Genomic DNA, 144179 nt, shown 5'->3' with positions numbered 1-144179 from the left:
TTAGAGAATCATAGATTTGAGGACAACTCTTTATGAAATATTTTTGTAGCAGAACTGGAATTTTTTTTTTCCTGTTTTTTTTTTTTTTTTTTTTTTTTTTTTGTGTTATTCTGTACATGCTGGGTCACATCTGTTGCTTTCTGTTGTTGCCTTAAAGGAAAAACATCTGCTCTTTCCAATTAGATTACTCTAATTACCCATTACTCTGCTGAAGCATAAAGCCAACTTTGCATATTCAGAAGACCAATCCCTTTTTCCTCCCATATTTCATCTCTTCTATATTAAAATTTCATATATAAGTGGAGTTTATAAGAAAGACTTTTTACCAGGACTTGCAGTGACAATACAAAGGGCAATGGTTTTAAACAGAAAGGGGGTAGATTGTAGATTTAGATTGGATGTAAGGAAGAAATTTTTCATTATGAGGTTGCTGAAACATTGGAACAGGCTGCCCAGAGAAGCTGTGGATGCTCCATCCCTGGAAGTGTTCAAGGCCAGGCTGGATGGGGCTTTGGGCAACCTGGTCTGGTGGGAGGTGTCCCTGCCCACGGCAGGGAGGTTGGAACTAGATGAGTTTCAAGATCCCTTGCAACCCAAACCATTCTGTGATTCTATGAAAAAAAAAAAAAAAAAAAAAAAAAGTGTATTAGTTTACCATATGTCATGTTTTATAACTGAAAAGCAATCAAATACAACTATTTTCAGCCTGTAGTGTGTATGTGATCTCTGATAACACTATGCTGAAACCTCCAAGTTGGTACTTCTTAAAATGGAAATTCAGGTCAGAAAAGTGTTGATTCATGAGACTTTAAATTCTACTCCAAAAGGGCAGTGTTGGTAAGGTGCTTCCTTCAGAAATGGCATTTCAGGGCTTTGCAACCTCTTATCATAGCAGGTGATGCCTTCAGAGAAATGTTGGCACTAGCAATTCTATCATTAATGAATCTATACTTTAAAAGCATGCTGTATATTTTATGCTGCTTTTTACCTCTTGCTAAAACCTAACAGAAATGGTCTTAGCAGACTATATTTTCTGCAACATGACTGTCCTGCTCATATCAAACAAGAGTTTGGAGTTCTGACTAAAGGATTCTTTAGCTGATGGCAGTTCTGAAGGGCTTTTCTAATAAAGTCCTGTACCAGCTATAATAAAGAAGCAACGCATGACCCATAATTAGATTTGATTGGTAAAAGCACTGGTAAACATAAGCATAAATATATTACAACAGAAGAAAAAACATCTTTTCTTTTTCCTCTTTCCTTCAGAGGCAGTTGGGAGAACTTACATTCTCTAATACCTAAACTGTTGTTAAAGAACCAGGCGTGATTTGGTGACTGAGTAGCACAATGGAACCATGTGAGATTAGGGCTGTAAAAGGACTTTATCTATCTATTTAGTTGTGCAGCAGTAAGAGAAGGGTCAGTTTTCAAAACCCCAGATTTGCTTCTTATCTTCAAGTCAGAAAACAAGAGCTTCTAAGCTTGTTCAAAAGATAACTGAGAGGTAATTCAATTAAACTATACCCAGGTTTTTATGGAGATGAAATACCAGTGGGATCTCTCTAATTAAGTACAGAAAGACAGTGAATGAGACAGTGGATGGATGATAAAGCAGGAACTCAGATGAAACAAGTGTGCAGGTGACCGCTGGAACACACTGGCAAGGAAAGAAGAAAGCCTCCAGCTCTCAGTGTCTCCAAGTTAGTACAAGAATCTCTCCTAGAGGTTATGGTAAAAGGCAATGTATAGGTTACTGCCTTGAGGTACCCACAGTTTGGTGGCCTGAGATATGCAGTAGTCAGGCTAAGCAATCTGAAAGTCTTCTCTTTTTTAAAAACTGCCCATGCCACCCCACAATAGTCTCTGGAGGGGACCAGAACAAGTGAAACACCGCACGCTGAAAGAATGGATGTGTTGAGTTCCCAGCTCCCTGGGCAACTGCTTTGGGCAGCATGCTGGCTCCCTTCATGCCATTTTCTGGAGGGTCATTTTTTGCTAAAACAGATTAAATAGCCTGGCATATCTAGGCCATGCCATTTTGCAGCTGGGCTAATCAGAGACAAGGGATCAACTCATCTAAAAGCTTTCTCTCTCTCAAGTGTCTCTTTCAATATGAATCAAGCCTCCTACTTCTTACTTCACCAGCATGAAAGTTCAGGTGCAGGTCAAATGCGTAGCTTTGACTAACTTTCACATCATTACCTTAAAATCTGTGGTTTTAAAATTAAGTTAACTTGAACCATAAACATAGACATTCCACAATTAGAGCTGTTTCTATTCCTTGTTACATGAATATTTCAAAGTTAGCATGTACTCCTTTGAATATTCTCTGAATTTATTTAGCAAATTTATTTTTTAAATCATATTTACAAACATTATTCAGAAGGATAGAAAATATTTTTGTCCCTCCAAAATGCAAATTAGTGCATTTTACTTACCCATGAAATTGTGAGAATTATCAGCTGTTACCAACAAAATCAACTTCTATTACCTTGAATCTTAAATTGCCTTCTGCAGAAGCTCATCATTTAGTGAGTGTATTTGTCCTGCTGCTGACAAAAATAAATTAATCACTTGTCAAGCACTTTTCAACACAGAGTTCTTCAAAATTATTCTTTTCTCTGAAAAGATTCCTAAAGGATTTCTGGTTAGCATAAAATTAAAAAATCAGATCTGAAATTTCTTCTTTTATTCACTGTATTCGTATGTATTATCTACCATATTGCGTGTATACATGTCTGCAGCTGTGTTTGTATACATACCTATCTATACTAAATTCTCCATCAGGCAGTGATAATCATTTTACCTTCTGTGTTATGCTATCAGATGTTTATATTTGAAGACATTTCTAGAAGTATAGCTACATGAAGCACATAGATACTTCATATCCATCAGTATTGGTAATGAAACAGAACAACAACTGATTTATACCAACAAAATGATAACCAATTAGGAAAAAACCTGGCCTTGTGTGATTCAGCTCTTTCCCAACAATTATCTGGATATTTTTTTCAAAGACCTAAGAAGCAAACTGCAACTGTTCAAAAATATTTCCCTCACTTTTTAATAGCCTCTGAAAGTGTTTAAGATATCCTCATGAACTTTAGTATACTGAACTTCACAGCCTTCTTCTAGGTTGAGTGACTAATAATATTTAATATATACTTTTTTTAGCAATTGGTATGGCCAACAGGTCAGCTTGTTAGATGATGTACTCCCAGACACGAGCAGAACTGCTCTCATGTATAGTGTGGGGCTCTGATCCTAATCCTTTAAGCTTGATACCCAGAGTGAGAAGTCAAGGTACTAACATTTAATGAGGCCTGATGTCAACTACGCCGAGAATCTCTTGTTCTGTGTCACTTATTCATTAAGCCTGTCTTTAAAACCAGACTCTTCATGGTCCAATTGTTGCCAAATATAGTTTCAGGTCACAAACTGTCAGCTCCAGATCCTCTGTTTAAGAAGCTTGTGCCAGCTGTATGGGAAATTGGCAAGAAAGATACAACTAAAATTGCAGGTGGAATCCAAGAGCTTTGAAGGTAAAGTCAAGACTTGTCCTGCGCATCAGCCTCTTCATGGATGCTTGCAAACGGCTGCACCTTTCATTGAATCCAATGTGCAGAAGTTTCAAAGATCTGGGCAATTTTATTGGTACTATGGGGGAAGTATTTTGGTTTTGGATATATATGGACAAAAGTTTCAAAACAATCCTGGAAGACTTAACAGGATGTATTCATTTTTGAGTAAAATTTATAGAGGAACATAACTTCTCTAGAACGGTGCCACATTGTTTCAGCATGAAAATCATTCTGCTATGCAATGCCAGAAGCCAGCCAGACCACCACCTCTGCCATGTCTGAGGGCTTGACTGGAATGCATGAAATGCTTAGATCTTACAGTGATCCTATATTCACCAGCAGAATGTCAAGTTTGGCAGTTTTGTGAATGCTCTTTATTACAGCCCTGTTTGGACAGACTTTATAGGCAGTGGTTTCATTGCTTCATCTCAGGACACTCGTCACAGATAGAATGGGCTGAAAGGGGAAATAATCTATTAATAAAAAAATGAAATTGAAGAGAAGAAACAGATGAATGTGCCAATTGCAGGTCTATCATTCTAGTTACTAATGTCTATACTAGGGGTAAAAGAAGATGCAAGCTGAAAAGCAACAGATAACAGAAGTGCCCATTTGCACTGAGCAGTTCATGCCGCTAATATGTACCATGTCATGTCTGCTTCTTGTTTATTCCTCCTTTGTATCAACCTTTTGCATATGTACATCTGTATTAACCTCTTTATTTTCTTCTGAGTGGAAGATGAATTATGACCTTTTGTGAGCACTTCATGCAAATTTTATACTCCAGCTGGTTTTCCATGTCGTAGTTGTAGTTTTCCTATAACCAGATGTCAGTGGTTCAGCTGATTAAGCTCCCTGGCGTCCAGTCACAGGCACAGCTGCAGCCACTTTTCTAATGGAGGCCAGATATAAAATCCTTTGCACCACTCTAAAATTGTGTCTGCACATTCCATCATTTAGCAAGATGAAGAGTGCTATCATATAAATGCAGTAAAGTTTTTATCATTGTACCAAAGAGACTGAATTTGATGTCCTAGGCTGAGCCACTAGTACTGGTTTGGGAATAGACCTGCATTTGATATTTTTAGAAGACTTGTGCAGGCAGAACTCTAAATTTTTATCACCTAGATTAAGAACTTGGTGATAAACTAGAGATATCACCCTACTTTTCTAAATAATAGCTGTCTTCTCAAAAAAAAAAAAAAAAAAAAACTGACTGGATATTCTCCAATGGAAAGTTTTCCTAATAGACAATTGTTGGTTTGTCTAAAGCATAATATCCTGTGGAAATATATTGATTTCAGAGAACGCATGTTAGAAACTTCCTTCCTGCCCCAACACTGGATAGTCAGATGGCCTGAGGAGCCAGCTGGCCCAGAAGCAGAACAACTTCCAGCTCAGCCAGGATTAGTGGCTTTCAGGTCCCCAGAACCAGCTAGGAGAACTTTTAAGTCAAAACTAATTTATCCAAACTCTTTTAAAGGAGATCTCATGTTTTCTGTTTTATAAGGTTGATTTTAATTTCACTTGTTTTTAATGTAAGGGCTTTACTGCAAGCTGGAAATCAAAATAGCTTAAAATCTTAGCATATTCCTTGAAATTGAGTTACAACTCAAAAGTCAGCTCTACAGACATTTCTATGCTGGAAAACATTTTACTGACTTAAATTACCCAGAATAAGGCTCTTAATTTGCAGTAAATCACCCTCACTGACTTGAGCCACAAGAATGCTATATTTTTTACTGTGACATCCTTGTATGTTTCCTTAATAAAATACAAACCATAGCATTTCAAAGTAGAGATAAAATGATCTGCTTACTCCTCATAAGCCTTGTGAAATGTCTTTCTATTACTGATATGATCAAGGAAAGCTTTTAAAGCTTCCTTTAGAGTCTCTGCCTGAAAGTCAAGTGCTGGGCCTGTCTTCCACTGCTCTACAGGTACGAGCAATCGAGACAAATTGACTTCAGGCAGAGATGTAGTTAATTGAGCAGAGGGAGCTTAGAAGAACTTAGAGAAAATAGGAGCTGAGGACTCAGAGAATCAAAATATCAGTTAGAAAGCTGAAGGGAAATCAAGTTAGAGATATCTATAAGGCAAGAATGTTTGCTTTGTCACTCAGTGGTGGAAAACAAGGGTGACAGAGTTCTAGGCTCGGACAGATGCATGGTCTTTAGGCTGTGCTCCATGGGATGTGTGTGACTCTGGAAGGGAGAGCTGGTCAAACACTGATGTATTTTCATGAGTTTTTTAAGAACTGTAAATTCAATCACATCTACAGAAAGATGACTTCTATTTTACTTTTAAAATCAAGGCATTAGGTTAGCTATGCATATATATGGTGTTCTCTTAGCCAAGCGGCACACTTTGTCAGATTTGTACCATAGGTCAATGCCTACAGCTGTTACAATGGAATGACAAAGGAGTTTTTGACAGACGTGAAATGTCTGTCCAATTGTCTGATCATGCCTCTTTTTTTTTTCCTGAAAATTAATTAATTTCCCTACTAGGTATGCAGGTATTGGAATAGGTTTGTGAATTCTAGTTGAACACAGTCAATTGCTTGTTTTTATTATCAGTTGATTTACATGGTTATTTTGTAGCAAACTAAAAATCTTTAGCATTTACAGCTCTTCCAGTTACATTTCAGTGTCATGTGTAGCCATTCAAGCAAAGAGAAATAATTCTGTCCTTAATTATTGTACGTGGTCTATCAAGCCAATGGATATTCACTTAGAGAATACTTAGAGAATCACTGATTCTGATTGAGTTTTGCAGAATTAATCCCATATTTGGAGAAACACTGGGAACTTTAAAGTTGAAAATTAATAGAATATTTCATTTTAAAAAATAATAATAATTCAGGAGGTAATTTCTCCCTCTGCCCTGCCATTGAGCATATTATCTTTTGTAATACCTCCAATGATAAACTTGACAATCAAACACACCAAGAGCCTGATTTTTGGCACCTTCAGTCTTTCTAACCGTCAGTTGGTATAAACTGTGCTCAAAGTGATTATGATAAGCTACGGATCATTTTCAAGATTGGATGCTAAACAATAACAACAAATTGCAGTCATCTTGAGCAGTAGCTTAAAATAGCTTTTGTCTTAGATTTTTATCAGCTTTTATTGTGACATACAATCTGTTAATATGGTAATTTTGATAACACCGCTTTTATACTTGCTTTAGAGTGCAGGCAAATTAATTGCTTTTCTAATCTTTTATAGAGCTGATAGCTTTGGGACACTTGTCTGTGTTGCATACAAATACTGATTCTTTGTTGTTAAGTTAAAAACAAATAGCAAATAAAAGAAAGCTAATTTTGTAGATAGGTTGCAGTCTTTGGATAATTTTGCTTAAGAGGACTTCTTTCAGCAATGCTCTCCTTAATTAAAAAAAAAAAAAAGTTTAACCCAAATTATTTTTGTATAGTAAATACAATAATTTGACATACAAATGTGTAATCCTGATTTAAAGTTTAGTATTGACTGCCTTAAATGACAGCCTTTAGTAAAAGCATAGATTTAACATGTAAATTATGTAGTTGATTGCTCTGGGGTTTATACACATTCCTATTCCTATTTCTATATAGAGTGACTCTTATATGAAGCAGTAGTCTAAATTCTGCTATTACATGCATGTCATTCTTTAGACTGCCCATTTGGAGATATTTTCAGCTAGCATCAATTATGTCAGAAGCCTCCCAGAAATATACTTAAGCTTGCCTCTGGAAAACAGGGCTGAACTATGCCATTCTTCTCCTTTTAAATCCTTCCCTTTGTCTGATTTTTATGTAATCAGTGACCTATTCTGTACCAAAAAGGCTACTCTTTCCAATTACTCTGTCATGCTCTAGTTCAGGTTTTCTTCAAAGATTCAAAGAGCAAACATATCTCTCAGTGCTTTCCATAATGGTCTTGACATCATCCATTGCATATTGCACTAAAGCATCAAAACTTGTTTGAGAGAGGAAAAGAATAGCTATGAGCTTATTGAATGGCAACACCTGAAGTTTCAATTCTTCCCCTTTTTTAGGAATATTACTGTATCTACTTTACAGGGGAACACAAGAAAAATTTGCTTCCTGAACTATTTTTCTTCTTTCCAAGTAATAAACGGTAGATAATGAAAAAGAAAATAAAGCATATGTGGAAATGGGTAAAAACAAAAACATGGTGTTATTTAAAAAAAAAAAAAAAAAGTGGTATGAAGATCTGATTCAAAAAGTTAAATGCAGAAAGTTGTACAATAGCTTGTAGTTTTAAATAGTAAATGAAATTGAAAATATCTGTTGATAATTCCCTGTCCAAAATGGAAAAGATTTTATAAATCCAATATTTTATCTCAGATGCGCTTCAATATGCCAAAAAACGGAATGAAGAAAAGCATTTATTTACTTCAAAATCCATGTTTCTGGAGTACTCAGATCAACAAGTCATAAATCCCTAGCCCATATTTACATTATTGTTATTAAACTGGACTGACAGCAACAAATCCCTGTAGTCACCAGCAGAACAGAACTTATTTGTCGGTAACACAGAAAATCATTTTCATCCACTACAACTCTCTTATCCTTCTCGCAGAGGTGGATCATCAGTGACCGAAATCAGCCTTCCTTAAGGAACTTTCAAGCAGTTACTCTTTCTCACTTTAAAGAACAGAAAAATTCTATCAGTGATAAAATGACACTGTTATTGCAAGAAAATATTGCCTGGCTAAATAATGCCTCGCTATCTGCAGGACTTTAGAAAGGAGGCTCCTGGTTTCATTTATAATAACGATTTGGGTACCAGAACAATCTATTTCCATCCAGGTACATCTATCAGACCAACAGTGAAATGAAATGTTTGCTTTTCTTTATTTCTTGTTTACTACTGCTGTTTATCACTTCTATAGGGAAACATGTCAACAAACAGAGAGAGAAGAGGGAATACTTTCATTACCACATAGCAGGCACTAATGTGGCATCGTCTTGCTGGGACCAGAAAACATGATTTTCTAAATCTTGAGTTTCTATAAACCATGAAAGATTGATATGCCTCGTAGATGGTGTGAAAATAAATAAATAAATAACAAAATACAATAAAATAAAATAAATAAAATAAAATAAAATTTAATTTGAGGCTCTCCGGTGTTTAAAAAAAATATCCCACAAAATGGCAAGTACTCCAGGCACTGGCTATATACCACAGTTTATCTATGTGAACCGAAAGCAAGAGATACAATGGCAAAGAATAAGATTCCACAATTCAGTGGAAGGATTAGTCATTTTGCTTTGAGACATTAAACTTGTTCATTCCTTGCAGATAGAATGTAAAACACTCCAGCTGGTGTGAACGTTGATTTCCTTCTCACAGAAAATACTAATTGCATGTACCTAAACACTAAAGCCTGTGAGTTTTTTCTGTAGTGAAACTAGACACTAGCAATGCAATCTTAGACAGGGATTGAGACTGGACTGTCAGAAACACAAGCAGAAATATGAGCCTAAAAAAAGGAATGGGTAGACCTTTGAAGTCAAATATAGATATGCTAATTAGCTATAGATACACTCATATACTAGTAGTCTACAGTCTAGATATAGTAGATATACCAGCCCATCTGAGAGTCAATATTAAGTGCCGGTAATATAGATTTTTAGATCACTATAAGGATTTCATAATATATTCAGAAAGACTATGGTGACAAGATGCCACTGGAATTGATGGGAATTAATTGCTGGAAAACTCTGCAGGAGCCTTTCTGTGGCTTTTGGCATCTCAGTGCTTCGGATACATTCAGTGATAAGTTCTCACCAATGGTGAGACACTTAAAGACAGAACAGGGAAAAAAAAAAATACACCCCCTGTTTTAGGAAACCCATGGTGGAATACCAGAAACCCTCATGGAAAGACATCTAGAAACAGCCCTGATGCTTCACAATCAAAAATTATTGCTCTCTGATTGTTTATTCAAAGTGAAATGATCAAAAAGAGGTGGAAGAAGGGATATATACACAGAATAAAAGAAGAGAGAGGTTCAGAAGAAGAAGAAAAAACATAAATTCCCAAGATTTCCAGCAACCACGGAAGAGAAGTCAAAGACGGTGCAGCTGGAGATGGAGTTGCCACGTGCCTCTTGGTGCTGGTGCAAAGGACTTCTGTAATCAAACAGGGAGGCGTTTAGAAGCCTGCAGGCATTTACTCTATAACAATACAGTGTCTCAGGCAATCAGAGCAGCATTATATTTTTATTTAAATCTTAAAAAGCAGGTGTTGATTTCTCATGGCAAAACTGTTGCTTAATGCGATCATGGTTGGTAAAATGAGTAATATTTTATCACTGAAGCAGTAGGAAGAGCAGGTGCATATGTCCCTATTTTCTTGCTTCCATCAGCAGTGTTGCTTGTTATTTTGTTGCCATCTGGCAAGGACAGCAGGATCTACTGAAAAATATAGCTATTAGTTTTTCTTTAATAAAACATGGTTACCCAGTTACCACTGGCCCACAACCTAATGTGAAATACATGAAGTGTGATCTTTGGACAGGGTTTTCTGACTCACTAATTTCGCATCCTGTCAGTTTTCTCCTTTGACAAATCATTTCTCCAAAGAATACTGTTGGCCTACTACAAAAAAAAAAAAAAAAAAAAAAAAAAAGGGGGGGGGGGGTAGTCTTACTTTTTTGGCTGCCATTAACATAGTCTTGAGGAGTCTCAGGTTTAAATATTTCATTTTATAAAGCATGCTTGGCTAAGGACATACAATTTCTCCTTTGTGCAAGTGCAATTTTTAAATATATCAAGAGACTTATTCGAGACATCAATTATAATACTGGTGACAGAATAAAAAACAGCCACTATAGCACCATAGTAGACTAATGAAAATTGGTACGCTGCTGCTGGTGGTTTATTTTATGTAATAAGAGCTGCTCCATTGTCTTTAGCCTAAATTAGTACTGCTGGCTATGTCAGCTACTGGCCAAAGCTCTGGACCTGTTTTTAATTAAAATACTTAACACAGTAATTAGGAAAAAATGGTTAATTCCTGTATGTCCCATTGTTGTGCACATATTCCAATAGCAAAACTATTCCCACAGACTGCTTGTAGAGGTGGGAGGGAACGGAATTTCACTTTGCGTGTCAATCCAAATCATGGATTATTTTAAGAATTCACAGCACCAACTTCGTAGAATTTCATGTTATGTATAAAAAAAAAAAAAAAAAGTTATGTACTTCTATAGAAAAACATATTAAAGTTAAAACTACAATATGATGTTGAGACTTTGGAAATAAATCAGGCTGGCTTTCTGAATTATTTCTCCTTGGTGAATTGTCCTTCAGTCCTTCATCTGGTCCTCAACTTTCTTGCTGTAAAAAATCATCTGCTGACTCCTGAAAGTAATTTTTCAAGACATTATACTAAGCAGACATCACTTTTTTTTCGCAAATATTTATAAACAGGAAATTCACTTGACTATTAATTATTTAAATTGAATGGGCATTGCAATTTAAACCCATTAAAGAGAGACTTACATGAGTGAGAATAAGGAAACAAAGCAAGCCTGGAAAACAGAGGGGGGGGGGGGGGGGGGGGGGAAAAACTAAATTCTCCTCTCCATTCACTGAAAATATGCTTCCCTAGTTCTTTGGTCAGTCTAATCAGTCAATAAAATTCAAATGAAGGATAGGACAGGATTAGTAAGAGATGCAAATTGGCTTCTTTCTTTTAATTTCGTCTTTAGTGTTGTTAATTGTAAGTCTAAACTAAATTCCTAAAACACCTGCACATCCAGTGAACTCCATATGTGAAAATAGCAGAGTCTGTTGGGCATCTTCCAATAAAGCCAATCCAATATGAAAAAAAAAAAAAAAAGACAGGTCTTCAAAACTCTTCTCAGAAATATTTTCTACAGGTTTTTCAGGTTTTCACCAAAGATGCTGCCAGCTCACCTGGACGGCTCCAGAATACATGACACCAAGGAAACCCTGCAGTACCTGGCGCATCACGATGGGGATCCTGGTTCCTCAGTGTAGACTTGGTGAAACACATGCTCACTTGGAGCTGGGCCCTCAGGGCTTGTAAACTCCTTGCTCCATCACAGAGTACTTAACAGTTTGTTAAGGCTCCAGGAAAACTGACAAACTGAAGGAAGTTGACTTTCTCTCACACTCTTGTCTGCCACAAAATTAAATTTTATGTCTTTTTTCCTCCTAAAACTAGTTAGAAAATATTATCCTGCCACAGAAAGTTTCTAAATTAAAACCACTTTCTCTGAATGGCGACAAAACATGTTAGTATGGTTTACAACAAGGAAATTACCAGGATAGCCACCTGTAAAAAGCAGTATCACTGTTGATGGCAGGAAAGCCCCTCTTCCTTTCCCAGAGGTCCTACCTTTCTCACTGCCATGCCTGCTGGTATGATCAATGGAAAATTTCTTACAGCTTTTAAGCCTGGAAACTCAGCCTTAATGTTGCTTCTTGTTGCACTTGATCTCCATTACTAACACTTGTGGCATGAGAAACAAAAATAAGCATCAACAGGTGGAAAGAAAAAAAAAAAAAAAAAGGATTCCATTAGAATTTACTTCCATTAGACTGGAAGGAAGAAGAGCTCCTCACCTCGGCATGCAAAGACTCCTCCACTGCAATGTCCCTTTCAGGTAGGCACCCATGCTCAGATAGCTGCCCAGGTAGCACATAGAACACAAAAAAGGGACGTATCCCATCCATTACAAGAAAAACAACAATTTTTATAAAATTACAATATCAAGAGGTTAGATAATACATTCATATTACACAGTGTATATTTGCCTGAGACCTGAGAAGTAATATTAAACAATCTATCATATGAAGCAGGAAAGAGTCATTTATAGTTTCTTGAAATACAGAAAGTCTTATGAGCTCTAACAGTTCTTTTTGAAAGTAATTCTTAATACCATTTTAGAAAAAGTGCTCAAATCAGAATGTCATTCCTTTGATATACATAGATTGATTGCCCAAAAAACAAATGAACACTAAATAATACATTGTGGCTTAAATAATTGATATAGGGCAGGAATTCATATGGCTTTCTAAAAAACATTTTGTTCAGCTGACTCAATAAAATACAATTTTATAAAGACTCTCTTGAAAGTTACCCTAGGAAGAAAAAGAAAATGGGTTTGAGCAGCAGAGCTCAACAGACTTGCACGTGGGAGTACAATAGATGATGTCCTTGGCACCAGCCCTTGTCTTACTGTATTGTTGCTTCCCCTTCTGTTTTCTACTACTCTTATTTCTAGTTTCACTGATTTCCCCCCTTTTTCTTTACTGGTTACCTGTTATCTGATGGTTTTCTTACCACCAGTAGATCTCTTACCTTCCTAAACTTAAATTATTCTGTTACAGAGAGAAATCTAGAGCTTTATTTTACCCAGGAGTTCTTTTCTTTCTTGACATACATCTTCTTTCACAGATGGCAAAAGCCGTATGAACTGAGCTCATGACTGGCAGCGTTTCTGGATAAGGAGTTTTTAGCTCACACTAATTCAGAAGAGACGTCCAGGACAAACTTTCATAATAAGTGATAAATGAAAATGTTTAAGATAATTATTTTATCTTGCAGTGAGTGGGAGTGTAACTACTGTTTAGAGAAACATTAGAAGCTAAGAAATGAACTTGTTGGTTGTTATTTTATCCAGACTCTCTTGATCTGCAGGGTCTGGAAATTGGTTGCCTAGAAATACACTACTTCAGTTTTCCTAAGAGCTTTCAGATAAAATATTATGTTTCTGAGCAGTATATCAACATTTCTGTGTCTGTACGAACCAAAACTTGTAGAAAGCATTTAAGTATACAACAAACTGTTCTGAATGAAAGTTTTTTCCCAGTAAAAAGTGTTTCCATTTTGAAAAAAAAAAAATCTGTGGCATAATTTTATATTCTAAATTTTATTTTATCCCACACACAAAAAAAAATGGATTTAAATAGAACATGGACATGAAAAAGACCATGCAGATTACTAGATGAAGTACCCAGAGATACCAGTTGCTTTTTTAACCTTTCGTGACATTTTGGAGTGAGAATATATTCAACAGTAAGAAAACCCACCACTTTATACCAGATGACCTCATTGCCAGAGAATATTCCTGGTACTTTTGATGTACTGGTACTGAGGAATCCCTTGGGCCAGACTGAAATTTCAGTCAGTGTCAGTGGCTGATTAGCAGTGAACTGGTTACTTAGGCTCTCACCACAGCCAAAGAACAGAGAGAGAGCTGCAAAGGCTAACCCACCCCATCTTTCTTAAACACACGCCTTACTAAACAATTAATTGAACTGCGGAAGTGCCTAATCTCTTTCCATTGAAAACTCAATAAATTATATGTAGATAGACAGACAGACAGACAGACAGATAGATAGATGAATAATTCCTGCCCTTCAGTTGTACACAGAATAACTACTCTTCATGTCCTGTACAATGGACTTGCAGACTTGATTTTCAAAATCCAAGACTTCCAGAGACATTTAAATTTTACTTCTTTATTTGTGCCTGAATGCATGTTTTTTCTATATATTAAAGAAGGCAAATGCTTAGTTACAAAACTGAATCACCTAGCTACTTTGGCATAAAACTAGCTCCGGGCACAGAAATACTTCCCTAGATCTCCTCATGAAGGTTAACTCATCAAAATGCATGTGAAAATGACTAAATTTAAACTTGTAGAAGTTTAAAATAAAACACAAGCCAAAAGAATTATTCAAATATTTAAAGTGAAATGCCAGAAACTGGACCCACGGATTTCTGATTTAACTCCTTGCTAGGCACCAAAGTCTTAACAGTGTTTCTGAAGCTGTTCTGCCAGACCAAGGATGTGCAAGAGAGAGCAAACACAGGTTGGGGTATCTGGGTGACAGTGGGACCATTGCCTGCTCCAGTGGGTGATTACACTCCAAAAATAAATAAATAAATAAATAAATAAATAAATAAATAAGAATCATTGGACAACACACAAACAATAGTTTTAAAAATAAATTTCGTAGTTCAATAATCCATTCTGAGGACCCAAGAGACATCTTTAGAGTTCATCTGCTCATATTTTTATGTTGTGGTTTTTGTTTTGTTTTGTTTTGTTTTTCCCCTGGAACAGCAGCAGCTAGTTTTAATGAAAATAGAGCATTTCAGGTATTCACTAGTCTTCCAAAGCAGATATGTAAATGGGAAAAAAGACCACCATTTGTTTAAAATAAACATTACTGTATTTGGATACAGCCATGACAAATAATTTTCAACGCAGTTGAATGGATGTTATCAACATTCTAATTTGAAAAGAGAAGCTTATCACTAGTAAGCTATGAAGTGAAGACTGAAGAACCATCAAGCAAGCTGCAGAGATCCCCCCTGCCTTGCAAATCAGAAGTCCATCCAGCAAGGTTGCAAACAAGAAGTTACACATTCTATGTATAACATATGCTGCTTTGTTAAGTGTGGCAATAAATCGTTTCATCCCATATGACTAGAATAATCCGAAGTCTTACATATTAGTATTGCCTGTTCACCTACAGTTGTTGGTACAATAGTTTGATTTGAAACAGTTCTAAATTCTAAGAATAAATCATGAGCCCCTTTTGATTTCTAGACACTTAATCTTGCCTCCCCTGCTTCACAGGAATGCAATGAAGTGATTCATGCCAATGAAGTTAGCAGGACACACCCTGAGAGCCTAAAATCATTTAATCTGTGTTTTGAAATGATGTTCGACTGAGCGTAAGGAAGAAGATGTTCTGCTTTTTGCTAAGCAAGTGCTGCATTGTACTTAGCACTCTGGGAGGGCAGCAAAGAAGTAAAAAAGAAGTTCAAGGTGCAAAAGCATAATTCTGATTTTCAAATCAAACTTGACAGAGTTAAGTTAATGAGGTTTTGAAGTTTTCAGGAAAAAAAAAAAGAAGTTAAACACCCATCTAACACCCACTAATAATGCTCAGAGAATCATGTCTATACTAGTTTCTCAGATGAATTGCAAGAAACTTACATTTGCTAATTTTCACCATTTATGAGAACTTGTCACCACAGAAGGTTAAAAAACTTAAATTTCTTAAAGGTTCCTTATCAATTTTTTTTTCAGACTATAAAAAGTGCTATATCAAAGAGAACATTCGGTGGCATGAATGTTTGATTAGAAGCCTTTGGATGTTACCCTTGGAGATGGAGACTCTCAACAACAGTCATAAAATATGCATTGAGTGGCTTAGAAGACTTGAAGGACATAAAAGACATTTTTAGTACTTGGGACGAAATGAAAAAAACATGGCCCTAGGTTGTACCCAGCGGCCAGTAAGTAGCATAAAGAGGTAACCATGTATCAGTGAAGACCAAGTGAACAGGAAAGGATGGAGAAAATTTTAAGGAGAGAGATGAGAAGGGGATGCAGATGAGGTATGGTAGAATCTTCCTCAGGGAAGATTTTCTTAAACCCTGATCTATCTACTCTAGATACTCTCTATCCTTATAAAAGGATATCCTTACTCTCTATCCTTATCAAAGGTTTAGTCCATTTCTTCTCCTGAACCAGCGTTACTACCCTGGTTGTAAAAACCACTGTACTATTTACCTAGAGCAGTCTTTGCTAGTCAGAATCTATGGTGTTACACTGCTCTAAGAAAGCATGCATGGGAATGCAGCGCGCATTTTCCCCGCACTCAAGTCAGAGTGCTCCCATGAGCAGCGTTCTCTTAGCTGGGAAATCGCTTGTGTAAATGGATAGTGCTTTGCCTATGCCAAAAGTAAATGGAGACAGCTTTAATTTTTCAGAGACTCCGTTCCGTATTGCTCATAAATTATCATATTTACTCCTGTGACTCAAAGTGAACTGTTCAGGAATGCTACTGATGAAATGTTTAAATGGTGCAGCCAGGGAGATAGCCTTATTACAGGGGGGCTTATGAGAAGTCCCAGCTTGAAGGACATAGCAAAATTATTAAATCCAGCTGACTATGGCAGACACTGATCTCCTTCCCAAACTTAAAAAAATCCAAATCGCCCCTGTAGCATGTGCTTTCTGAACTAAGCTGATGTTTTTTTCTATGGTCTCTTATTTATAAGAGACCATAGAAAAAGGTCTTGGTTCATCAAAAGGTTTTGGTTCATTTATTTGTTCATTTCTTTTCATTACTCCTATATGCACTTAAAATACAAAAAGTACACTTAAAATAACAATGAGAAGAGTGATGTTACTTGCTTGTCTGTAAATGCACACCTATTAGTCTTGCAAATGCTAAGGATCATGTCTGAGAATACAAATACTGCTTGCCCTTTTCAAACTCAAAGCTCATGCGTAAGCTCTCAGAATTTTCAGGTGATGGATGGATTCATCTGCTTGTGCCTGCCTGAGAGTTAGAAATAGTCTGAGTTAATTGTTTATGTTTTTTCAATAATCAAAGAAATGAGAGAAAACCTTAGGTTAGGATGAACAGCTCTCTGCAGTCCAAGCCTCTCAAATAATTACTCAGAAGACCTAGGAAATGAAAATTGATAGTTGATTAATTCCAACTGGCATTTGTAAAGTATACATATATACACATAAAATATACATATATGAAAGATGAGTCCTACAGAATTTTGTCATGGTTTAAACACCTGAGTTCAGAAAAAAAAAAAAAAAAAAAAAAAAAAAAAAAAAAAAAAACACTTAAATTGTCTGTAAATAGTGAATCTATAAACAATACACAGTTTAGAATTGTGTGTGTGGTTGATGTTCATTCAGGATCATCACATAAAGACTGAACTAATCACCTCTGAAATAAATGACAGTCTGATGTCATTGATGGGAAGGCTCAGTCTCTTGGAGCATTAGCTGCCTACTAGAGCAGAGCTGAACTATTAAATAATACTCCTTAAAACATTTGTCTTGGTTTAGAAAAAAGAAAGTTTCAACATAATACATGAATAAGTATAAATCATCTCTTTATTTATTTTAATGAAATCAGATTATTTTCTATTTTTATGCTCTATGTTTGATCTAAAACAGAACTAACTATTTACATTGAAAATAGAGGAACAACAATTTTATACTGCAGACTCCCATCTTAAACCCATCCTGGAACCTAAGTGCACAGGATCAAACTCTGAAAAGAGATGATCAGCTCACAAAGGCAGTAATATGCTCTTCAAGCATCTTTGGTAGAGGAATTACTCAGCTTGATCTCACAGAAAACCCTTGGAAAAATATGTGATGAGAAAAGCCACTAAGTAGCTGGTCAGTATCAGTTATTTTTAGGCAGCATCTGACAGTTATCGCGACTTTTAGACAGCGTTCATGTTCCTTGGTGTGGAGTTACAGCAGTGGGACAGGCACCAACTTAGCCACAGTAACATTAATTTACTCAAATGTTTTAATAAATGCAGTTTAGAACTGGTATTTTGATGCAAACCAATATTCTGTGTCATGTCAACTTGTCGTTTTGGATTGAGTGCTAGGAGACTGGTAGGTGAGTTTACTGTATTATCAAATCTCAGTTCAGGGCGGCACTATAAGAAATGTTATCCACTCTCCCCCTAGTTTTAGGAACAAAAAGAAAATCTGACATGACAGTTCCCATGTGCTTCCCACTTTAACTCTCTTCTCTGTCATGGAATTATGTTGATACTTTTTTTAAGATATCAAATCAAAATAGACACCAGATATATCTGGTCATGTATAGTCTGTGATTGCCTAATTAGGTGACCTCCAAACTTGACAAATTAGCTTTCAAATCTTCCAGTAATTATTTGGGTAGTTGGTCTTTGTGAAGACAGAACTAGTCATTCCTAGACTGTCACTCACCTGCAGGGGATATAAAAAGAATAGAAAATCTCAACTTTGCCATGAAATGTTGAATGACTGCCTATTTACAAAGTAATGTCAGCATAACTTTTACATGGAGTTCGCTGAGAAAATAAATAAATAAATAAATAAATAAATAAATTGATTTATGAACTAGTCCACCGGAAAATAATAATAATTTCTGTATTAAGTATGCTTCAAGAGCAAAGTATGCTTCAAGAGCAAAAAAAAATCCTCTGTTTTTGACATCTGTGCTGAGCTAATACCCTCTACAGCGCTTTGCAGGCAGGTCTTGACAGACTTGTCTGCAGGCAAGGTTGCCAGTCAAGACTTGTACAGCACTGCTGAGTTCAGTGGCCCCTGGTTATCTGCCACAGGTTGCAGCCCTGCGGAGCAACTGTCTTCTTTCTCATTCCGGTTTGGCTGCTGAAGGCAGCTGATAAGAAAATGCATCCTGTCAATGGTGTCAGTATAATAGGGGAAGGTCATGGAGCAAAGCTTGGTATGACACTTCACACGTTTACCACCTGGTTGGATGCCACTTCACAGATCTTTTCAACCCTGAAGAGATGGATGACCATGACAGGAGCCAGGGATGGCCATTTCCCTCACATCTAGCACAGCCTTCTTACTCAAACTTTTTAACATTGTCATGTTCATTTCCTGCCATACTAAATTAGGGGTAAGTTCACCCTTCTAACAATAATCCTCAGCTTCTTCCCAGCCTGAATGTCCCCTTCCAGCAACTACCCCAGTCTCAAACTGCTAGCATAATCAGGAGTTTCCTCATGAACCTAGACATCATACAGAGCAGGTTGCTGTTCACTGGAGACACCGCTGAGGATTTCCCAGCAACACGAATGCTTCAGGCTTTGCTAAGTCCACCTCCACCTTCCATCCACTGTGGCGTGCTCTGGGAGATGGAAAGGACACAACACTCCCTCTGTCCTGCAATGCAGAAGGCAGCCTACCCTTGCCCGACATTAAATATTTAATATGTATGGTTCCTGGTTGGTGGCTGGTTTGGGTAACAAACTGTTCACCCCTACACCCTACTCCTGCCTTCAGGGAGCTGCCCAAAACTCCCAAAGTGCGAAGCAGCTGGTGTTCCTCCATCCCTAGGCCAGATACTTACTGGGTGGACAAACACAGTCTGCTACACATGGCAGTGTGATTGAGGCATTATTGAAGCATCTTGTTAGCCCCATAATGCACGTTTGAACTATGTGTAATGATGCCTAGACTGACCTGCTTTTGTCTTGTCAATTGACTTGGCAATGCACAGACCTGGGGTTAATGGTGGTCAAATGATGTCAAACTAGAGGACTTGTGATAAAGAATCACTAAAACAGAACACTGTATGTTCAAAGCTGACCTTCAGATGAACTTTCTCTTTTGCTATTACTCCCTTGGTTCTGCCACAGCAATGACTTGACAGAAATGTTACCAGGAAAATAAAATAAGAGACTTGTAATCGATACCAGAGAAAATAATCTTCATAAATAAAAGTATAATTATCCTTGGATTACAGTTTTTAATCTCTGAACACATTTAAAGTTGAATAAAAGATTTTAAGGAGGTAGCCCTTTTTATTTTTCATGACTGATGAGAAATTAAATTTTAGAAAAAATTCAGTTTGCAGTTAGCACTTTTCACTTTCTTATACATTCATTTTTTTCATGCATAATTTTGGGTGACTGACAATAACTCATTCATGTCTACAAATCACATCCTGTGTTCCTTTCTATAATTGCAATAGGCAGCAGTCTGCTATTTTTCATGTTAATCTCAGAGGGAGATAACTTACTATATGCGCTGGTTGGTTAATTAGGTTGGAAACATTATTCGTCTAACCTTAGCAAATGTGATGTAGTTTTTGGATGAAAAAAAAAATAATAATAACAATAATATTTAACTACTGTATAGTTCTGTGCATCTGTAGTGCTTAAAAAAAAAAAAAAAAGTTCATTCCATAGTACTGCATTTTCCAAATAGTGTGCCTTTTAGCTTACAGTTTCTGTGAGAGAGCATTGGGATTCCTTATTTCAGCTGGGCTTTTGTTCTATGCTTATGGAAAGGAAAAACTCATCTAGTAAGAAGACTGAGTGTACTGCTACTAATCTTGCCATGAGCCATCCAGCATGGGTTTCTGATAATGCCCCTTAACCTTAAGCATTAAGCAGGATCCCTGTAATTCTGATATAAAATCACAGCCCAGGGGAACAACATAAATGACAAGAATGCTTTTTCATCATGCAGGAACTAGGATGGTATCCAGCTGGAAATCTGGAGCAACTTTACACAGTAAATTCACACCCTCACAGGTTCTGTTTTTTTTGTTTGTTCAGTGTTTTGGGTTTTTTTTTTTTGGTTTGGGTCAGGTTGGGTTGGTTTTTTTTGTTTTGTTTTGTTTTGTTTTTGGTTGGTTGCTTTGGTCTTGATTTGTTGTCAGTTTATTTTAATTCATTCTTTTATATATTAACTTACACTTCTAGCCTACTATATCTTAGGTCTAGAAAGACCATTGCCTTGGATGCATGCAGAAGAAGCTCCTGAAATATTGCTTTTCTTGGGTTGGTGATCAGCTTGCTTGGTTGTCTGGGCTTTTTCCAGTATTTAACTCCTTCCCTTGCATGTGACCTGTGTTGATACTTGAACTTTCTGGATATAACAGCCATATTTTCACTCACCTGCCAAAAGGACTAGGGCACAAATTCTTGCATAGATACACAGTCACCCACACTAATGGCACCGACCCCGGAATGTTTTTGGTTTGTCCCTTCAGCCGTATCCCAAGCAGTGCCTGGAGTGCTTAGGAAATCAGTAAAAGCCAGAAACCATTCACAGGCAGCAGCAGGGACCAGCCACCCTGTTCTGGAGGGAGAGAGTTTGGTTGTATGGATACAAGCTGTGTGATCCCACTTGTCATAAGAAGCAGAGAATGACATTGTCCCTCTGGTTTCACTAGTACACAAATTGCCTAAGTGCCAGAGTTCTTCCTCATTGCCTGACACTGCATTTAAGCATGTACCAGTTCCTCTACACTTTTTTTATTTTCCTGAAGTCTGTTAGCTAACTCATGCTTATTAGATAATGCATGCTTCTTTTTTATTTTGCTATTGTCTCTTGTGTCAAAAAACTTTTGTTAACATCTTTTATTAGACACATACACACGGATGAGGTATCTGGGCCCTGAAATACATTAAAAGGTATGAACATTGTCAACCAAACCATTAATCATTGAGCTAACAAAAGAACTTCAGTGAGAAAAGGTAAATGCCATTCATTGCTAAAACAAAGCCAACTTACTTTCATTCAACATGTCTATAGGTGCAGCTTAGTATGCTCACCATGTTGGTTTCAATCAATAAGAAGAGTGCCCCAGTTTTTTGCTCTACTTTCAGGTTAATTAAACTCAGCCTTGATCTCTCCAGCAATCTATTTTTTTTTCCCCAGCATCCATTCAGGCAAGCAGTTTTCAACTGTCACTGCAACCTTCTCTTATATCATATTAAATGCAATGCACTCAATATCTCACCCATATTATCAGGATTTTTTTTGTTGAGGAGAAGTATACTTTTCATTCCTGAATAAACGAAGTTTTCTTTTAAAATGAATGATAACATGTTTGTTTGTTTGTTTAAATAACACAAATACACTCTTGACATTCTTGTCTTTTATGGGAAAGTTTAAACAAGCGCTGTTTGCAGTGGGATGAAGACTGGTATTTTGTTACATCTGAGTTAGTGAAAGGACAGTACTACTTATAACTCTGTGTAAAACTTGTCATTATTTTGTCACTGCTCTTCCCAAGGCCCTAAGTTTTTACAAGGAGCCTTTCATTTCTGGTGCAGTTCCTGCAAGGAGAATCCTAAAATAATAGCTTGTTTATATTTTTCTCCTTGATTAATCTGTGCAGTTCAGTAAATCTAACACCCCTACACACCATAAATCACTCTAATGAATTTTAAGACAATCTTTTCCTGCTTGACAGTGAGGTGGAAAATCGCTATTAATGTTGTATGTTGTATCATGCCTACACTGGCAATTTTACATGTCCAATTCCATACCTATACGGGTGTCTAGGAGTTTAAGTGTACTGCCTAATCAGATTTTCTTTGCTTTTCTATCTTATCATCTTTACATGTTCAGTTCTGACCATCATCCGTCTGTTTTTCAAGTAAGCACTCTGTTGCTTGGCTGTTTCTGTACCCTACCAAGCACAAAGCATCAACCGAAGCAATTGCTCTGGAATTTGGTCCTTTTATTTTTCCACACCAAAGCTTTTCTTCTTTGTCATTTCCTCTGGAAATGACCTCTATAAATTCTTTTAGCCTCTACCATATCTTAGTTATTTCAATTTTATTTAATCAAAAAGATCATACATCATATTTGTGAGAGATTTCAGATGGAGTTCACTTGTGGTGACCCAAATGCATGATTATCTCTATCTGTACTGTGAATAAAAAAAAAAAAAAAAAGCTTGTCTCTTGTGGTCTGTTTCTGATTTACCTTTAAGCTGATGTTCTACAAAAAATTTAGGAAAGGTTTGAGAAGGGTCCCAGCACATGCCCCAGACATGAATCTGCCATCTTGAGTGAGGTAAGGTTCATGCCAAGTTAGGCATCACATTTAGGGAAAAACAGCTCGGTGTACAATTTTCAGTAGCCATCACAATCACAAAGCAACAAAATCAATCAGTAGGATAGCTGAGGACTAATCTTACTCATAACTAACACCTTTTCAAAGTTTCAGCTCATAATTAGCAGACTATGACTCATGGCTCAGATGCCTCTCTAGAACAAAGACATACATTTTGGAAGTAAATAATGGCTTGACAGTAGTGGAGCTGTGACCTACACTCTAAATAACAATTACATATCAGAGTTCTTCACTAGAAGGTAAGAGGAAAGAATTCACTTCATACCCTGCCTACAAACCCTCCTCCTAAACCATTCAGCAATGGTTAAATTTATTTCACATTTGCGTTGGTAAGAAGACTGAACTTGGCAACAGCTCTTTTTTCACCATAATGCTTATGGGGAAGAAATCCAGCTGTCCTTTTTATAGTTACTGAAAACTTCAGAGAGTGTATTAAAAAACACACTACCAGCCTCTTAACAAAAAGATGCCAGAACAGCTCAGACACAATTAAAATAAACATTCCTGTTGAACATAACTATTCAGAAATCAGATTTAGAAACTGAAGAAAAGCAAAGATCAATAGCAAAGCACCTTTGCTATAGGAAAGCAGAACAGAGCATTATTCACACAGGAGCTCCTACCTTACAACACAGTTTATGTTTTCCTTCTGGGTGAAAGATAATAAGACAGTATTAACAAAATACACAAAGTGTGAATTGCTAAAATTTTTTGACTCTTCATAAACAAGTTTTTTAGTTATTTAACTGTATTTTCTTTAATGATTTTCTCATAAGAAATAATTTATCATCAGAAAAGCAGCAGTTTGCACTATCTATCTCATTTTTATTTCAGTCAAGATATAAGAAGCTTCTATAAACTTAATCTAGGTTAAAAAAAAAAAAAAAAACTTGTTTGTACTGCTTTGTATAGACAGATTTTATAATTGTTTTTACAAGCAAAATAAGATGTGACCACATTTCCTGTGATTTTTTTTCTTTCATGTGAACTGCAGTAGGATTTTGGAGAGAAAAGTTCCAGTCAGAACAAGCATAATACGGGAAGTGTGGGATCTCTAATTTCAGGCAGAGGTCCAGATATTTGGTAAAACAGGGGACTCGCACCCTTAAAAGTTGGTCTTGGGTGGCCAAAATGCAATTTTTAACACAGCAGTGAATTAAATTCTTAAATACCATATTCAGAAATCTATGCCACTATGCAGAAATGTGGACAAGAGTCATTGAGTCAAAAGCACTGTAAAAGATAGATCTGGTATTTCTGCTTCTGTCCTGTCGCCTTTGGAGATCTTAACTCTCTGATTTGGAAAACAGTAGGAAATTATCTTCTATTTACTTAACCAAACTTTTAGCCGCCAGTCTACATTATAGTTTACAACATAGATATTTATTGCTTACAAAGTTCCAGAAGGCTATCTTCAGCAGAAATCTCCAGTTGAACAGGAAGGGAGGGAGGAAGGGAGGAAGGGAGGAAGGGAGGGAGGGATCTCTTCCACCAAATCAGATACATATGCATCAGAGGAGAATGAGATTTCAGGCAGACTCATGTTATATTGCACATTATTGTGTTGATTATTGGGCTGATTTCAGGCAGTTCCCTGATCAACATATGCATTCTTTTAAACCCAGTGATAAACCACCATTTTTCCCCCATTGACTGTGAGCAGACCATGAGCACCTAGCACAGGAACCTGCAGTGTATGACAGAGGCCCACTACTGCAACATCTGATTTTTTGCTCCCAAAGTCCCACCTTGGACTTAAGTGTCCACCTTGGAGCAAGAGCTGTACACACCTGTTCCTTCATCCTGAGGATGAAGTAGCCAGGAGAGAAAGGAATAAAAGTTACTCAGTGTAGTTCATTATTATTGAGTGAGTTGCCCATGGAGACAGTTTCCTTCTAATAAAGGTTTGTGACATTCTGAACTTCCAGGGTCGTTTCAGTTGCCTGGCTGGGCCTTTTATCTTAAAGAAAATACAAGAATTGTTCACTCTCCATATTGGTTCCAGCAAATCAGAACACAAATGAGGTTGTTGGTTTCAGCCTTTCAATTAATGGCTAATTAGACCAAAAAAAAAAAAATCAACAGGGAATATCCCAAATTCATAGAGACAGCAGATGCAGTACTTACTCATATGAATAATATTCCACAAACTAACAACCATGAAGAAAAGCTTAGGGAGAAACACTCCATCCCTGGAGACATTGAAAAGGACATCATCTGACAAGGCATCAGAACAATCTGAGAATATGCAATTTTAACACCCTTCACTGTTATAACCAAAGAAATGGTTTTGTGTTGCATACTTTTGATTATATTCCTTTCTGAGTGAATTAAATGCTAGGATTTTCAGAGCTGGGACAATAGGCTATATATACAGCTCTGACCTTTAGAGTACATCGTGCTGTAATTGGCTGATTATGTCCTTGGCAGTAGGGAGAATAGCACTATTGCCTTTTTCAGACAGAAAATGTGTAATAATTTGCAATTAATCCTCACACATTTATATAAAAATAAATCAAATACAATTATTTACCAAAGGAGATAAGGTAAGTAACGGTGATATAAGAATATAACTGTACTTTTTTTTTTTCTTTTTTTTTTCTGGTGAAAAACATGAAGTCTTCAGGTAAACTTAAACTCTTGGTGAATTTACCTTTTTTTTTCTACTAGAAAACTGGAAGAGGAGACTGTATAATAAACTGTACCAGTTTTACTTCTTAAAGGCATTTAATTAAAACAAAGCCAAATAATTCACTTATAATTTAAATAAGAAAAAAAAAAAAAAAGAGGCTCAAAAAGCAGAAAACTATTTCATTTTGGGTTGAGCAAAAAGAGTATGCAGTTCAGAGCTCTCTTATTTATTTTTCAGGGTGGGGAGAGGGGGGCAAATAGCTTATGTAAAAATATTTTCCCCCCTTGTCCAGTTAAGACTGTACTAATGTAATTATTAATTATTCAACCATTTTTGCCCAGAAGACTTCAAGAATATTTGTGATGGGACTGTTGCACTAATCAAAGACTAGCAGCTTCTAAATGGCAGTGTTCAAAATACTTAATCCATTGCAGCTGAATATGTTTAGGGAAAAGACACAAAACTGAACCTCACTCACTAAGAAGATAACAAGCATTTTCTTAGTGCAATAACTTGATTATTCTGTTGTTTGTTGTTCTCATGCACTTTGTAGCTCAGTTAAATGGCATTAATTGATTGGATTTGAGGAGACATGAGGAGATGCTATTTGCCCCCTTGAAGGTTAATAACACTGAGGACTAAAACAAAGGCAGCTCATCTACTTCCACAGAGATTTTTTGCATCCTGTTTAGCTCCGTAGAAATCCTGACCTCTCAGCAGCCCATTTCTGAAGCCAGTCAAGTAACACACAATAATCTTCACTATCTATAGTTGAATTATATTGCATGTTTATGCTTTTCTTTTGTATCAACTTACAGTCTTTTAAGATTACTCTGCAGCAAGTTTCCTCATGTTTACATTACATGGATTAGAGCCTAGATCTAAAAAAGAAGTACACAATGCATTTTCCCTAAACCTCACTAGACTGTCCCAAATTCTAGTGGGAGAGCTTGTATTTGTCAGTGTTTTCCCTGTCCTTCAGGGAGCAGCTGCTGTATGCTGGCTCCATTTCAATTCAGAAGGGATGTGCAGCATCTGTCTGGCTCAGAAGAGAGGAACTGGCATTCTGCTTCCTACTGAACAGACCTCAGCAACATTACCCAGCAGATCTGGATAAAAATTAACCACAGAGCTCCAAGCTGTGGTTTATGGAAGGATTCCCAGATAGTGCTGATTAGGTATGAGAGCATGGCCTGTCTGCAGAACATCAGGTTTATTATCTCCTAAGTAATGTAAACACTATTTGCTTTCCTCAGATGTTCACTTTAATTAGACAAGACTTTATTCTTAAATGCTGGGATAAAGATGTTTCTTGATCTTGACCTCATAGATGTTACCTTACTCTTAAAATCCATTTGTATAAAGGTCCTCAACATCAAAGAAATGCAGGCAATAATGCCATTTAGTTGATAAGAAGAATTTTGTGGAGAAAATTAACTTAAAATACTCAGCCTAAGATCTTTCAAATCTTAATTGCACCATTCGTTAGAAAAAGTGAATACATCACAAATAATACGAGGTGAGCAAATAATGTTTTCTCCCCACAAAACGTCTGAATGACTTTCTTCACTTTTTCCAGCAGGCCTTCATTTCCCAACATCCAGACAGAGAGGAAATTTCTTCTAAGCTCCATCATAAGCAATGTCTAGAGTTAATGTGTAGAAACACGGAACAGTACAAGAAACCCAATTACTTTCTCTGTTGCCCTGGTTCCAGGTCCAGATTCACAGAATCACAGAATGGTTGAGGTTGGACGGGACCTCTGGAGGCCATCTGGTCCAATACCCCTGCTCAACCAGGGACACCCAGAGCTGGTTGCCCAGGGCCATGTGCACAATGTCAGCTGAGCTTAGCTTCCTGTCATTTCCTTTGCGTGTGTTGCCTCCTTCAGAGGTCAGGCAAGTGTTTTTATGAGGATAAGCCAATACAATGAGCCTTCTGGAACAAAAGACAACAATGTGTTACCTCCCTCTTTCAGCTGAGGAAAACCACTGAAAAGAGGTAATTCAAATAAGGCACTAATATTATTCTTAAATTGGATTAATCTATCTCTGGCTTAATATGAAGCTGACATTAGCACAACTGTTTATGTGTGCAAAGGATGCACCCAAAGAGCTACAGATCCCAATTACGATTCAAGGAAGATGCACAGGGCTAGAAATATTTAGACATTTTTACCAGTTTTCAGTAGAAAAGTCCTGAAAAAATATTGCTTTGTCATGCTTTGTACAGTATTCATGCTTTTTGCCTGTTTGTATGGTAATACAGATAGCATAATCATATAGGAATACATAGCCTCATTATTACAAAGCATTTCTTCCCAGGTCATAAATCGCACTAAAATGTCTTATGACAACCTAAAAGAGAGTATTTTTCTAACCCACCTTTGGCTATTTCCTGAATCCCATGTTTAGGAAACAGGTTCTCTCCCTAATTAAGCTTTAAGACCGCATAGGATAAGGATATGAAATATTTTTAGCATGCAAATTAATTACACATTTACAATAGAAATGTTTTGGAGTTTTGATGCATGCAATTAGAGATAATTCTTCAGTGCTAACTTCAGATGCTAACTGCTTTTATATGGGATGAGTTCTTGCAATGCTGCTTGCTAAAAAAATAATGTACATCTTATTAATGACTCTCATATTCAGTTAAACTGAAATCTGCACTAAGACAGTCATTCATATGTTGAACTTTATTCTCCTGAATTCTTTGTCCTTGGAAAATACTTACTAGCAGTAAATCACTTAGAGAAACTAGATTTGACCTTGCAGTACCTTCAAATATACCAGAGATGCCTTCCTTCTCTTGCTCAATTAAACAAGGCTCCAAGCACTTGCTGTCACCTCTGTATTTGTGTGTTACCAGTTAAAGTGTTCTTGCTGCATGAAGATTCACATCTGTGACAGCAGCTGAGAAAATGTTTTATTTTTATCTTCCTGTGCTCCTAACTCCTTCAATTAATACTATGAATTAAGCAGGCTGCTCAAACTACCTTTCTCATTAGAATTGTTTTCCCCTCAGAGCACAGCTGCCTCGTGTCTTGCAGAAGGCATTTTTTCTTGACTCCAGGGTCACACCAAACCTCTCACAGTCTTTAAATAAACGTGTATTTTGTTCTTCGCATGAATCCTAGCAAGTGGTATTCACAATGTATTAACTAAATTTTTCTCCTAAAGAAACTGGGTCAAAATAGGAAAGTATATCTTGTGTTATTATCTGCTTATTTTTAATTATTGAAATACATAAAAGCTTTTTATTAGGTTGGCCCCTAATTTTTGTGACAGGCATTGTGCAGCACTCTGTTCTGTATGAAGTCCACATTGCCAAGGTAAAACAGTGACAGTTACTTTCCCATCAGTAAACTCCACAGACATTTATGGAAACACTTAAGGACTACATTTAATGGCACGCTCCTTGTCACACAATTTAACATATCCAACATAATGTTAATCTATGACATGACTGAATGTATTTCAATATTATGATATTATTACAACATAGTACTATTTTGCAGTACTTTTGTCCATAGCTGGCCTAGCCCCTTTCCAGGCCCAGCCTACAGGCATATGAGTAGAAGTGCACTTGGCATGTCAGAAATGAACACTTCATCCTATGATCCGCAGCTGCACGTGTCCTCATTGTATGACAGGTACACACCTGTCATGCAACAAAGACGTCATGTTTGAATGTTTTGTAGAAAGGCGGCGGGTAATGGAGTTGATTTATTGCTCTAGGCTTCAGGCTGAAGGTTTACCCTGGAGTTCTAAGATTTTTTAAACAGCATCATGGTTCCTTTGATCCAACAGATTAGCTAACATCCAGGGTATTTCTGGACTGTTCCTATTATTTGATTTCCTTCTAAAGTGTAGCATCTAGCATCTAACTGTATGTTGGTCACCTAAATTAAGCTTCAGTTTTTTAAATGTTTGATCACATAGTTTGTGTTAGTGGTGAGCCTGGATGAAAAACGGCTACTGTGTGTGTACCAGTAAACAGTAATGCCAAATAATTCACAGAAATATTGGAACACGATTGTATTCTTGAACTGTTAGTGTGTTCACAGCATGCTTTTGGCCTACCCCAACTAACACACCACCAGAAAATGAATGACTGAGCACATTTCAGGGAATAGCATGACACACAAAACCTCCTCAGTAGGCTGTATAGACCAGGCAAGATCATCAGGGGAGTTCTTTTAGGCAAACAGGTATGGGATATACAACCCTGCTTGCCCTCACAACCAAACAATAAAGTTTGGCCTGTTCAATTTACTGGTATAGAAGAAGCCTGTGATGCCAAACAGTCAAATGGGGAGCAGATGGTATCGTGCATCATATTATTACAGCAAATTGTCTTTTTTCTGTGACTAGGTACTTAATATAGCTTTTAAATTGTCCTGATAAGTACTTAGAAGTCCTAGTCTTGTTGAAAATGACAGCTGGGACAATTGTGGCATGATTGAAGCCACCTCTTTGCAGACAACTAGCAAGACCTTCACTCACTGTGGATAGTTTCCAGCATTATAGCACTTTAGTAATATTATCTGGAATCTTTCTGTTAATATCCACTGCTACATAGACTAATATTTGTCAACCATATCATTTTCAACCCCTAATAATTTCATCCATATCATCCCTAGCCTTTCTACCTCAGCAAAAACTAGCTTTTTTCTCACTAGTGTGAGAAGAAAAAAAAATAAATAAAAAGAAAAAAAAAAGAAAAAAAAAGTATAAAGCTATTTCTGTTGTAAATGGCTTAGCTCCAGTATCGAAGTGTAACTGATTAAGGATCATCAGTGAAAGGGTCTTTGATTATGGTAACTTGTGAAAGGGCACCAAAAGTCAGGTATTTTCTAGAGACATACTTGTAAGACTGTGGAGTCCAGAAGCACCTCGAAGAATTGAACCCATAGGAGAATGTAAAAGCAGCACAACAGTGGGCTTACAGTGGCTAACTGTAGTAAGCAATATGACAGCTCGTCTGGTATTTGACTAAACAGACTGAGTGCTCTCTACGGCTAAAGCTGGAACTCTGTCCAATACTTTGTTTTAATGCTGCAAAGGGCACTGATGAGTTTGGCTAGCTGTGCACGCACCAAGGATGGATAAAATCTCCTAGTTAATCACAGATGAAAACATTGTTCCATGAGTATTTATAACTACTGAAGCTTCTTGTCCTACAAATTGGTTTCTTTCATGCATGCAGTGAAATTTATGTATGTTTTCCCCTCATCCACACTCTGACAACTCCCCTCTGCCTCCAAACTCCCAGCTGATTCCAGCTACGCCCATGGTGACTGACTTGCTATGTGAATATGCTGAATGACTAACCTGCAAACCACAAAAGAAATATCAGTTGAGCTCAGATAATCCTTTATCTCATCAGAGAGATTCATTTTATCTCCCTCCTTTCCCTGCTATCATTTTTATCAAAGTTTGAGGGTAGAATAGCTCATTAAATACAGTTGAAATTAAGCTTTAGATTCAAAAGCTACTTCAAGGAGGGAAGTAACAAACAGACAGAGAAGTCCCATAATCATCCTTCTTTAGGAAAATGATCCAAAATATATTTTTTCTGCATGCCCAAGAGGAATAAATTGCATTTTCTTGGCAGAAAATCTGAAATGCTGGAACTGATTACTGTTGAAAAGCCATAAACTTGATTTTCATACAGATCTTCTGGGGAATCATTTTAGCTATAGTCTTACTATTTAAAAAGAGGATGGGTTTTGCCATTAAGGTGGATATGGTGATCTGACATGGCAATGCCTGGTACTTTCAGGGTTGACACAAGCGCACAACTCTTTCCAGAAGAAATCCCCTGTGCTACATCAAATTGTTTACATTTGAGTAGATTGCAACTATTATCAGTATGAGTCTTGAGAAGTACCATTAAAAGTCCTGTTTACAATGCAGTTCATGGAGCGATTACTGCTATTCACACTTCAGTATTCAGTATCTAACAGGTAAGTTATGTGGGGTCTCAGAAATCAGGAATTAGGATCCCTGCCTCAGTGTCGGGTGTCTCTCTCAGACACTGCCTGAAAGAGACAGTCTGAGTGTAGTTTCATTCTTGAGATCAGTCTCTAGGCAACAGAGATGAATTATGGCTACTGAATAGCCTAGGATTATAAAATGTTTAACTTTTATACAGATTGAAACTACTGGAAAACCATGTGTACCTGTATACTTACATACACACACACATATAATCTACACATATTATACACTTATGTGTGCATACAATATTGTATGCAAGTCCACATGTTGTTTCATCTGGCTCCCATCATATGTATGTATACATACATGTGAGTGTGTGTGTGTATACGTATATAGGTATACATATTGTGTATATGTACACACATGTGTTTAGATGATTGTTAAGTCCATCACACTTGAAATACTTACATTTAGGCCTCAAGTAAGAAAGTTCATGTCATCCTGGGTTTGGCCCAAGCTTTGCAGACTGCTGTCTAACCTGCTCCAGTTTCTTGCTATGTCTATATGAAACCATACTGCCTGTAAACCACAAGAGAGAGGGTTTGAGTCATACCTTCCCTTAATGCATATGAACATAGTATCTAAGAGCCATATTGATTAACCTGGCTTGAAGTCACAGCACATCTAGTGTGGCCTAGACTTTGTAACTTCTTTGGGAACGCAAGGGGATAAACTGGGAGATACCATTAATCTCATTTAAGATCTCACCATCTCTGATGGTTCTTTGACTTCTCCTCTGCTTGAAAAGGCAAACATTCATTTCTCCTCTGTGACTGTAATCATTCTATTTAACTAAAATAAACTTTCCTTTACAGGAAGGTAAGTGGGAGCATTTTTGCTTTGCATGAGCTGAGTCACAGCTCCTGTAGAGAAGTCCCACATGAAATATTCAGGGAAATAGGAAACACGCAACAGAACAGTCAGATAGGTGGGCTTTTCATGTACCTCTGTAGAGGAAGAAAAGCAATACTTTTTGCTACTGCTTGGTACTTGGTGAGACTATATCAATATTTAGCAAACAGTTTTATTCCCAAGCTGTCCAGAAACAGTTTATTTCTCCATTTCCACAAAAGCATCTATCCATCCATATTCTTACACTTCCACTACAGCACAGGAAGATACGGCCGAAGAGCACATTTTGAGAACCAGCAAACTACATCCATTTCAATCCAAATATTAAGATGGCTCCAAAGCAGACTAAGAGGCAGGAGAGATTATCTTGCCAGCAATATCCAGCTCTTACTCTGAAGGACATCATGTTAAAACATCCTTAAGATATTTTTAATCCATTTTTCCCACATAAAGGTGGATAGTTTTTCATTACTTCCATCTATGCATTAATGTTCCTTGAGGATGTATTTGGCGTCATAAAAATATCACTGCACAGGCTCCTGAGGTGCATTGGATAGCAACTGAGAGCCTAACCCAGGAGAACCAGTGCAGCGAAGAGGCAGAGCATGGATTAGGAAAGTACCACAGAGCTCAGAGATGTAATGAATATTTAATTATTTACACAAAGCAGATCAGCTCAATTAGGCAAGCTGAAAAGAGACTTGCTCTCCAGCCTCAGCCATTGATCACTCAGCTGGGTGTAACAGACTGCCCTTACATCTGCTTTGCCTGGCTGGAAATTGGGGTATTTTATATCAGTAGCTATTTAAAAGTCCATGTTTTAGCCATCTGGAACTTTTAAGGTGTGGTTTTGGTTCACAGCTTGCAAAATGAATGTCAGACCTTCAGATATGAAGGTATTCTGCAGGGCGGAATCCATTTTTCCAGGCATGTACCAACACTGGCAATCCCTCAAAGAGGCATCACTTTGAGCAACCTGTCTAGTGGAAAGTGTCCCGCCCTGCAGGGGTGTCAGAATTAGATGATCCTACGGTCCCTTTCATTTCTATAATTCTACGTTTCACACCATTTGGGGGCTTGCTAAGTAAAGCCAAAAGCTGAAAATGTTACTTGAAACCACAGGAAAACCAATCTGAGTAATGAATATAGGAGTAAATTAGTGATAGTGCTATCGGGCTTTGTGAGGGCTGCAGAGGTGGGAGGTCTAACTGTGGGACTTTGAGCAGCTTAGAGCTGGGGCAGCCGAGGTGGCCCCTACCCTGCTGGGGAGACTGAGCCAGGGCCCACCCCGGCAGTGGGAGCCGCTGCTCTGCCCTGCCTGGCCATGGGCCCCGCAGAGCTGGGCCTCCTTGTGGAACCATGTCCAACTCTACACAGCACGGTGCCCCCTGCCCGGGGCTGGGCCTGCCCCTGGCTGTCCCGCACCTGGCTGGAGCTGGGACAGGCCTGGCTGACAGGCCCTGGCTTGTTGCCCCATATCCCCTGGCCTCAGAGGGCTGCCAGCCCTTGCAGAGCCCTGACAACAGCTTTAGTCTCCCAGTGGGTGTACAAGACCTGTTTGAGGTACGTGCCATGAACTGTTACGTGCTGTAATAGCTGCAGAAGCAAAAATATCTCAGCTGTAAGCGAGCACCAGGATGGATGACGCTTGTCCCAGAGAACACCTTGCTCCAGGGAAAGCTCTGCTCAAGGCCATACAGATCATGCACCAGCAATTTCTTCAGTGAAACTTTCTGAGTTTCACAACCACCTTTCAAGGGAGAAGCAATGGCCTGCCAGAAGCTAAGGGTACAAAAGCTGCTCGCACCCACACCTGTTGCTTTCGCACACTGCTGCTGCCATGAAGCTGTGTCCCTGCTAACAAGGCTGCTTTGGCTGATGGGCAGAAGCTTAAAAGCTGCTCTGTCTACTTGATTTTCACTTGTAATTCAGTGGGCCTGGAGGGCTGCACAGACTGGTGCTGTTTAGCTTCTTGCTAAGGCACAGTGTATTATTGTATTTGAACAAAGCTTGCATTTCACAGTGATGTTAAATCTATGTGGAGCCCCTACCTTCTCTCAAAACCAAACGTCAAAAGAAACACTTGTAAGTCATGCAGCCAAACCAATTGGCCAGAAAACTGACTTGCAAATGACTTCCAAGATTTTTTTTGTTTATATGACAATGTTTTAGCACGGCACCAGTCCTTGCACTTGGTTGGTCCCAAAGAGGGCCAGGCTGAGCAGCTTACTTGTATGGGGGCTCAGATGCCACTGTTTTTCAGATTGCTCAGAACAGCTCAAGGCCAAAGAAAACAAAGCTCAGGCTTCTGTGGGGAGATTATATGCCTCAATCAGGGCAGTGTCTTGGAGCAGGGGAAGGTTTGTCAGGCATTTAGCCACGTAAGAAGGAGAGATGATTGTTTAGATTACAATGGGGAAGAGACAATGGTCTGTGAACAAGTAAATGAAACTAGAACAAAAAAAAAAAAAAAAAAAAAAAAAAAAAAAAAAAAGAGCAAATAAACTACATACCACATCAGGAAAGGGATGTCATCTTGATGCATACGTTTAGTTGAATTAATAAATAAATAAATAAATAAATAAAAAGTGAAATATATATATAAACCCAACAAATCAGTCATTTACTGTCATCATACTCTTACTTGAGAGCCATACCTACTGAATGTATTTCTTTTAAAGATCAGTATTATAGAATCCAGAATGCTACTTTGAATCTTAACATCATTAGTCTCTGAGCTGTTTTTATGCTATTGTTTTAGTGCCAGCTCTCTCCTAAGCATCATCTGCTTCCCTTTGACATCAGTGAAAAAACTTTGTTGCTTGCCATGAAGATCCTGTTGTGATTCACAAGGTAGAGGAATCACTGTCAATAACTATTATTTGGCTCAAAGGTGAGAAAAAAACTACAGTTCCGTTAAATTGCCTCCTTGCAGTCTTGTCTTGTCACCATCTGCCATCTTGTGGCAGTAAAAATTTTGTTCATCTCTTGCCAAAACCATCATTCTAGACTGAGTTACATACAGCAAAACACCAAGTCATTGCCCAGGCCACAGTTATGAGATTGTTCCCCTGTATGTGTGCCAGCACTTCATGTTGTGTGTGTTAAGCACACCCAATGTGGTCTCCCTCTTCTCTTCAAAACTTGGTGAGAAGTATAAAATAAAATGTTCCTGGCAACAGGTTGGAAGATGCTTGGAGTGAGAAGGCAAAATTAGATTGGATTAGAAAAATCTTACGTGGACAATTCAGTGAACTGGAAATTAAATCTTGCACAGAATAGGTAAAGTCTTTGTTTGCTGCCGTAAGTATTTGTGGAGGGGAGGATGAAGCAATGCAAGAAGGATAACACCTACTGAGGTGGAAACAGGAGCTGGCACAGGCAGGCTTGGAACACTGAACAAAGGTAGGGAGTGATAGGAAAGGGAGCCATGGTGCAAGACATGATCAGAGATGCACCATAGCTTCACAGCAAGAACTACAACACTGGATTTATCATTTCAAATATGAGGAACAGGCCACGGTTGTCATGGGGAGCAAAAGGGCAGAAGGAAAGGTCTGGAGAGGCAACAGAGAACTCTGTCCCAGTTTCAGAAGAGAGTCTTTAAAAAACACGCTAGATGTTCCTGTTACAACTGGAACTGTACGCTAACATCCTCAGCCATGCAGAGAGACTGCCTTACCACAGCTACCATGCCACAAGTGGGGTCCTGCCCTGCCACAGCAAGTAATGTGCCACAGGCTCTGCAGCCAGTTTATTGCCTCCAGCAGCATCCCATCCCACATACCAGTTTGCTTTATGCCAACTAGAGCCATTTCAGACCCCTGAAGAACCTTTGACATCAGATCCACAGGTGCTGCTTGCTTGCTTGTTAGCATTGAGCACTTGCACCATTTGCACAGGCCAGTGTCAGCAGAGGTTGGGCCTTGGAAAGGCAGACAGAGACTGACCACAGCTTAAGTCTGTAGGGGCCAGGTTCATGAAGGCAGAGAGCTGAGACCAGGGACGTACAAGTCAAATGCTGTTAAGATGAACAGTCTGGTGAGAAAAGGCAGGGAAAAGGAAATCCCTGAAGGTCTTTGCAGTGAATTTAATAGCTCCAACATTTACACTCGTCCTACGTGATAGCATTTCTGTCAGAACAAAATATTACTAATAGTATAGAATGAGGCACTTGCAACTGAGGGAATGCCAGCACTGAAGCATTATAACACAGTCATTAATTACATGATTACACATGTACTTCTGGGTGATGCACATGGCATCATTCAGGCCCTTTATGATAACAGGAAGAAAAGCTGTTACTTAGATCTTCCCAGTCTTCTCTGGCATTTTCTGTAATGCAAGGACTGCTCAATATTTTACAAAAATCTCTGCAGACCAACAAGCCCATAGAGGCTTTAATTTATAAACAACAAAACCTCAGGCAAAACAATGAATGCTCATTAAGTATTATATTCTCAGCCTTGTTTCTGTGGTGAAATTTATTTCTAAAATTGAAATCTCATCATGGACAATGGGCCTGAACTTTCTCATATTTTACAGCCTCCCAGGCTGGCTAAAATTCAGGTTAAAAGGTAGTTGTCTGGATTATTCTTGCCTTGTTACAGAAAGAGATAAAATGGTAGTATGATCAGAGTGGCTGAGTGTTGTCCTTTATCTCTGTCACAGAGTGTTGCAGAGCTAATCATGTAAGCCAAACTTTGCTCAAGTAGTCACTAGTCCCATGTTCTTCATTTTTTGGACATGTAACTTGTGATATTGTTGTGTGAATTTTCTGACTGCTGAGGCATAAAATCACAGAACAATCCAGGGCTGAAAGGGATGTCAGGAGGTCCCTAGTCCAAGCTCCTGATAGATGTGCCAGTGCTTTGAATGCATAAAGTATTAAATTGATTTAACAGAATTCAAAAATCAACTTATATTTGTCTAAAGCTAGGCATCAGAATTAAGGGACACTCAGCATTACCCTCAATCTCCCTTAGCCCACTGTCTGTAAAATAGGATTGATTAATACCAGATAATACTTTAATGGTACTGGGAGATTAATTTCACTAACTTTTAAGATTATTTTGGATCAACTGACTGAGGAATATATTGATCTTTTTATAAACTGGAATTTGAAGATTGAGTAATACCAATGTTTTGGGACAGACACTGATAAAGAAACACTGTCCTGGGGAGGAAAAATGTATATGTATCTGTTATGGGAATAAGCAAAAGGTTGTGAATTAACATTTGTAAGTTATATTTCCTAGCATTTAAATGCTTCTCTTCCCATTCTTAGGTAAGATCATTCCAGTGAAGTTTGTATAATAGACTATGATCAAACTACTCACACAATATCTCTTTTATAAGACTCTAAAATAGTAGAGTTTTGTTTTGTTTTGTTTTGTTTCAGACATGACAGGTGTAGAAATCTTGAGGAGGGCTTTGAAGGAAATGGTGGCCTTGGTGGCCTTGCTTTGAAGTGGAATAGGAAAATGTTTCACGTAGGAGAAGGAGAATCAAAGATGCAGCTATTTGCCTGTAACATTTGCCATCTCCAAGGAATATAGACTTTTAAAAGATCCATGCCATCTCATTTCAAAATATATCCTTTATCTTCTGTTTTTGTTTCTTTGCTTTTTATGCTGGTAACTACCTGGATTACAGGTGTCAATATCTAACCGGTTTACTCAGAATCCATTTCTGCAGTTTCTTCTGACATGCATTGGTGTTCACAATTACATGAGCCACTGAGAAGTACTGCATTATCCTGCCTCTGGGTGTCAGCATCTGCCGTCATTTGAAACATTTATGAATTGTCCTTAGAATGACTTGTCTCTAAGCAACCATGAAGCTGGATGCATGTTAACAGATCTCAGCTCTTTCTGAAATAGTCTGAGCAGTTTGGACTGGCTTATGAGCTTTTTCAAGTACACTGGAATAGCCATCCTGAAGCATAAAATTGTATTCTCTATGTGATTAACATGAGATTTTTTCAGGATTTCACTTCTAAGATGTAGAAGGAAGGAGGTTCAAACTACAATGCACCTTCTTTCCTAACATTCAGACTGCAAGCCATGAGCCAGAAACAGGAAATGAGAAGAAATAAAACATTCAACACTACACTAACCACTTGCTGTTAGACTATCAGATGAGCAAAACCTATACACAGCTTTTTCTTCTAAACTAAAATTCACCTGTGAGGAAAGAGCTGTGTGAGGCTGCATTATTCCAGATTTGGAGTTTCTCTTATGGCCAGGTGATGGGGACAAAGCTACGGAAAGGCAATCTTGCTCCTCGTGAATGCTGTCAAAGTGAAGATCAGCTTGTAGAGGGAGGGCAGGAATGTAAAAAGAGAATAGAACTGTGATTATTTAGACAGAAGGTCTGTAATGCCTATCCAGTCTATCCTGCCCGCAATCTGTCAGCTGATGCATGATAGTAAGTTCTCAAACCCTGTGGGTTCACAGTGGGACTCCTGTGGGTTCAGTCACAGAGAGCTCTTCACACACTCACTCTCAAAACACCCAGTAGGTTTGAAGGAACTCAGCACCTCATGGGAGTGATTCTCTGTTTTTCCGTATCTCCTGGTATGTGAGCGCAGAGAGTCTGCTAGTAAAGTTCCTCTAGATCTCCAGCCATCAATCATGTTCTATGGAAATTTCTCTGCTTAGAAGATTTCACATTTTATTTATACCCCTTGAGCCATTAGTGATTTACTCCAGGGTATAATATTGACTGTGATTATCTTTATTATCTTTATTTAACAAGCACTAAAATCACACTAAACAACAGGTAAAACAAGAAAATTGTCAGATTACAAAATTTCATCAGTTAAACTCGACGTTCACTTTTGGTGATTCTCGGTCCCTAAAAAGACCATGATCCAAGCTTATTTTAATCTCTGGGGAGAAGGAAAGAACAGTATTTGATTGACATCCATGGGTCAAATCAAGTAACAGACTCTGACAGATTGAAGTTGCCAGCTGTAGCAGCAAATCCTATGGTCTGGCCCGTATGGTCCCAGCCCTTGGACTTGGACTGATGCTCCATGAGAGAAAAGCCTGCCAGACTTTCTAAGGGCAGCATGCTAAACACTGTCTTATTCAAGGCAGAGGTACCTCTTTTGAGGACTTATTGTTGCAAACAAGTATCTTCACTCCCCTAGACCTCCAACCCTAATTTCTGCTCGCTTTGAAAGAATGCAGTGGCACCATTCTCTGAGTAAAACAAGGTTGGGAGCTGTTGAGTGAAAGAGCTCTCATTCAGGAAGTGAAAGACATGAAGAGGAGTGAGTATGGCTGTCTGAAGACAGACAAGAGTTGAAAGTAGTGATTAACAGAAGAACTTTTAGGATCCCCAAAGGTTTAGACAGAGGCTAAAACCAGTAGCCTCTGGAAATTGACCAAGAAAGAACCTCTGTGAATGTATCTACCTTAACAATTCAGTGCACTGGATGCACTTTTTTAGATGCAAAAATTTGTGAACGCAGTCCTAGATTGTAATGTTCACGTCAAATCAAACCCTGGTCCTACCCTCTCTGCACCACACCAGCTACCAGTGTGGATGCACTCTTATCTGCACCAAAAACAGTGAAACCTGCAGAGGCAGCTGCCTAGGGATCAGGTGTTTATTGAATGGGATGTTTTTTTTCCTCAACTAGTCAGGCTTCAGATGTCTGAGATAGTTCTGGAATCTTGCCTTTATCTTCATTGGGTCTATAGTACTCTATATTGTAGCAAAGAAACAGCATTTTGAGGATTCTTCAATAGGAACATACACATTCAAGACTCCAATTTTTATCGAATCCTTGTCTTTACAAGAGAAACTAAATTCAAACATACAAACAATATGAAGTGTGAAGATGCTGGAAACCAGAAAGCAGTGGAATTCAGCTGCTATAGCTGTAAGAGTTTAATCTTATAATCAAATTATGATATTTTTGATTAATATTTGAATAATGAAATAGAGGTGCAAATATAACAGTAGTTTTACAGTGTTCATTTCAAATACAGAGATAATCACATTACTGTAGAATTATATACAAATTCATTTTCATTGCTACACTATGGAGAACAGTTTCCAATTAAAAAAAAAAAAAAAAAACTGAAAGGAAATTACATATTTAAGATTGAATTTCTTGAGAAAATATAGAAGTAAGTGACAATTCATGCATGCAAAACAGTGTGTTATGTCCCCCATGGATTTATATTCGTATCATACATTAACAAGTTCAGACTGACAAACACAGTATGTTGTTAGAATGCTGACCCCTGAAGCATGACCTACAATTTCATGCTGGAATTGATGGAATTTTCTTTTATTTTTATTCATTACACTGGGATGTGAGCTAAGACAAGAAATGCCTTAGAATTAGACAATATTCAAGAGCCTGTCATCTTCTGTATTTAAAAACACTTGCTTTCTAATCAGATTTGGTGCATGACAGTTACTGAATAACTCAGGCATAATTGTTTTGTTTAATTACAGCTGCCAGAATAAAGAATCAAATAACTAAAAATACATTCTGAAATTTATGAGGAAACAACCCCCCGCCATACTAAATGTAGTCTGGATTAACCTAAAGATGGTGGTGCAATATTGTCATAGCCCAATTTGCCTGCCTTTCAACAACTCATTAAACTGGCTTTGATTTACAGATGCTTTTACAGCCCCCATGTGTAATGGAAATGGTGTAAATGATCTCACAGTAATGTACAAATGCAAAGATACTTCCTGCCACACAGCTGTCTCTGGCCTTTTGAATCAAATTAGGGACCACTTAAGGAAATTGTTTGTAAACAAGCCCAGAGGACTGGGTGGATGTGTTTGTGGGTACCATGAGAGATGCTGTATGCCACTGCAAGGCCAATCTGAATCATCACTGTAAGGTCAAGAACATTAGGTGAAATCCCCAATGATTACAAAAGGCAAATGTGACACCCATCTTCAAAGGGCAAGAAGGAAAATTTGGCTAGCCAGTTCATTTAACATCTGTTCACAGGAAAATTAATGGTCAAATCTTCCTGGAGGCCATTTCCAGGCACATGAAGTAGAATAAGTTGATTGGGAACACCAAGCACAGATTTACCAGGAGCACACCATGCCTGACGAGCCTGGCAGCTTTATGGGATGAGATGACTGGCTCAGCTAACAGTTGAAGACCTGTGGATATGGATTTAGAAAGCTTTCATCAGAGTAGCCCATAATATTCTCGCAGACAAAATGAAGAAGCAGACTGGGTAGTCAAGGCTGCTTTGAACAGCTCTCAGAATCTCCCTATATTCATGGCTTTATTCTCTTTTTGTTTCAGCAGCAAAGCATAAGTGCTTGTTTTCAACAAGCAAATCGTTGTGAATTACTATTATTACTTGATCAGTTCTGATGCTCCTTTGTGCAGTGTAGCACATGAAAATACAGTCTGCTGAAAAACAACCCTCATGACAAGCTCATGGAAAGCTGGACACCCTGAAAATGGAAGGTGATTGTTTGCTTCACTGTCTGTTACTTCTTCTGCCTTTCATTAAGACTTCACAGTTTACAGGACGTTTATAGATATATTTGTGGCCTGATAACTGCTGACCTTATTAATGTGCCTGATAACTGATAACCTTATTAATTTTGAATGTAAGATCAGAAATACTCAACACTAAATTTAGACAAACCCTATATCAAGGATGGCCAGACTGTAATTTAAAAGAAATGCTCGTGATTTTTTAAGATAGATTTTTTAAAATAGAATTTATTTATTTAAGATAGAATGTAAAATATTTGGGAGATTAAATTCTGCAAAGAGTAGAATTACAGATAATACACGGAACTGATATGATGCCTAAGATTAGGAATGAAAGCCTTGATGAAACAAGCTGGCTGTCTAAAAAAAACAGATCAAAAGAATCAGTAAGGGGATTATCTGGGTCAAGTCAGGATCTCTTCAGATCAACTCTTACGGCAAAGGCTACTTCAGTAGCTGTCAGCTCCAGAGTTGTCCGTGTTACACAGCACCTGAACAAAAGGGGTTAATGTGGAGAAGGGAAGAGATGTCATCCACATGCCTAAGATTTTGTGATTCTTCACCAGTAAATGCAATGGAGATTGAGTGATGGTGGGTCCAGAGTTCCTCAGCACAGAACACAGGTATATTGTAGGATAATGAAAAAATTAGAGAAAATGTTGAAGGGTTCCTGTTTGTTTCCACTGCAGTGTTAGAAATGGTTTTGATTACTGAGATGGGCTACAGTTTCTGCACATTAACATCTTCGTTCTAAAATGCAATTGCTCTCAGGTAAAAAGTCTTTTTATCCTATTTCTTTGAAGTTCAGTAAAATTTAAAATATTACTTGCATGATGTCACTTCTCATAAAAAGACCAGAAATCAACACTAGTCATGACAAATTCTGCGTAAGTAACAATTTATTTCAAAGCAACTACAGCTCGGGGTGAGGTAAATTCATCCATCTGGCTGGAAAAAGGATACATTTCTTCTGGTTGGTATTTTTCTAGCTTACACATAAAACAGGAAGGTCCTTTCCTGACTGTACTCATGGAGCCACGCAAGGACTTCATAGTAGTATTTGACATCAACGGAAAACATGTACCATATTTCCCTTGGTGCTAAAGGCACTGGGAAAATACAAGGATAACTAAGTATATTACCATGAAGACAGGAGTATTTGTTCTGTCACTTTACCTCTTAACAATATAGTAAATGCCTACCTTTTTTTTATTTACTTAATTAAATTCATGCTGTTGTAAAATGCCTGTTTTATAGTTTGTACTTTGCGGTCATTTACAATCTTTTCCCTTCTCCTTTATCTTAGGAAAAAATGTCCAATTACAGAAGCACCAAGCACAGATTAACTTGTTCATAGAAATGCCCAACTTTTAAGTTTCATAGCCAGATTCCCAGCTTTCTTAACAAGCTAGTGATTGAGTCTCCAGAAAATCATGTTTTCTTTTTCTTTAGTGTGCAAGCAATAGAACCACATTCTAATGCTGGGACTGTCAGCTGGAAGCATCCTGCCACCAACATCCAAGGCATAATTCCAGTGCCTTTCAAGTTCCTCAGATGATATCAAATGAAATGAGCTCTCTGAGTGGAAGAGAATCTTCTAAAGATCTTACTCCATGGTAAGTACTTGAGCTGGCATCTGAGTCAAACTGGAACATGATTCAGCCTTCAGAGAGTTTTATGAAGCTAATACCATCAAGCAGGTATCAGATGCAGCTTAGTGGATATGAGACATCATAGCACATCAGACTGCCAGCTCTGGGAACCAAAATCCTCCATCTACAACTTAAATACCAGGTAATCCATGACAAAGCAAATCTCTCACAAGCATGGTTCGCTTATGATCACAAGCGACCCTCTTTGGTGGCAAATGGTGGTTGTTTATCTCACCTCTGTTGTGACTATCAAGGGCATCTATTTGTTTTTTTCTTCTCACCCTCTGCCATAATACAAGTTCTTCTAGTACTGTATTAAGCATGGGTGATTAACTTGTGTGATTTGCTTGTTCCTTTATCTTCAGACATTGTGTTCAGCCTAAAGGTTAAATGGCTTTTTACACTCTTTGATCTCTAGCCTTTTAATGCTTTGAAAATAAGAGACAAGGATTTTGAATTTGATCTGATACTCTGTGAGAAGCCAGCACTAAGTGGAGACTAGTTTGATGTGCTTGTGGCAACCACTGCTGCTAATGTGTTGGTGGTGGGTTCCAGCTGGAGCTTCCTGAGGTTTGAGATCTGTGAAGGGTCATGGGCCTACACCAAAGCTGTGGAGCCAGCAGAAATAAAGTGAAAAATAGAAGTCAGCTTGAAATGGTTAAGATTTAATGTTGGTGAGGAATCCAGCAGTTATCTTCATTAGGGGACTAAATTAAGCAGTCGCAGGTATATTGCTTCAAAAAAAAAAAAAAAAAAAAAGGCTGCACCAAGACTGTCCAGAATTGCTCGGTTTCCAGCAGTTCTTCATGTACTGGCAGATCTTATGCCAATATTTGTTATTTTTCTAAGTCTTGTTGCTATATGTGGTAAAGCTCAGGTAAGTCTGTATCACCTGCCACTCCATATCATCTTAATCTATCTGCAAGTACATGTTAAATTGGATTAGGGAGAAAGAGCTAATCCTTGTAGTATTCAGTAAATAAAATTAATCCTCTAAATTGAATTTTCTTTCACTCCCCATTTTAATGTTCCTTCCAGGAAGTACTCGAACGGATTTACCATATTATTCTGAATTTCTGATAACTCTTTTAAATAAGGCTTACTATTACATGATAAGAGGGGCTGAGGAGGTCGAGAATGAATGTGTTCCCTCTGTCTTTAGAAATAAAACCATCTTCGCTTTGCACCACTGATACAATTTGAATGCCATGCTGAATTCAGAGAATTAGCTTCAAGTGTATAGGTTTGTATTTGCCTTTAGTTAGCTTTTCTGTTCCAGAAGGAGGGACCCTGGACAACAACTGAATGTATCCAAGGTGAGTTTCTTAGGAGTAAAATCTGTGAGACACAGCTTGAGAATATGAACTGCTTTCCAATAGGTCATGGTGCGGTGGTTTTACTTGGCTGGGCAGCTGAGCTCTACCACAGCCACTTTTCTCACTCCCCCTCCTCAAAGGGAAAGGGGGAGAAAATATGATGGAAAGGACTCAAGGGTTGAGATAAGGATGGGGAGATCACTCAACAATTATCGTGACGAGCAAAACAGACTCAGAGCAGGGAGATAGTAATCGGCAATAAATTTTACTAACAAGCTAGAGAAGTGAGAAACAAAGGAAAGAAACCAAAATCATCTTGCCCCATCCACCCTCTTCTGCTGCCTCCCCTCGAGCGGTGCTGGGCAATGGGGGAATGGGGGCTGTGGTCAGTCCCTGATGCTTTGTCTCCGCAGCTCCTTCACGGTCCCTCTCTGCCCCTGCTCCCCGTGGCGTCCCTCCCACGGGATGCCGTCCTTCCCGAACTGAGCCTGCGGGGGCTGCCCACAGGCAGCAGCTCTTCAAGAACTGCTCCCACACAGCTCCGTACCACGGGGTCCATCCTCCAGGAGCAAACTGCTCCAGCACGGGTCCCCCACGGGCGGCAGCTCCCCCCAGACCCCCTGCTCCTGCGTGGGCTCCTCTCCACGGGCTGCAGCTCCGGCCCGGGGCCTGCTCCTGCGGGGACTCTCCATGGGCCGCAGCCTCCTCCAGGCCACATCCACCTGCTCCACCGGGGGCTCCTCCACGGGCTGCAGCGTGGAGATCTGCTCCGTGTGGGACCCATGGGCTGCAGGGGGACAGCCTGCTCCAGCAGGGGCCTCTCCACAGGCCGCAGGGGAACTGCTGCTGTGTGCCTGGAGCACCTCCTGCCCTCCTGCTGCACTGACCTTGTGGTCTGCAGGGCTGCTTCTCACTCCTCTCTCTCTCTCCTAGCTGCTGTTCCCCAGCAGTGTTTCCCTTTCTTAAATCTGCTTTCACAGAGGCACAAACAACATCACTTATTGGCTTGGCTCTTGCCAGCAGCGGGGCCCTTATCTAACATGGGGCAGCTTCTGGATTCTTCTCACAGAAGTCACCCCTATGGACCCCGCTACCAAAACTTTGCCACATAAACCCACTACACATGGGAGGGCCTTCATATATTAGGAGCTAGACCAAAGGAATTATAGAAGAATGGAAAAGCCCTGTAACCTATGAATGCTTTTCTAAAATTCATAAAAAATGTTTTCCAATAAAAAAGATGTAAAAGGAATTTGCCATTGTTAAGTATGTTTGTTCAAACTGAAGCATACCTATGTCAATAATATCTGTCTTGGGTATTTATTCTCAAATGTCTTACTCATTGAATTCACAGTCATAACTGTGGCATATCTGCCCCAGTTCAGCTCCAACACTATGCTTTGAGTAGCAGTTATTCATCTTACAAGCTCAAGAAAAGAAAAATCTTTTTTTTTTACTTTTCCTTTAAAGTCATTATAAGATGTGTTTGCTTCAGTGAGCACTGTGATCTATGCTCATCTTGTATTTTATAAAAATAGCTTACCCTCTTTTCCTGTTGCTGCATGGAGGATGCTCGAAAATGAGACTGGCATAATAAGGTCAGTGCTGCTGTGTAGTGCAACCAACTTGTCAGTAAATGTTAATATCAAAAACAGTATCTCAGAATCATCTGCCTTATTCTTCTCACTTGCTTAAGACATGCAGTTTCATCTCTCACTGCTTTTTTCTTTCTGTAAAATATATGCACAAATTAAAAATATATGTAATTAAAATATGTCATTTATAGCTAGGAAAAGATGTGGAATCTAGTCATTGAAGGAAGGAGTATTGGCATCTATACATACTTAATTTCCTCTACCTACTTGCAATCATGCTTTTTTGGGGTGAATTTCTTACATGTTTATTGCCATCATATGTAGGAACCATGGGTTAAATACTTGACCATGTATAAATCCTCTTCTTAATGCTTCAGTGGAAGATTCGCCATTATAGAAAAATACTATGCAAATCAGATTACATTTTACTGCCTTAGTGATTACCACCCTTATGCCCATTGACCATGCCAACATTCTCTATATTGACACAGTAGAAAATCCCAGAAAAAGAAACACTAAAAAAAGAAAAAAAATACAGGGAGAGAGAAAAGAGATTCATTTGCTAGGAAAAGAAATGAGAAAAAAAAATGCATAGAAGAATTAATCACACTCCTATATTTTCCTAACGTAGAAGCAAAGAAAAAGCCAGCTACAGTTTCACCTGTTGGTCTTTACATTATGTTCTACCCTTAGTGTAAGCATACTTGAATCTTGAGCATGTGTTGCATGAAATGTGTGCCTGTATCTAAATTTACTGCAGGAACCAAGGAACAGAATATGTGAAAGTCTTTGTGGTATATCAGCATGGCTGTCAGTGGTAACGCCCTGCTAATCCTGCCTCCCTCTCAGAAGCTGTGGTGCTATTAAGCATCGATAAGAAAAGCACCACAGTATATCTTTACACTAATATAGTAATCTGAGTACCAGTTTGCTTGGAGGAAAGTGGAGAAAGCTGGGATGTGGGTAGGGCCTTGATGCAGCAGGCCCCAGTCTGCTGGTAAAGATCCACACAGATGTACCCACAAGTAACCACAACCCAAACTGCTGTGAAGACTTCTTAGATATAGTCTAGAAAATATATTTTCCTCTTATAAACTCTCATGTAATTTAGTTTTAACCCATTTTTGCATTTCTCTTTGGTGAAGAAAAACATCATATTTGTCAAAGTGATTCACAGAGCTGGTTGTGAGTAACTCACAGACTACTCCACCTCCTTTTACTAAGCAACTTAAAGACTTACAGCTGAGCTCCCTGAGTGGGGAGGGACCTGTAATGCACAGAGGAATCTAAAAGCATCACTTAACTCTATTCAATAAGTGTAGGATTTATTCCAAAACCTCTTCAGCAAATATTTTAATGTTTCTTATATTTGTGATGACTTAGCAATCAGACATAAAATTCTCCTCTGTTTATTCAGGCTTGCCCAGCAGTACAGGATTGCTCTGCAATCTCTGCATTTTCAGAGGATTTAGTGTAAAAAGAAGGTTCTATTTGGAGACTGCACTTAAAAAATCCTGCGGCAAGAGGTTGCATAGCAATGGAAAGAGTGCATGTTCGATACAGAATCGTCATCCACTCCTTTCTGTTACTATGGTGATGGCATGGCTGCTTGGCAGCCTCTTCTGCCTTCTCCATTGCTGCAACAGGAGCTGACAGGGTGCTTGGGATGTCTCTGCTCCTCATGCCTTCTATGTCCTTCACAAATACAACTGCATTTTTTTCAGATGTGCATAGATCGTGGATTGTTGAAGTACCATGTCACTGCTGTGTTTAATACCTGTGTCAGTGCATCCTGGGACTGTGTGAAGCTCAAAGGACCAAGTCTGGCCCTTTAAATAAACATAGCTTTAAAAGTACTACTATGGATTATCTCTTTACTATCTAAGAGACTATGTACAGGATATCTTATCCACCCATCTTTGAGAAGTTCACGATAAACACTCCATTTAATATTGGAATGTGAAAACCATTGTAATAAATGTACAAGCACAATGTACAATTATCAAATATTTTGTATTCTAGGGCTATAGTAGGGGAGAAATGGAGGTGAGGTAAGCAGCCAATGGTTCCAGGTATGAGACACATATGGCAAGGAGCCATCTCTCTCTTGTTGTTGTGCCAGAAGTATTTTAGCTAACGCACTGAACAGAGAAGTAGGTCATACGCTGATTTCTCTTTACAAACAGCACTTGACAGGCCACACTAGTTCAGAAATACGTCTCGTTTTTTTCAAAGGCATTTCTTCTTTCAGGATTGCAGAAGCAGCTATATCCTGATGTATAAAAGCCCATTTAACGTGTGTGTGAATGCTTCCAATAATCTCAAATGCAGATGAGCATAGAGTCCTTAGCAGATCTGTCACATTATCCTGGTTGCAACTGCTTTAACCCCACCAAGTCAAGATCATTTCTTCATAACCAGGACTACCATACATTCATTGTTTTTACAATGAATATATATATATATATATATATATATATATAATATGTATATATATAATTTCCCACTGAGCCATCTTGCCTTCTTGGGTTTTGAAGAATTGTCTTCTTGTTTGAACTTTTGCCTGGATAGTACTTCATTACAGATGAAAAGGCTTCAAGTGCCCTGCAAGTGCTATATGACAGCAATAAACATGTGAGTTCAGGCCTTTCATCAGGGGCCAAAATATAGCAAGCACAGGAATCATATGTTCTCATGGATGTGTTCCACAGCCAGAGGTAAACGTGCAATGAAAGCAAAGCTTTTTGGAAAACATCAGTCTTTCTGCACATCCACATAGGACCAGAGCATCACTGTAATCATCCAGTTTCAGGAAGCTTATCTGCTTGCATGTATTTTATTAACTTTACTGAATTGTGTTACTGACCAGGACAGCTGTTGTTGTTTGGTATATATATTACATATATATTATATATATATATTATGAATTATATATATTCAATGCTCTGACTGACATAAGATGTAAAAGATGCTTTGCATGTGCCTTTTCATTTTTGCAGTTCATACTGTCCAACTTTGAGGATACGTTTTATGGGGATTACACACCCTGACTCATTTCATATAGGTGAAATACTCAGGCTATGCTGCACATCAAATAGATGCAATGTAATGCTGAAAGGCCAGATACCTTGGCCTCTTGTGCTACTCTTCTGCTGCTTTAAAGCCCTCTTGATGCTACACTCGGAGACGTGTAAAGCACTCTCAGCTCTTCTACTCGGTATGCATAAGGCCGAGCCCACTTCCCATTACCATTAATCACACTCCTTCCATGAGCACAATTCCCATAAGACTGGAGCCTGGGTTGCCTCCCATTAGAACTAACAGCGGTTGCACGCACATGTCCCGTGCACTTTGGGGAATGGCTTCAGCTGCAGCAGCAGGGGCGGCCAAATGGCCCCGCATGGCCCCGCATGGTCCTGTTCCACCCCACACAGCTCCATATGGCCCCGTATGGCCCTGCATGGCCCTGCATGGGCCTGTTCCACCCCATTCTGCCCCGCACGGCCCCGCACGGCCCGGCGCTGTCCGTGGTGCTGCAGCCGCCCCTCCAGCCCCGCAGCAGCGGAGGATCGCTTTGGCAACCCAGAAACTCTGAGTCAAAGAAACACTTAAAATAACAGCCACTTCCGTAGAGGGATAGTGTGTCCTTCATACAGGGACACCAAGAGTTTTGAGAAGGGGGCTAATTAAGATGAAAGGCACACAGGAAGCAGTCTTCCTGCTGGCAAGTAGCCAGAGAAGAAGTAAGTGAATGAGGAGCATATAAACAAAGGTAATAAAGCAGTCACACTCACAAATAGTGCAGAAAAGCTCTCCCTGAGACACAGAAAATGAGGTGGAAACCTCAAAGAGTGATACCAGTGAAGGGCAACCTATCTTGTAGGCCTGGGAGATCTCTGGGGATCTTAGGAGCATTCCTAGTGTGTACGATAACAATTAATTCCATTGCTATGCTATGACTTCATTAGTTGGAGCTTTTTGTTCCTTATCTTTTTTTTTCTTCCTAAGTAGGACTTTGTGGATATTTACAATAGAGGGGGAAAATAATCAAAATCCATGTAACCAACTTTCTTCTGACTTACAGTACTCAAAGCGTGTGAGTAGATTCATTAAAGAGATGGATTTTTCACAGTCCCAGCTGTGACACTTGCCATGGGACAGGTGGCATTGTCCAAAAGAGATTCTGCTCTTTTGTGCCATGTCAAATTAAATTTCTGAAATATTATAATGGAATTCATGGATAGGAAGTGTTCTCAGTTTTACTCCGTATTTTCCTTGACTTCAGTTTATCTCCTTACTCCTGTGTGTACATCCTTTTCATTTTGTAAAATGCATCTTCCTTGCAGGAGACATATAGTGCTCAGGAGCAGTACTGACACATCTGACTCAGACTATCTTATGGACATGTTCACTGTCATTGATATGAGCAGGTTAAGAAATGGGTGGAATTAGTCAAATTTAAAATTTTATTTTCATTGCTTGCATATGCTTTGTATGAGAATTTCTGGGAAGGGCAAGAAACAGTTCCATGCTCAGGGCTTTGATATTCTTCAGCTTAATGTATCCATGCTCTTAACTGTTGTTTTGGCAGTAGTGTTTTTTTTTATTGTTATTGTTGGTTTGGTTTGATTTTATTTTTTTTTTGCTTGGTTGGTTGTGGTGTCTTTTTTTTTTTTTTTTTTTTTTGGAGGGGGTTGCGGGGTGGATGTCCACATTCACTCTGGAAGGGTACAGCTCAGTGGGTCTTATAAAATAACATGGTATTTGGCTGGAAGCTCTTTGTCAGATCAAATCATTGCTCAACAAAGTAACGGAGCAGTGTTAAGTAGCATTTTCATTAGCATTCTGCCTAGAACAAAGGTGCAGTTCTGCAACTAAGGACTTAGTACATGTCTTTCTGCTTTCTGTTTGCAAGGGGCACAACAGTTGCATGCTAAGTGCATTTAAACTGCTTCATTGTTTGGATCCAGATCAAGAAAGAAGATACCTTTTACCGGAGTGTCCAAGACAGGGTTCCTTAAGAAGAACACAGCTATTGTTGTGTTATCTCATCTCTTCTTCTCAAAAGGCAAGTCTTTTCTTGTTTAAAGTCTGAAGGAGATTTATCATTTCTATTGTACTGACAATGCTGCCCCAAGCTCTGCGTGATTTCTTAAATCAAATCAACGGGATTTGTTCCAGGAATTGTTACTGAAAAGGTTAAGAAAATAATGTTTGTGGGCGGGAAATCATTTTGAAAATCCTTCATGTTCATAGCTTCAAAATAATAGAGCAATCAAGAAATCAGCATGTTTCATCTCAGACAGTGACACAGAAATCTTAATCTTTGACTGTTACAATAATCTTTAAATTACTGTTTTGGGTGCCTTTTGGCTTTTTAGAGAGGATTTCACACTAACTGATTTTAATAGCCTTTATCAGTGTCAACAGCATTTGATGTGAGTAATAACCAGACCAAATTTGCTTTGCAATCCAGGATAAATAGACAAGCATCTGACACAAAAACAGTAGTTATTAATCTGATTGCAGTTCCACTATATAACTTTCAGAATTACTATTTATCCTTATGTTATTTAACCTTTTAAATTTCCCATAAGATATAACTGTATTTGAAAGGTCTGACATAAAAAAAAAAAAAGTGTTTGCTGTGTTTTGAAGTGTATAAATAATTATTTGATTTGATGTAAAATATTTCTACCCTTTCCTTTTATAAAAACATGAAATTAAACTTGATAGGGTTGAAATCATAGTTCTATAAGAGGTCAAAATGTGTAAATGAGTACATTAAGTGTGCTTAACCCATAACACTGCCAAACTGGCAAGGCAACATGTTTTGCTCTGGAGATGTGGGCTCACAACCGGTGGCAAATCATTTTGCCTTTGCTTCCAATATCTTCCTGGTGCTTAGTGTGCATCTTAGAAGAGCAGCATGTAGATCTGTTGTGGGTGCATATTGAACTTTATTGATGTCACTTTCTTCCTTGATGTTACCGCTATAAATATGCTACAGGGAGGAAAGGAAGAGCAGTGAATTTTTGTGGGAAGAGCCTATGAACTTGAATAAAGTGTAGGCAACACCATTACAGACAGGTGCCCTTGTTTTTGCTGTCATAAGTTTGCAATGAGAAATAGCTGGGTTTCCTTTTCTGTGCTATCTTCATAGGAAAATGAAAGCTGAAATTGTCATTTATATTTTAAGTCCCCCAAGCCAAGGATGCAGACAGCCACGTGCTTCATCGAGCCACAGTCAAATTCTGCTTCATTGCACAGTTAGCCCTGCTGGAGTCAGCATAAATAAAAGAAGTACATGACCTTGAATGACAGCTTTTAGTCTTATATAGATAAGGAGAATCACATTTGATGCTGACTGGAATTATCTGGCTTGTATAGAGTTCATATGGAGTTTCTGTATGAACCAGTGTTTTGGTTTTTGTCTTTTTTTTTTTCCTTGCCATATAGAATAGATACCTTAATAAATCTAGGATCTGTGAAATGTCTCAAATATTCTCTCTGTTGTTCATTGTTTTCATTTTTGTTGCAAAACAACTTGTAATATTTTTGCTATTCAAAAATCCTCATAACAGTTCTCTGTGTATTCTCTTGCCTACACCGAGATTATACAAAATGAGTTTTCTACATTCTTATTTGATGAAACTCATGTGAGTCTCAAAGTCAGTTAAGAAAATCTAGTTTTATAAATAATTAGAGACTAGGAAGTAAAAGAAAGGTCCATCTGATCTGCTACGCTTACTTGCTTTAAGTTCCCCTAATAATTCCCAGTAGTTTCCTCTGTCTCAGTGCTCCTCAGGAAAGGCTGTGATGCTGCTCAGCATTCCCATTCATTTCACACTTTGAGTGCAAAGAATAAGTTACCACATGTCATCTGTTCCACAATAATTGTCCTTGTGCCCTCCTATCCCCCCAAAATTGTGAAGTAATTTAGGTAGGTTACTCTGTGTGAAAGAAAGGCAATTGCCCATTCATTTGAGAAAAGTGTTTCCAAAGCCAGATGCTGCAAGCTGCTGGTGTACAGTAGCTTGCTGATGAGTTGATTCATCTTAGGACCATCTTCTCTGTGGGAGGCCTCATGATCAACTTCATAAGCTGGGATACACTGAAACACTGCACATGTTTTAGCAAATTTTATAAAGCTCAGAACTTCCATTTTAAACAATCTTATGCAAGATCATGATTGGATTTTAAATCTCTACTGACATTATGTAATTAAGGTATCTGTATATAAGCATAAATTACCCTCACTCTTCAGAAAGAAAAGGTCAAATTTAATACAGAATTTCTAAAGTATCTGGATTAATTCAAAGAAAATACAAACAAAATACTCTATACAAAAAAAAAAAAAAAAAAGCAAATGCCACCTGTGGACTCAAACAAATGATCAAGTTTATCAGCTGAATTACAGAAGCTGAACTTTCCAAGTCTGGCACAAGGATGATGTCATTCAAGACGTCTTAGCCTGTACTGAAAAAAGTGTCTATATTAACCCAAGTGACTTTGGATCTATCTTAAGAATAAGCATGTAGTTATTCACTATTGCCCAATTACTGCAACATAAGTTGCTGCATTATAGAACTTTGTGCTTGATTCCTTTCTTTTTTTAGGATCATTTAAAGAGCAATTTTAGTATATGGATAATTTCCTCCATCACCTGTGAAGAAGGAACATGACAGCCATTTTGTACAGCTGTCAGCAATACATACAGATTTGACAGAAAGAAGGTGCAATTCCCTGTTTTTCAGCCTATTCTGACTATGGCAAAAAAACAAGATGTCAGGCTATGAAATTATAATTTTCCTTTGGATCTGGTGCAGCCTTAGAAAATATGCCTAGAACAGAACATTGATAATTGAATTGGACTCAGTATTTTACACTTTTACAGGTAAATATAACATTCAAGTTGGAGGTTAATAGAGATTTTCAGATACTCACTGGTTTCAGATCTGCCCACAAGCAAAGATATAAACATGTAATAATAACAGAATATGAGTGTTGCAAAACAACTGAAAAGTCTCTCATACCAAGAGAGACATATTTTCAAGGACTTAATTAAACTTCCTATTAGCAAAAAGAAATGGATTGTATTTTTGTCACATAAGCAGTGTAAGGGAAACGGCAGAGAAATTTGCTAAGAACTTAATCAGATTGCTATGCATGATGCCAAAGAAGACGACTAGCAATATACTATATATATCCTCCTGGACTAAAGGTGTTTGAAGAGGTAATTCACCTGATGATAATGGACTTTGAGATTAGAAATGTTATTTGCTTCAGAGCTAGCTATTTCTCATGGAATTATGATACTAAATATATTAGTTTTATGGAAGAATTAATCATAATTAGTTTGCTTTAAGACCTGCTAAATACATATAAAGCTGAGCAATTAATAAATACCACGTTGTGTCATTTGTGTATGCCATGGATTCAGAAAATGGCAAAAGAGATTATTTTCCTTTCATTTGCATCTGTGAAGATTTTGATTATTCTCAATGAATGATGTAAAATTACATCAATTAAAAATTAGCATAAAAAAGGAAATTTGACTCAGACTGCACTAACTACCCATCAGCAGACCTTAAGTGGCTCTGTTAAAAATTATGCCTCTAGACCATGGGACAAATTCTTCACTTCTGTGTTCATGAAAAAATTTTGAAACTTAATTTTTAATCTTCTTCAAGGAAAAAAAAATAGCTTGGAAAATCATTTTGGAAATTAGTTTCTGTTTGCTTAGGTAGGTTTTTTTCTGTTTGTTTGTTTCTTTCTTTTTTCAGTTCTAAATAATATTTAGATATTGATTGCATGGCTATGGCACATGTGCTTGGGTGGTCTCCAACTGAGAATTATCAGAGCCCTGAATTGTTATCCTTTCCTTGGCCATAGGACAACACCTCAACTGAGATAAAGGAGGTCCTAGCTAAGGTGCTCAGTCTTCTAAGCCATTGGCTACATATAAGGAGACAGAGGGAGGACAATCTACCCCCAGAGCCAATGATCTAGACCGTAGGTTACAAAGCAGTCCCAGACATTGATTAGCTGCACGCCATGGAACCTCAGATCTATGGATGCTTTCTTACTGAAAATTTCAGAAAATCTGGGAAAGCAGGTATCTGAGGGTCTGAGGAACTCAATTTTTGACCATTTCTCACAAACAAGCAATCAATTACCTAAGGTCATCTCCATAAACATTAAAGGAATGCAGGTGTGCAAGAAGGTTTAAACCTGCAATTCCCAGATGGATTTGTGAAACAAAGGCAAAGAGCAACAGACATCATATTTTTATATCAATGTGTCATTTTTCAAATTGCTGCTGCCCTTTCATAAGCACAACACTCAAAGCCCAGCCAGTACCTCATGCTAGATACTGAAGATTTTCTACAGTTCTGTAGAATACTAAGATTTGGAAGGTCACTGATCATTAAATCTCAGTAAGAATAAAGACTGACAATATTGTTCATGAGATTGACTTTGAGCCTAAGTAGTAATAGTTAATTCAGGTCATGAGAGCTACAGTGGTACTATGGTGACTGGGTCACTGAAAGAGTGCTACTTCAGTGAATTTATTTCAAAATTGATAGCCTGAAATCAGCTATAATACCATTAGATTCTGTAAAATTGAGAGTAGCACTGCATTTTTTTCTGACCTACATTTCTGCAGTATTTCTGAATGGCATTAATGCAACTGCTTTGAATGCATATGTGGGATTTGGAAGCAAAGTGTAATACATCTCATTATTAAAAATGAAAGAAAGGAAAAGAAAGGAAGGAAGGAAGGAAGGAAGGAAGGAAGGAAGGAAGGAAGGAAGGAAGGAAGGAAGGAAGGAAAGAGAAAGAGAGAGAGAGAGAGAGAGAAAGAGAGAAAGAGAGAAAGAAAAAGAAAGAAAGAAAGAAAGAAAGAAAGAAAGAAAGAAAGAAAGAAAGAAAGAAAGAAAGAAAAAGAAAGAGAGAGAGAGAAAGAAAGAGAGAAAGAACACGATATTTAATTCTTTATATTAACCCAATAAGATTAATACAATTTCCATTTACGGACACAATGAAAATAATTACCTTGTACCTCAATACTGAAGCTTTTGCAAAGGAATAATAACTATTGAAGGAATTTTGCAGAGCTCTAGATTATCATGTTAATTGCCATTAGCCATAGTTTGTTCTCCATGTAGATTTAATTATTACATTAATTTTATCAGAAAAAAATCTCTAGCAGTATTCATAGGAAATTTCAAAATGCCTTTTACCCACTAAGAATCATTGTCTCAGGTAGGTCAGGATCCCTGATGAAGTGTGCAGAGGCAGGTATGTTGGGCAGCTCTGGGCAGAGCAAGATTCTTCTTGTTGTTGAGCTCTTCAGTTCAAGAGCCCCTGCCCCGCTTCTTATGTTGGGGTTGTTGTTGCCAGATTGGTCCTTCGAAACTGCCCTGTTTGTAATACATTGCACAATTTCATGTGTCTCCCTAATGTCTGAATAAGTGAATCTTTTAGGAGCTTTCTCTTTTCCTGCACAATTACAAAAATGTTATTTCTCTAAAAGAACTTAAAAATAGCTGGCAAACAGAAGGCAAATTGAAAAAGTGATTGACAATGAGACTTTTATTTCTTTTCATATAGGAACAGCTTCTCTAGCAGTAGAAATATAAGTACATTATGAAAAATCTCTTACTTCCCATTGCTCATACAGCACAAGGGATGTAATTTAATGTCAAACTAATGTGTCTGGAGACAGTGGTGTGTGACTATAACTACTCTGAGTGGAGGATGGATTTAATGATTCTGAAAAATGTTCATTTTCTTACATCAGCTTGAATTATCTTTGTATTTGTATATTCACATTTAGATATAAATGTATGAGTAATAATTTGTGTGCCTTTATGTAATAATATGTGTGCTGCTATGACTTTCTATTTCTATTAAGATCTGATAAGTTACACAAATCATTGAAGAATACAGGGAACCGGATATTTTTACTTCAGTTTCAGCATTTACTTTCAGCAATTTTGACCAAATTTACTATATCTGTATCAAGACAAAATGACTCCAGTGCTACCAAACAGAATGACAAAACTGTAATTACAATTTACACATGGCTCATTTCAAAAACTCTTTCTCAGAAACATCATCTATAGGTCATCTGATCTGCCCTTCTTCTCCCATAGCAGATAAAGGCCTTTTTCCAAAGTAAGTTCTGTACATTAGGAGCATTGTAAAGGACTGAAAGTCTTCTATTTACAAAAGTCAACAACTGATTTAATTTTCTGTGTTAGACAATTTGGAGACTTCAGTAGCTAGGAGCTGCACAGAAAGTAGAGATACAACCACAGGATCCCCCTACCCACTGCAAAGATCACTGAGGGACCTCTCCACGTGGATGCTGACATGCAGCATCTCATCACTCGGATTGCCATTACCCTCTTCCTGAAGTTGAGCAGGGCCAGAGTGTCTCTGGACATGTTTCCTTTTCCAAGCTTCAAGGACACATTGCCACAAGTATCTCCAAGGCACTGGAGCATGGTTCTTCCCGGTGCAGCCATTCCCATGCTCATGGCCTAGTTAAAGTCACTGGGCCATGGGACAAATATAAGCATCATCATATGGAGTCAGCAGGATAGAGGTGACTGTGATCCCTGCTTACATGACATTTAGGCAGTCCTGGAGGAAGGACTGAAATATTTCCTCCCACCTGAATGGGCAAATGGCCTAATGTCAGACCAAGACACTTGCACCCACTTTGTTTTACTCTCCAGAAAGTTCATATCCCTTCAAAGGAAAAGGACGATCCATCTCAAACCGAATTAGAGAGTATGGGAGAGGATAGTGTTGACATGCCCAGTGGGTAAAACTATGGGAGACGGTTCATTTTAAGAAAGCATCCAGGTTTGGGCACCATGAGGCACATCCACATAGGCCACAGGAAGACACCTACACCCTGATCAGAAGAGGGCTTGGAGGTCACTCATAGGGCACTACATAAGACCTTCAGTGTTTGCTATTGGTAAGTCAAGCAGCTCTCCAGCACCTCTGTCGAATAGGTCCCTATGCATCATGTAGCGGGTCTGTGCATTTAGTCTGTGGAAAAGGAATAATACATTTAAAACTCAAGTGCTGTAATCAAGGGTGTTACTAAACTGAGTACCTACACGTGAAACAGCTGAAATCCATGGAACAGAAAGCGATAAGACTATTTGCTTCAAGTAGCGTTGCTGTAATAATTTAACAAGATTTAATTTACTGCTGTTACAGTACATTGTCAATACAAGCTCAAGAGAAATAAGCTATTGTGATACATCCACTCTTTTATGGTTCATTTAAGACTTTTGTAGCTATGCATCTGCATACATCTGGTTATACCACACCTTGCAATAACAGCTGATTTGCTCAGTTGATGGCTGAAATCACTAAGTGTCACTGAAGTCTCATTGCAGTAAACAAAATACTTCCCTTTTTCAAGTGTTATTCTTCAGACCAAGATTTGAGGAAGTAATATACCCTATAATCAAAGATAATTCTTTTGATATCAAAACTAATGCCTTACATCTGACTTATTCTTACCATTATGAGAAAATGATTGTTAAAGGGCTTGAAAATTTCTTTGTTACAATTTGGCATTATTCCTAATGTCTAAGAGTGAAATTACACACTTCTTCATATTCATTTAATCTTATATTTTGTATACATCCTTCAGTATAAACATCCTCACAAAATACCTTGAAGTCATGAAAAACATTTAAATTATATTTCTCTGATACATTATTACAATGTATAATTTGTCAGCATTTTCTTAAAACAGCCTGACCTTGAGCCTTGCCTTTCATTTCATGACATCCTAACACCCATAGGCACCAAATGAAATGAAAGAGGAATAAAATTACTGTGTTTTAGGAGTATAGGTGCAACCGAAGTCAGTGTTTGCTTTATTAGGAGGTGTTTTTAGAAATCGTTATAGAAATGTTTCGTGTTAGGCATGAGACTGATTTTGGCACCACATGTGGTCTGCACCCAGCACCAGACCTGTGGCCCCACAGCATACAGCAGGTGGCTTGCTGTGTCTGCTTCTGAGCACATGAAAATGCAATTGTATGATTTCCTTTCCTGGGCACGGCCTTATCAACAGGCCCGTGAATAACAATTTATGGCAAATTTAACCCCTCTCCGATCCTATAAATAGTCTCAGGGTCGCTGGGAAAAAGAAGAATTATTTCAGTTCACTCCTCCTCATTCCCACTTCGACTTTCCATTCAAAGTGCAGGTGTAGTCGGTCTCGTCTCCACCTCCAACACACCTGGCACTTTCTAAGGCTGCGCTGCCGCCCTGGAGCCAGCCAGGAGAGGGTGCTGGAGAACGAAGTCCACAGAGAGACTCCCTGGGTAGGTCCCTTCCTGGAGATGCAAACCAAAGCCAAAGAGTAATTCTGCAGCAAGGGAGGGAAGGAATGGGCTAAGGACGGTTTCTTGAGTTCTTCCATCCTAGATGGATCCGTGCAATTGAAGAACACAAAGTGAAAAAGCAGTGACAAGAGATGGGAATGCTGCTGCTGACAGAGTTCAGGGCAAGATGCGGGTTCCTGAGTGCTGCTACTGAGGTGATTTGGCCATACCAGCATGGAAAAAAAATCAAGGGAAAGTAGCGACGTGTCCCCACATCTAACTAGATTATGGGACTCCCTTCTGCAGGTGGTGTATGTTGAGAGACGGCTGCAGAACACAACTGGGCAAAGTCATGGAGCAAAAGTCCTGTTGGAATTTTTTATAATATAAATATATGTTATAAAGTAAAATTTAAAATACATCAAACTTGCTACAGAAAGCTTTTGACCAACAAATTTCCAAAGGCTGAGAAAATATTTTGCAAACATCTCACTGCATAATTAACCCTGCCCTTATATTCTTTCTCGTGCACCCACTGTTGGCCAGTGGCAGATGGATGCTGCATCACACAGGCCTTCAGCCTCATCTTGTATGGCTGTTTGTAGGCTTTCATTAGCTCAAGTGTTTGCATGATAATAAATACAAATTTGAAAAATAAAAGGGAAAGAAATTTTAGTCACAAAATTTCCAAAGTAAGTTTGACAGCATGGCATCATTTTTACACATTTAATTTTGGGGGCCTTCTGTCAATGTGGTGTTTTAGCTTGTACCTTTTTCCCTTATATTCAAAAAAAATGTATTCAATTTTAGCACTATTTACTGCACTTCTCATGTAGAATGAGTACCTGCCAGAAGATATTCCTTCTAAAGACAGGATATTCTCTGATACAGAAAAAGGATTTCCATACAAAGAAATTAATTCCATAGAATGGTCCATTTAGGTGGAGTAATATGAGTGGATATAATTTATAATACTGTACAGGGAGACCACAGTTATGATTTTTTTTTTTGTCTGTTCACATATTGTTATATTTACTGCTGAATACCAAAATTAATTTTCTCTTTTAAGGGGTAAAATCAAGTATATAACTAAATAGCTTAATCAGAGTGATTTTGATGAGTTTATTATTGAAAAATGAATAAATAAATAAAATCATATATTCCTAGAGAAATACAACGATTATACATATATGTAAATGCATGCATACACATATAGATTAGTTTATGGTATTTGTTATCTTCAAGTTGCCCATTTTCTGAAATAAGTGTATCAGAGGTTGTTTTAAAATGGAGTGACATCAACATACATTTTAAGCTGTCACATGTTTTAGTGAAAATGAACACCTCTGCCAAATTCAATGGCAATGTTTTTTGAAAGGACTATCAGATAACAGGTTGTAATTGCAAGACAAACTTATTAGCTTCATAAAAGTGAAAAAATATATATGTGTAATGCAATTAACAATGGACATTAGGAGTACTTTAATAACAGGAGAAAAATACAAACTGTCATTGTACCACTCCATGCAACAAATGATGCTGCTATGTACCATTTCACTAAAAAGATCACTTGCCAATCAAGTGATTGCCACTGGTGACAACTGTGCAAGATCTCAGATTTGAGAAGGGATGCAGGAGGTGAAGAACATTGAAGGTGCACCTGAAAGAGCACAGGAGGACCACATCCCTGTCGTTAAACTCCTGGGCAGTAACAATCCCTGCTGCAGTCTGAAGAGCAACTGGGCTGACGAGCCTGAAGAGGTAGATTTTGTCCCGATAGTATCTACTGATGTTCACCTGGGAGCCAGCCATCGTGCTGGCCTGATCTCAGTTCCCCCTCAAGTCCTCGCCTAGATCGTCTTCTTTTTTAATTTTTTTTTTTTTTTTACTATCTGTAAGCATCCAAAGAAACAACAGATGACTAACAGCCAAAATGAATTAGCTAAGAATAAATTATGTCAAGATGATATAAAGTCTTTTGTGACAGGCTGACAGGTCTGATGGGTAAGAGAGAAACAGCTGAAGTCATATATTTTGATTTTAGTCCTTCTTCTGACACTGTACTGACAGTTCACCCTCAAAGCAAACTAGGGACACAATAGAGGTGAAAATATCATTTTCAGCTGCAAAACTGGTTACAAAATCATATCAGGAGAAATACTACCAGTAGTTCACTATAAAAAAAAAATGGCAGCATATATTTTGGTAGGGTCCTCAGGGATCTGCCCTGGGTCTGGCAAGAAGATTCATGAATAGCCTGGATAACGAAATAAGGAGTATATTATTAATGGGAAGAAAATTCCAAGCTGAATGGGGCTGTCAATACATTGTAGAATGCTTAGAATTCAAAAGAATCCTAACAAATTACATCATCTTAGTATAATAGGATGCTTTTCTAAAAAGGATAGGTGAAAATTACTGAAGAAACGATGTGCTGCACAGGACGAAGAAGAAATTGTTAGGAAGCAGTTCTGCAATGAAGGATTGGTATCACTGTAAAATACAAGCTGACTCCACTGTCATATGAACAGAAAAAAATGCCAAATGGTTTCTGGAGACACTAAAATGCAGAGTAATTCTTCCACTTGTAGAGGCTCAAGTGGAGGAGTGTGTCCAGGTTTCAATGCCATGAAGGGCTGGTTCAGTCAAAGGCAACCTAGAAGCTTGTTATAGGTATGATGCAAAATGGCCTTCAAGTAAAAGTTTGCATAAAATACAAGTATTAAGCCTAAAAATGATGATAAACAAATGAGATAAGTAGAGGGCAATATTCAGGTGCATTAAAAGTTGCCACAAAGAGGAAACAGACATTTGTTCTTCATGTCTGTGCTGGACACAACAAGAAGAAATGAGTTTAACACTAGCACAGAAAGTTCACACCTGGACAATATAATTAAGAGTGGAGGAATTATTTAGCTGGGGAGGTTATGGAAACCATCGCTGGAGACTGCTAAGAGCATGTTAGACTTGTATCCACCAGAAACAACACAGGCATAGCTGAATCAGTGGAATGAGCTCCCTGATCTCCCTTCTGGCTCCAATTCAGTACTGCTGAGAGACACCACTGGAAAAAAATCCGTCTAATTATTTTCGATTAGAAAAGCATTGCTATCATTTAGAAACCTAGAAGCAAAGGAGATAAATTGATGTCAATTCCCTCTAATCCAGTTCTTCAACAGAAAGGGCTTTGATAATCATAATGTATGTATTCAGAGTAAAACTTTGCCAGTCCCTAAAGAAGTCCCCCTTTTAAGAAAAGAAGTGGAAATGTTGTCATTCCATCAAGCCAGTGGTACAGCTAGCTGTGTGTCATCAGAGTAGCTAGCCAAATGCTTCCAAAAGAAGGTGTGAAGGAGCCCATACAAGGAAGGCATGAATAATTTGCCCCCTAAGAGGTATCTCTTCTTACCTTAACAATCAGGGTATCTACACTCCAAAAATGGGAATTCCTCATCCTCTCCCCATAGCTTGAATTATTTACTCTTACTGCTAGAATAATTGCCATTTGCAGAGAACACTTTATGTGTAGAAGCCAAACGTGATCTGTGTTCATGATCCAGCATTATTATTTGATATATTCAACAAAGGAGAGAATCAAAACACACACACAACAATGTTAGGAAGGAACCTGACTTGTTAACTACAGCAACAGAAAGTCTGAGCACCTGCAGATGACCTTCTGCCTGCACCTTTGCAAAACCCTTTGGAAATCATGTGCACGCGGCTACCCACAGGTTCAGGGGTTATCAGTTATCTTGCTTTCCTCCAATGTCCTACTGTAAGCAACAGGATAAGATGCCATCTGTACCACAATTTCATGTCTTTGTAATTATTACAAAGACAATGATTTTCACCATGAACCAGAGCTTTCAGGAGGATAATAAAAAGTCCCTTTATTAGAAACATTTAATCAACTCCCGTGCAAACTTCCTTCACTTATTTTCTGTGTTGCATAGAACAAAATGAATTCAGGTTTCTTTAATAACACTATAATTTTAGATATCAAATGAGGTCAGACTCTTTAGTCTAAAAGCATTTTGTGAATGGGAAAAAATCCAACTATGACTTCATATTGTCCATATTTTTTCTAGCCCTGTTAGGAACTGAGCAGCTTCTGACAAGGAGCTGGGGAAAGCTTATGAGGGCTTTAATGAAAGCAGAAATAAGTGATCATAAAGAAAAGTTAGAAAAGGCATCACATCATCTGAGAACTGTGAAAAATTCAGGGAGTGTGAACAGCATCTGTGAAGCACTGCAGTAAGAATAGAGTGAGAGATGTAATAACTTTTTCTATGTCTACAGAACATGAGATTCTAATTGTAGAAATAAGAAATACCAACACCTCTGCTGATGCTATTCATTGCCTGTCACTGAAAGTGGACCTTATGAGTGGATGTTTCCTCCCTACAAGGTACCACTAGTTTCTCAAATTCCTAAATGTTCTTATCTTAGGTTAAAATGAATGCTGGATATCTGAATTAATGTTTCTTAGAGTTTGAAGTAGACAGAAGATGGAATTCTACTAACTGCAGGATACTGTTTACATGAGAAAAAATGCAAATACCTCCCAAAACCAAATGAGAAGCCTGTCATGGCATGAATTTGGACAATCACATATATAACCAGCATAAGAAATGAGAAGTTAACTAATACTATCAGTCAAGCTAAACAATTAAAAATGGCCTTTTTCATGCAACAGTTCCTGTAGTTTTGGTTCTTACTGATGGCTGATATTTTAACATTCCAAAATCTAAAAAATGTTGCAGTATGAAATACACTTCTCAATGACTTCTTATAATTTGTTGTGCCCCTAGAATAGAATAGAATGGAATGGAATGGAATGGAATGGAATGGAATAGAATAGAATAGAATAGAATAGAATAGAATAGAATAGAATAGAATAGAATAGAATAGAATAGTTCAGTTGAAAGGGACCTTTCTTCTGGACAAAATGTCCATCATACAGCTAGATAAAAACATAATACAAACGGTGGACAACTGGCTGATGCGTTGTACTCGAAGGGTTATAGTAAATGGGGTTACATAAGGCTGGTGGCCAGTCACTAGTTCCCCAGGGCTCCGTTTTAGGGTTAGTTTTCTTCTATGTTTCCACGAATGAGTTGGATATGGGACTACATCCTGCGCAATGTGCTCTAGGTGATCATGCTCAGCAGGGGGGGTGGACTAGATGATCTTCAGAGGTCCTTTCCAACCTCGGTCATTCTGTGATTCTGTGATTCTGTGACTAGAAGGTGTTTTGAGTAAATTTGCAAATGATACTAAATTGAGAGTAGCTGTTGACTCTGTTGAGGGCAGAGAGCTCTTGCAGAGAGATCTTGACAAATTAGATAGCTGAGCAATCACCAACCACTTGAAGTTTAACAGGAGCAAGTGCCACATTCTGTACCTGGGAAGGGGCAGCCCTGGCTGTCCAGGCTGGGGAATGAGAGGCTGGAGAGCAGCCCCATGGAAAGGAATCTGGGGGTTTGGTCAACAGCGTGCCCTGGCAGCCAGGAGGGCCAGCCATACCCTGGGGTGCATCAAGCATGGCATTGCTAGCTGATTGAGGGAAGGGATTGTCCTGCTCTGCTCTGCACTAATGAGGCCTCACCTTGAGTGCTGTGTGCAGGTCTGGGCACCACAGTACGAAAAGGACATAAAACTATTGGAGAGTGTCCAAAGGAGGCCTACGAAGATGGCGAAGGGTCTAGAGGGCAATGTATGAGGAGGGTCTGAGGCCCCTTGGTTTGTTCAGCCCAGAGCAGAGCAGGCTGAGGGGAGGCCTCATGGCGGCCTGCAGCTCCCTCACGAGGGGAGCGGAGGGGCAGGCGCTGAGCTCTGCTCTCTGGGGACAGCAACAGGACCGGCATGGAGCTGGGACAGGGGAGGTCACACCTTCTGACCAGCTGGCTGTGCTGTGTTTAAGGCACCCAAAAATGCAGTTTGCCCTCTTGGCTGCAGGGCACGCTGCTGGTTCATGTTGAGCCAGCTGTCAGCCACCACCCCCAGATCCCTTTCTGCAGTGCTGCTCTCCAGCTGCTCATCTCCCAGTCTGTACCTGTGTCCAGCATTACTCCATCCCAAGTGCAGGACCTGTCATTTTTCTTTGTTGAACTTCATGCTGTTGCCAATTGACCAACGCTCTAATGTATCTAGATCCCTCTGCAAGGTCTCTCATCCATGCAGAGAGTTAACAGCACCTCTCAGTTTACTATCTAGTATTCTGATAAGCTTGAAAAAATTATGGAAGATTGCAACAGCTATAACCTGGAAAAAAAAAAAAAAGAAAAAAAGAAAAAAAAAAAAAAGAAAAAGAAAAATCTCTGCCCTCTTCAAGAACTGTACGTCATTAACAGTTTCAGTACACTGCCTCCAAAGTCACAGGGAGCTGGAAGATAAAAACACTGTTAAAAACGTATAGTTCAGTGAAGTCATTAAAATGATTAGATCATTTTACGGTTTATGCCAAAGTACCCATAAAAACTAGTGTGGTTTACAAGGTTAACTGAGGTCATGGAACTGTGATTAAGGCTACCTTTAGAAAGCAAATGAACCAATATATATAAATATATATAACTAAAATCAGTTTTCTCTTACAGCTTGAAAATAGGATCAGTGATAAAATAACAACATATTGTTGATAAGGCATGACTACAAGCTTGAATTCTGCATAGCAGTTATTACTAATAATGATAATACTTGACCCACTTTCAAAGCTGGAACTTCACCTTGTATTCTTCATATACATGTTCCTGATTTACTATATGCCACAACACTAAAAAATTCTACAGAAACTGGGAAAAGATAAAGAAGGGAACCCTGAAAATGAACTGAATGATTTGCTAGGTGATGCAAAAAGTTACCCAAATCCAGTTAACTTTTGGTGGGATTAGACTGGGTTGGCTTAGTGCCTTGTGTGTAATGTTGACTGATGATAGACTGTGAAGAACAAGTTTAGTGAGGTACAATGGAAAGATACATTCCAGTACACAATAGTGGGGGCTACATATAAACCAATACACACACTTCAGAAAAATATAGATATAAAACCCCTGAGATATTTGTACTGCTGTTGAAGCATTGCTAACATTGAATGTTTGTGAAGATTGCCAGTTGGCAGAAACAAAGGGTTCTTTAAAGAAAAAGTCTAACTCAGCTCAGAAAGCAAAACTGTTGGTAGAGTGCTCTGACAAACTGTAAATAAAATCCCCCCACATTATCAGACTCCATATCCTCCAGTCATGGCCAGTTTCATCTGCTGCAGTGGAGAAGGGAGTTTCTCGCAGGAGGTTGAGGTCAGGTTACACAAAATGAATGTTTGAAAAAGCACTGGAATATCTGATGAGAAATTGCACCAAGGGCCCTGAGCCAGGAGTCTGTGATCCTAGATCAGTTGTCAGCCTCATTTTTCTTAGACAAGCATACAAAGCTTAGTACCTTTTGGCAAAAGAATATCAGAAGCTACTGTTTTTGACACGTACACCACAGCTGATGTTTCAAGTACATATAACCTCACCACTTCAGAGGCGTCCATAGAAATCCATTTACATTTATAAATGTTATAATGTACTTGGCATGAAGTAAACATTAATCCCATTTTTGCTGCTTTGCTGCAAATAGAAGATGCATTACACCACAGCTTTTCTAAATGAAAAGTAGAAAATGAGTCTGTATCTTACACTGGATCAGAGGAGCCAAAGAGAATTTAAACCATAATGAAAATGAAATTCTGAAATAAAAGCAGGGTCTCTAAATATTACTAAGTAGGATTAGGAAGCATATTTGATACTCATTTCCATTTTTTTCCTCATAAAAAACAAGTCCCTGAAACTGTATTGATTAGATATTTAGATAGATATACTATAGATATACTGTGTGTATTAGATATTTGCAGAGCATTGTTTAATGATTTATTTTTTTCAGCCAGATGATCACCAACCCTCTTCATGGATGTACCATTTAAAAACAATGGGGATACGAATATGCAAGTCCTTTCTTCTTATTTGGGCCTACTTTTACAGAGAAACTAATATAATGGGTTGGCATAGCTTGTGGTATTTGCTTACAGTAGGTTTCAACAGGCTGTATTTCATTTTGTCACAAGTTCTCTCTAGAGTCTAGTTCAGAAGTATGTTTCTTTTAACTCTACTGATACCATTAAAAAAAAAAAAAAGTATTATTTGGGTATTGTTTATGCAGATTTTTTTAAGTCATCTTCCAGTAGTGATGTAATTTTAATTCTGGACTGAGGCCAGATCCTGCAGAATTGCCAATGCGTGACTGCTGATGAACTTGACGGCAGTCCTTCTTGCATCAGCCTCACGGATTTATGGGATCATGTGTTGACATGGGTTAAATGTGCATTCCTTGAAGAGACAAGACTAATGCATCCAGTGGGTTGAGCGGGTGGTTTTTACTGCTATAAGCTCTTAATTCAAGGCCACAGTAAGCAACAATGATAGTCTTTCATGCTGATTTATAAAATAGTGATATTAAATATAGCCAAGAAAATGACAAAGATTGACAGGCATAAGGAATAAGAAAAAAGAAACTATCAGTTACTACACTTTAATACATTTAATACGCTTTTACAAAGGAAAAATTAACAGTTTTGAAACTAAAAGGTTGACTCTGCATTGATTCTCCCCCAAACCAGTTAGAAGGCTCAATGATTGTCTGAGGTCTAGATGAACATAGTGAACTACAAGAAAATCAGGAAAACAAATGTAGAAAATAGGTAACTTTTAATAACGGATGTTATTACTAATGAGGATTTGAAGCTTCTGATATTTATATCACCAATAGGTGCAAAAAGATTGCATTTATATGAGTTACTCTTAGGATCTAGAATTCCCCTGTAGAAGATTTTCAAGGTTTAGCCTGGCAAGCACTGAAAGGCAGAACCTAACCTTTCAGCTGTTCTGGTCATTATGGATATATGGCGACCACAGGTCTGAATCATATTTTGGACTTACTTGGCCTTACCCATTAGTCTTCCCTGATGTGAGGCTAGCCTTGCACCTGCTCTGCGCTGCAGCTGGAGATGCTGGAAGCCAGCAGTGCCACCTGTGCCCAGGGGCACTGCACCCCAGGAGGGAGCTGATCCTGTCCCCCTGGGAGCTTCCACAGGGAACAGGACATTAAATCAGCTCAGACAGGCTTCCTGTTTGTCCCCATCCCCTACACAGACCCTTTGCCTGCCAGTTTGTTTAACAAACCTTACAAGGCAGCTTATTCTGTTTTTGCAAGTCAAAGCAAAACGGGACCAGGATCTGTTTCCCACTGCCTGTTTTAATACAGGGCATTTAGGGGGAAATCCAAGGGGACTCTGAGGCAATCCCCAGTCCACTGGAGCTTGCTGGCCGTGTGCCTCCAGCAAGCTTGGAACAACACAGCATGAGCCAAGGCAGATCTCAGCAGGAGTTTTGCCATCGCACTGGGCTGTAGCCTGGGGCCTCGTCCAGAGCAGGGCAACATCTGTGAAACAGCTGAGTGTGAGCAAAGAGGTGAGCAAGCCTGGTGCAGTCTTTCACTATCATGCACAATGTAAATTCATGGCTCAAACTGGATCAATTTCTTTCAACTAAATAACCAGACCATAAATCAACAATGTATTTGACATAGTTGACCATTCAGGAACGGTAGGAAATATTTTCTTGCTTATCTTGTCTGCTTTTAGAGAAAATGTAAGTATGATCACAAAATAATAACATAAAATGATCGAATTAAATGCTGAATGAAGATTAAAAATCTCATTTTCTCTTCTTGGTATTTCCAAACCACAGTAAGAGTCTCTGGCAGCCCTACAAACACACAGCTTTTCCTGGAAGTGGAGAGCTGTACTTCTTTCCTTTGCATATTTATTCAGGGTTCTCAGAAAGTTTCTAAGCCCTTGCATCAAAGCAGTGTCACTGCTGTTTACTGACAGTTATGCAAAATGTAGTACTATTAGTACTATAGTACCATAGAAAGAGGATAAGTAAATAAAAATGTGGCATTTGCCTTAGAAGTGTCCCAGATAGCACAATTATTCTATTGACAGGAAGTGTGAGCATCGTAACAACCAAACTCATTCATATTGGGGATGTTATCAACCAGAAATGCATCTGGCAGGAACCACACACCCAAACAAACCACAAACACCCTTCTCCAAAATCTTTACTCCAATGACTTAAAAACTGCCAATGACTACAACAATCTGTTTAATAGCTTGAAGATTTTACAGTCTCACAGATGGCCTCACAGCAATCTTTATTACGTTGAAGGCATTGAGCTTTATCATTTACTCGTATTAATACTATCATCTGTTGTTAATACTGAAGTAGCATGTCAAGGCCCTGCTCAAGACCACATTGCAGTAGATACTGGAAAAAATTAGACCAAAAGGCCTTGTCTTTGCTCACAGGCTCTAATCCTGCTCTGAGAGCGCCTCTGAGCAGGCCAGTGTTGGGTAAGTGTCTAGCCAAGAACACCAATAAAAATGGAGGAAGAAGGGCAGAATAACTATGGTACTGTGAACTTGTTGGAAGAAAGGTCAGGCTTAGAAGGATAAGACCAAGATATATCATCAGCTGAATAAAGAGCTCATCATGTTTCTGGTTCCTCTTTGGTGCTATTGATGTTTTCATGAACATAAATACGTATACATAAATTTCTACTTGTTTAACACAGCACCTCAGTACTGAACAGACTCATTTATATCCTTAATTTTATTATTAAAGCAATACCAGAGGGACTAATCCAGCACTTAACATGATAGTTAGGATAAAAGACTTTGTAAGACTCTTACTTCTTAAAATTTGAAGGGGGGAAAGTATTGTTCATGTTTTTGCCATTTAAAAGGACATTATCAAGATAAAAGGCCTCAGTTTTAACAATCTGTCATTACTGTTACATGTGAAATGTTTTAAAAATCCAATTCCGTTATCCTGAGCTCAAATTATGTGCTCTGCTAACACAGTTTCAGCTCTTAAGTTGAACAGATACTGACATTGATAGCTGTTTACCATTTATGTTGTTTTTCATTATGTCAGTGGCAGTTCAGATGGATTTGTGCTCCATACAGTGAGCATGGGAAATCATATTATTTTGGCCAGCAGTGTCTTGGATCACATCTGCACCCTAGATAGGCTTTTCCCCATTTCCTTCCTGGCTGCCCTGCAGGGACTTCGCGCTGATCGTTACCTCCTGTATATGCTGATACCTTGGCTACAGCACGTGCAGCACTCAAAAGAGCCTGTGGGGAAATCCTAGACCTCATCTCTTTCTCTGCCATGATGGTCTCTCATTTTGCCTTTTGATCCTGTGCAAGCATTCTGATAAATTGATGAAATTTGTCCTAGCTCAAACATTACATTTTGCCAGAAGCATGTGGCAATTGGCAAGGCATTAGTTTGATTCAAAGCAGAGAGCTCATACAAACCATATTAGATTCCAGGTCACTGACAGCTTATCCTCTTAACCGTATTGAATGTCATCAACCAATTTCATGCTCACCTAAAGACCTTTCTCTGCAAGAGTGTGCTTCAGTTCCTGGGAAACTTTTTGATATACAGGTATCACTGCATGCTTTGTCTTTCCCACAGCGAAGAGCATTTGAAATCAGACTCCTCTCTACCCACAGGATAAGAACAGAATAAAAGTAGCTCTGAAATAAATCTTCTACTCATCAAAATGGAGAGACACAAATAGATGTGCAAGGTGAATGAGCAGACACTTCTCAGACACCTATTTTGGGGTCAAAATCATCCTTTCACAAATGCTATACTCATCAAGAGACACTCGTCTCCAAATAGAACTAAAAACATCAACTGTTCCTCTCCAAGTTGTGCTTCAGTCCAAATTCCCAACGAAATGCTTTTTCCATCCGCTGTACACTGGAAATGCAATATACTGTGTAAACATACATAAGGTATTGAGGACAACGGAGCAAGATACTTCATTAATTTTCTTGATAAGCCCAGGAGATGCAGCATGCAGAAATAATTAACCACTGAATACCACTTCTACTTACTTTCTCACTGATTCCGATTTAGTATTAAAAATGTCTGTGTCTGATCCACCATGCTTGTATCCTCCAGTTTAAAAGCTGGTTGGCTGATATCCACTGAGCCAAGACAGCGCAGTGAAGAACACTTGCCCCAAAGCAAAAAAAAAGCTTTTGAAAGTAGGTAGGAGTCACTGTGTATGTGGCCATCTCAGAACAATCCATCTCCTGTGAGAGTTTGTATTGCAGCACTATCACACCAAACCCTAAAACAGTCAGGCCTATTGATTAAACCAGGGCTCATCTACCCAAAATAGCCTCATGCCATCAACGTTTTCGGGAACTCACCACAGCCTCATCACAAGTCCCACTGCAAATCAGTATAGAGTGTAAATTACATGAAAAATCCATAAAGTGTCGTAAGCTACAGATATTCAGCTCAACTGGTTGAATTTCAGGAATCACAACAAGGCTGCTCCTAAACTTTGACACCGGATCAAGCCATATCTTCAGAGGTTATCAAAATACATGTCCTGCTGTACACCATTCTATAAACTAGATAAATTCCTGAAACCTAGTGGTTTCTAGTAAGATTTTTTATGATGTTTGTACTCTATTTCAAGAGCAGATTCAAACTGAATTTTAGCCCATACTTCCTAAACTGTTTGGATGCAGAGCTAAGTCCCAAGTTTTGGCAGAGCTCTGGGAGCCCCTGGGGAAGGAAGCTAAAGCCCAGGCAGCCACTGGGCACAGGTCCTTCCTCACACCTCCGTCTCCAAGCTCAGACACAAGTGTGCCTGCTTGCCATGACTTTGCCCCTGTCTATCTCAATTTCACACAGTAACTCCAGATGCCTGAACTCCAAGTAATTCCTAGGCACATGGGCTGCTACGCAAACATCCGAGGGTGTCCAGTGCTTCAGGTTGCCTTCTGGCTTGCGTTACGCTGAGCAGTACTGACACTGATCTACTCGGTGCAAACAGATCATCCAGTTCTTATCAAAAGTTGGATTAAATAAATGTCTTGCAGAAAATACCATCTCCCTTGAACTCTTCCCCACTGGAACTGAACACACTGTTCCAGCAGACATCTCACTGACGCCGTGTACACAGACAAGATTGCTCCCCCATCTCAGTTAAACATTCCCCTCCTTGGGCATTTGTTCTTTTACCCACAGACGTGGTTGAAGAATTCACATGAGGCATTTAAGTATTATGACTCCAAACATTTTTCTTGTAATTGTTTTCCAAAACAGTTTCCTATTCTGTTGGAGGAGCTTTTTTCTTTGTCATAGGTGTTTTTCTTTGAATTTGTCTCTCTCTCTTTTTTTTTTTATTCATTACTATTCATTCTATATAACAATGTTTTCTGACAAGATATACTTCCCGCAAAGACATCCTTATAGTTATTAGTCATATTTTTAACCTCTGATCTGTGTTGCCAGAGTCCCAAATTAATTATTCTCTTATTTTGCCCAACACTGACATGGAACTGTGGTTCCCTTTTTGTCTTTTCTGTATAGCATAATGCTATTCATAGCCTTCTCATCTGTGTCTTATTTCCAGTATTTCTTAAAGATGATGAAAAATTTTTTCAGGTAATTCCCAGAAGACCTCTAAGTGTAGACTACTGATATGAAAATGGTTAGCTCCAGCTGATGTTCTTCTTAGCATTTGGGAAACGTTTGAGCGAGATCCGTGTGAATGGAAAATCAGGAACAACACATTTGATAAGCAAATTTGAGCGTGTTATTCAGCCTGAGGAATTTGAACTCGTTGGAACTAAGACCAGACAGAACAGAGATTTCACATTTGCTTCTAAAGCAGAAAAAGCATCTGTTTACCATCACCGAACAAAATTAAAAAATGTAAAAATAGCATTTGTAAATATTAAAAACAAACATACTCAATGAATATTTATTTGCTTAATCTTTTGTTTTCCTCTATTTTTATACTTATCTGATTGCACTTTATACTGATTTACCATCTATAATCCATGCAAAAGCATTGTGATTCTGATGTTTTAAATGTAGATTCATTTGTGATCTTCTAACACTTCAGTCCTAATTCCTTCATCATTTCTTTCTGTCCTATCCCTTACTAATATACTGAAACACATGATAGGAAATGAACAATCTTGTACAGTTAGCAATGTTTTTAATTGTGCTTTCTCGCCCACATATTAATCACTTGGTTAGAAAGTAAATGTTTAAATAAGATCACCAAGTCAATTAATTATTTTTACTATTTACAATCTGCTGTGTTTCCTTCATTTTCTCTAGCCTTCTGTGCTTTCGCAATCTTTCAAAATCAGGAAACCTAATTTCAGCATCATCCTCTTCTTTAGGGTGAGAAAAAAAAATCAAAATATCACAGGCCTCAGCTGGCAAAATTAAGATGCTCTATAGGTCACAGACTATCAGCTATCTGCCTGCATTAATGAAATTGTTCAGTATTGGGATTGTAGAGCCAAGCTCTGCCCTCTGCCCTGTTTCCTTTGACCTCAAAGGGAGATATAATTCAAGAAGAAAATCTGACTTATGGACCTGAAGCAGTATAAGTACTGTCTGCATTTTGCTGACGTCTGAAAGCCCTAAACCTAAAGGAGAAATTCAACCACCTGAAACTGAACTTAAACAAATTTAGGCATGAAAACTCTCCAATTCAGTGATACAAAATAATTTTGCAAGAAAGCCACCTAACCCCAGTGAACCCAAGATCGCAAAATGTCTGGTGTTTTCATCCTGAATGTCTACAAGTGCTGTCAGTTGTATAAAAACTTGAAACTGTCCTGGTCAGAGCAATGAGCCAGTATGGTATGTCCGAGCTTCCTCCAGGTGATAAACCGAGGGCAGAAGCATGCCACTTCCCCACAAGGTCAAATTTTGCAAGTAGACACAATGCAGCCAAATAATCAGAGCATAAAACACAGCAGTGATGCATGGGGATGAGCGCTTAGTGAGCAAACACGTAAGGCAGGAACCATTGTTTAGCCTGATAATTATTACACCAAAAAAGGAAAACGGAAAGTACAGGTTCCACTCCTTTTGCGACTTGGGGAGACTATAACCTCTGTTTCCCTAGGAGTCCTGCTTTCTTCTACTACACAAGGGACTGGCCAAAGGTAAAATAAATTAGGAGTGGAAACCTTCTTGCTGAAGCTGAACTCCTGTATGGAACAGGAGGAAAATGCATGGCATCAGAGCAGCAGTGTACACAGCTCTGCCACAGGGATGGTCTCAGTTGAGACCTGATCTCTGCTGGCAGCATGAATAAACTTCTTGTGCTGAAGAGTGTAAAGGGACCTTGTATGCACTGCTGAGCTCTACGCGGTCCTCTCCCAGCTACAGTATTTTTTTGTCTTGATCTTCTGAAGTGCCCAATTCTGAGCAGAGGAGCCCTTCACTGGACTGACTTCTCTGCTGCTGCTATTCTGAAACCTCGAGAGCAAAAAAAATACATTACAAGAAGTCAAACTGGAAAACAGAATTTGCAGATGTCTAGAGTCAACGTACCAGCAGATAGAATAATCTCACAAAAACAAATTTCACACAAAGCTTTGCAAAAACACCAGGTGAAGCCTTTTCTTCATAGCTGAGATGTGGAAGCAGCAACGCACCAAGTTCCTTGTCTGTGTGCTAAGGGACACACGGAATTGCTGGCTAATAAAATTGTGCTGAATTAGGAGCACATTCCCCCTTCCACTGAGATGGCTTAGAGAGCAAAGCAGCTTCAGAGGGACAGCAAACCGCCCTTGGTCTTCTTCCTGCAGAGCACCCCATCTGAATGGAGATATTAGTAGCAAAGCCTGGAACAAAAACTGCTTCATGTACCTTGCTCCCCAGCAGGAAAGCACAAGGTCTAACCAAAAGGCCTGGCCCAGTGCCCAGCTTTCCCTGGCAACTCCTCGTGCCCAGGCACTTCCGCTGGATTTGCAGCCCACTGCAGCTTCCTGTGGGGCTGGTACTTGTTAGGACGGAGTAAAGCAAGAAAAAGCCTATGAAGATACCGTGTTCGGTAGGGTTTGTGAGGCCCTCATGTTTTTTGTAATGTTTTTCCATTCCACAGCAAAAACAGTTTGTTTCAGAGTTACATATAAATTACAGAAATCAGCTTAATAGGTAATACAGCAGTACTGGAAGTTTGTAAAAGACGAGAAGAGACTAAGAGTGTTACTGTGCGATCTTTTCAGGTACGTGTTCCTCCCAGTACTGCTGGTTACCTAGTGCAGAGCAATAATACTTTAATAAGCTGAAAAGTGACTTAATTCCTCAATGTTTATTAGATATACATGGACCATTAGGGGAAAGAAAAAAAGTTTTCTTGAAAGTTAATGATTGTTTTATGATTTATGATAAAGGTAGAAATCTCTATGCAAAAAGGACAGGAGATCAAAGGGAATCACATCCCATGAATCCTGAGGCAGCTTGAAGACTTTACTTTTTGTGTCTTTCTCAGCAAGGCAAAAATTTGAGCTCCAAATGGAAGAAAGTAGAGCAGGCTCCGACAATCGAATCATCATCAACTCTCTAGCGGAGTTACTATGGCAATGGCAGTGCTGCTGCACGGCATCTTCTGCATTTCTCACCGATACAACAGCTTTCCAAACGTACAGGAGAAATTTCCACCGCACACGTGCCACGTGTGGCTCGCAGGAGGCTGAGTGCTCAGGTGCCCTGTCTTCTACTGAATGAAACAGCAAATTTTGGGGATTAAAATACGTGATTTCCAATTTTCCATGGAAACAGTCTTGGAGTATTAGGGGAAGGTCCAGAATACATACTCTCTTTTGACCCTCAGGAAGGTGTATTCCTGTGTTTAGAAGGTATTTTATATGCATGCAGCATTTTTAACACAGGAATTTTAAGCATTTTTTGCAAATATAACTAACTACAGTTGTCTTGACAGTGCCAAGGGAGGGTGGTTTCATTTTTTTGGCAGATCGTAGCTTGGAGCTTTACATAAGTAATGGATCTAATCCTAGCACCAGGTTAATAAATTAGTAATTATAATTCGTTGTCTATGTAACAATCAGTATGACAGTGCTCACCAGTGTCCTCTTTCCCTTTTGAGGACTAGATGAATATGCATCACCTTTCCTATTACTGATGGTATGTGCTCTGCACTGCACAAAAAGGACACATTTGCTCTTCATTATTTTTGAGACAGCATTTAATATTTACGCTCTAATAGCAACCAGAAGTTCCCTACAGGAATTGGGGCCCTTCGTAAAAGGCAGACATGCGAAGGAAGTCTTTGCCCCAAAACACTCCTGATGAAAGTATTTTTGGCAGGTTTGCTAAGTGCTTTAGGGAGATGTGTATGCGGAACCTCAAGCGAACTCCACATTGAGAACTTCACCCTCCTTTTTTGTGTCCATGAGGTCCTGGACATGAGCTGGCAGTGTCTGAACATGAGCCAGCAGTGGGCCCAGGTGGCCACGAAGGCCAACAGCATCCTGGCTTTTATCAGGGATAGCATAGCCAGCAGGACCAGGGAGGTGATCGTTCCCCTGTACTCAGCTCTGGTGAGGCCGCATGTCGAGTACGGTGTTTGGTTTTGGGCCCCTCACTACAAGAAGGACATCGAGGCCCTGGAATGTGTCCAGAGAAGGGCTACAAAGCTGGTGAAGGGCCTGGAACACAAGTCCTGTGAGGAGCGGCTGAGGGAACTGGGGTTGTTTAGTCTGGAGGAGGCTCAGGGGATACCTTATTGTTCTCGACAGCTACCTGAACGGAAGGTGTGGGGGGCTGGGGGTCGGCCTTTTCTCACAGATAACTAGTGATAGGACTAGAGGGAACGGCCTCAAGTTGCGCCAGGGGAGGTTCAGACTGGAAATTAGGAGACATTTCTTCTCAGAAAGAGCAGTCAGGCACTGGGACAGGTTGCCCAGGGAGGTGGTGGAGTCACTGTTCCTGGGGGTGTTCAAGGAAAGGTTGGACGTGGTGCTTAGGGACATGGTTTGGTGGGTGACACTGGTGGTAGGGGGATGGTTGGACCAGATGATCTTGAAGGTCTTTTCCAACCGTAATGAGTATGTGATTCCTTTTGGGCTGTGTGGACCCAGCACAAATGGCAGTCCTGCTGACACACACCTCTTGCATCCACTCCCAGCACTTTTTGGGGAGCAGATGTGTGGGGTTCACACATGCACATCGAGGGGCAGCAGGCTCAACCGCTGCCCCGCTGCCAGGAACAGAGACAACACGCTCATACAGCACCGACCTGCCTCGGCGCCTGACCAAGGCCCGCGGCCACCCAGCGCAGCCGCCGAGGGGGCCAGTCCTCGGCCCCTGCCCCACACCTGCCGCGGGGCTCGGGGGGCTCGGCGGCGGCCACGGGGGCTCCCCCGGGCCCGGACCCGCCGTCCTCAGCCCCCCTGTGCGGCGGTGGCGGCGGCGGCACCACGTGTCGGGGCGGGGAGCGGCGGGGCCGGGCCGGGCTCCGCCACCCGCAGCGCAGAGGCGGCCGCGGGAGGAGCGGCGGCGGCGGCGGCGGCTGAGCGCGTCCCTCTCGCCCATGCCAGGTGCCCGTCCCCGGCTGCGCGGTGACTGAAGGCGCCATGGGGCCCCTGCGGGAGAGCGGCAAGGTGAGAGCCAGGCTGGACGGGGCTGGGGGACGGGGAGGGGAAGGGGGTAAAGGAGAAGGCGGGGGGGAGAGGAACGGGGCTGAGGGGCAGGGGGCGCCGCGGTCCTTGCGGGGGGGAGCCGGGCTGCCCCCGCCGGGCTGCTCCCGCCGGGCTCCCCCCACCCCCGGGGGCGGAGGCCGCTGGCTGCCCGCCTCCGCGGGCGGCGGAGGGCCCTGACAGGCCGGGGGGGGCTTTTCCTTGCCGAGAAAGGAGCAGAAGGCGCAGCCCGAGAAGGAGGCGTCCCGCAGCCGCATCCCCCGCCTCGTCCTCCGGCCGCAGTACCAGCAGCAGCACCACCACCACCAGCAGAAGGTGTCCCCCGCCTCCGAGTCGCCCTTCTCGGAGGAGGAGAGCCGGGAGTTCAACCCGCCCAGCTCCTCCGGAGGCTCCGCCAGGACCGTCAGCAGCAACAGCTTCTGCTCAGGTACCGGGGCTCCCGCTGCTCTGAGGGGGAGAGCCGCAGCCCCCCCATTCCCCGCAGAAAGCCGGTGGCTGTGCCTCGAGTACGCGGCCCGAAGTGGCACCAGATGTTGCCCGCCCGGGGTCTGAGGGCTCTGCTGCCCGCTGCTCAAAGCTGGCGGGTCTACTGCCGCAGAGCGGTTGCCTAAAGAGGAAGATTTACCTTAAAACCTGCAGCGGCTGCTTGAGGAAGCCTGAAAATCCCATAAACCAGAGAGCCTGTGAGACGGGCCCGCTGCTGGTAAAGGTATCAGGCGTGGGTCAGATGCCGTAACTCGGCGTGTTTTGGGACACTGAGCTCCCTGCGGGGCCACGGTGTGTCGGCGAGGTTTCCATCTGGAAGTTAACTTTGAGGATTGGGATAATTCGGACCGCTCCTGGCCAGCGTGCGGCCAGCCATGAGCTGGGCACGGTGCCACCTCTGAGCAGGGGGCTGTGGCCGGGTGATGTATCAGAAGGAAGCTGGGGCTCCCCAGCTGTACACCACAAAAGTGTCACTTGCTCTCCCAAATGAGTGTCATTTGCTCTTCAAAATCCCTGTATGTCAGGGACTGTTTGATGTTAAACATTTGTAATGTGTGGAGTTGAGCACAATTGAAGTCCCTCATCTAGCAGTGAGTGACTCAGATGCTTACTAGCTGTGAGTAATCTTTCAGCTCAGTGAAACGCTTCGCCCTGGGTGAGGTTACGCACGTGGATGATGGCTTTGAGGGTCAGACCATGAAGTCCTTGGGTAGTGGATGCATGTGGTAGGTCCAAAGATTTTTTGGTGACTGAAAATTAGGTTTTAATCGTTGGTAGTTTGGAAAGTGTAACATTCTCCATCTAGCTAAAACTCCCAAATTATAACAGACATTTTGTAATGCTTAATTTCAGAGCAAGTTTCTGAACTTTCCCTTTCTTTATGAATAAAGTGTTTTAAGTTACCAGAGGTTTTCCTGAGGATGATCAGAAATGCTCCCATTTATCATTGTCTTCACATTTGCTTTTTCTAACAAAAAGCAGTACCTCTAACACTGTGTACAGTGATTTTTCCTAGATGCGAAACACAGTATCTGTGTCTGATTCCAATATTTCCTTCTCAGCTTGGGTAGATTTTGCAATTCAGGCTCAGTGGAGTGGTCTGTTTGGTTATTGTTTACTGAACAATGCAGATTGTTAAACAAACAGCTACTTGGGTCAGGAGAATGCTGAAGAATTTTTCCCACGCCTTGTGAATCCCTCTACCTCACCTGTTTGAGTTTGCCTGTTCCCTCGTAGGAAAAGAATATGTAAAATTATTTGAAGCTTTCTAGAAATACATTATTTTTACGATCTCTTCCAAGTGGCTGTTTTTTTTTCCTGTGCATTAACAAGTCTTTCATCTTGGTTGCTGACATTCTGACGTTCTTTTTTTTTCTGACACCCTTTAGTTTTGCATCATGTTCAAATTTACTCAAGGTGGTGCTGCCAAAGCAATATCCTTACTTTCCCACGAGGCTATGTAGGCTATTTCTTGAGTCCCCACAGCAGCTCTGCGTTTACTTTGGGTGTACCAGATCTCATGGATTGGCAGTTCTAAGGCACTGTTCATGGAGGTATTCAAGTGTGATGCTGTTCTCTTAGCCTTCTTCTTAAGCAAAACTGGTGATATTTTTCTCTTTGTAATTCATCTTTCCTTCTTCCTTGGATGCTTTATTGGTTTAGTTTGTTGTTTTTTTTTTCCTATGCTAAGAGCTTTGTGCTCTCAAGCTACCTGCAGCACCCAAACAGTTACATACCACTCAGTTTGACTGCTGCGAGTCTTTAAAACTTACTGAGCTGAGGATCAGTCATGATCAGATCGCTGTCTTCCATCACAGGATAAGTTTTTGTTGTTAATGGGTTTGGTGGCTTTTTTTTTTTTTTTTTACCATGATGCAGGTATAATAAGTCACTTACTTGATTTCCTCATTCTCTGATGTCTCTTTGCTGCCTTTCACTTATGATCCTTCCTTATAATCATACGGCTAATTTAGATTGAAATTCCCCAGCAGCAGCAGCAGATGGCTGCTGGTTCCTGTTCCTGGGGAGGGGATGGAGAAGAGCTGCGTGGAGAGGTGAGTGGAGAGGCTGCAGCCTCCAGCTGGCGTCTTCGTCTTATTGGAAAGTGACATGCAGCAAGTGCTGCAATGAAATTGTCAAGTAATGTTTCTGGAGCAGAAAAGGTGAGCAGATGAATAATATGTTGAATGTTAGCATGTGTATATGAAGCTCATGAGCATTTGGATAAATGCCTTTTTTATAATTCTGTAGCGGGCATTAAATGCCAGAAGTTTCATGATAAGCAGCAGGTAGTGTATAATTCCTTTCCTCTTTACCCTTCTCTTGAAAAGTTGCTATCTACCTTTCTTCCCTTATTATTGACGCTAAGTGGTTATGATCAGTAGACTTCTTTTTTCCCCTGGTAGAACTGATTTTTCATCCTCAGTCTGTGTGAATATGTATTTCCTGCTTGATTCCCTAGAGCTTCTGGCACTGTCCGTTTCCCTGGTGTGCTTACATTGGTCCCAGTCCATAAAAGAAGGCTTGGAGTTCTTTCTCTCTAAATGAGAGCAGCAGTGTCTTGTAGTTATTGATAATGATGTTTTAGGTAGGCAAAGGACAGGAAAATAAAGGGGTTGAGAACTTTGGGGAATTGTCATGATTTTGTGAGTGTGGTGGAAACAGCAAGAAGTACCACTCAGCAGTAGGCAAAAGATAACTTCATTTTTTTCTGCTTAATGTCTTATGAAGAATTTGTTAGTTCTGGCTGAGATAAGTTTTAAATTTGCATGATCAGCTCCCTCTTTGTCTTACAAGACCAGATCAGAGACTCGGTTGTTTGTGTTGGTCAAGTTTTTACAATTGGCTTTGTGTCAGTTTTGCTTTGTAAGACTGCATGAACCAGGGTGAGACTGTTAATCCACTTCACCTGTGATATTCGTGATGAAATATATTTTCAGTATTCCTCGTTTATACCAAACGGAGCTGGATGCTCCCTGAACGTTGTGTCCTTGCTGACTCTTTGAAAACTGAGAAAGCTTTGAAAGCTGAAAGCTGAGTCTTTGCATCACTATTCACTGAGCTCAATCCATCTTTAAAATCTTAGCGCATCTGGGGTCCTGTTTGTCATCTGATACTGGAGCATTTCTCTTCCTTCAACCTCTGCCCTCCTCTGGCTTGGATGTCAGCCACAGAACGCGCATGTTAAGTGAGGAGAAAACGTTCTCCCAGCAGCTTCATCTGGCTCGACTGCTACTGAGTATTTCCCTGTGTCATGCATGTTTTCCTCATAACTTCTGGCTTTGAAGCTGCTGTGCACCCTTACCTTGTCAGTCGGAGGAGAGTGTTTTTAAACATCACAAACACGCAGTTCGCTCACAGGTCCCTGGCCCGGCAGCTGCTCTGAGAAGGAATGAGGCTCTCTTTGGTACTTGCAGTTGCGCTATTTGCCTTACAAGAAATAGGATACTGAGGGTGGGGTGTTATCCTTGATTTTTATGTACACATCCTTTTGATACCAAGCAAATCGCCTGTTGGTTGGATTGAAGGCAGCGTGGAAGTGCTAAGCTCGGTAATAGTCTGCATAGCTTTCAGTTCTAAAAGAAAGTTAGTTTGGGCTTTTCTTTTTTTCTAGTTTCTGCCTCCAAATAGCTTAGATTTTGAATTTCTTATTCAGAAGAGTTCTTAGAAGCGACCTTTTTAACGATGCTCAGCCTTAACCTTCAGCCTGTTCCCAGAAGCCAGCTGGCTGAGTTTCTGCAGATAATGCAGCAGTACTTCGTTAACTCAGATACAGCTTTGCAAGAAGCACTTGCATCTTTAGTAATCAGTTCAGAAAAGACTTTATGAGCCAGAGGAGCTGTTGTCTTCCAGTAGCAAACTCTTCCTCGTTTCTTAGGCTTACCTGCAGATCATCTCAGTAACTAGACTATGTAGTGCTGCAGGCCATTGAAGAAATAGGGTTTCTGTGTATGAGTGATTATGATTCACTCCACCAGAGCTTTCCAAAATAGGAACTTGGAGTTTAAGTTTCTTTTATTTTTTTTTCCCTTCAAATTTCAGGATCTGGGTTCAATGTTTATTTCATATACATAGATATGTATTAATCTGGTATAAAGATCTTTTTTTAAAAAAACTTCTTGCTCAGTTTTGTAGCGTAATAGGCGTGTTCAGGTGACATGCTGGCATTGTAAGCTCTGCGGTGTAAGCGCTGCAGCAGCAGGAGGTTCTGTCTTGGTGTACCCTGCTCCGCGGCTCCTGTGCATGGCCCACTTGAACTTGGAGATTATTTGCCAGTGGGCCCAACTGTTGAGGGATGCTAAGACTGAGTTCACAGTGCATACGTCAAAAAAAGCGTGTGGGCTCCCGACAGGCTCATTAAAATCAGTGTGGATGCACTACCCATGTTGCTAGCCACGCGGCAGGGGAGCAGGGCGTTTGTACAGGTGCATTGAACCTGTGTTGCTGGACAAAGACCTGTGTACCCCCTGTGACTCTACTGAATCATTCCTTTGCTAGAGCGTTGGAGTAGGGTGTACCATAAGCCATCTAGCCCTTGAGGCTGCAATACTAAAGTGTACCTAAATATAGATTTCTGAATAGAAAGATAGAGGAAAGTAAATTTGCAGTATTTTAACAAGTCAGTAGATTAAGGCATATATAGCATTAGGATAAATTACTGAAATAATTACCCTACTATTGATATATATATATACATGTATGTGTGTATATATAAATAATTACCCCTGTTATTTATGTATATCTGGATGAATATATATATATTTATGTATTACTATGGAAACAGAAAGCTGTCCCATTCTTTTTGTTTCTTGTTACATGAAGAAATATTCTGTTTAAATAATTCCTTATCGGCTTGTTTATTTTTATTCTTTTTTTTTTTTTTCTTGGTGTTCCTGAATGGAAGAGAACACTTAGAAGTGCTCAAATGTCTGATACTGAAAGCTGGCTCCTCTTTTCTGCAGTCCTTTGTGCTACACTTTTGCACAGTGCTTTTGCCATTTTTTCAGACTTCTGAAGTAGAGCTGTTCTCCAGGGATTTTGATTGCAGCACTCTGTAAGGCGGTGTAGCAATCACTGTGATAATAATTTTCCAAAAACATCAAAACAAAATCCCCTTTTAAAAACGCATGCATGGCCTCTGCATAAGGGCAGTGCTGGTGACATGCCTCCTTTTCTCACTGCTGTTTCCCTGGAGATTTTCCTGCTGGGCCAACGTACGTGCAATAATTTATTATTGCTTCGTATTGTGAGCCACCATTTCTGTTTCTGTGCAGCAGAAATGGGTTCCAAACATGGAAGTGAGAAAAGTGTCTAGGTACTGAAAGCAAAGCCTGCCTGTTCCTCCATTTTTGGCCTTTCCTTTCATCCCTTTCAACTTCCCTGTTTATTCCCTCTTACTGAGGAACTATCCCTTTGTGTCTGTGCCACACAACAACATCTGGAAGCCAAAATATTTGACCTTTTGAATGTTTGTTGCCACCTTTTTATGTATCTGTCAGCACTGTGAACCATTAAATCCGGACCGAGAGTCTCCTGAAGTCAGCAGAAGCGTCCCCATTGTCCCCGGGACGTTTTGGATTGTGTCCTGAGAACACTTTGTGCTGCACCCTTTGTGGTACCATTTGTCACAGTGTGCTGTGTACTGTGATGACTATATTGACTTACTTCTAAGCTATATGGTATGTTTTCTTCACCACCAGTACATAATCTAATATTTTTCCTTTAACATAGTTTTCACACAATTTTGTACTGAGTTGAGTGGTGCCGTGCATACTGAAGAACATCACAACTTGAAGCAGAAATGAAACTTTTATCAAATCACAAGTCTTTGATTTCTTCTGTATTAAAGGAAAGTTTTGGTACTTTAAAACAAATTCTACTTGATGCATTCTAACCGTGCATTTATAGGGTTAATATATGTCCCCTAAATCTTGCAGCAGTGTTCTGAGGTGTGTATATCACCAACTACAGTCAGAGGGTCCTGGAGTGATGCTAAATGCCAGTCTGAGTTTGGTATCAGTTAAAAAAAATAAAAAAATATGTAAAATATACATACAACAACAATAGATAGAATATATGTGGCTTCCAGGCACCACCAGAAGGTAAACAGTGCAACTGTGTGAGGTGATGTTGTGCGAGGGTCACATTCATATGCTGCCAGCCACGGAGGAGACAGAGCGATATGAGAAAGAAGGAGTTTAACGTTTTATACCATTTGAGGAACAGTTACAAATTTTTTTGTGGTCTGTTTAATACCTTTCTTTCCAAAATAGAATCCTTCAAAACTGGATAGAACGTTTGTTGTTTCTTCCTTTGCTGCATAGTGGAAATAAACACACACACAAACCCGTCTGTACATGTTGCACATGATGTTCATGTGAAATGGGCGATGTTACTTACATTTGGTGCAGTCAAGGTTCCCAGCAGTGGTTCCCTTTCCAACTATTGGCCTCACGAAAGGTTATTTAGGTCTAGGAAAGTGCTTTAAAAAACTACCTAACTGCCAAGACTCTTCTTTCTCTCTTTTTCAGATTCTTTGCTTTCCTCCTCTTCAGTTAAAATTTTTCTTCAAAATTTCCAGTCCTTTATCGTGTTAAACACCTTGTCCAGATGTTTTCTGTGATGTGATACCAAAACTCCCGGCGCTGTGCTATTGCTGACCACAGTGTTCTCCTAGTAACAGTGCTCTTTTTATTGACATTTTTACTAGTAGGCATTGATGCTTCTGTTCTCTAATACCAATGCCATTAGTTGTGCTATAAATGTAATGACAAAGTCCTCTTTTCAGGTGGTTTCCCAGAACTCACATCAGTCCTGCTTATTAGTGAAATGTTCAAATACAATGAAGATTAGCAAAGGCATCGTTTGCTGCCAAAGTCAATTAAAATTTGCTGCTTGAGTATAACAGTTATTGTCAGTCAGATGTCAAGAGCTGATATCTGTAGGGACACATTTATGGAAAATGCTACATGGTAAAAGATGCCCAAGCTTTAGGAGTTCTAGATCTATCCCTTTTCACCTTGGTCTCCCATCTTCTGCAGAATGTGAGCCTGTCAGCATTTGTGCCACGCGGTGAGCGAGCAGAGGAACTTCTTGCTGAATGCAGCGGGCAGTTTGTGTGCCTCTGGGTGTGGTGGATGCAAGCACAAAATGACTGGTAAAGAGCAGATGTCATGGTTGTCTGCATGATGATGATAGGAACATAAGCAACAACGAAGAGGAGTTGGAGGTGTTTGGTCTTGATTTTACCTACCTCACTGCTGGGTTAGGTTTTGGAACTAGAACATTGAAACAGCTTGAAAGATAGACTGGGAAAAAAAAATGGTTCCCAGCTGTGGAATATATACAAAATGTCAAGGAGAAGTATGATCCTGAGCATGTAGTTTGTCCAGGATCATTTAGTCCAACCTCTTCTCTGAGGCAGGGCTGTTGCCAGCATTACATCACACCAGCCATGGCTTTGTGTATCAGAGCCTTGAAAACTTTCAAGGACAGGAGTTGGCACAACCTCGCCAGGTTGCCTGAGGGGGTGGTGGAGCTGCTAGCCTGCCTTCACACACAGGCAAAGTGCAGCACAGTTCATTCAAGTTCTGTCTGCAGAGACAGAGAGATTAAATGTGGAATTAATTTGCTTAGCAGGATTTCGTATAAGTAGGCCTTGTCAGATAAACCTCCTCTCTTTTTTGGACAGGGCTATAGCTTTGGTTGCTCTTCTACTCTGCTTTAGCATGCTTGATTTCTGGTAAGACATGTGCCTTAGAAGCACATGATATTCAAATTAATTTTATTAAATACAATCCCAATAGATCTTAAAAATAAGGATGTAAAATGAATTTAGGATTAATCAGAAAGACCATAACTAGTATTTTTAGGGTTCTACTTCTGGGGAAGTCATTCAACACTTTTGTCAACAGTCTGTGGTTTTGTAAAAATCTGTCCTGGTCTGCAGGTGACAAATTGTTGGTAGCAGATGACTAAACCTCAGTGATATATTCTTTGGTGTCTACCAGCAACTTTCATCAGTGCATAAAATACTCCTGTGTTACAAGACCAGCCATGAAAAGAAGACCAAAACAACCCTTAAGGGTTTAAAAAATGTGGGGCAAACCATCAGAATGGGAGATTATCCTGAATAATTCTGAAATAGCTTTGGTGGCTCATTGTCACTGACCAGCTCACAGCGCACCGTGTTTGCAGAGCCACGGCTCCACGGACCTGCAGAGCCCTGGGCGGGCAGAAAGGGAACTGTCAGGTGAAAGTCAGGGTACAGGTTGTGCCTCAGTGCACTGCTAAAAGTGCGTTAGAGTCCTGCGTTTAATTCTGAAACGCACACTCCTTGGTGGAAATGCAGGATGGGTAGAGTTTGGACATCGATCGAGGGAACCTTAAGAGAAGATGAACACACGACAGGAGCAAAGAGGTCAGGTAGGGGGCAGACAGCGTGGACTCGTAAAAGCACACAACTAGATCTGACAGCTAGGAATGAAGGTGGAAATAAGTGAGTGGTTCCACAGAAAGAGTGGAATTAGCCGGATGGATTAAATAAGGAGGTTGTGTATTGTCGCCACATAAACGCGGTATTGCTTGAAGACTTTAGGAAAAGGTAGTATTTTTCTAAATGCTCTGAAGCACATTGCAGTGGAAATTGTATATCCTCTGTGCCCAGAAGATCAGAGAAAAATATCACGCGTGGTGTTAAAGTCTGTGAGAACAATTTTTTTGTCAGTTGTTAGAGTATTATTGCCTTTAACACTCTTGTTTATACTCTGACTTCAATATTTGAAAGTTAGTCAGTGCATGCAAATGTCAGAGTACGCTGAGTAACTTCCCCCGTTGTTGTTTGAGGAGACGCTATCCCATGTTTGGCTTCGAAACTTGGCGAGTGCATCTGATCTGGGAGAGGGGTTAGACACAGCGCTTCAGTGATGAAATCCAGCTGATGTTCAAAGGGAAAAGCTACTTCCAGAACGCTCTTGGGAGGCCGCTGTGAAAAAAAGACACCATGAGTATAGCTAGGAAAGCAGTGCAAGTCATGCGTTACGTATGTGTTTTCCCTCTGTTTGTCAAGTAAATAACACAAGCAGGATTATTGGTATTGACTTTCATAACAGATTTCACCAGCTTTCTCTCTGCTGTCCCCCCGGTACTCGTGCCCAAGAAGGTAAATCAAGTGTACGTGTGGTCCTGAGAGCTGGACCTGAAATCCTCTATGGGGCAATACAAATTATCAGACTGGATCCTTTGCTGATGTTGCTGAAAACTGCGTTCCCACCATGCCTTCAGTAGAGGGTAAACTCCACCGTGGGCTCGTCCGCTCCTGTTTCCCCATACCCAGCTTTGGAAACAGGTTCCTTATCTCGGCCTGTTGCTGGCCAGGTTGGGGTTTTCACCTCCTCCCCTCTGAGCTGTCAGCAGGGTTTTGGAGGAGCCTAGAGGTATGGGGGAAGTCTTGGTCCCCTGGGACCTCCACTGCAGCCTTTTGTGGAAGAAGAGGTGCGTGCTGTGGCAGTGGGCAGGGCGGGCTGTGTGGGACGGAGGGTGGCTGAATATAAAGAAATAGCTCCTTAAGGCTTTACGAGCAGGAAGAAACAAAGGTAAGTGCAGGCAGTTTGCCCTGCACTGAGCAGGTGGGTGGCACCCCAAGGACTCTTCCTTGTAGCAGAACGGCGAGGTGCAGGCTGGTAGGGAGGTGTATCCCTCCCTGTGCAGCACAGCCTCTGCAACCCGGCCTTTGGTGGTGAGCTCCCATGTTTCACAGGCAACTGTTCCTTCCTGTGACAGTAAATGTTTTGATTCTTTAAAAGGCACTGCAAAAAGCAGACACGGAAAAATGTTTGTCAGCAGCATGGAAGAAAAATTGGAAATATTATAATTTTGTTCATATTTCTGGCTAATTCTGTATTTGTATTTCTGTAGGAGTAGAGGGTACACATTACATTAAAAATGCCAAACTATCAGAGAAAACAGAGTACAATAAAATCATTCATTTCCTTCAGTTGGAGTGGGAACACTCACCTGGTTATCAGTGTGGCTAAAGGTCGCCGGCGGTACGAGTAGAGAAGACCTATTGTTCTTCATGCCATTTGTTCCTTTAATAAATGCCCTGATGCAACAAAAACTGTAGTCCTTAAGCATAAAACAAGGAGATGCATATATGGCATTATCTGATCAATGCAATCAGTGTGATATCAGCGGCGGTGGTAGGGAGGCTTGTAATTAAAATATTTATTTTTGTATGCTTTCTTTAGCTACCCTATTGTCTTAACTCAGAGATGGTTTTAAATATTTGTCTTCTAATGCAGCAATTCTTAATGCTGCAGCTTAGGTTTTTCATCGTTTTGAGGTTTTGTCAGTTCTGAGGTTCTTCAGGTGGGATCTTTGTCTCTGGGTGTTAGATGTACACGAAGTCTCCCATATAAAACACATCCATCAGGTCTGCAGATTCTGTTCAGTAATTGCAGTGATTTTATTGGTGGCTGTAACTAGTTTCTTTCTCAGTCTTCTTCTTCAGTCTTTTGTTTTTTGAACACAGTGTTGTGAAAATAATACTACAAAGAGAAGCATCTAAGTGCAAAGGCTGTAAGAAAAAATAAACTCCGCGAACATGCACTTTGTCGTAAATATGTTTGATTATAAATATTTGTGTGCTGCTAAAGAGAAGACACTTTGGGTGTAGCTAAAGGAACTGCTTAAATACAATTCAGAAGCTCACTGCCACGCTGATTCACTCCCCTGCAGATAACAGTCATACAGGCTGTAGAAGAGACTCTGAACCCTTGAGAAAAGGAAATGGGCACAGACCTGGGAGGAAACTGCTTTCTGTCTTCTCTGTGTTGAGTTACATCGTGATGTTGATATGAATGGAAAGGATGAAAAGTAAACAAAAGCCGTGCGTTGGACAGCGCTGCTTCAGTCAGTGTGGACGTGAGCTGAAATGGGTGGGCAGGAAACCTTACGAGCAGTCTTCTCTTTGCCATTATTTCTCTAGGACCTAATTCTGAACCGCAGAAGTCAGTAGCAAGATGCCAAAAGGAGCTGCTTGCAGGCTTAACTGAGCTGAAGGAATGAAATACAATTAAGCAGGATGAGGTGTTCGCACCGTTACTCACCTTTGTGCCTGGGGAGCTCATTCTCAGAATAGGCTTGGCTCCTCCTGTGGCTGGCATCTTTTGTGGCAGCTTGCATGGGTGTGGGCAGCAATACCTCTGAGTGCTGGCTGCTCCTCCGTGCTGCTGCGTGTTACGGGTGCGGGACAGTCTTCTGGGTAACCCGCGTAGTGCTGGGGGCACAACGTGGAGAGAAGGGGGGCAGAACATTTCAGTGGGTGAAGGCGGAGAGGTCGGACACCATGGAAACTCCTTCACATGGAAGGATGCAGACGTTTTACTGTACTGAGGGAGCAATAGTTAATCGTAGGAAAAGCTTCTCTTTGCTGGGGAGGGGTCTGGGGGGGCATTAGAATTTTTTTTTTAACCTCATAAACGTACAGACACAGGCTGACTAAGATAGTCTGCCCATGCAAAGCTCGTTGCAAGATCAGGCTTGACCTAAATTAGGAACAGGATGGAAGTAGTAGGTGCAATATGGTCGTGCAAATTAGAGGTACTTCTTTGAGTTTCATGTTAGACAAAGGTAATGCACTGGGAACTGAGTGCAATTGCATTAGTAAGATGGCAGCTTTCATTTTGTCCTGGGAAAGAACAAACGATTACATTGCTCAAGGAGAGCGAATATTCATGGCTTCCCAGTGTCAGGGTAGCGTGTTTGTTTTTGTTGTCTTTCTCTAAAACCACCGTGACTTTTACAAGAGATGTGATTATTCAAGAGGGATTTAGGTGAAGGACAGGGGTGGGGGTTGATGTGTGGATTTCATCTCGACTCTGACATTTTACTTTGCATTTCATTGTTAAGAGCTGCAGTGTTTGTATTTCTGGAGATCAGAAAAGCTGCTCTGTTCCAAACAGTGATTGCTGGTGTTCCCAGCATGGGTGTTCCCTCAGAAGAATTCTGCTTTAAACAAAAGCAGTCTGTGTGTAATGCACCCTTTTCAGAAAGAGGTAACAACACACATCCACTCGTTAAGAATGAAGGAGCGCTGTGATCACGCTCACTTTAAAAGAAATAATAATAAAAAAAACGTTCATTAATTCCAGTTAAATGAAAATCTTGACTTTGTACATATAGACAGATAGTTCTAGATAGTTCATGTAGACCTATAGTTCTATCAGTAGATCTTCCTCTTGTTCAGATAGGAACATACCTTGAAGGAACATGTATGGCCCATGCTTGCTTGTCATGCAGTGTGCACACAGTGATACAAGCCATTCTCATGTCTTACGGACATTTCTTAATGTTCATGTCACAGTATTCCCTATCCTCGATGAGTCAAAAGAATTTATCTTAGGTATTGGTTTTTATTGTGTAGCCCCTGATTTTTATCAGGCTTGGTGAAACAAACACTCACCATTTCAGACCACCATAAGGTATCCAAAATTTTTAAACAAATGGGAGAAACTAATAGCTTCTCAGCAGGTTTCAGAGGCAGGGTTAGATGTAGCAAATAAGACTGTAAATAGTTGTAGCCTATTTTTTTTTATAGATATATTTTTTTTCATTTTGCCAGCTTCCTGTACTTACTAGTTAGAAATTTTGATGTTTCTCCTTTTCTCTTTAGATGACACTGGCTGTCCTAGTAGCCAGTCAGTATCTCCCGTTAAGACTCCTTCTGATGCTGGACACAGTCCAATCAGTTTTTGCACTGGTAGTGATGGAGACTTCTCCAGGAAGAAATTCAATTCAGGGACAATGAGTGAAGGAAACACACAGCTGACTCGATGTAAGAAGGAGACAAAGACAAGCCTTGTAAAGCCTGGTAAGTATAGCATAGTTCCTTTCACTTCTTTAATTACGCTCTCTAATTGAATAGTACATCTACAGGTGTCCAGATGCTTTGTATTGTGCTGCCTGTGATACAACTATTGCTGATAGTAAATAAAAAAGATAATTGGGTTCTTTCTTATGGAACCACCTGCAAGATTTGAAAACACTATGGGTATTAGCTTCTTCATGGAAATAAAATTAATTGATGTCTTCACTTTCTTTTATGAGGGTGGATGATGATGTCAAATAACAACTGAAATGGATTTTATCCTATTCCATGGTAATTGCACTCATATTTCACCGGCCAAAGATAAATTACTCTTTCTGTTGAAACAAAGAATTTTAGTCTTCTAATGTTGGTAGATTGATGGCTAGACCCTGCCTGAAGTTCATGCCATCAGGCTGTGATAACTCTCGGGATACAACATGTCAAATCGAGGCAGGATAATGGGCAGTATATATGTGGGAGTTATGCAGATGTAGCTCCATAGTGCATTGTCGGAGTCAAGAGCGTGTCTCCCATTGCCTCAAGCTAATGGGCTACCTTAGACCACCAATTAAATCGGCACCTGCTTGTCACACATCCAAGACTAAATATCCTGGTGTGTCACAGACGGCTGTAACTTTAATGAGTAGATATAAAATATTTTTGTGATTCATGTACAAGCAGCTCTTGATTACAAATGGCCAGGATATTTGCACTGTTATTTAATTAATCATGGAGACAGAGAGGGTGTTTTGACCCTGTGAAGAACCAGCTGCAGAACTGACATGGTTTATGAGCTCAGGTACCTCATGGCTGTATTGTTTCCAGAGTCATTTTACCTCTGAAAGCAGTTTAGACACTTTCAAGAGGAGTCATTCACATTTTCTAGCACCATATTTCTGCAATTAGAAACAGTAGAGAATCGGTTGCAAAAACTCTTCGCTGGCTTGATCATTGAAAGGGGTGATTAAATCTGATTTATCAATATTCTTGCGAAGTTCTTCAAATCATTTCATAGCACCCATATTACTTGTGTGTTCTTAGTCTTTCATGACGGTAGATTATATTTTTTCAATGTTTCTTTTCCACTAAAATAAAGGAATTTGATGCAGGTAGAATGTGGTGAATATTATATATGTCAGTCAAACCTGCAGCCATGGCTGTCACATCCATTTTATATGTGAATACAGATGTAGCTTGAGAAAATGTGGATAAAGAATTTTGTAAGTTTATTGTACTGAGGAGTTCTATACACATGGAAAAGAGTTATGCGCTTGTTTCAATAAATTACTTCATTGTTTTCAATTCTTACACTTAAACTGTAGTAGTGAGTTAATAGCCTTTCTATTAATAGTCAGAAGTTGTCTTTGTTTTCCTTGATGGTACTATTTCAAATCTCTGATCTGACTTAGTTTAGATATTTTTTAAAATACCTTTTTTAGACTATTTTTGTTTCAAGTATTAGGCTTATCATATATTTATCTAGGTTGGAAGAGACCTTCAAGATCATGAAGTCCAACCATCAAACTGACCTAGCGAGTCCCATCACTAAAGCATGCCCCTTAGTGCCACATGTCTCTTAAACACCTCCAGCAATGGAGACTCCACCACTTCTCTGGGTAGCCCGTTCCAGTGCTTGACCACCCTCAACAGGAAGAAATTCTTCCTAATGTCCAATCTAAACCTTCTCTGGCACAATGTGAGACCATTTCCTTGCATCCTATCACTTGTTAGGTAAGAAAAGAGACTGACACCATCCTAGCTGCAACGTCCTTTGAGGTAGTTACAGAGACCGAGTCGGTCTGCCCTCAACCTCCTCTTCAGACTGAACATCCCCAGTTCCCTCATGCACTCCTAAGAAGTCTTGTTTTCTAGTCCCTTCACCAGCTTTGGTTGTTCTTTTCTGCACATGTAGTCATGCTTGCCTATGTCTCCTCTCTTACCTCCATCATCACTAAGTTGTTGTTGTATTTTTTTTTTAACTTCCTGAACACGCTTAGCTAGTTTTTTGAAAAAGAGTAGAAGAATCAGTAAGGTTGTACAAATGCCTAAAAAGCTGAAAGGGTGAAACAAAAGCAATCCATGTAGAATTTTAGTATGCCTATTGTTAAAAAAAAATAGCAAAGAGGAGTCAAAAGCAGCTTGCTTTGTTTACTGCTTGTGGATCTGCCTTTAATGCTCCTTTGGGCACAGACAGATATACTGACACCCTCATCCATTCATTTGAAGCTCTTAACTTGTCATCTTTGTAGCTTCCTCTTAATTTGGCTGTTCTTGTAGGTAGACTATTCAGTAGGCATCAGTACCTTTGCATTGATTAATCTCTAACTTTGGAAACTGATCTCTGGAGTTCAGGCCTGTCATTCCTGAGATCCATCAAAACCCTCTGAGCAGGAAGCTGGTTCCACCACTATCTCTTGGTTTCAAGTGGATCCAGTCCATTCCTGGTGACCTTTCCGTGCATTAATTTCTGGCAACTCAAGAAGACAGAGCCCATGTACAAAGAGAAGGCATTGTCTTGTAGCAAAACACACAGGGAGTAACAGGAGCAGTACAAGGAAAGTAAGCTGTGGAAGGAGAATAACAGCAATATACCCATGTCACACATAACCTGGTTCTATATACAGCTAGATCGCTCAAAGTACAGTGCAAAAAGTCATGCATAATATCTTTCTCTCTATCCTGAGTCCTTACTGATTTATGAAGATAATCTCTATGTAGTATCTATCTGAAATGCCTTGTGATAATGGGTACATAGCAGGAGCCAGATGTAAGATACAAAAATCCGGTCTACTAATATCTTATGGACCATGTCCTCTGCTACATTTCCATAAGCAAGTACATCAATCAGTGTGCACCTTCAAAATGCCTTGCCATTTTGCCTAAAATTTATCTGTTTCTAGGACTGTCTTCTTGGAACATGCTGAATCTCAGAAGTAACACTCACACAAATATTTAGATAATTCAGGAAATGTCAGAGTGGGATAGCACTGAGAATGAACTCTTGGGACTTTTTTTTTGGCTGTTCCCAAGCTCCAGTGCTTTTCTTTTACGCTAGCAGTATCACTTCATCTCTCTCTTCTACACTTCAGAATATGAAATACAACATAGCTTTCTTTTCTCTAACAGCCTCAGACATTGTTATATGGATCTAAGTCGTACTTAGCTCTTGAAGTATTAACAAACTAGGTTTGGATATCATTCATAATTTATGTTGTTCACATAGTGAACCGTATTTAATCCTGGAATGCATTATCGCTGCGTCTTGCTAAACTTCTGAGATTTATAATCATAAAAATGTTGTTCATTTGGGATAGTTGGTAATGTTTTTAATGTGCATTAAAACTGAATCATAGCAGTGTTATAGGTGAATTTGGCTTAAAATCTGTGACTGCTTTCCGAGGAAAGGATAGAGAGGACAGGTAAATTAAGGAACACATAAGTGGACACACAACATCCACTCCAGGAGGAAGTTACAAGCCTTTTAATTTCAAGATTTTAGAAGTTTTTCCCTGTTTTGGATGTGATTCATTTTTGCTATAGTAAATACTAAGAAAATGCATTGCAGAAAACGAGCCAGCAAAACAACACGATAAGATGAATTAACACTAGTCCTAGTTTTGTATCATGATGCTGCGCTGAAACCTACAGCTTCTGTAATAGAATAAACAGCAGCATAAACATTTCTACATGTTCACATTCTTGTTCTACTTACCCTGTGAAGATCCATCCTGAATTCCTGTACCTCATGTCCAGATCTTGTTAAGAATAGTGGGAACTATTTTGTTTTCTTTGACAGTCTTTCTTATCTCATCTCTTGACTTCCATATGAATACTTAGTACAAGGATTCAAAATCTGGACCTGCAAGCTGGAAAGTCATGATAAACTTCCAAGGACATGTGGATAAAGAAAGGAATCATGAGCAAGAGTTGTGTTGATAGCTTTTTCAAGCCTTCTATGTTTAAAGTAACACAAAGCTGTACTAACCTGCATTTCAGTGTCCATGACCATCATAGTTCGAGAATGGCATCAGATCAGCTGACTGTGTTCAGTGTTTCTGGTGAAAGTTCTGATCTTCACTTGCTTCTGGTGCCATGGGCAGCCCTGATCCAGTCTACTGAATGAGCTAAGGTGGTTGTTGGAGCTGCCTCTTGAGATCCCATAGAAGTGCTGAAGGTTCACATGAAATTATTAGGATTTAAGATAAAACATTAAGACTTCCCCACACCTGTGCCTTTTGTACCGTTAGGAGCCTGCACAGATTTATGCACAGCTGCACGAAAGGGGTCCTGGGTGAGCAGCAGTCAGGGTCAGCTTCCGAATCTCGTAAAGGCTGGCTGTTCATCATTCACAGCTCGGTTCAGTGATAACCACTCCAAGTAGCAGCAGACTATACAAAAAGCTTTTCTCTTTCACTGCTGATAAAATATTTGGCCGTTTATTACTGGCTTTGGCTAAAACAGCAGTATTTTGGATTGTGCTGCAGTTGAACTGCAATGGATTGTATTTGAAGAAAGGTCATCATTTAGAATTCAGGCATTAAAACTTCATTCTGCCCAAATTAATGGGAAAATCTCAGAGGCTTCTACCACTTAGAGCACCTACCTTTGTTGGACAGTAGGCAAAGAGCACACATTAAAAAAAGTAGAACTTCATCTGAGCACAAGGAAACACTGTTCTTACTGTGACACCGGTCAGACAGTTTGCCCAGAGATGTTGTGGAGTGTCCATCCATGGAGATATTCAAAACTCAGCTGGACACAGTCCTGGGCAGCCTGTTCCAGCTAAACTCGTGTGAGCAGGGGGTTGGACCTCAAGAGTTGGATCTCGAGAGGTCTCTTCCAACCCCAGTGATTCTGTGTTGTGCAGACTTTTTTTTTTCCTTTAAATAGTGCATCACCCAGATCTTTAGCTAAGTCATTGCAAGGCACAGTTTGTGCTTTTCCTACCCTTTCACATCTGTGTACTACCATTCTGCTTATAATGAGTTTGCAGAAATGAAAGAATACATAAAAGCAGTTTTAACGATCAAAATTCAATTACAATGTCATTTAACTTTGAGCAATAGTAAGTAATGTCGTACTCAGCATATGTTGTCATTATGATCTTTCCTGCTTCTTCACAGTAAATTTGTCAAGTCACAAGTAAATGAGACTTGAGACAGGATGTCCTGGTCTCAACAGATTAATCTCAGAAGGTTTTAGGACTGTTAGGATTTTCAGAAGGGACAGATGGAGCAGGCTATATTGGCCTTAAATTGGTTGTGAGTACTGAGTAGGTTTGCAGATGCTTTTTTAATCAGCATTAGGGCTGATCATAGTTAACAAAAAGGAGACAAGGGATATGACCAATGGCATTCGGGAACATTACAGTTAGAGTTAAATAACCCAAACAGATGAGACAGGAAATGCAAGTCTTGCTGTTAAAGCGTCATGCTCTTCCTGCTGATCTTTTTGTGTTGTATGGTGTGTGAACATTAGATTCCCAGGATACTAAATGTCCAGGAACTTATTCTTGGGGTCATTCTGTGCAAGAAGGGCAATAATGTAAGATTAACAGGTAAGTTTATCCATATTGCTGCTTTACTTCTGTGCGTATTTTTATGCTAAAAGCAGAGTCACTTTGGTAGTTTTAAAAGCAAAACATAAATGGTCTGGTTAAGCTTAATGTTACTGAAATCTGGCTGTGTGGTTTTACAAATCTTTTGTCAGCTCTCTCCCTCACTTCAGTAATAAGGTGGGAATAATAATGTCTGACTCCAACTCCAATGTGCTTTACCTTGAAAACAGATTAGTTGGTGTATGAGTTCGGCCAGAATTTTTTCTTAGAGGCAGTTCTGGAAATCTGCTTCATTCTGAAGCACTTTGCATTTCTGATTGCGGAAAGATATAATGATAGGACTTCTCTGTGTTTTATCTTAGGAAGACTGATGAAATACTAGAAATACATGTTTTACTGATGCATTTATCCAACAACATTTTATTTTGTATATGTGTGGGTTTTGCTCATTCTCTGTATCAAATTTGTGCAAGCAGTGGGAAAAAGAATGGTTGTGCCCATTGTTCAGGAGCAAAGGTACAGAATACAAAAACAAAGTTAGAGAATGGGCTAACTGGAATAGATCCTATGTCATGCAGAGAGATTCATTGTTCTTTGTAATTGAGTTGTACTTTCACCTCTCATATAGAAATACTTTTTAAAACGCTGCTGGTCAACTGTGCATTCTAACGCAAAGCCACCCTGTTTGGTTGTTTCAAAAATAAAATAACAAAAAACCTGTATGTGGAGGTAGGAATTTGCCTTAACTGATTCCTCAAAATAAGTACTGTACCTCATTGTAAAAGCAGGATCACGCAAAGGTGGGAGCAATGAGGAGACTGGTGGCCTCACTATAATGTATATCTATTTATGTTGTGATTTATTTACCAGTATTTCATAACCACATTTCAGTACTTCACTTTTTCTAAAGGGGGGAATAAGTAAGAACAAGAGGATGAAAGAAGAACGTTTAATTCAAAGAACATTTAGTTCAGTCACAAATGCTGGATTTAATCAGAGTACACCGTGCTACCATCCTGCAGTCAGTCATAACTTTATTTGTGCAGTGAAGATGAGCAGAACCATTCTTCCATGCCTGGGAATATTCAAATAGTTCAATATATGGCTGGTGTCAAGCGCATAAAAATACTGAATCAGGAAATGATCTACACCTGATTCAGTGTAATTTAAATAACTGGTTGTAGAACAAAAAAATGTTCTGAAGACAGGCTGAGTGAAGTAAGTTGATACCAAATGATGGAGCATCTTTCATACACTTGTTTTTTTTCTTTCTCCATGAAGTATTTGATTTAATAATAAACAGTCTTTTGATGTGGCCATGCTTATTTACATGTGTAAAACATAAATTCTCTGAAGTATGCAGAGGAGCTTCCAAGTGAGAAGAGGAAGAGCAAAAGCTCAGGTTCCTTGAGTCACGTAAACCTGACGAGGATGGCTTTCACATGAGCATTAGATTTTTAAGCAGCTCAATATTTGGCAAAGAACAGATACACAGTGGTCGATTACTTGCTTTTCTGGGAGGCTTTTCATCTGCTTTTAAAAACATGGCTTTGGCAATAAAATGGAGCAGGCACCTGAGCACATGTTGCCTTTCTCAGATGTAAGTACATGCTTTGATTACTTCACTTCTGTGCCGTACCTGAGAGCAGACAGCGTAACCTCACATTCAGACCTACCAGTGTGAAACATTTATTTGCTGTAGAATTTTAATCTCGGCCTTCTCCCTTTTTTTATATGTCAACTTCATAATTTGATTTGGGACAATAAAGTTTCTGAGACATTTGCTGACCCAGAATCTGACAGAAACAGTCGTGGCAGCTTCTGGCCCAGTTCCTTTCCCTCATTTACTTTTGCTTTTCTTTGGTCTCTTAGCATCTTGCTTGGGCCTACGCGAAGTAGCTACTGCTGATTTCTTTAAACAAAGTGTTTCCAGCTAATAATTCTGTATGCACAGAGCCCTTCTGCATATTTTACTGATGGGATCCACTTTAATTTCACGTCTGTTGCTATGGAGCTGTGTAGATTTGCTTACTTGACCTGCTAGCACAGGGAGTTATTAAAGACTCCGTCTCCATGGATACAGCAGTACCCGAGTATACTTCGCAGGGAGATTAAAATACACATCTCTGCCTTCAAAAGCCTGCGCTAGCCTCACGTCCAGCGTCCCGGAGCTCAGCCTGGGGAGGCTCTGTGCCTCACAGCCATGGGCTGTGGGCAGCAGCTGCTCCTGGGGTCGCACCGCCATGTCACCGTCACATCACACACCCCCTGGCCCATGTCACCATCTCATCACCCCCCCTCGCCCGTGTGTTTCAGAATCGTCGCCGTGGCGATTTCTGAACGGTCCCTCAGTTGGAGTGGTTGATCCAGTGGAGCCGGCAGATCCTGTTGGAGCTACTCTTCCTTGCTTAAATCCCTGAATGTTTGTTTGTGAGTCAGGAGAGGTGAGGAGTCAATGTGCGTGCCTCCTTTGGTTACTCTTAGACACCCTGGGCTGTAGATGGGGACGGAGACTTCCACTGGTCCAGTTGTGTGTAGGAAGTGGAGCAGCTTTCACAGCTCAAACTGTCATTTGCTCTCCTTCCTGTGGTTATAAAAGTGGTTTTGGAGGTGAGGGAGATGTGAATTCATGGTCTTGAGCCAAACTGGATGGAATGGTGATGGGCTGCCATTTATCTGTAGTTGTGTCTGTAATCATCCCTGCCTACCTGAGTTGACAAAAGTCCTATTTGGTGTTAAAGGAGATACAATTAATAAAATGAATGAATTTAGTGTGCGGGCTTTCTGACCAGAAAGAAGTACTTACTTTAGGATAAGATAAACAGTGCTTTAAACTCACCAATTATACTGACTAACTCTGCACTGACTGAAAATGGGACCTAAGCTGTGTCAGACATAGGTGTCTAGAGACATTTAGGTTTCCCCTATTCCAGATGAGGTCTCTTACAACTCTGCTGTTAGCCTTTATTGAAGCCAAGTGAAGTCTCTTTTCTCTTTCTTTTTTTGTTTAACAGAAAGCAAAGTCAGTCTTAGTCATGTAGTTGCAGAAGAAGGTTTATGACTGAAGATGGTGCTTGGAAGCTAATGGCTACTCAGCATAGGTCAGTAGGTCTAATTAGATGCCTTTTGCTCTTCTGTTCATCCCTGATAAGCTTAGGTTGTTTGTCCTGTTTCTGAGGACCACTGCCTCAGGAGTCTAGCATTATACAGGGAGATCCTATATGTTATTTTGCACTGCAAATTTCACTAGCAAGCAGGAATGAAGCATTTTTAGAGCACAGGCTAAATAAATTGCACTGAAGTGAAAAAATGCTCTATAACTTTCTGATAGCTAATATTAGAATATAATTAGAGTACACATTTTTGAGCAGAAGACTCTTAACAAGTTAGATAATTATTAGCATATCAGTTATTTTTAGTTTGCAACTATAATTTAAACAAACTTACTTGAATTAATGTGGAAAACATGTTCAAATAGCCAAGTAGTTCTTTCAAATGAGAATAAGGAAAGTAGTAGCTACAGAGAGTGTTTTGACTTTAAAGTGTTTCATATTTTTGAACCCAAATCTACAAGTTCCAATTAAAGTGTCCTAGAAAAACAGTCTTTTAATTCTGTATTATAAGTTTTATGATCCCCATCTTCTGAAAACATAATTTAGAAATTGCTTAGTAGAGATGAAGGCAATTAGTGGTTGTGTTGTGGACTCTCAAGATGTGTATCTCTCACTGTTCAGAAGACTCTCAGGTTGTGCCAAGGGCCCAGATGCTGCGGTGAAAGTGGAGGATCCAAAAGAGAAGTTGACAAGACGCAGAGGAAGATATGGCAAGTAAAGGGCAAAGGCCCAAATCCAACATACCAAAGATAATTACCTGCCCAGCTCTGGGCTGGCAACACAGACCAACAATTAAGGGTCCTGGGCACAATTTTTCTGCAGTTAGGTAGTTAAGTCCTTTCTCAGGAGAAAAGGGAGGAGATCCCTGTTAAGTAGTCAAGTGAAGGGAAAAGCTTAGATCTGTGCGTGCATCTTTGGAAGGATGGACTTGAGCACATACAAGAAGAGAGCCTTTGCAGCAGACTGCAAGGTAGGGTGAGGGGATTCAGAGTCTTCTCCCAGGGAAGCTGTTCTACTTCAGATAATTTAGTAACTGTTTTATTGGGTATTTGAAGCAGAGTTCCCCGCAGGCACACCGTAACTCCTTTCTCTCTGGCCCATTTATCCCAGTATCGCTCATGATTTAGGAAAAGTGGGACATCCACCTTCAAAGGGAGATTCTCTCTCTACGATGCTCTGGAGGCTGGTACCTAAAGTTGCTCTCTGCCCGTAAAAACTCTGGGCTGATGGTCATGCAGAGACCTGTGCCAGCCAGGTCATCTTTTAGCTCCAAATGGCTTTTGATAGAGATACAGGTCTCAGGGGAAAGGAGGGACACATGCTTCTTATGTTCCTTACATAAGAAAGGCACTGGGGTTTAGAGGTCAGAGTTGAGGCAGGTGTGGAAGATGACAGTAGCTGTAACCTTTATTCAGGCAGGTTTTCCATCCCCTCTGGTAATCCAGAATGGAGTATGAGCCAAAAAAAAGAGAAACTGATGCTATACACACTATACGTTCCTAAGTATTTATTTTAAACTATGCGTGAGGTCAAGCTAGAACATGATTTGCAATTTGTGAATGTACTGCAGCAAATTTTTTGCTCCTTCTGGCTGTTTTCTGTGGCTTCCAGCCTGCTTCACCTCCACAGAATAAAATACTGTGCATATGAAAGAGGCCATTATGAATCTTCCCTTTGGAGATTTTTTTTGTGCTCTGCTTTTAAATTACAATCTGTATTATTTATGTCAATGTTTTAAAATAGCTTTCTGATTCCCCAGTTATAGTAAAAGTATTCTGAGTCTACTCCAGCTAAATTTTACTATGCACAACTCCCACTAACCATCAGTTTTTGTTTCAAGTCATTATTCGTAAAATATCACGCATCACAGCCAGAATCCTGTGTTGCTGTGACATTGTCTTCTTTACGGTTTTCCAGCTGTATTCCTCCTCCCCATGATAAACAGTGTTGCCAGTATTTCTCTTTTATCTTTGAATACACAAATTGCATTTCCTTAATCTCCCTTCATAAACAGTGCCCTGTAATCCTATTATCATTATTGTTGACCTTTTTTGGAATTCCTCCAGGTTATTAATGCCTTTTTAATGAGGATCCTGGGATTTAAACAGTTTTATGAGCAATGTTTACTTAAAAATGATAGATTATTTCCTTTTTTATTCTCCTTTATTTCCACTATTTCTTTTTTGTATGTCATCTTAATGTGTTCAAAGTGGAACGATGCAAATAGCTGATTTGGAGTGTTGCTGCCAAATCAAAACATTAAACAAAATCTTTGTTTCATACTGAACAAAGATGATATTCAATCTAAAATATGTAGAATATTTGGGGAGATACTTTAATGTTTTTACCCCTTTTAAAAGAAGAAAGAAATCTGATCATTTTCAAAATTTAAACATCATTTCAAACAGAAAATTGAAATTTCTGATTTGCCTTTTTTTGGCCGTGTTTGACCTCGAATCATAAATAGTTTCAGTGTTCTCTGAACTTTGTGTTTTGGTAAGTAAATTACTCCCTTAAAAGTTTTGTTTATGTCTATATATTCCTTGTGTTTGTATATCTGAATTTATCCATAGGCATGGAAAGCTAAGGGAATGTCTTTAATTTAGTCCTGCAAATCTCACTTATTTGATTTCACTGTGGTGTAAAGACATCAGCTAAGTTGGTGATTACTGGGCTCAGAAGTGGAAGCTCAGCCATAAACAACTAAGCAAGTCTTTGCAGATAGCTGTGGCATTTTGAACACTTGGCCTGTTTAAGCACTGGTATTTTACTTCCTTTTATGTTCATAGATATCTAAATCCTGGTGAAGTTACGTTTTAGATGCCTACACTGTGTTGTGGTTCTCATTTGAAGTTACTATGGTGAGCTGAGGAAGAGCCTAGGAGAAATGCATTTCCAGTCCCCTATTCCAACAAATAAACCATAAGTACATAAATAAATAATAGAAAAGCAGCTGGAAGAGCAACTAGATAGCAGTTTCCCAACTTTGCCCAAAACTTCAGATTGTAGAACTTAATTTTCTCAGGTCTGTTCCTCCGTGCAATGTGTCTGTGATATCCCACAGAAAGTTCAACAACTGTGATGGAAATCATAGAATCATTAAGGTTGGAAAAGACCTTCAAGATCATCTGGTCCAACCATCGCCCTACTGCCAATGTCACCCACTAAACCATGTCCCTATGCACCCCAGTGTCCCTAAGCCAGGCACAGGGAACCATGTGAGACATGAGCCAGGTTTTGAGCTGTTGAGCACTTTTAAAGCTGACCCACTTCTCGGTGTACCCAGAAGGGGCTTCACACATCTGAGAAGTTTTGGTGACTGCAACAGAGAGATTGACTGGCAGGAGGTATTCCCAGGGTGAGTGGCAGGGAGCACTGTTTCTGAAATTCCCCCTTTGGAGCTGGAGACCTGATGTTTCATCAGTCTCGTCTCCAGTTGCTGCAAGGTGGATATCACTTTCCCAAGAAGCTCGGGGTGTTACCACCTTCAATGTGACATGACTGGATGTGGTGCTTAGGGACATGGTTTAGTGGGAAATATTGGTGGTTGGTGGACGGTTGGACCAGATGATCCTGGAGGACTTTTCCAGCCTTAATGATTCCACGATTCTATCACCAAAAAGTGAACCTACTTTATGATAGGGTATCTATATCACTTCTGAAATTCTTCAGGTAATACCATGTTGTTATCTTTTTGAACCCAGGAGCTCATCAGGCTGTGTCTGTTTGCTAGAACTGGCAGAACACAGTGTGACCATAAACCCTCAAGGATTAATAAGCTGAAAAGCACAGGTTTCATGTCTGTAATTAGTGTTTCTCAATAATAAGTGCTATTGGGGGGGGGGGGGGCTTGAACAGCAAGTGACAGCAGTCATAACTTGTAATGTATTGCCCTCAGAACTAGTGTAGCTTTATTACTATAAAAGCAATAGTTTAGGCAACTAGTTGATATACAGGGTAGGGTTTTAGTGTTCTTGTCAGTCAATGACACTTGAACTCAATTAGTTTTTGTAATGATTTCAATGTGTGTGTTATGGTAATGTTTTATTAGATTATGATGAATTTTGCTTTTCATCCTTGGGACCTCAGGGTTGTTTAGTTGGTTAGCTCCCAGATACGTTTCTTGTTCCCGTGTTTTTCTCTTCCCAGCTGAAAACATGTCAAACTGATTTAAATTGTTTTGTTTACATTGTAATGAAAACCATATGTTTTATATTAAGGGAGACTGTGCAAAAACTTTCAGCTGAATCAAGTTTAGCATGTCAGCCCATACATTTGCATATATACTGTGGACGCGTGCCTGTACAATTAATTGCTGTACACGAGGCAGCCTCTCTCTCCCTGGTGTATTGGAACCAGATTTAGCAGACGTGAAGAAGGGGCCTCTGAAAGCCCTTTGTTAAACTTCTGCCACCAACGTGACAGGAGGGCTGGGATGTTTTCCCAGTCTGTGATGGAGTTCGCTCCCTTTCTGTGTACTGCTAAGTCATCCTGCCAAAGATGACATTTTCCAGCTCCTAAAAATACATCTGACCAGCCTATTTCCCTTGAAACAGAACAAATAGCACTGCTAGGTACAGAGCAAAAAAATCTCCTGAGGTGACAGCACACACTTACTTGTAAAAGATACTTGTATATTGGTGCATTTGCACATACATTGTATAAAACTATCAAATGCAAGTTGAATACCAGGTTATATCACTATCAGTATATTTTTCAGACATCCAGTCTCAATGTTTCTAGTGAAGTTGGTGTAGCAAAGTGGCATTCTTCCACCTCTGATCCCAAGAGCCTGTTTGTCGGTCTGAACAGGAAGGTAGGCTCCCCAGACTCTTCCCTTCTGCCCCGTGAACATGTTCCCCTGCCAAGGGGCTTTTCAGGCTGAGAAGAGAAAGTTTGTGGGAGCCACTTCTAAGTTATTGTCAGACCAGCTCAAACTGCTTATAACAGTACAAAAAATAATTAGGTCAGGCAGATTTCTGTGTGAAGGATCTCCTTAAGTTATATATAGCAGAAAAAAATAATTTACATGAAATGCCTTTTATCTGTTCCAACATCCACTTGTAGCTGCTCTACAAGAGCATGAATTAAAAACAGTTAAGAAAAACAAGCTTAGATCATAGTGATATGCAGAATATACATGATGGCTCTCTGCCAGCATCAGTAATTAGTTTGTAGTGACTGTGATTTTAGAGAGGAGCTTGATTGATTGTGGTTTCACAGCATACACAAGTCACATTCTGTATTCATTTTGAGATGTGCAGTCTTTAGAATTTGCATTAATACAGTTCAGATTACTACCCAAACTATAGTACTTGGATGAGATCAGAAAACTGCTTAATGAGATAAATTTTGATTATATTGTTTGATAACAAATCTTCTTCCAAAGTAAGAGGAGTAAGCAAGCAAGATGAGCAAAAATCAAGAGGAATAAATAGTTCAGATCACACAGCCAGCAGTCTGAATGGAAGGGATCATTTATAAAAGCAAGTTTAGATTCAAACACTGGGAAGTAGGATCTGCATTGCAGATCTTCCCAGAAGTCTGCTAGTTAATACTGAGCTGGAAGTCTCCTCACCCAGCAGTTCTGAACAGTTTGTGGAGGCTCACACTGACAGTTTGGCTCCACATCCCTTCTGGCTGCCCCTTTGCCATCTGCCCAGGTTATACTGGCTGTGGCTGGAGCATGCAATCAGCTGAGCTGGGGTTAACAGTGCTGTGTGGGCAGCACTGCAGGCTGGCGGGGGAGTGCTGAGAAAGGTTTGGGTGGCTGTCCGCCCAAGAGTGGCGAGTGATAACTTCATTGGGCAATGCAGAGGGATAGGGGAGGGTATGCCTGTTCTCCATTTAGGGTTGATGATGCCAGGCATTGCTGTGCCCAGCTTCTTCTTGTCTGGTTCTGGGAGCGCAACTCATAAGTCTGAGCTTGATGACTGAACTGCATATAAAATGAGGAGTTTGTTAGGTAGTAAAATCCAAGATTCACAGCAGAGAGCATGCCAGGCAGGAAAACACCTCCACCAGTCCATAGGCAATGCCAGAGAGAAGTGCCTAGCTCCCTGACTGAGCCATCTTCTTGTAGTCCTCAGTGTGCCTCAGATTCACTCCAAACCTCCTTGCTCCAGCTAGACTGTCCCGTGTCAGTTCAGACAACCAACACGCTTCATTTCTTTGAAATACGGCCACCACTAGTGTTAGCACCACATTTAGTGCAGCAGTTACACAAAAACAGCTTCCTTGAGCTGGAGCTCAGGCAAAAGACTTGAGTGCAGCACTCTCCTTAGACTAATGGAGTTCAAATCCACACCTCTCATAAGAGATCCAGGTCCACTGATCTCACCTTCCTCCATTTACTGTGGAGTTCATGCTGAAAAAGAGTATGAGCCATGGGCAGAGGGAGAGCATGCAGGAGCAGCTTGTGTCACCCAAACGTTAGAGCAGTCCACATGGAGGAGAGCTCCACGTCGTGCTCCTTGCGCACAGGAATATATCTGCTTTTACCTCGTTATGTGTGGTGTAAAATAGAATAGCAAGTCCCAGATAGAACTCTCACATGTAGTAAGTCAAATAAGAAATAAGTTAAAGATCAGGGACTGCAAACAAAAGCCACTGTCAGTTATGGACCTGGCACTGAAAATTGAGCGCGTAGTCCACTGGGAGACGTTGCCCTTGAAACAGGTCGTTTTAAGGGTGCCACCTGAAGGAAAGCCTGAAACACTGAAGCGAGACCTCATCACTTCTTTCCAGCTTCTTTTTCTTACTTCTGTCAGCGCATGGGGATAGTGGGCTCTTCTCCCCTAGGATGCTCGTGGTACATGAGGACAACCTTGCGGGAACAACCCCATGTTAAGCAGAAAGGATGCAGCGTTGGTATTGCCTGGGCACACACTGCTTGTGCTGTTAGAGATCAGAGCTAGAGAGATGAATTGGAGGTTTCAAGATAAAGGAAAGCAAATCCCTTAAAACCACAGATCCTTTCAAAAGCATGCATTACAAGGCTGTCTGCTTTTCCAGCTGCTCCTAATGGCTCTGCTGGAGTTTCTGCACAGTCAGGCCCTATCTCTTCCCCTGGGGTCTCTAAATAAAGCTGTCTACAGAGACAGCATTCCGTTTATTTCTCTGTTTGCTGCTAGTGAACACGTATGCGTACTTTGGTCCCATTGCCATATAACAGGATGCTTTTAAAGGCAAGGAGGCTCAGTGAATTTAAGTGCTTTACATCTTAAGGACAAGCTGTCTCTGTCAGCCCTGTTTTATTTACAGCTCTGTTTCACTGGGTGACTATATGCAAAATGTAGCATCAAGACTGATACATATAGAGAGACTGTGTTTATGGAGTCACAAGGTAGGTAAATTCCGTGGTTTATGTATGTTGGCAGCTATGAAATAATAATCAAATTGTAAATCTGACACACAAAAAGACTAAATTTTGATAAGCTCATATGCTTCCTGAGTTTTGGGAAGCCAGTTCTGCCAATCAGCTATCAATGTTCCTGATGCAAATGTTACTTGAACTTTTTCCATTTTTCCATATTTTAATATTACTTTTCATATAAAAAATGAACAATAGAATGCACACGAGAAAGTTTCATCTTTAATCTTTTGAAAGGAAAAAGATTAAATGCTAAAGTGCAAGTAAAATTTTAATACTAAGGACAGAAGATCGGACAGTGTGGTATTTGACCACCTGTAATGGCTAGAAGTAGCAGACTGGAATGTGGAATACTGTCCTTCAGGCATGCATGTGGGGTTATTGTGTGTCTGTCTGTGTAAGAAATGTACATGCTGAGTCTATATACATGTATACATACAGGATGTGGTATTTCGGTGTTTGCATACCGTCCTGGTGGATCCAATGTACCTAATCTGTTCTGCCTGTAAAAGTTCTGAATGTAATGCACTACACGGTCACTGTACTGTAGCATTATCGTAATGCTGTGGCCGAGGCAATGAATAGAGCAGGGTTGAAGATGTGGCTTTTCTACACCCACAAATGTAGGTGGAATGGCTGTAGTGCGTGAACAGGACAAACATACAGCAGTGCCCACTGGAGGATTACCTGGCCATGCACAGGCATCATTTCCTCCTCCTTAATTTTAATTAAGCTTGCAATTGCATCACGCATGGGATGGAGAATTTGGCCGTGAGTAATGAGTTGAGGCTGCCCAGCCACTTGCAGTGCTGCAGCAGGATGCCTGGTCAGGGTGCAGATAAGTGCCATCACCCACCCAGCAGGCTTCAGCCACCCTCTCTGCAGCTGTGTGGTCCTGCACCCATGCGCCACATGCCCCTACCACATCAGGCTGCACAGCCTGCAGTCACAGGGCTGGAGGTTCCTTTCTCTTCCCCTCTATGCTGGCCAGAGCTACGTGACGGTCACGGTGCTGTCAGGGCAGCAAGAAGGCTAAAAGGCAGCAGTGAGCACGATGCTGGTGGCATCATGCTGTTAGCTCGGTGCCATTGCCCACCGAGCAGTACAGGGGCAGTGCCAGATGCTGCACAGTTTTGCTCCTGCATCTCAGATACCCATTCAAGGCAAGAAGCAATTCTGGAAAATGTTACAGCAGAAGCTGGTGCTCTTCCCAGCTCACGGCTGTGCTCCGCCCTGCCTGCAGCATGCGTGTGCTGCTGCTCGGGAGCCCGCTGCATGGCCGGCCGGAGCGACAGGCTGCGCCAGCATTTCTGTCAGAGCATATTCCTGTGTCAGCTCACCTGCCAGCAGCCTATTGATGCTGTGGTGCCAGGCGGCTGCAGCGTGGAAGATTATGTGAATGAATTTCAAAAGATACCGCAAAAGCTGGCAGCTCAACCTGTGGGGTCTGTTGTGGGAAAGGGTGGGTGATACAGCCCTCTTCAACAGGGGAGCCTCGGATCAGGGCAAAACAAGTGTTATGGCCATTTAGGATTAAAAAAAAAGATGTTTTTTGAGAGATGTCAGTTGCTGTCATGGTTAATGCTGCTTCTGAGGGCTGTTCTGCTGCTTGCATTTGTGAGCTTTTGCAGCCACATTGTTGACTATTTTTGTTGCTGTGACAGGCTTCCTTGGGTTGCTGTCTGTGACAAAATGGCTGTAGGAAGGGTGAGGGCCTGCGTTCTGCTTCTGCCTGTGCTCTTTGTTAGAGCATTTGTAAGACAGAAGTAATACCCAGAATAATATCTTGCAATTTATATCGTATGGGTTATTTTACGTAGAGGTACCTACCAAGTAGGAGAAAATATTTTTAGTTCTCCTAGTAACATTACTGTTGAGCTCTGTTACATGCAGAGCTAGCTTGAACATAACTAACACACTTGGAAACATTACAGACAGCGACCCCTTTAATTTATAAAACATTCTGGAAGATTCTATAAATATACATATGCTTCATTTTGAGCATGAGTATTCTCCTGTGCTCAGTGTTAAGCTTGTATATAGCAGTTATCAGAATTGGGGCCAGAAAGGTTAATTCTTGCTCTGCAGAAGCAGTTCCTGGTTTCAAATGCACTTCAGTCTTTCAGAAATCTCAGCATTTGAGGTGGTTGCATTTCCAGGCTCTGCTAAATCACATCTGCAGTACCTAGCTTGGCAGCCCTTCCCAGCACTACGCTGCAAGCCAAACAGGTCAGGGAGAGGCTATTATTAAGCCTTGCTTCCTTGAAATGCTTTCAATAACAAGATCTGATTATGATGTGGTCTGCTTAATCATAGATGAGCCCCGGCCAGGGCTCGTTTCTCTGTGTAGCAGCCAGTGCTGGGCTTTGGAAAGCTGTTGGCGTCTTGCAAGGGCACGAATGCTTTGGGGGCCTGAACATCAGAGGTATGAAATCCGTGCGACGTGTTTACCTGTTCGGGTCTTGTTTGTAAAAGTAGATTTGCGTGGTTCTGAGGCAGTGTTGTTTGTACTGTAATCTCTTAGATGAGAGTGCTTTGTTTACCAGGAAAACTGCTGCAGCTTCAGATATTATGTCCCACGGTCATTTCACTTCCCCAAGGAGAGGGTCACTGCCATCTGCATTTGTAGACACGATATAAATATTCTATGGAACAAAGCAGAGTTGTCACTCTGCCTCCCCGCCCTTCCCTGCCTCTGCATGTGGTTTCGATTTGCTTAGAGCCGTAGCGACTTGGGTCACCCCGGGTCTGGTTATCAGGGATGTCGAACTGGATATGGGATTGGCTAGGCGCTGTAAAACTGGGTCCCTGGGACAGCTTTTTTGAGAACTAAGCTATGAATTTCCACGCTTTGAAATCAGACCCTGGAGTGGGCTGGGCTGGGCCAAACGGAGAAACAGGGAGTGATGCCTACAGCTGTCTGCGTGCCCATGAAGGCCCCGGCTGCCCTCTCACGCCTGCTCCTGCAGCCCCACGCCTCGCGTCACCCTCCTGTGAGGGACGCTTGGCCCCGAGGGCTGCCGGCAGCCCTGGCACACACCAGCCATCAGTGAGATGGTGGAGGCTGTTTCAGAACAAACTCCTCTTGTAAAACCCCTGTCCTCTATGATTTAGTGGTCTGCAGGTTTTGCTAGTTAGGAGGCACGGTTACACTTCTGTCACAGACTTCTCGCTCAGCCCCTAGCGGAGTCAGGGCCAGCTGCGTTGCTGCCCCCACTCCTGGCTGCCTGCTCCCTCTCCCCATAACTGTGGCTTGGAGCTGTCTTTTTTGTGGGGAGCAGAAGACATGTTCCTTGAATACTCCTTTTACTGGAGCTCTACAGTGTGAAAACAGCCAAGACACTGAAATGTTTTTCCCCTCTGTGGTGGACTTCTGCCCTGTCATCACAAGGGACCCCATTAAATGCTTGTGACTGGGCCGAGGTTGGTTTTGTGCCTGAGTTTGTGGCACTCCCTTGCTTCCACGTGTGTGACAGGTACCTAAGCTTGATCTATAGCTTGCGGCCTTGCAGCCTAAAAAAGAACAATGAAACCAGCTGGATCCTGCTGAGTCCTGCAGCGTCCAAGCAGGCGGCAAAAGGACGTCACAGGAAGGGCAGCGCTTTCCTTGCTGAAAAGCCAGAGCGCTTCTGGCCAGCTGCTATTCGAGATCGGGTGGACAGGTCGGAGTCATGAATCATGTGAATCCTGGCACTCAGACTGTGCAAAATTGGGAAAATACCGAGTTAAATCAGAAAACCTGTGAACCGAAGGCCACTCAGAGTGGTTGCTAAATGCTTCATCCTGTTTCAGCCTGTGTCTGTGAAGAGGTGCTCTGACGGTGCCTTCTTCCATGCACATTCCAGGAGCATAAGATCTGCCTGTCAGCTTTGTTAAAGGTTGAAGGATCTGTGAACTTAAAGGTTTATTTGCCATGGTGGGGATCACAGCAGCTGTAGCTGCATCTCCCCCTCGTGGAAACGTGGCTTATAGCAAAAATGAGTTCTCTGCTAAGTCCTCAGCTGCTGAGTGGGGCAGGTGGCTGTGGTGGGGGCACCGAGGGCCAGTACCCGCAGGGCCCTGTCATCAGCCCTCAGGAGGGCTCCAGCAGGAGGCTTCTCCCGAGCCTTGCCACCACCCACAGCCATCCCCATGCTCATTTGGGAGGGCGCCAGGGCACCCACCGCCCTCTGCTCCGTCCTGGGTGGTGTGAAGAAGCAGCGGCTGCGAGATGCCTACCAGTTCTCAGGGGGCAGGTGCTGGGTGATCACGGTGTGCCTTCCTGCTGAGCAGCTGTTCTTAAAGACCTCAAAAAGTTATTTCCATTCCCTCAAATAAAGCTATTATCTGTCATTGCGACCCTGCAGCGTTAGACTTGGAAGTGGCTTGGTACAATGGCAATTTGAGTGACAAACAAATCCTAACATCAGGATTTTCTTCCACATGGTAAGACTGTGTTAATACATTTATCTACTACTGACCTTAGCAATATGGGATCAGTTTAACAGCACCTGGGATACACAGGCTGTAATCTATAGGAAGTCAGTAATCAGATAGGTGGCTTAACACCCAAGAAGCACTTGAGAGCCAGGCATTATTATTAAGGGATTATTTTAAAGCTGTTAGAACTGCCTTACTATGCTTCTGTGTCACATGGAAACCTGCATATATAGAGACAGATAAATATATATATTGCCTGTTAGCCTATATACATTTATACATACATATAGACGTACATCAGCTCAGAAACCAACCTAGAAGCAGCTTTCCTCTCAGCAGATACTATTTTCATATGGTTTGAAACAAGAGAAATGTAGTTACAGTTGGATGCTTTTAATCACCATGCTCTTGAAGGAGCCATGTCAGCAGCTTCATTCATATACTGATAGCTGTGAGAAAGCAAACAGGTTGCCATAACAAATGTTTCTAGCCTGGTTCTAAAATGGCTTCTGTAGAGTGCGGTGTATGGTGTCCAAATTTTTTTTGTGCTCTTGTTGAAGTGCCAGTTCTGAAGAAGTGCTGAAAATCTGGAACATATCCAGTGCTTGTCCTTGGGGATGTTTGAAAATTCATGTAACTTCTAAGATTCACACAACGCAGACAAAGGAAGGATGCTTGTGATTCATTGTTATTTTGCAAATAGTCTTTGAGTTATAATTTCCATCATATCTTTACTCTTCCCTTTTCCTTTCCAGGGAGTGAAGCTGATTTTAGCTCCTCAAGCAGCACAGGCAGTATTTCAGTTCCTGAAGTCCGTATGTCTGCTGCTGGAAACAAAAGATTTTCTTTTTCTCGCAAGTAAGCAAACTAAATTTTCCTGTATATTTCAAGTGTCGCTAGTGCAAAGACTGCAGTGTAAGATCTTGCGATTAATGCGTACAATATCACTACTTCCAGGTTATGACCTTATTTTCTGTAGGAAGAAGTTGACAATATTGCCTTTAATGTTCTTTTCTGAAACACCCTCATCCAGCCTTTATATAACTAAAATTATATGCAAATAAAAAAGATGATCATAGTCATCTACCTCAATGAACCTTTCATTGAAAGATTTCATTAAGTTTTCTCCGTATCATCTGTGAACTGCAGATCTAGACAGCTTGTGAATACTGGGGTGTTTGGATGAAGCAGTGCACATTGTGCTCTGCCCACGCAATCCCTGCTGGTACATTTTTTTGAGTAGGTGGAAAGAGTTCAAGTTGACAAGACTTGTTTCCTGCCCTTTGTGGAGTCACGAGAGAGGAGCTGGCAGGCAGACTGGGACCAGCAGCAGGATACCCATATGCTGAAGTCACACAGACTTCTTCAATGTGGCCCAGTGTACAGAGATCAGCAGAATGATGTTTAATGAACAATTTCCTATCTGTATCATGAGACTGTTAAAAAAATAAGGATCAGTTAAGCTCTCTCTGGATTAAATCTAACAATATAAAGTTACTACTTGTGGAAAAAAACTAGGTGTAATATGAAGCCCTAAAATGACAAGAACGTGTAATTTCATTTATTATTGTGTATTTAAATATAAACATAAATATTAGACTATACTGACCTACTTAATTGGATAGAAGTCCTCTGTAATAATGCTCCTTCAAATGCATTGCTGTGTTATTACACAAAAGTCAATGCTGTACTGTACAAAGTGGAAAGAGATGTCTCCTTTGTAACACGTTCTTTTTTAACTGTTTGTTTTAACTCACTATGAAACATTTCAGTGTTGTCACAAACCACAGTCCTGCACTTTATTGTAAAATAATTGTAAATTCACCCAAACCACAGCACCGTGATGAAGGCTTGCAGCATAGCCAGTCAGCCATCTGTTCTTGATAAACTGTTCCATTTTCAGAGAAGGGAGGAAACCAATTCAGACAATTTTAAGAAGAGATTTCTCTTCATAATTCTGTGGTATTTTAATTTTTATGTTTGAGCCTTCTCTTTTGCTGGCTAGATTTGCCTTTTTCCATATTTTTTGAAATCTGCCCTTTCATTAGAGTTTAGAAAACCAACTTCCAGTAGAGACTGAAGGTAGCAGCACAGTAGTGTAGGAAAGCGTATCAACTGAACAAATGAAGAGTGCACCTCTAAAAACTGTCCCCAGTGCCCCAGTTCTTTGGTGCTCTTGGACAGTGCAGATATGAATTGCATTCAAGCACACACAATGAACAAGTTAGTTAATAAAGTTTGGGAAAAGAAAGGTAGGTATGTACAAGAGAAACTGTAAGGAAGAAAAAACTGTGCTTTTCTTTGTCTATTTTAATACCATTTCAGCCTGCTCTCAAGGTTCAAACTATATCTAAGCAAATAAATAGCTGACAGTGACAGCTGAAGCACCCAGTTTGCCAAAGGCACAAAAGAACAGTGGCTCAAACAAAATCTGTTTTCACTTCACACGGCGATCCCTCAGGCTGCTTGCTGAGGAATCTGACAGAGGTCTTACAACAAGCCTCTGTCAGCCTCCAAGGCTGGGCATCTCTCTGCAGGCCTGGCAGGGGAAAGCTGAAATGTGGTTCGTTTGGAACTAGTCAGGTTTGTAGCCCTCTAATTACTTAATGGAGTCAGAGGTTCAGAGAATGTGGATGATCTGATGGAGTCACTGGGAACTGTAATGTAAACAGAGAAATGTGAAAATGAATGCCAGAGGTTTCCTAGATCATATAGTTCAAACTAAGACCCTCACAGTCGATGAAAGAACATGCAGTGGCTGATGACATCTAGGCTCTTTTTCCAGCTGCTCACAGTTATTTATCTGTTCCAGTGGTATCTCATGGACAATTTTGGATGTAAAGTAAGACATAACGGGTTGTGTGACAAGGATAACCCAATATGCTTTAACCATTCTGGTTCCTCTCCAGTCGTGGCCCTTATGGTCGGAATAGTGGATTGTCATCCTACAAGTCTGCAGCCAGCCCACCTGCTCTCCGTGAAAAGGACCTTTTGTCTACGCTGTGCAGAAATCAGCAGAATCCTGTTAGCATCCAACATCTTTATGGGGCTTCTCCCCCTAGCAGTAACTCAGGAAGTAACAAAGGAAGTGACAGCAGCCCAATAATGAGGCAAGTGTTTATTTCATTATCCCAGAGTTCAGTGCTCTGCACTCGAATGTGGGAATAGCCAAGCAAGTCATCTTGCTCCTCGGCGTAGGTGTGACTCCTCATACTGGTGGCTTGACAGTCAGCAGGGTGCTCCAACCCATATTTTCCTACCACTGCAAAAGCTTTTTTGTTTCAGCACTGTAAAATTAAAGGTTACTCTCGGTCAAAGGCCTCTTGTAGTTGGTTTTCACTTCAAGGCAGGCTCTTTCATGTGGTTTCATGCCATCAGTTCCCATGTGGATTTACTGGCTCTTTCACATAAGGGTCCTTTTGCTTTGGAGAGAGTTGGGTGCGGTACTATAGAAAATACTATACACTCAGGCAAAAATTCACCCTGCCTAGCCTTAGGCACCTACCCAAGGAGTGCAGTTTCCTGTAGAGGGAAGAAAACAGATGCCTGCCAGAGGATGCAACACATAGTGCAGAGACTAAATTGCCACCATGCTGCTGCTGTTTCCGTATCTCCTTTTCTCTCTCAGACAGCTCAGCAGTCTAGCATGTCAGATACACACCTGAAGCTAGACAGGGTGAATCTAGTTTTCAGTGTGCACAACTTTATAATTCATACGTGGATCTAAACTCAGTTCTTACATTAACTTACTTAGCTGTGTCGATAGCCTGTCTGCTCTTGAACACTCCACCCATTTTAGGTGAGGGGATGTCTTGTTATTTTAAAGATAAATGTCTCTTTTGGTGTAATTGCACTGAGACCAAGTGCTATAAATAGGAAATGTTTCACTATAGCCACATATCAGCAGTTCCCTCAGGTATTTTGACTTACCAGAGTGAGTCACTTGTGCTGACACTGAGAAGCCCCAGATGAGTCAAGTGTAAACTCAGTTTTGTATCAGTCAATATGGTATTTTTATTTTTGCCAAAGCTGAAGAACTGTAGGAGTGATGTTATGTGACGGTTTGTTTGTCTTTTTTTCTTTTCAGGCGATCAGGGAGATACCTGTCTTGTGGTGAGAACCGTAACATTAAGCCACTAAATCCGGAACAGTATTTGACTCCTCTACAGCAGAAGGAAGTCACAGTACGACATTTAAAAACAAAGCTGAAGGAATCTGAGAGCAAGCTTAAAGAAAGGTATATTTCATTTCAGAAATCAGAGTTGTAAAGGTTTTTTCAAGAACATATAGGGATGGGACTGCTGAATGTTTTACTAATTTCTTCACCTCGTAAAGTTGTAACTAAGAAATTTAAAATACAATCAGACTGGTTAAGTTGTTTTCAAGGTATTTCAGGTTTCATCTGCTCAGTAAATACATACCATGCAGTTTATTTATGCATAAAGCTGGCTCTTTTCCCTTTGAACTTGCCTAATATTAGGCAATTTTATTAAAAATAAAGGGTATTTTTATCAGTCTGATTTAGCACCAAGAATTTTTATACATAAAACAGTTTTATCCCTGCAAACTTGTATTACTTTAGTCTTCTTTCTACCTCTGTTGGTGAAATACGACTTCAAAATGTGCTCCTTATTCCCTAATGAAAGAAAAGCTGTTACACAAACCAGTGAGTCCGCTTGTGTTTTTGTTGCTTACATTGAATTTTTCACAATAGCCCTCTGTATTGGTGCTGAGCAAAGAAGTGACGATGTGCATTACACAGCGACAGATGTCATTTCTTTGACTGAAAATGGGCTTTGAGAGCTGGGTCTCCAGCACACACAACCCAAGCAGGCATGAAGGGGCGTTTGAGTGTCCTCCCCAGGCAGAGTCCCAGGGACCCCAGGGTGCAGCTGAGGCCAGCCCAGCCTCTGCATCTCTCAGGTCTGGAGCTCGCCTGCCGCGTGAGATCAGCGTTACCGTGGCTGCAGGCACAGAGCTGCTTGCAGGCATGGACAACGTGTAGCGTGTGCTCTCCAGGCAGACATTTCTCCGTTCCTCCAGGGCAAGGCAGTAGGTGAGGTGCAAGTGCTGTACTGATTGGATCCAACCTACAGGCCACCACTTGCACCTCCAAATGTCAGGGATCGTGGCACAACCCTCAAAAGTGCCACAAGACTGCTGACTGCGTGGTGAGGTTGGTGATTCCAGTTAGCGGTCAGCCAGCGTGTCTTGGCAGCTGCCTTACAGCTCTGCTGACTCTCAGCAGTGTCAGCAAGTGGCGCGTGGAGGAATTTGCTTCCTCCGTGGAGCATCTCCTCTGCCTGGCCATCCCGGTGCAGTGGAGCCTTTTGTTGACTCTAGCTGGCCAGTCAGCAGAAGTGTTACAACATTTTTCTTGTGCTACAGGGAGACAGAAGTAGAAGAGCTGAAAACTCAGCTGGAACGCATGAGAGAAGACTGGATTGAAGAGGAGTGTTGCCGTGTGGAGGCACAGCTGGCCTTAAAGGAAGCGAAAAAGGAAATTAAACAACTCAAGCAGGTTATTGAAACCATGAAGAACAACTTGGCAGATAAAGACAAAGGCATTCAGAAATATTTTGTAGACATAAACGTTCAAAACAAGAAACTGGAATCTTTGCTGCACAGCATGGAGATGGCTCACAGCGGCTTTCTGAGCAACGAGTATGTGTCTGACTCCCCAGGGAAGCCGTTAGCTCTGTATGTCAAGACGCCAGAAAGCCTCATCACAGAGGACCAAGCTTTGGAGGAGATGGGCGATAATGAAGCAGTGAGGAGCGAGGACACTGAGGACACAAGTAACACAAGTAACGAGAGCGATTCGTCTAAGGAGAGTTTAACCACTGCAAGTTCTGAAGTGAGTGATCCATCTTCCTCCAGTTCTGTTGTGGATCGAGAGACACATGAAAATGTTTCTGATGAAAAACTGTCTTCTTCTGAGAAAGAGGAGGAAAGCAGCAACATGACAGCGGAACAGTCCATTCAGACCGACGTGCCACGTGGCCTAAATGTGGAGTTGTTCATTCAAAATATCTTCATATCTCAAGATGCCCCTCCTAGCCCACCTTCCTCAGTGAAGGAACTGAGTGAGTTTTCTTCTGGAACCTACACTGTGGATTCTGGTATGGTGGTGGACTTAACTCCAAACAGTCCAAACTCTGCCATCTTGTTGCCTTCTGTGGAGTCTCCACACAGAAACGTGGATTGTGAAGTTAACGAGAACCGGGTCATGAAAGAACTGGATTTTACAGAGCTGTGTGATGAAGAGTTTTGGTATGTGAATACTTGCTCTCAGACAGGAATAACAAAGAAGCACTGGAACAGCAGCCTCCTTGTAGATCTCCTGGCGGTAGCAGCCCCTGTTGTACCCACTGTCATGTGGGCCTTCAGCACTCAGAGAGGAGGAGTAGACCCCATGTACAATATCGGAACACTGCTTCGTGGGTGCTGCCTGGTGGCCCTGCACTCACTGCGTCGTACACCCTTCAACATCAAAACCTAATTTCTGCTCAGTCACGGGGCGCCAGGGGGCTGAGGCAGTGGGGGGGGCAGGGATAAGAGAAATACTGTATGTTCTGGCAGACTGCATTGTTTTGCTCTTGACTATTTGATTTGCACTATAACTTGGTTCGAAAACATGTTCCTTGTTTCAAAATGACAAAGCTGAACCCTGCAGTTTCTCAAAACGTTTGTAACTGGCATAGGACTGTATTGCTGCCTACAGAAATAGTCCTCCTGTGCCCAGTCACCGGGTCCCTCCCCTCTGCTGGCGTCTTTCTTGTGTCAGCGCGTCTGCCCAGTGAACAGGATAAGGGGCAGCAAGCAGAATTACAGCTAGCACTGCTTCGGGTTTGCTTGCTGAGTTAGTTTAAGCTCAGTTTCCCTGCCCGCTTCACTGAGCAAATGCACTGGCTGAAGGGCAGCATGTGATGCATACGTGAACAAACGGTGAGAGGAAGGTGGGGTGTTTCCTTAGGCATCACTAACTTAAAACACTTGTGAAACTGCAGCGTTAAGTAAGATGGAGGCTCGTTTCCCCAAAGTGTATCACACGTGTACTCTAGAAAGCATGCTAGCACTTTCCATGTGTTGTCTGAAACGTCAATTCAATTTAAAAAAATAATAATAATTCATATTTCCCAGGCAGCTTCCAGCACATCGTTCATGCCTGTCTCGTGTAGTGCTCTTCCAAACCTGCAATTGCTCGAGCATTCCACTGGTCTTGTGCGTATGAGGGGACTGTAACCAAAAATGTTAAGTGGGTGGGAGTCTTGAAACGTGTTACAATGGTAAATATAGGGGTGGATACACTTTGAATATTAATGTTGTTTTAAAGTCTTAATGTATTGGAACGTGATAGTCATTCGAGCCATGTGAAATACCATCTATAAATGTATTGGGTTTTAACTTATTGTTTATTTAATAGCTTTATTGTAAATTACCTTTATAATCACAAGTTCATTAAAGCATGTTAGAAAACTTACAACCGTACGAGTGTCTTATTTTAGCAAAGCTATTAAAAAATGCTCTGTTTCAGATGAGGTATCACATACATAGCCAGAGGAGGCTCCATGTGAGGGCATAAGGAATCGTCAGGACCCTCAGAAGAGAGTTAGGTTGAGGAACAACTAATTACAGCGCCCAGTGGAAGCGCTCCGCAGGAGGAGGCTCCGCTTGGTCTGCAGATGCACCCGCCACGCGCTCAGCCGCACCCACGCTGTACTAACAGAAGCAGGTAGCCTCGTTCTTACCCCATCATTCCTAAGTGTCTCCTGTTGTGAATGAAAAAAAAACATCATGGAGAATGCCTTATTCCTATTTTAAAATGTCTGTTCAAGGCAAATGGACCGATTCCTTAGCCCCAGTGTTAGCATCTTTATTACAATCGTGGGTTGCTCTGTTACATCTGCTGTTGTTTAAGTGCTCTTCACTTTGAGTGGTGGGGAAATGGAGCATAACTTAGAGCAGAAAGTGATCTCCAGTTCCAGGAGAGACACTCACCTGTGACTACCCAGGTTTCTTTTGTAGCAAGCGGGAAAAAAAGCAGCACAAACCTCGCCACATGTAAAATTTCAACAGGCTCAACTCACTTCACACCCTGGTTTGGGCAGGCTCCATATAGCAGCAGTGTTTTAAAACAGGTTGTTTAAAAGGTAGGAGGCACGAACATTAGAATAATGTCAAAGTTGCTTCCTGCCCTTAAAAAATCTTTGCTCAGCTCTCAGAAAGCATTCAGCTATGCTCAGCGAGAGGCTGCAGAGTTCCCATCACCTACCTGAAGAAAATCCTGGCTGCGCTCTCCACCCAAAATTCAGCTCGCTTCCAAGTCTCCATCTTCTCCATTGTCTACAACTTCCTTGCGAGAGGGAGTGGAGAGGCAGGTGACCTATTCTCTGTTATCACCAGTGACAGGACCCACAGAAACGGTGTGAAGCTGAGGCAGGGGAAGTTTAGGCTGGACATCAGGACGAGGTTCTTCACCGAGAGGGTGGTCGCACACTGGAACAGGCTCCCCAGTGAAGTAGTCACTGCACCAAGCCTGTCTGAATTTAAGTGACTGGACTGTGCACTTAGTCACATGGTCTAAACTTTTGGGTAGACCTGTGCGGTGCCAGGAGTTGGACTTGATGATCCTTATGGGTCCCTTCCAATTCGGGATATTCTATGATTCTATGATCTTTCCTCTGCCGTACCACCAGGAGATGGACAGCTCATGGTGCCTTTTGTAAGAGGCCGGCAGTACCAAGATAAATGCTGTAACCCCAGACTGGGGAAATGGCCATTGTTACCCTATCCACAGAGGACAGAGCAGCTGAGCTGCAGATACGCCATCTTCATTTGCTTTCCCCTCTAGTACTCGGCTTTGATCTTTGACATGTCTGAGCTGCGTTCCCCTGGTGCTGCACAGAGCAGCTAGGAGGACCATCAGCCTGCAGACAGGTCACTGCAAACTCCTTTTGTCCTAAGTTAGAAAGAATTTGCGCCCATACCAGTACAGCAAAGGGTTGTTAGGCACTGGAATGGGCTGCCCAGGGAAGTGGTTGAGTCACCATCCCTGGAGATCTTTAAAAGACGTTTAGACGTAGAGCATAGTGATATGGTTTAGTGGAGGACTTGTTAGTGTTAGGACAGAGGTTGGACTCGGTGATCTTGGAGGTCTCTTCCAACCTAGACGATTCTGTGATCTTTGCCTCAAATCACACACCTGCGGAGGACGAGCAGCTCACCAGCAAGAGGTAAAGCAGCAGGGGGCTGCCCAACTTCAGGCTCTCAGGATAGCACAGGAACAGCAGCTCCTTCTCAGGCTGAAGGGACACCTGCTGATAACCCCATCACACACTTTCCTTCCTAACCCAAGAAAAGGTAAGCCTTTCTTTAATGTCCAGCTGAGAGGCACCTGCCCTGCCCCTAAACTGCACTCTTACCGTGCCTGCACTCATGAGGCTGTTCTTAGCTCCTGACCATCCAGTTGTTTCTCTCTCTCCCCCCCAAGCAGCTACCTCCTCCAAATTCCAGACTGCAGCAATACACTCAAAGTCCTGCTTTAGTTGTGTCGTGTCCTACATGAGCAAACAAGTATTTTGTTCCAAAACCCTTCAAACGAACATGTGGCATTTCAGATATGAACACTACAGCAGAGCCAAGGAAAGGAGGATTTTCCAGCCCTCCCAGCAGGTCAGTCCTCCAGAGTCAACAGTAACAGGGAAAGCTGGGCTCCCAGCAAAGGGAAAATAAAGGGCACAGCCAAGAGGATGCATGGAGGGGAAGGAGGAGCCTGCAGCAGCAGGAGGGAAAGAAACCGAGCACATCCAGAGGGCGTCTCAGCTCCGTTCTGGGAGGTGTGCAAAAGTTACGACACTTACGGCCTCGCTTCACCAGTGTGGTTAAAAGTACAGGCAGGGGTTTTTATTAAATCTTATTCCCAGCCATTCCCCTTATCCCCCATTCGCCAGCCAGGTGCTTTACCAGTGCTTGCTCTAAGATCTACTTGCCACGCAGCTGTTTAGGCTGCAGAGCACGTAGCCGTCTGTTCTGCTCCAGCCAGAGCACTTGTACAGAAAAAGCGAGCATGAAAGTGAATACTGTTGCCTTCTAAAATGCATTTTGAAATTGAACAGTTCCCAAGGACTTACTTCACATTTGAGATTTCTGTCAAATCAGTCAACTTGTGCAAGACTTTAAGGAACACAACAAGCAGAATAAACTTTTTTGTAAAGAACTTTCCAGTCACTAAGGCCTTACCACCTTGCTATCTTAATTATCTTTCAAGCAAAACCCGTGTCAGAACCTGCAACTTAGTTAGAAATTCTGTTTTTCTGGGCACACCATAGGCAAGCCCCCAACCAGTCCCATTCTTTCACAACTTCCTTGTTCCCTGTATGTGTGGGGAACAAGCCTCAGGCACGGAAGTGAGAATTCACTTACCTGTCACAAGATAAAAACCCATACACCTGAACCATGAGTTCAGAGATAACAGCATAGGATCACAGAACTGTTTCGGTTGGAAGGGACCATAAAGATCAATCCAGCTCCAACCCCTGCCATGGGCAGGGACACCTCCCACCAGCCCAGGTTGCCCAAAGCCCCATCCAACCTGGCCTTGAGCACCTCCAGGGATGGGGCATCCACAGCTTCTCTGGGCAGCCTGTGCCAGTGCCACCTACCACTGAAGTCTATCTGTACATAAATGGAATCCAAGGAGTGCTGGTAACTGAACTGAGGATTTCCAAACTAAATTTATTAATACGAAGATTTTTTTTCAACTATACTATACTACCTATGCAATGGATAGGAAATGTCAGGATTTTTTTCCTAACTGCAGGAAGTAACAGTTTATGCAAGAAATACAAATTTACCAATACAAAGAAACAATTAAATCACTCCCCTGCACTCAGGGAGCAGAACACGCCCCAGTTGTGCAGCGATACCGTTGCCTGTAGCCACCGCAGTGTTGTAAATGGGTGCGGTAACACAGGAAGCTGCAAGTGACGAAGTGATGAGAAACCCAGCGAAGCGTTCAGCTGTAAGCTGTCCTCTACCGCAGCACACCAGCAGTACACGTAGAGCCACAGGTCACCCATAACAAGTCATCTTCTTCTGCATGATGTTGTCCTGGGTCTGGCTGGGATGGAGTCACCTTTCCCTGCAGCAGCCCATACGGTGCTGTGCTCTGCACGTGTAGCTAGAACAGCAGTGGTATCACATCGGGGTTGTGTCTGCTGCTGCACAATACTGGCACCGCATCATCAGGACTCCCTCCAAAACCTCTCCAACGGAAAACTCTGAGGTATTTATAGATAGTTTTATAAAAAGGCAAAAGCAGACATTTTGATATCAGGTAGGAAGCAAAGGGTTATTTAAAACTGTTTAATTACATGTTTCAGGTAAGCACAGACAATACAGTAGGTTCCCCACCACTGAATATTTACATTCTTTTCGCTAGGCTTGAGCTGTTCATTAGGAGTCTCTCTCAATCAACATCCTTGCTCAATCACTTTTGCTGCAAAGAAGGGTACTGGAATAGAACTATTGTAGGAAACTTCATTTCACCAAGGCATGATTTTGTGTGTTTTGTTTTTTTGTGATTTTTTTTCCTCCTTAAAGAATCATCTACTAGCAGTTCAAGATACTTTGGGAGAATTCTGGCTTCCAAGAATGACCTGAAGAATGCATTGAAATTGAGCAGTGTGTTGAAGTCCTGGAAATACTTAAATCAATACCAATACGCATGTTGTAGAGCTGGAATTCTCTTTTCCCACTGGCACTGCCATCGATGCGTCGTTTCTGTTAGGACAGTTTTACACCAATTTTGTTTTGTTCTTTTTTCATTAGCCTTTGTGCCTCTTTCTCCATCTTCTTTCGCTGTTGTTCTGCTGCTCTTTTTTCCCTTTCTGCTATCTTCTGTTGCCTGTAATTAGAGAAAAAATGAACTGCTAAAAAAAACAGGAGTCCAATTTTCAGCATAGTCAATAACTAGCTTATTATAACTAATAGAAAACAGACCCTCAGTCGACTATAGTTAGGTTCAGAACAGTTACTCTTTGGTCATGCTAAAGGTCTTTTCTCAGGTTAATCTAGTCTTAGGCAGTAATATTCCTTCAAATATCACAGATTCATAAAGGTTGGAAAAGACCTCCAAGATCATCTGGTCCAACCACCCCCCTAAGATTTACAATCTGAAAGTCACTCAGTTCTCAAAGATTCAGGATAATTAGTGCAAGTATTGGGCAATTATAAGGCCCAACACTAATTAGAAAAAAAATAATCTAGTGCTACAATAACAAGATGACCTGTCTTTTCAAATTCAGAGCGACACAATTTGACTCGTCTAGAACACGGAGTTCTGCCCCTCCTTTTCCTCAGCAGAGGCATCAGTAGCTGTCCTCTTTATAATGCAAGTGCTATGAACATTTTCCATGTAACCAAGTGAGACGGTAACTTTTAACATTCCTTTTCACTTGCTCAGGATCCGTGCTGTAACTCTATTGCTCAGGGACACATTATAGTGCTCATATTCCAAGTGACACATGGCAGCTCGCTCCTGTACTTCATAATCAGCAATAGAACAGTGTTCAGAGGTCACTCCTGCTTTGCATTCAGCTTACTAGATATTTTAAAAAAAAATGCCATGCTGTTTGCAAGCTGACTTAAAAATAAAAAACGGAGCCTCATTAATTTGAAAAGGAGAAATTTAACGGGTTCAGTAAGAATAAAGAATAGCTCATTATAAGAGAATAAAGAAGTCTAATTGGCAAGAGAATAAGGAGTTAACTTTCAACACGTTATCTGTGCATGTCCACTCAAGTCTGTAAAACATTCAGAATTAAAAACTATCATAGAATCACAGAATCATTAGGGTTGGAAAAGAATTCCAAGATCATGTGGTCCAACCATCCCACTACCACCACCGTCACCCACTAACCCGTGTCCCTAAGCACCACGTCCAACCTTTCCTTGAACACCCCCAGGGACGGTGACTCCACCACCTCCCTGGGCAACCCGTCCCAGTGCCTGACTGCTCTTTCTGAGAAGAAATGTCTCCTCATTTCCTACCTGAACCTCCCCTGAAAAAGAATCCTCAACTGAGGCAACTTTCTTTGGTAAATTGTCAACTATGGACAAACTGTGCACATAAAGCAAAATATTCGAGGTACAAGACTACATATTACCTTTGTGTTGGATGGTGGTAGGAGAGGAACTGTACTTAATACCTCCACAGTTTCATTTGACTGATTATTAATGGCTAGAAGTTTTGCTATCCTCTAATACACTGCCCTGCTGTCATGGAAGAATGGAATCAATCATTTACATCAGAATCTACCTCCCATTTCTACTGAAGTTAATGGAAGCCCAAATTTATTTTATTTTTTTACTTTTTTTTTTTTTAATATTTCTGATACCTCTGAACTGATGCAGAAGAGGGCAAAAAGCACAGAGAGACAGTGCAGTTCCAAAAAGATACAGTGGAGTTAAAAAAAAAAAAAAGGCCACAAGAGGTGTTAAGCAATTTCGCTATTCACTTGCTATTGTGAAATAAGGAAATTTATAGCAGATCATGTTTCTTCCCCCTGTATAAGCTGTACAACACAGAACACTGCACAGTGAAGATTCCTGTAAGTGGTTTCCATGCCCTCTACTGGCTGAGTGATTTTATTGGACTTAAGTCAAAATGAGAAGAGATCTTTGTATCATCTCTGACAGAGGTAATGAAGTCACCAGAAAATACATACAAGTAGCCTACCACAGAAGTGATTACCTTTTACTGCTCTTTTACTCGGTCATTCTTCAAAACACCGGTATCTATTCCAAACTTTTTACTTATTTTCAATATAAAGTTACTACAACCTTTCGAGCTCAGAAAGGTTCAATTTCTCAATAAAGAGCCTATGACAAACTACAGCCATATCTGACTCACTTATTCTGGGCTCCAACGCAAGGAGTTCAGCAGAGTTTGGATGGAACGATACCAGTTATTTAAACCAGAAAAGTATTCATTATTGATGCCAGTCTTGCTTTGCACTGCTAACACTAGTTACGTCCAAAAAAACCTAAACCTCTCTCATTGGTTAGCAGAACACTACTTATAACCAGAACAGTTAGCAGACATTCCACTGGTTGTGTTTGCTTTTTTCTTACTGTATGCATTCTGAAAAACTAAGAAGAATGATTTCATTTCACTTTTTTTTTTTTTTAAATTTCCTTCAACGCAATTAAAGAGTACAAAAAATACTCTCACACAGTGGATATTTTACACTTAGCTACTTATTAAAGCAAGGACCATTTATGTTAACTGTTCCCACTGGGGAAAAAAAAAAAAAAACCCGAACACTTCATTGGTATTAGAAAGTCTAAAGGTACATACAGGTATCTACAATTTGCAGCAGCAAAGTTTTATCTAACTTCAATTAATTGTAAAGAAAAATGAAAATCCAGTTTTCATCCACCACGCTGATTTGTCACTGACTGGAAGATTTCAGCGCTACCAGCCCAGAACTTGCTGGGGAGCGGGCAAGAAACAGACTCCAGGAACTGCTCAGACAACAACGGTGGCTTACTCCTCAGCGCTGTCTTCCAGCACGCTTGGATTTCCAGGAAGCATTTGGCTTACTACACATGCTTACTTCAACTGTTGTGGTGCACATTAAGTCTCACCAGGGAGAACACAGGATACAGTCTGCCCTGCTATTAAGAGGCCACAGCCCATTTTTGCATGATTGGGCAGCACTCCATTGCTACAGAAAAATTATTCTAGTCTGAGACACTGCTGAATACTGACGGAGCACCAACACGTACCCAGACATAGCTGGCTGAGGGAGATTCTTACTTTTTCTACGCACACCATCCTCAGTAAGCGCTGCTGGAGCAGAATCAGCATCAGCATTCTGGAGAATCAGGGAGGCTGCTCACCAACTAGCGTCTGAAATCTTCAGATTATTTTGTAGATCATGCTGCATTCTCTACAGCACTAAGAACAGACACCAGATCACTCCCTTACTACACAACTTGCTGAAAAAACAGAGCCAGGCCTATCAAGTACTATACTTAAGTTTTATGTCAAAAGTTAGATGTTAATCCCACCACAGATACCTACTGCAAGAGAGACTGTAAGCCCGGAAGGCATTTCCTACCAATCTTGCTAAATATCAGCCAGCATTTTCCACAATTAAAGAAAACCACTGTAATTTGATGCGTCCTGAATAAAACAAAGGTTTTACTTCACACAGCTGGGGTACAACTCAGACAATGATCAGTTGTACTGAGGTGGCCATTCACAGTAGGCCAAGAGATATGTAATACAGACAGTTACAGTTCTAATCGTGCTCTGTTCACTTGAAATATTTGGACACATACATCCCTACTAAAGCAAGTAAAGTTCAACACTTTTTAGTGGGGCAGAGGAGGAAGCCTCTGAAAATTAACCACTTGAGCTGAAGTCCTTCCATAGTAAAAATATGTCAGGCCAAAAGCTTCAGAACAGCTTCTACCAAATAAGATAATTTGAAAAACAGAGCTGAAGGAAAACCCCACTGCTATTCCCATGTGAGTGACTCCTCTCACTAAGTACTCTAAAGCACAAAACTGACAATTGGCAGAAAATACACCTTGGACCATCCCAAGAAAATCCACTGCACAGACAATTTCACACTCCAGAAATAAACACACATGCACTCACTAGATTATTACTACGTAATTTCTGTAAGACAAGCCCACGCTCGGGAAAGCTTCGGTACTTGTTTTTATAGTCCTAAAAACAAGATCTTTAATGGAATGTGGTAAGGGTTCAGTAAAACACAATGCAGCCTCTGCAGTTAGCAAAAGCAGTGGCATTTCCCAATTCAAAATAAGCAGGATTTTTCATTGCCTTTCGTTTTCTTTGTCTGGTGCATCACAGGTTGAATTTCAATAGACTGCACTTTTGAGACTAAAGATCTTACCGAGCCTATTGATGTTCTTTAAAGGCACTATCCTTGGAACAAAAACAACCCAAAGTAACAACATTCAGATATATCACCTAGCTTCTGTGATACAGACTTGAAACAGTTTCAGTAATAACGCTAAAAACAAAAACCAACTAATTAGATATTAACCAGAATGTCAATGTAAGTTTGACAGCATTAGAATAGGTTGAATTTATCATCCACCACTAACGCATTAAAAGTATGCTTCTGATGTATGACTTCCTTCTTGTCTTACTCTACTGTTGGAAAGTACATTTTCCCAAATAATGGTACAATAAATAGCTCTACAGAATCTTCTTTCTGGAAAAAAAATACATTTTTTCTTTAAAGAATTCACAGGTTTAGAATGATTTTTAAAAACATCATGTCTTTATTTCCCACTGTCACTATTGTCTCACTGAAGCCATAGATTTGTGATTTTCTGAGTAGAATGAGAGCAGGTTAGGAAGCTGGAGCGATCTGAGGCAGGTTATCTGATCATGCTGCAAGCACCTAAAGTTTGATAAAACCTTGAAATGAAACAGGTTAACAGAAGTCACCGCCAATTCAAATCATCGCGTGCAATTAGCTTCAACTCAACCTGCACCTTGCTACCATTTGTACTTCTTCAACTTCTTAAAATGGAAAAGAAGAACAAAACAGATGAGGCATTCACACTAATTTTGTGAGGCACTGAGAATGACAGAAGTACTACAGAAAACAAACCTGCACTTGATTCTTTTGCATAAAAGTTTTTGTAGTGCTATGTTATTTTCATTTACCTAAGAACTTCTTCTGCCTGCCAGGCAGCATCTTCTTCTTCTTCCCAGGCATTAGTATTTTCTTGCCAAGTATCCAAGTCTCCCAGTTCAGGCTGGAACAAAACAAGAAAAACTCTACTCATGTGGGAAAAAAAAAAAAAAAAAAAGATAAAAACACTTATTTTTAACCCTGATACTTCAGACTTCCAGAAACATCTGAGATATGACAGTACTTCTCGGTTTATTGTTCATGTTCTAATACTGACTTTTTGCCTTTATATTGTTAGTATAGATTTTTAGATCCTGGTGCTAGGGAACAAAGGAAAGAAGGAAGTACTAGAGTGCATTTTTAGGAAGGAGAAGACAAGCCGAGGAGGTGAACTGAGTAGACTGTATTAAAAATTTCTGGAAGTTGCATGGACAGACCAATGTTATTCCCTGAATGCTGTTTTTACTCACTAGAGCCCTTTTCCAAATTCTTTTCATTATGACAGTCTAAGGAAGTGTTATGACCATTCTGTACTGCTCTGTGCCTAGACCACTTTGAGCAGTACATTAAACAAAGCACTCTTAAAGAAGGCAAAAAGGAAGAAAAAATGAGCATCTCCCTCTAACAGCCAGGCTGTTGCATAGCCAGGCTATTTAGCAAGGACTAAAGCGCAAAAATTAGGAGACTCTTAGAAGACAAGCTCTATACAAAGAGGAGGGAGAAGCAGAAAGTTAAATATGGGTTCAAGATTACAAAGCAAAGAAAACCCACAGACTTCCTAGAAAAAAAAAAAACAAACAAAAAACCTTTTGTTAGGAACTTACTGTGTAGAGTCCAAAACACATGTAAGCCAGTGGCTTACAAGATTTGCTAGTATACAGGTGCTTGGAAGCTTCCTACCTTTTAACACTGATCTGTTAAGCTTCACAGTCAAATAAATAAACCAGAATTAGATCAATTGCTTCATTACTTTGAACCACATACTCAATTTTAAAATAATTTTTATTATTCCACAACTATTCCTCTTGCTCTCCACAACATATATCTTAGGCAAATTATTCCTTCTCCTAAGGAACTCATTTACCTGTCAAATAAAAGATCAATACTTAGAGCATACTTACAGACTGATGAATAAAAGGAATATCTTGTGTAGCTGCTAATCTGCTAGAGAATCCCGCGTTTCCCTCTGGAATCCCAAAATTTAAAGGTTCTCGTTTTTTAATAACTATCTGAAAATATTCAAAAAAGGAACAAAAAGAGAGGTCAAAGCACTCTGACAACCTATGACTGTATCAAAACACACAAAGGGCACAAAACAGGAGAGATCCAATAGCCACATCTCCCAATATTCACCTGAGCTACCAATTACATGAGATATTCCTTGGAGAAACCCTGCTTCCATGAGAGGAAAGTAAGATACTACTCTTGAGGGCAGTGCTGTCTGGACAGCTGTACTGCTTTGGAACACGAGCTATTCCAGGTACTTCAACAGCACAGCTGTGCAGACAACCTAAGCTTCAGTAGTTGAAGTGCAATTCACTGTCACATCAACTGATAAAGCTCTGTGCTAATTTGGCTGAAAAACGTGCACTAATGCTTCTCCTGAAAGGCAAGTTAACAGGCTTAACACAGTAGCTAAGATCGTGTATCCCTTATCTGTCTTGACCTCAAGACATGAGCTTACTCAGTTGTTTTGTTTAGCCTACTTTAAGCCCCTGCTGCTTCCAAAAGACACAGATCCCCCATTTCACTGCCTGTAGGAACACTAGCAGCAATGCAAGAAAGCAAACAGGACTACACCATCTCGTTTGGCAATGGCAGATGTGGTTATTTGACTGAAATTCCATTTCCACACATTGTAGATATGAGCAGGAACACAAAAGGATTCCACCGCAGACCTTGGGGTTCATACTGAGCCCTGACACCATGAAACTGCAAATACAAATTCATATTTACAGGTTGGTAACAGGGCCAAGTTAGCAGCAATGGTCTTTATGGTGCCTGCAGTCAATCCTAGAGATGTGTTTAAACTAAACCAGTATAGCAATATTCAAGCAGCATGGACTCTTCCTGAGTTTTATGCTATACCAGAAGCTCAATCGATAAAGAGAAAACATCATCGGAAACAAAGGAGAAATCGCCCTCTCCCCCAGTCCTCCTCTGCCCCCTGAATTTTGTGAGACCAGAATCTTCAGAAGACTCTACTCCACACAATCTTGCAGACCCCAAATATAGACAAAATTGACCCCAATAACATCTCCAGTTCATTGGAGCACCAGAGAATTAAGGTTGGAAGGGGCCTAGGGGGTCTCCACATGAACCTCCCGCTCAAGGCATGGTCAGCTCTGAGGCTGACAAAGGTACGCAGGGTTTATGCAGTTGGGTCTTGATGGAGACTGGACCACCCTGGGCAACCTCTTCCAGTCCTTGACTGCCTTCATGGTGCAAAAGGCTTTCCAATCGACTCAAAGCCCTGTAGATACCCAACTGGAATATTTCCACATGGAAACAAAACTTGCAATTACCAGAAGTTTAATTAGAAAAAGTTCATGGATTTAAAACTATTGTGGAGATACCCATCTGATTTTTCTCCAAATATCTGATCTTTGAAGAGCAAGCTATTTTGAAATATCAGCTCCCTAATACCACTCACCCCAACACAACTTGGTAAAACAGGTACCCACTGCTTTCTGAAGCAGCACTGTTGCTACATCAAACATCAGTACGGGCAGGACATCGAATGTCTCTGTTCAAATAACAAAGAGGTACGAGCACAAGTACCTTAGTGCAATGGTTCTATTTTCAGAATTAAAAGTGTGGTGAGGGTTCTCACTTTTATACTTCCTAGAACATTTAGACTATGAAGTTCACCATAAATTTCCAAGAACTGTAAGACTAATGATGTAAACACGAACCAGTATCACATTTGGTAAGGTCTGAAAGTCACCATTTTAATCAGCCAGGTTAGACTAGACATCAGCATCTATTCTCATTTCAACAGGACAGCATAATTTTGCCTGAAGCACTATCTGTAAGTTGCCAATTTACTTATAACCTATATTAAAGCATAGAAAGCCCTCAGTAAGTATAGTTGAAAGCTCAATACCTACTTTTTGAGTTTTTCTTATAGTTGGTGTCATATCTTTGAAATAATCAGGTTCCATTTGTTCCAAAGGGTTTTGCTGAGCTGCCACATTACCATTGCCACCTTCAATCTTTACACTGGTGGGTGCATCCTCATCCCATGAAGACCAGTCTTCTACTTCTGGCTGTAGAAGTGAATGGTACAAATTAATTTCAAGTAAAAATGCGTCTTACTGTATCTTGCTAAGACAAGAGAACTGGTATGATCACTCTGTTAAATAATTATTAAGTTACCTACCACTGAAGCAATTACCTGTTTGGGAACAGATGAATAATCCACTGTGGTTGGCAAAGTTATTTGGTCTCCACTTAACTTTCGCCCTCTTCCAGACCTGAAAGAAAAACGTAGGATTCCTCCAAGCTCTGAAAACATGACCACTAAGTTTAAAAAAAAAAAAAAAAGAAAAAAAAAGGAAGTCTGAGAACAGCACTGCTGCAAGTAGTCTGGCTAAAACATTAAGTGCTTAAACTACCTCAGTACTGTCTACCGCTAGTAAGAGAGCCTGCTAAACAAAGGATTTTCACCATGAATTTAAAGCGGGGTTCACACGAATTTCAAAGCACCATTTACTGTTCACATTTCTTGAAGAGTTGCTCCTCCTCGGTTTCTATGCCAGTTTGAAAAGGGATGAATTAAATCAGCTATTTGCATACAGTCAGTTACAGTTTTTAGATTCTCAATGCTAAAGAAGCAAACGCTACAGATCTGTATTAGCTCAAAGATAACCATTTCCACTGGAAACCGAGAAATTCTGCTATTGGCCCGAGGCGTTAAGCTGCGTTTAACAAATCGTTTGTTGAGCTGTTCGATTTGAAAGCCCCTCTAAAGCATTCTTCCTTTGAAGTCTAAAGAGAGGTAGCACAAGATTATGCAAGTCAACAGCTCCTGCTCAATACATGCTTCTACTTAAAGAACAGTGTTGCAGTGAAAGTGTTCCAGCAACTGTATCAATTTTAATTGAAGACAAACACTATTGCATTGCTAATAATGCAAATATTTACTTAATGACATTAAAAAAAAAATCACAATAACAATTAAAATATTTTTAGCTGACATTTGCTATATCTTAAAAGCTTTTAACACACGAGAATGAATTTGAGACTGACACTCTTGTTCTCCCCACGTCAGCTCCTATATCAAGACAGTCACCTAACTGACCTTGGACCTTGATAGCTTGGAAGAACAAGGACCTGTTTATTGATACTGATGAGAATGCCACAGGGAACTGCCACTTGGAGTTCACGTCCATTATTTTTATTATTATAGAACATTCCACCATCGCATCAGAACAGCTGAATTGCTTGTAATACAAGGTCCACTGCACACTGGTGAGTGACTAGATTATCTTTTTCCTACTTTTGGATCAAATTATACCTCCTTAGGAAAGATCAGGTGCTATCATCAAATTTTCACTTCATATAATCAACTCTAGCCCATTTAGAAACCGTTCTTTTAAAAACAACATAGTTTAGTTCACCTGCAAGAAGTCTTCAAGAGAAAGCAAATCTTAGTTGCTTCAGGTTTTTAAGACTGAAACTTACAGCTGTCCAAGTCTTGAAGTCTCTACAATGTTAAGAAATTTAAATAAATGTAGCTCAGAAAAAGCTATTACTAAGTATAAGGCAACCAAGATAGGGGACAAAATCCTAAATTCTATCCTATGTAGTATATATGCATAGGTTCAATCTTTGAGCAGGTTCCGTTATAAAAAAGACTACTTAGGCAACCAAATTTAAGCACAATTTTCAGATTATATCCTTGAAAAAAATGAAGTCTTCATACAAAAGGTAACCTACTACTGCGGTGTCAACAACAACAAAAATGTCATTGTTGTAGGCCTGTTTGACTTACATATGCAGTCATATGAGACCTGTTTTAATCTTCCCTTCATATAAAAATATTTAATGTACTTGACGCTAGATTCTGTAACAGACAAAAAGAAAAACAAAGCCCCCTCAAACACATTAGAAACTTCTGATACTTGGGCTGACTAGATTTTGTCGATGTCTCTAACAGAAACCCAAGCCTGGAAACAGCTGCTTCCCAACCACCATTAGACAGACACTGATCACTGCTCTGAAGGCCAAATGTCTCAATGCTTCTTGGTTTTGCTTATCTATAATAATTAGCAGCATCCAGATTTGTCAGCAGGATGAAGATTGTAAACGGAATGAAATTTCACCTTATTTTGTATTTATACCTGTTGTTTGCTGGAAACAGTGGATTCAAGCAGGCTGCTGTTCATCAAAAAGAAAGTTAACTGAAAAATGCCAAGTGCATTGCATAGGCTTTATGCTGACTAGAGAGGTGCACAGTCTCTGCAGGCACTTGTTTAAATTAAAAACTAAAATGTGTAATCCAAATAAGTACCAGCTCATATCCATCAAATTAAAATGCACATTTAATTAAATCACATTTGTTGGTTACCAAGCTTACTCATATGCAGGGGTGAATTATAAGAACACAAAATTTATTAAACTATGCTTTGCAGCTGACATTAAAATGCAGAACTCTCTGTGGTTAACGGACCGAACCAACTTGATCAACTAACTTGCTTACGTGAAAGTTTTAAATTTTCATTCCTTTGACTAACTGTTATTAAGAGAAGAAAGATTCTCCTACTTTTTGCTCCCAACCAGTTCCTCGCCTGTTCACTGCGATGATTTAGTTCATTCAGAAATTGAAAAAGAAGAAAATTGTTTATTAGGTGCAGTGACAGTACTGTTTATAAAAGATACCTTAACACTTTGATTAAGGGTCCACATATTACAGAAACTTATATAAAAATATATATTACAGAAATCATACCAACTCAGTGTTTTGACTTCTTTAAGAACTTGAATGGCAAGTATTCTTAATTTAATTTAGAATTCAAATCACAAAACTAAAGCTGACAGCTATTAAGTTGTACACAGCATTAAAATGCATCTTTTTAAAACTTCAACAAATGTGGAGTGAATTTACCAACAACGAGCTGAAAGCTTCCTCTTATTCATACAATGAGCAACGGTGAACAGGACAAAAAACAATTCAGATGCTATTTTGTGTCTACCACATACTCTGCATATGCTTTAATCTCAGTGGCAAGGTAGTAGTTATCATACACAGAAGAAGAATACATTTCTTCAGACTGCTAATTGTTTAAATAAAACAACATCCTGTAAGGGTGATGAGAAGGAAAAGTAGTCCAGAAGATGGCACCGTATCTGAGAAGATCAGCATCAGGTACTGTTGAATCCTACTAATATATAACCATAAATCTGGATAGATACAGATGTGTGGTTTTTTTTGTCCTTTTTTTTGTAATGCTTCTAGATACTACCCTGCTGTGTTCATGAATTTACAACTCAAAAGAACACTGAGTGTTTTTGCTTTCTCTTGTAAGTTGTAAGATGTTCATTAAAAAAAAAAAAGGAAAAAAGAAAAAAGCAGTTCTCTGAAACTAATCACTGTCCGCTAAACATTTGTATGAACCTTTAGCAGGCAGAAGAACCTAAAGTCTCAAGCATCTCAAGCAACTGTTTCTTGACCAAGCAGGATGAGAATGAGTTATATTTACAATGAAAGCCTACTGACTGATGACTGGGTGGATGCTGCCATTAGGTGAACCTCTTAAAAACAAAATATCACTTGCCAAATCCTTTTTAAAAAATTCGTGAATGGTTTTTAGTCATTTGACAGAGGATAACGTTAAAAGGCAATTTTTAAACCCTGTCATAGCTGTTCAGAAAACAATCCCCATTACAGCTATCATAACACAAAAATACACGGACTCACAATTGCACTACACAGACTTTTGAACTCCGCAGGTATATGCAGATTAAAGAGTGAATTTGCCTTATTTTGTATCCTTCTTGATTGTTTTGCAATCAGTAGCAAAACCAGAATTAGGAAAAGAGGTGGGTATGTGTTGGGGAGAAGGAAAAAAGAGAAAGAACTTGTAATTAAACCAGAAAAGGTAACCAAATTAAGACATGTTTACCTGCATATTAACTTTTTAATAAAAGAAAGCACAGCTGCCAGGCAAGTACAGATTTTAAAGAGCCGAAACTGTGTTATGGCCATGATGAGAAACCCTTCCTGCAAAAGAAAAAAATAAAAGTTAGATGTAGAGCATTATATATCTTTATAGCCCTTAAAGCCAATTCCTTAGTTGCTCGTAAACAGGGAGCATTCTGTGAAGCTACATTCATGCAAGAAAAGAGAGGAGGTACCTGGAGCAGAGACTCTGCCTGCCTACTATCTGGACATTTCACTGATGTAAAAAATGCAAGCACCTCATGTGTACAGCCTTTAAAAAAAACAGCACATAATCATAGATAAAGACAATTAAAAGCACTTTTAAAGTGCCAATCAGTTGTGGTGACTGATCTATTTTAGACACTAACAATGCAAGGAGAAAGGAATTATGACCAGTAAGAAGCTCACACCTCCCTGAGCAAGTCTTGCATATGCAAATTATCAGCGCACATGAAATCAGCATTAAGTCAAAACCTAAAAGCGGCTGTTTAAAGTTTCCAGTGATTTTGATTGGAAACGTGTGATGAGAACAAACATTTTATTTTAGTGACCAATGTCACTGAAAGATCATCAGGAAAGAAGGATCCTGTTCACACGATGTGCGCTACAGCACAAGTTAATCCCCTGGATACATCAATGCTCCTGTGACAGCCCAGATTATGCTAACAAACCCAGACAAACAAAAATTGATCTTCAGCTGAAACCACCAATGCTGGTTGCTATTTTTCAGCGTCGACTAGAGAATTTAGGTAATTCATATTCAACATATATTCATTCCAACAGGTCCCCTCAAATAGGTATAAACCCAGTTTGAATAATAAACTGTAATTCAAGGATCCCTTTTCTTTCTTCTATAGGTGAAGATCTCAGAGTAAGAAAGAAGAGGTTAGGCTTCACAACTAGCTTTTAATTATATACAGCTACACGTGTAACAACATTTTCTGATGCCAGTTTAACATACCTCCTGGTGAGAAGAGAAGGCAGCCCTGTGACATTTTCCTCAGGCCATGAGTATTCCATGGAAGGACAGCTTGATTTCAAATATGCTATGGCATTTAAATCACTTTTTATATTCCAGGCTTTAAGTTAGGAAGAGTCAGGAAGGTGGGTCATTAGGTAGGCTGCTCCAATACTGCCCTGAGGATTTTATTAAAAAGTACATCATGGGATTTGTGAGCTTCACGGAGCTTAGATTTACTTTATTGGTGCTCATTTACTAGATAACTAGTATTAAACATCGTAATATGGTGCTGGAAATACTACTTCACGTACAGTCCAGAAAAGGAATTTTTGCTACTGAAAAGTTGTGCAGGGTTAAAGGCTTAAGCCTTTGCATAACCACCAAAATTACACCAAATATATAATATAACCACCAAATTACAGGCCATGCTACCAAGCTGTAGCTCAGGAGAAAGGCCTTGTGGGACACACTTCACCTCTACCTCGATACTGGCCTTGTCTTAATCTCATTTCACGGGAGACTCTTTGTAGAAGAGTGGGTATCAAACGGGCTTTTTACCTAACAGGAACAGGAAACAGTCAAACTTCCCACAAAAAGTAGTGACATCAGACACCAGCCAACACACTTAGCTTTCCGATTTAAAAACAGAACTATCATTTGGTATTGTACTCGTGCCCTTCCTCACCCTCTGGCATAAGCGATTTGGACAATATCTACGTGACAGGATAATACAGCAGTCAAAAATGTGAAGGATTTAGGAACAGTGGAAGCTAGTGAAAAAACCAGCAGGCGGCAACTGGATGGATAGCTCTCTATTCTAAAGGTAAAGATTACTGCAAAGGAGCACTTAATTGGCAAAAGAAATTGTTACTTTAAAGAGATGCAGCTAAAAGCCATCTACCTGGGATTTCAGGAATGAAGAGCAGGAGACCTGCTGAAATAAGAATAAAGGTACGTCTTTTCTGAAAGGAAGGTTATTTAGAAGCTCATTCCATTCTTCTCCATCCGAATTCACTCTTCTATTGGCTCAGGGGTCAGAGGGAGTTAGTAGAAAGATACTCAACACTACAAAGAGTAAAGCAACTTTCCGACTTTCCTACTGTTTAGCCTACTGAACTGCCAAGCTAGACAGTCCAGGCAGATCCTAAATTTAAAAACAAAACAAAACACCCTACTGATTGAAAAGATTGTTTTAGGAAGCACTATTACTCAAAAATTTCTAGACTCAATATTATTTTTGCCTAAGTTTTAAGAAAAAAAAACAAAAAACGGAATCCACAAGGACAGTCTAGCTCACAATTTCTTGAAGTTCACTGCTGACAAGTGTTTGTTAGTCACCAGAAATTATTGCATTTTCCCCAGGGCATTCCTATACGTGGCAGCACACACTTCCACTATCGCCCACACGCCTGTTCAGCAGGGTTCAACAGCTACCTTCATTCCCCTCACCGCTCAGGTGACTCCTTGCTCCGCTTCCTATGTGCCACGCAGGAACTGCAGCGTTATATTGAAGGAGGGCGAGACACAGCCACATGCTGCACGCGTGTGTTTGAGCTGCGCTCCACTTTAACTATGGCAGCATCAAGCCCTTCAAGACAGCTAGTATCATTTTGCTTTCTTCTGCTCTAAGCTTTGATTGTAACCTCCTCAATTAAGTTAAGCCCTGTGCTCAAGTCATCAGATCCGCAGCCAGAGTTCTGGCAACAGCAAGGAATCACTAGACATAGTACTGCCAGCAATCACCCAGCTTTAAAAGGTACTTTTATCAGTATATCTAGTTTTTCTACAGCTAATTAAGATGTGAAGCAACGCATATGCATTAATTTTGCCAATATGCTAAAAGTTAGGTAAAAAGAATCTTAAACCACGTACTTGGTTCAAGATTAGGGCACGTCAAGCATTCCCTGCCAGACATCTAAAACAGCACTTGAAGCATTTGTGTTACTGCATTTTCTGAGTTTAGTGCAAACTGAATTCACCTGATAACATGACACGAGACTTGTTAAGTAAAACAGGGTGTTCCTTCTACTTCTGTTGTCAGTCCTTCCCCAGCCCAGGGAAGAAGAGATGCACAGCCATGTAGAGCACTGAGACAGAACACGGAGTGACAGTGCTCCAGCAAGAATCCTCGAACATTTCTTAACAGGTGGAGGCAGAGGTGAAACATTGGACTAGAATTCAAAAAATCTGATAATCTGTCAGCCTGACACAGCTTTGCATGTATCACGCCCCATGTCTCAGCTTCCCATTTGTAACATGGGATAGTTTTCCTTCTCCCGTTAACGTTGCCTCAAATGTATAACATTTATCAGACTTACTGTCAACTGAACTTTTAAGCTCCACTGCAATAGATAGAAGTAAGTGAATCAGGACATGAATCCTAATTAATTTAATTTCAGCAGTCAGTGCAACAATTTTGTAAAAGTTACCACATCTAGCAGGAGTTTGACTCATGTAGCTCATACTGCTTTCTACTGGTAAGAAGTTACAGCAATTGCTCACATGGAAGTTGTGTACCAAAAAGATTAGAGCATGGTAGCAGAAAGACATTAAATACAGAGACAAGTGAGAAGCCCAAGGCAACTTAGCCCTGGAAACATTTTATGGATCAATAAAGGAAATATAGGGAAGGGAGGGAAAGTTCAGAAACGTATTGAAACACTTTTACACTGCACTCAGCTTGCAGCGGCTTTAGAGCTCCTGGCAGCTCGGACCTCGCTGGCACCAGCATGAGGCACACACCGTCCAGCTGAGTATGTGAGCTAAGGTGCAAGAGACAAAATGCTCACTGGCCGTCACCATGCAACGAGCACCTCGTCGTCTGCAGGAGCACTTCCTCTTTTATACCTAATTGCACACACAAACGCTACTTAAGCAATATCTCAAGAGACAGAGCCAATTCTAAAACAAAGTCACTTTCTGGCACTCAAATGGTTTTAAAGATTTAGTTTTTTTTCCTCTTACTGAACTCATGTCCTTCCAACAGTTAAAACGATGTCAGAAGATTAATATTAGAGGGCACCTATCCTCTCCTCTGTTGCTCCCATGTTCTACTTGTAATGCTGACTGATTTGTCCTGTGTCGTTTTCTTGAGATATCATCATCTTCTGAATGGAATTTCTGTCTCGAATTACCACTGCTTTGTGAGTTGATTGCACGTTCTTTCACATCAGCTCATCTGTGACTCTGCAATGAATACATGAAGACACCTTGGAAACAGTGGCTTTTCCATGCATTAAATACAGCTAATTAAATAGCCAAGGGAAGAAGTCTAAATCAAAATTAAAAATAACTTGACTGAAACTGAACGTTTCCCCACCAACAACATATTTACATGAGTAACCACAAAAAACCTCCTAAGGCAAAATGAGACATCCATTTCCTGGTACAGAAGACTAACGTGCCCTTGGGTACTCACACGTGTCAGCCCCAAAACTCCACAAGAGCACCAGTGAACCAGCATGTCTGCGCTAGAACAAACAGCTGATAAAATCAAAAAGCACCATATGATTAGTCCAAAGTTTAAGTGGCAATGATAAGGTTTCTTAGAAGTTCAATTTACATAAGATTTTAAACAAGCAGTACTACCACATTAGTCCGAAGATGACCAAGTAGATTTACAGGGAGATGGAACCTCATGAAGATTAGTAAAAAGACACTAAAAAAAAGTGTTTCTTTACAAGCACAAAACCCCTCCTCCAAATCGTGTACATTAAAAGATGTACAAAGACATTGACTTTTTAAAACAGCAACGTAATGATTCAGGAGCAGCATTCAGCCAGGTACTGAAAGCCAAAACCAGCATCTCCTGCACTTCAGAGAGTAACCGTGATTCTGTAACCTAATGAAGATGTTCCACTCCCCTCTTCCTGTATGATTTGATCCTTCTTTATTTTTTTGAATCGCTTTATGTAGAAACATAATATTGGGAGCACTGAGGCAGGAGGAAAAAAACAACTAGGTCAACATCTCTACCATTGATTTTGATAAATGGATAGATGAAATGGCAGCATTACTACATTTTGTAGTAGCCATGCTACTACGGCATTAGAAGAGTAGAATCTGTCTACATCCGGGTGGTTACGGGGATGTCCTTAAGGAACTGTAGTTTCAACATTGATGTTCTAAGTTTCAGTGTAAGAACCCTAAATAGGAAGTTACGAGGTAGCTGGGAGAAAAGACTACTTTGCCTATGACTTGGGGGAGTGAGACAAGTCATCCAAGGTGTTCAAATCCAAGAAGAGATTTTAAGACAATCTTTTGCAGAAGATGCCAAAATTTAAGAAAGAATGTATTTGTCTCTATAAGTAAACATAGAAACTAGCCCTACCTAAATCATTCCTAGACACCTAACTGTTTACAGACTGGAGCTTAAACTTTTTCTTTTTAAACCTACTATCCTGGAGTTGTAAAACTTCTAGACTAATATCACCTCATCTCACCCCTTCCTCTCGAAGAAGCTGAGTATAGTTCCAATCTTGTTAACGCAATATCTTGAAGCTTTCTGTTCTGAACTAGAATGCGTCCTGTTTTTTGAGGTAATATTAGTGAAACCAGAAAATATAAGTCCACTGACTAGGTACAGTCATTCTTTGATAATTTGTTATCTACATGCGCTACTGTCTTCTGAAAAACAGACACAGAATATAGAGATGGAAGCTGTGCAATCCCATGACACTACACTGGTCATACAGGAAGTAACTTCGGTCATATAGGAAATCTGTGACACAAGGCACTACTTCACGTATCTCCCTGTGCAGCACTGGGGTTCTCAGACACAGACTTCATGATATCCCAGTTGTGCCACAGTCTTTACTGGTCATCCTGGACTTAAGTTATCTGTACTCACACTGAAAGCCAGAAACATAAATTAACGTACTCTTATTACTACCACAAAATCATCTTGCAATATCTGGTGTCTCAACAAGCCTCAATACTTCACAGTCGTGATACACTATCGGTCGTGTTGTGTGAGACAGCTTGAAGAAGTCCCTACACAGCTCGCCAGTATTCCCAGAGTAGCCAGGAGGACCATAAAGCAGAACGCTGTGCTATTTTTCATTAGACGTGCCACGGAGGCACCACAAATCGCTGACCACGAAGCAGCACCCCAGCACCGGCCCAGGGCAGAGTTTTCCAAGGACCGCACAGGCACCAGAGGAAGCCGTCCACCTTTGGACTACAGGAACCGGACCCTTTAGAGGTGCACTGCCCAACTTCCACACGGCTCCTTATGCACGCCTGCTGTCAGCACGACCCAAGACTGTGCCCCCGACTCCTCCCGTTTGTCCTAGCCTCTGGGACACCCCCCGGCCCCTTTCCCCGGCCCGGCGGTGCCCGAGATGGAAGCGGGCACCCCTCCGCCAAATGGCGGCCCCCTCCCGCTCACCTGTCCCGGCCGGGGGGCCGCCGGGCGCCGAGGCGGCCAAAGCGCAGCCTCCGGCCGCCCCTCATTCAAAGCCTGGCGCTCGCCGCCGCCTCCCGCGCCGCCATCTCGGCCTCCTGTCACCGGGGCGACTGGGCCGCCCCTTCCGGCCGCGCCGCTTCCCCCGGCCCCGCCAACCAGCGCCGCCCGGGCCGCCCGGCTCACGCCGCCCGCGGCTGCTGGAGCGGGGCGGGGCGGGTTGACGTGGCCGCCCTGCGGCGCGGAGGCGTGGGGTTGTCCCGGCAGCTGCCCGACTGCCCGGGGTCTGCAGCCCCCTCAGGAGTTTTAGCGGGGTTTTTGTCGCGTCAGGAAGTGTGATAAATAACCCTTATCTGTGTGCCGCCTGTGTGGTCCTAAAGATAGTCCTAGACGGTTGGCTAGGCTACTGTAAATGTGGAAGGTGCTAAAAATTTGGCTGAAGTAGCTTCCCGCTGGGTGTTTCTTCAGCTGGCATTAGCTCAGCTGGGTTGCTCACCTAGAGCTTCAAAAACGGTGTGTGTCTGCCAGCCTGACCCAGATGCAGTTAGTGGTTCGCTGTTGATGTGCAGGATTTGGGTGGAGGAAGATGTTGAGTAATGTAATGGGAGGTTTTTCAGAGTTCTGTGTGCACCTCTGGTTGTGTTATATTTGGTAGGACCAGCAGGCCAGGTGAAGGGAGGCCTTGGCCCTTCTCACCAGTACAGTGTCCTTCTGGGAACACACTGCTACAAAGCACCTCCAGCCCTGAACCACACCACCCGCTGCCTTCTGCTTCCATTAAATGTCTTTCCTCACAGCCTTCCTGTTCTGCAAATAGACATAACGTGCATTTTTGCCTTTCCTTACAGCACAGGAAATACTTCAGTGATCTCTAACTAAATGCCTTCTTTGCTTCAGTCTTTACTACTAAGGCCAGCTCTCAGGAATCCTAGATGCTGGAGACGAGAGAAAGTCTGGAGAAAGAAAGACTTTGCCTTAGTTGAGGAGGATCATGTTAGAGATCATTTACACAAACTCACAGATCCGTGGGTCTACATGAGATGCACCTACGAGTGCTGAGGGAGCTGGTGGATGATATTGCTAAGACACTCTCCATCATCTTTGAAAGGTCATAGAGAGTAGGAAAGGTGCTTGAGGACTGGAAGAAAGCCAATGTCACTCCAGTCTTCAAAAAGGGTGAAAAGGAGGACCCAGGAAACTACAGGCCAGTCAGCCTCACCTCCATCCCTGGAAAGGTGATGGAACAGTGCATCCTCGATGTCATCGCTAAGCATGTGGAGGAAAAGAAGGTGACCAGTAGTAGTCAGCATGGTTTCACCGAGGGGAAATCATGCTTCACCAATCTGATATCCTTCTATGATGGGATGACTGGCTGGATAGATGAGGGGAGAGCAGTGGATGTTGTCTACCTGGACTTCAGCAAAGCTTTTGACACTGTCTGCCCCAAAATCCTCATAGCTAATCTCAGGAATTGTGGGTTACTTTTGAGAACTGGCTGGATGGCAGAGCTCAGAGAGTTGTGATCAGCAGCACAGTCTGTTTGGAAGCCTTTAGCTAACGGTGTCCCTCAGGGGTAAGTACT

General features: G+C 40.6%; 2 protein-coding genes across 16 annotated transcripts; one reads left to right on the top strand and one right to left on the bottom strand.

Moving 5' to 3' along the window:
• The first annotated feature begins 78374 nt into the window (after positions 1–78374).
• On the top strand, positions 78375–119859 carry SYBU (syntabulin). Of its 4 annotated transcripts, none has more exons than XM_040546778.1 (7): positions 78375–78528; positions 78778–78991; positions 91724–91921; positions 113135–113237; positions 115289–115489; positions 116467–116616; positions 117768–119859. In XM_040546778.1, exons 1-7 carry the CDS (start codon positions 78502–78504, stop codon positions 118879–118881), a joined length of 2007 nt encoding a protein of 668 aa, XP_040402712.1. In that variant the 5' UTR covers positions 78375–78501; the 3' UTR covers positions 118882–119859. The 4 variants fall into 4 exon arrangements, with proteins under 4 accessions (XP_040402712.1, XP_040402714.1, XP_040402713.1 ...); XM_040546780.1 differs by lacking the exons at positions 78375–78528; positions 78778–78991 and adding exons at positions 100490–100576; positions 101210–101298 and having other exon boundaries at positions 91789–91921; XM_040546779.1 differs by lacking the exons at positions 78375–78528; positions 78778–78991; positions 91724–91921 and adding exons at positions 99810–99919; positions 100490–100576; positions 101210–101298.
• A 3876-nt stretch (positions 119860–123735) lies between these two features.
• On the bottom strand, positions 123736–142744 carry EBAG9 (estrogen receptor binding site associated antigen 9). 12 transcript variants are annotated; one of them, XM_040546765.1, is made up of 9 exons: positions 142583–142716; positions 140328–140379; positions 139862–140040; positions 136195–136292; positions 132465–132543; positions 132178–132336; positions 130189–130296; positions 129100–129191; positions 123736–124287 (listed from the first exon to the last, which is right to left on the bottom strand). In XM_040546765.1, exons 3-9 carry the CDS (start codon positions 139922–139924, stop codon positions 124167–124169), a joined length of 720 nt encoding a protein of 239 aa, XP_040402699.1. In that variant the 5' UTR covers positions 139925–140040; positions 140328–140379; positions 142583–142716; the 3' UTR covers positions 123736–124166. The 12 variants fall into 12 exon arrangements, with proteins under 12 accessions (XP_040402699.1, XP_040402706.1, XP_040402705.1 ...); XM_040546772.1 differs by lacking the exon at positions 140328–140379 and adding an exon at positions 137194–137369 and having other exon boundaries at positions 139983–140040; positions 142583–142710; XM_040546771.1 differs by lacking the exons at positions 140328–140379; positions 142583–142716 and adding exons at positions 137194–137369; positions 140158–140299 and having other exon boundaries at positions 139983–140040.
• Positions 142745–144179: the final 1435 nt, after the last annotated feature.

The sequence above is a fragment of the Cygnus olor genome, chromosome 2, assembly GCF_009769625.2.
Source record: "Cygnus olor isolate bCygOlo1 chromosome 2, bCygOlo1.pri.v2, whole genome shotgun sequence".
NCBI classification, from domain to species: domain Eukaryota; kingdom Metazoa; phylum Chordata; class Aves; order Anseriformes; family Anatidae; genus Cygnus; species Cygnus olor.
The sequence above is the reverse complement of the archived record's forward strand: the minus strand, read 5'-3'. Positions and strand labels throughout refer to the sequence as shown.

What these genes read in the sequence shown, in the direction of transcription:
- EBAG9 (XM_040546765.1), bottom strand. Translation starts at nt 139,924, where the DNA reads ATGCTGGTGCCAGCGAGGTCCGAGCTGCCAGGAGCTCTAAAGCCGCTG. An exon ending in CGCTGCAAGCTGAGTGCAGT is followed by an intron (nt 136,293 to 139,861) that starts GTAAAAGTGTTT and finishes TTTCTTTTGCAG; the next exon opens with GAAGGGTTTCTCATCATGGC. An exon ending in TTCCTTTTATTCATCAGTCT is followed by an intron (nt 129,192 to 130,188) that starts GTAAGTATGCTC and finishes GTTTTGTTCCAG; the next exon opens with CCTGAACTGGGAGACTTGGA.
- SYBU (XM_040546778.1), top strand. Translation starts at nt 78,502, where the DNA reads ATGGGGCCCCTGCGGGAGAGCGGCAAG. An exon ending in CCCTGCGGGAGAGCGGCAAG is followed by an intron (nt 78,529 to 78,777) that starts GTGAGAGCCAGG and finishes TTGCCGAGAAAG; the next exon opens with GAGCAGAAGGCGCAGCCCGA. An exon ending in GACAGCAGCCCAATAATGAG is followed by an intron (nt 115,490 to 116,466) that starts GCAAGTGTTTAT and finishes TTTTCTTTTCAG; the next exon opens with GCGATCAGGGAGATACCTGT.